The 144179-nt window shown below is 43.5% G+C and overlaps 2 protein-coding genes across 3 annotated transcripts; both read left to right on the forward strand.

The window, feature by feature from the left end:
- The first annotated feature begins 1653 nt into the window (after window positions 1-1653).
- On the forward strand, window positions 1654-76232 carry DHRS11 (dehydrogenase/reductase 11). Its single transcript, XM_054008545.1, has 7 exons — window positions 1654-1894; window positions 53375-53584; window positions 63608-63702; window positions 65243-65372; window positions 66625-66717; window positions 69299-69364; window positions 72846-76232. The coding sequence occupies exons 1-7, from the start codon at window positions 1763-1765 to the stop codon at window positions 72885-72887; spliced, it is 768 nt and encodes a 255-aa protein (XP_053864520.1). The 5' UTR covers window positions 1654-1762; the 3' UTR covers window positions 72888-76232.
- A 13327-nt stretch (window positions 76233-89559) lies between these two features.
- On the forward strand, window positions 89560-105973 carry MRM1 (mitochondrial rRNA methyltransferase 1). Of its 2 annotated transcripts, none has more exons than XM_054008570.1 (6): window positions 89560-89596; window positions 91512-92375; window positions 95952-96045; window positions 101098-101218; window positions 105591-105710; window positions 105816-105973. In XM_054008570.1, exons 2-6 carry the CDS (start codon window positions 91549-91551, stop codon window positions 105854-105856), a joined length of 1203 nt encoding a protein of 400 aa, XP_053864545.1. In that variant the 5' UTR covers window positions 89560-89596; window positions 91512-91548; the 3' UTR covers window positions 105857-105973. The 2 variants fall into 2 exon arrangements, with proteins under 2 accessions (XP_053864545.1, XP_053864546.1); XM_054008571.1 differs by lacking the exon at window positions 89560-89596 and adding an exon at window positions 89738-89843.
- The last annotated feature ends 38206 nt before the right edge of the window (window positions 105974-144179 follow it).

Genomic DNA, 144179 nt, shown 5'->3' on the forward strand with positions numbered 1-144179 from the left:
AGGGTAGCCCTGGAAGCCCCCTCCAAGATTGGGGACTTATGTACGTACAGCAACAATTACAATTTCAGAGAGTCCCTGCTCTGAAGAGGTTACAGTCTAAATAGACAAGACAGACAAGGTGAGAGAAAAGAAGTGTTTTATTATCCCAGGTTTACAGATGGGGAGCCGAGGCACAAAGAAATGAAGGCTGGGATATCCTATGAGCCAGCTGTCTAACTCCTTGAAGTGACGTGCCCAGGCTCATACAGCCAGTCTTTAGCGAAGCTAGGACCAGAACCATGAATTCTGGATTCTCAGTGGGATGCCTAAACCACCCCTCTCTCTCTTCTGTTTAACGTAGCTACAGTAGAACCTCCGAGTTATGAACACCTTGGGAATGGAGTTTGTTCGTCGCTCTGAACAAAATGTTATGGTTCTTTCAAAAGTTTACAACTGAACATTGACTTAATACAGCTTTGAAACTTTACTATGTAGAAGAAAAATGCTGCTTTCCCTTTATTTTTGTTAGTAGTTTGTTTAACACAATATTGTACTGTATTTGTGCTTTTTTTTTTTGGGTCTGCTTCTGCCTGATTGTGTCCGTCCAGCTCTAAATGAGGCGTGTGGTTGACTGCTCAGTTCATAACTCTGAGGTTCTACTGTATCGTATGAGGGTGACCAGATGTCCTGATTTTATAGGGACAGTCCTGAAGTTTGGGTCTTTTTCTTTATATAGGCTCCTATTACCCCTTACCCCCTGCCCTGATTTTTCACATTTGCTGTCTGGTCACCCTATTTCTTACTGATTATACTCTATTATCTGCATTGTGGTAGCACCAAGGCGGGCCACTCATGCACCAGGACCCCACTGTGTTGTTAGGCATTGTACAAATGCAACAAAAAAAAGCCAGTCCCAGCCCCCAAAGAATTTAATGGATTTGTCTCATCTGCTTTGCCTTCCCTCATTGTTTATCTGAGTGCTGACGGGGGCTCTGATGCAGGAGTGCCTTACACATTCATAGATAAACACAATCAGAAAGAAAAGCAAAGGAGACATTTAGTTTATCCTCCCTTTGCGGTAGAGACCCTCAATTTCTTCTGCGTGTGTCCAACATCGGGTGACCAGATATCAAGTGTGAAAAATCGGGACTGAGGTGTGGGGGAATAGGAGACACTGTTTAAAAAAGCCCCAACTCTCTGCTCTGTCCCTATAAAATCAGGACATCTGGTCACCCTACCACCTGGGCTCTCGGTTTATGACTGAGGCTCTTCAGAGCTCCTGCTATATAAATAATATATTCCACGGGGATTTCATTTGAACTCTCCCTCCCTGCATGGTGTGCACTGAGTCCGGAGGGGCTCAGCCGGCTCTGTGTGGCCTCCTCTCTCCCCTCCTCGGGTAGCAGCGGCGCTAGGGTGACCAGATGTCTCGATTTTATAGGGACAGTCCTGATTTTTGGGTCTTTTTCTTATATAGGCTCCTATAACCCCCTCACCCCCTGTCCCAATTTTTCACACTTGCTGTCTGGTCACCCTAGCTGAGGGCGAAGAAACTCAGTGCATGGCAGGCGGGTGGTGGGGGGATGCTGCTGACTATGGAAGAGGCGGGGGAGAGGCTGGGCTTGGAGAAGGGGAGGGAGGAGAGACGGGCGAGGGAGGGGCGGGGAAGGATTCATCCTCCTCGGGCAGGAGGTTGGCTGGGCTCCTGTGCCCGTGCCGGCGGGGGGAAGGCGGCTCGGCCGGGCGCAGGGCGGCGGTGCCGCGGGGGAGCGAGCCCGGGGCCATGGAGCGCTGGAAGGGCCGAGTGGCGCTGGTGACCGGCGCCTCGGTGGGCATCGGGGCGGCCGTGGCCCGGGCGCTGGTGCAGCACGGCATGAAGGTGGTGGGCTGCGCCCGGAGCGTGGACAAGATAGAGGTAGGGCGGGTGGGAGGGGGGAGGAGAAATGGGAAGGGGTCTCTGTCCCCCCCCACGGGTTTAGGGGGGGGACCCACATCCACGTCTCCACTGGGGCGCAGCCTCTCCGCCCGCCCCTTTATTGTTAGCGCTCCCGGTGCGGGCTGCGCACAATGCCGGGTCCCCCCCCTTCACGTGGGGGAGCCGAGGTGCCTGGTTCCCCTTCCAAAGGGCGGCCCGGAGACCCCCCCCCCGCCGAGGGGGGGAAAGGGGATGAAAGATCTGGGGACTCCGTGCAAACATCCCCTGTCCCCATTATTCTTCCAGTGCATTGGGGGGCGGGGGCACGGAAGGGGTTGGGAAGTGGGGGGAGGCCCTCAGTTAAACTCTTATTCCCCCATCTGAAATTTGTTAGAGCTCTTCCCTTCCCACCTCTCAGGTCACTGGTTAAAGTTGCAGATCCCCTGTGTTGGTTGATAGTTTTCCCAAGCCTCACGCTCTCTATGGAGCTGTCAGATTAAAATTCAAAGCCAAGATTTTTTCCAACGTGACTGGTAAGTCTGGTTGGCTCCATTTTGGGGGGCTCATTTGAGGTGCCTTTAAAGGGATCTGATTTTCAGAAGGTGGGTTCTTAGCACTTTTTGAGCTTCAGGTCCTTTGAAGGGATCTCTCAGGCTGGGCACCCAAAACCACTAGCCATTTTTGAAAATCATGGCCCATATTTTTTTGGAAAGTATCTCCTGTGTGTATTAGAAATAATGTTTTTAGCTTAAATTTTAAAACTGGACTGAGTTCTCATAATTTTTGCTGTTTGTTTACTTTCCACACTTTTGACTTTGGAAAATAGTCCTGTCAATTTCACTTCTGTTTATGAGCTCAGTTTGTAGTCCCTTTTACTCTCCTGTTCTAGCACAATGCTGCAGTGTATGGGTTGCAGACATTTCAGGGAAATGGGTATTAAAACAATTACAAAAACTGTTGCCATTGGAATTAAATTGTAAAAATTCCTGGAAATATTTCTGTTGCTGCTAGGGTTTCTAAAGATGGGTTTTTACAAAACCTAAATTTAGGACCAAGTTTGACCAGAGTGTCCCTCTAGTTAAATAATACTAATAAAACACTTTGACCTTAGTAGATGAAAATATGTATAGAAGTGCCAAGTATTACATTATGCAGCTGACTGTATATTAAAATGGAGCAGCAGGAGGGTTGGATAGTAAAGGGTGTGTTGGTTGAGGAGGACCATGGGGAAAAAAGGTCAGATAGTGTTTTGAGGGAGATTGTGGAGGGTAGTTGGGTAAGGGGGCATTTTGCTTTACAAGGACTTACCTCCATTGCAGAATTGTATAGTGTTTGAAAATGATTGTGAACAAATGAGTTAGCTGACATGATTCTGACCACATCTAAGTGGACAAATTGTATTCAGAATCATCATCTGGTCAGCTAAGTGTGATTCATGATCAGTCAGCTGATATGAAGCTAAAAACCATTTGTCCTGGTCTAGACAGACCACTCGGATGTGGTCAGAAGCATCATGTCAACTAATTCAACTGTTAAAAATTATGTTCCAACACATTACAATTTTGCAATATAGAAAATCCATAAGGGATAATAGAGGGATGGTGGTGAGATTAGAGAGGGAGTTTGGTGAATAACAGTGAACGTATCTTATAACAAGATGTCCTTAACAACTAAGTGACCTCATGACTATATTTCTGTAAAAACCTCATGTGCTTATCCTCCTCTTTCCCTCATCAATGATGGCTTTCACTTGTTGCATCATGGCTACCAATATAATCTAAACTCTTTGAGGCAGGAATTGCACCTTGCTCTGTTAGAAAGGTTTCTGGTACATTTTGGGCGTTACCCACGTTAAAATAATAAATACCATAGTATAAATACTTATGAGTGTGTAAAATTCATAAAATGTAGCTGAAGAATGGTTTTAATATTCTGCATAACTGTTCACACCAATTTGAAACCTAGTGTTTATGAATGTGTATTATTTCCGGAAAGGGCCGTGAATGAAGTTCACTAAAGATATGCAAGTCACCTGTGATTGTAAGGGTGAAATACATTCACGTATATGCAATTTTTTTTATAAGACTACATGTTGTCTCATATCTTGTGGCTGCTGTTATAATGTTATAATATAATTGACTCACCTAGCAATAAATGTAAAATATAGTCTCTCCTTTGCCGGCTTGATTACACTTTGTACAATAATTCAGTTTTATTATAGATCTTTTAGGCCCCAACTCATCAAAACCGTTAAACACATGTTTAACTTTAAGTTCATTTTTGAATTCTCTGTGTCTTACGTATATACTTAAATGCTTGCATGAACTGGGGCTTCAGTGCGTAAGTTGGGAAGACAGTTGTGGAGTAGAGTTATACCACTAGCCAACTATAATTATATAGTATTATTCTCAGAAATCACTGGCTAGAAGGTACTTATCATTATATTTTTATTAGGTTACATCTTAAAAACACACACGTGTTTGTGTGTGTGTGTATTCATTTTATTTTGATAGTTAAATTTGTTGCCTAGTGGTTTAGGTTTTAATCCTTTGAGGGGAAGTAGCTTGTTAATTTAGTTGGGAGGTAAAATTTAGGTTTTGCTAGAGAGTAAAGCATGTTTTTTTTTCTTTTTATTATGAAAAGATTCCCAAAAGCTTGATTTATCCTTTGTCCAGACAGATCTTTCTGTGCAACATTGGCTCTACAGAGCTAGTAAAAGCTAAGCAGTAGCATGGTTTATGTAAATATTGACAGCTTCTAATGATCTCCAGCAATGTATTTGGAAATTTGAGGTACTAAAAATGCTGGCTTTATTGTTATGCCACTACAGAGAGAGGGGAAAAATACTTCCCAACAAGCCTGAATTGGGAGACTAGAGCCTGGGGGATAGGGTGGCAAGACTCTGAAGACAGAAATACACAGATATAAAATATGGTGAAGCTTTGAGAGAGTGGCTGTGGTAATAGAGAAGAATATCCAAGACATCTAGGGAACGTTTCTTGGCTTTATTACCAATAGGGCTGCTGCAGATACATGTTTAATAGTCTCTGTTTGCCATGCATAGTCTAGCCATGGAAATGAATTTCAACTTTTTCTTTCATCAGCTCTTCCCCTGAGATTCCTGCCCTGTTTCTAATCAGATTTTTCACAAAGCTCTTTGTTCAAAGAGAAGAATTGGAGGCTGTACCGTTAAGTTTTAACCATAACTCAACCAAAACCCGCCTTTATTTACCACGTACTGCCTGTATTTAAGATATAATTTTGTTGTTTTTTAGCTTCTGTGTTGTAGGAAAGTATTATTTTTAAGTTGTCTGAAAAACAGAATTGGTTTATGTTCTGAGATGACTGGAGGTACACAGCATTTTAAGGCACTTATTGTTTATGTGTGGTTTAATAAATTTTATCTAGGCCTTGTAAATCCATCTGAACAATGGAGAAATGCTGGTCTTGCCATAATTGAGGTTAAAATAGCTTTTCATTTTAAACAGTTTTGTCCCTACAGCAAACTTTCCCAGAACTAAATCAAATTAACTGAAATGTTATAGATTTTTTTTTTTATGCCAGTGTAGGAAATTTTTTGGGCAAGCCTAAGGTATATGAAACAAGTTATTTGGGACCATGTTCATATATATTTTGGGGACACCAAAAGTCCAAAATGGTTTGGCCTAAAAACTCCAAAATTTGTTTTAATATGTTGGTGTTGGCAGGGACTGTTACCGTGGAGTAGTTTTGTGGATGGAATTGTACAGTTATTTGAAGCAGTTTTTGCATAGCTTAACAACTCTGTGGAGTTTATAAACTCCTGATGGAGGGGGGAGGGATAGCTCAGTGGTTTGAGCATTGGCGTGCTAAACCCAGGGTTGTGAGTTCAATCCTTGAGGGGGCCACTTGGGGATCTGGGGCAAAATCAGTACTTGGTCCTGCTAGTGAAGGCAGGGGGCTGGACTCAATGGCCTTTCAAGGTCCCTTCCAGTTCTAGGAGATGGGATATCTCCATTATTATTATTATTATTATATCATTGATGGCCATCATGTTGGGAGAGGCAGTGGGAAACCACATAGCGGAGAGAAGAGTGGGCTGGCATTCAGGGGAACAGAACAGAGACAGCCTCATGGTTTGAGATAGAAGAGTTGCACCTAACCAGTCAGGAAGCAAAAATAATGTCACGTGACCCATCTATCCAATCAAAATTAACTAATACACAGCATTTTGAGCTTAAAATATTACATAACCACAATAATCTTCTTCTAAGCAAGCTATGATAGTAGTATTTGCCAAATAATATGAGGTAAGAAGCTTATGCCCAAATAAATTTGTTAGTCTCTAAGGTGCCACAAGGACTCCTCGTTTTTTTTGCTGATACAGACTTACACGGCTACCACTGAAATCTGAATAATGAATGAATCTGAAAAATGTATAAGCTGGTTGTGGGTGAGTTGTAAATAGAGAATAGTCATCAGGGTGGATCCTCAGCTGTAAAGATCAACATCAGTCCAGTGAAAGCAATAGAGCGAAGCTGATTTACCAACTAGAATCAGGACTTCAATTCATTAAATAAATTGTTCCCTATGAGTTATTCATTTTGCCTTAGTTTAGTTTAAAACCAAAGCCAAGTACGCCAGTCTTGATTCCACAGGGAAACCCCGCAAAGGAGGTGAATTTGATTTGTCTGTAGTCACAGGTTACAAACTTCTTAAAATCGTCATCAGGTCCTACTTCATTTAAAAGCCCTCCATCTAATATCTCCATCTTATATGCAAAGGGTAAAACCCTGATTTCATTTAAGTGAATGGAAGTTTTGCCACTGACTTCCATGGGCCAAGATCTTGTCCAGAGTCTGAGCCAAAACCTATTGAAGTCAGTGGAAAAATTCTTATTGACTTCAGAAAGCATGGGACCAGTCCCTGTGAGCACAGGGCCGAAGGGGCAGAATTAAGGTAATTGGAGTGGCCTCAGATCAGTATTGCCAGCCCCAAGCATTCAAAACTCACAAATCTGGCTCTAAAATCCAAAACATTTTTTGGGGGCTGCTCTTTATTTGCCTTCTGGTTTTTCAGCCATTAGTGTGTATGTGGGTAACATTTTCAAACTTTTCTCCACAACCATGAGAACCAGTAGCTTACTTAAAAAACAAAAATGGTGAGTCTCATGTAATCACGTGACTCCAGGGGCTGAGGCTTTAAGAAGAACACCTTATATCCCAAGAGTCTCAATAAAAGTGTGAGAGTAGCAACACTGCGTTTCCATACATTCTAATATTTTGAGGGTCAGGAGCTGTTGTGTTTTATTTTTAAAGATATAAGCTTAAAGGTCACCTCTATAGGACAAAACAAACAACACATCTTTATGAGATGTAACAAAGGCCTGAAAGGTGTTTTTTGTTCTGTTTGTGTGTACGTTAGAAATTCAGGTTTTGTCTAACCAGGTACTTCATGAAAATGACTGGGATGATGAGATCACAGTAGACAGAGAGCTGAGCAATTTGTAATGGGGGAAACTGGTTTATTGTCAGATTAGTTAAAACTCTATTGTCTTTTGGCTATTTAACGTTTCCTTTTTCTATGAAATATCTTGTAAATGATGCCATTGTATGAGTTTTCCTTTAAAAAAGAAGCCATTTCCAGTATCGCCTTGGTCACAAACCCTCCTAAAATAGCTATATAATAGCTTTCATATGGGATGATTGGTTAGCATCAGATCCTCCTAAAATTTGCCGTTTGCTATAGAGGCATAGCAGAACTTGTCAATAAGATTGTGATCTATGGAGGGTCAGGTTAGTCGGTTATGATAATGAAGCGCTCCAATCTGAAGTTGGATAACATTATACATATTCAAGAGTAATGTTTTGTCATAATCTGTCGTCAGTTGTTTACCCCAAATAGTTTACCCCACATTTTTTATAAGGTCAGAACTCCTGGGTTCTGTTCCCATCTCTGTCTCATTTTCTGTGCCTCAATTTATTGATCTGTAAAAGGGAGATGCTCTTGCTTACTTAACTCACCAAGTGTGTTAAGAGGCTTAATTATTTAGGGATTGATCCAAAAGCCCATTGAAATCAGTGGGAGTTTTACCATTTATTTCAAAAGGTTTTGGATCAGGCCCTTAATGTTTTGTAATGCAGTTTGTGGTTCTTAGGTGAAAGGAGTTATACAGGGGGAAATTATTATTGGCATTCCATGGGAGGCTTTTGTAAAGTGGCCGTTTATCTTGCTATTTCCTTTTCATTTCATCTTCATTATCATATCTTTAGAATGGCATTCTATCTGCACGGTTCCTAATACGCCTTTGCACTTTTAGGTGTCCATAAGCACTGGCATATGGTAACACTTACATTTGAACCTTTTTGAAAAGTTGCAGATAACATCCTGCAAATGGGTTGTGCTAGAGTTTTATATAGTTAATTAATCTAGTTGGGCTGGTCTTTGTGCAACTGTTCTCCTCACTCCACCCAGCTACATTATCCATCCATTCACAAAGGGAAGTTCTGCCCTGCATGTGTGAAACACAACATTAATGAATAGTTTCAGAGTAACAGCCGTGTTAGTCTGTATCCGCAAAAAGAAGAACAGGAGTACTTGTGGCACCTTAGAGACTAACAAATTTATTAGAGCATAAGCTTTCGTGGACTACAGCCCACTTCTTCGGATGCATCCGAAGAAGTGGGCTGTAGTCCACGAAAGCTTATGCTCTAATAAATTTGTTAGTCTCTAAGGTGCCACAAGTACTCCTGTTCTTCTTTTAACATTAATGAATGTTCACTCTAAAACCTGAATCACAGATGATCACCTTTCACAATATTTACTATCCAGGGGAGCAACAACATAAACACCATTGCAACATGTATACAGACTTGCATTTAAATTGGTGGTTTGCTTTGAATTACTGAATATTGGACTTCTGCTGGGCGTCTCTGGTAGTACTGGTTAGTTTACTGAGTTGTGTAACTGATGTTGGTGATTGCACAAAACTTTTAAAGGAGAGACTTTCCAAAGCATCTAAAAGATTTAGGGCAGGAAAGTCAATGAGCCTTGTGCTCTCTAAATCTCATAAGTGCTTTTGAAAATCTCAGTTTAATAGTCTTTGTTACTCAAACTTTTCTGGCAAAAGTACATTATGTATAATGTGGACCTCAGAAACACTATTTTTTAAAATCTTTGTTTTTTATTAAAACCAGCACAAAATGCACATTTTTATATTGGTAATTTATTTGTACATAGATTGTGTTGCAGAGTATCCAAGTGTCCCAGATAAGACCAGCTTCCATATTCTAATTCTGTTTAAATTCTTATATCACTGTAGTATCTGAGCATCTTCCAGTTGTGCATGAAGTAATGCACTAACATCTGTCTTGTGTGGGCCATTCTTTCTCTCATCCTGTCCCCAGGGGAGAATTGGGTGTGCAGTGGAGTGATTTGTTTTGCTAGGGTTTTGATTGGTTGGTGGTCCTAGTTAAATGTCCACATTGCTCTGTGTTTGTGTTAGAGGAGACAAGGTTAAAGAAGTGCAGCTTGCACTTGGAACAGAAGGGTGTGAGGTTTCTGGTGGTCCTTAGCTCCCAGGGAAGGTCATTCCACAGTCTCAGACTGGCCCCCAAGAAAGCTCTTCTCCTGCACTAACAAACTTTCATAGAATATCAGGGTTGGAAGGGACCTCAGGAGGTATCTAGTCCAACCCCCTGCTCAAAGCAGGGCCAATCCCCAGACAGATTTTTACCCCAGTTCCCTAAATGGCTCCCTCAAGGATTGAGCTCACAACCCTAGGTTTAGCAGGCCAATGCTCAAACCACTGAGCTATCCCTCCCCCCATGTTGTAGAAAGTTCCATTTTGGAATGGAGTTGTCAACCATGGTTCTCATTTTGGAGATGTAGGTGATCTTTTAGATATCCTGGGTTCAGGCCCTTCGGCGCCTTGAACTTGACAGTGTAAAGAGTGGCGGTAAAGTTTGTGTGCTAGGCATTGTACAAACACATAGGAAGACAAGAACCATGCCCCAAAGAACTTAGAATCTAATTTGAAACTTGCAAAAAGGCACAACACAATTCCCATTGAAGTCAATGGAAAGTCTCCTGTCAACTTCAATGGGACCTGGATTGGGCCCCAAGTGAGTGAAACCAGGGGTAGTGGAACATTTTTTATAGTGGGAGTGCTGAGAACCATTGAACTAAACTGTAAACCCTGTATATGATGGAAACCACTTCAAGCCAGTGGGTGTAGTAGCACCCCCAGCACGCATAGTTCCAGCACCTATGAGTGTAACAAATATTAGCTGGGAAGTGGGGAGAAAGGACAAAGGCAAGATTAAAAAGAATAGGTGGTTACATAGGTTAACTTAGAACTTGATGATTTCAAATAAGTCAGTCTGCTATCCCTGAATGTTGCTCCTCTGAGGCTGGTTTCTTGTAGGTATCACAGGGACAGTGGGTCTTGAGTAGGGATATGAAAGATGAGTGGACCTATGGATTAGTTCAGGGAGAGCATTTCATGTGTCAAGGGCAGTGTGGAAGAATGCCTGGGGATGTTTGGGAGAGAAGCAGGCAAATAAGAGAAGCTGGGATGATTTAGTTGGGGTTGGTCCTGCTTTGAGCAGGGGATTGGACTAGATGACCTCCTGAGGTCTCTTTCTACCCTAATCGTCTATGATTCTAAATGGAGCACTCATGGCTGGCATCAGTGAGAGCGATGGGAGCGATGCAATGAGAGACAGGAGCAGATAAGCAAGGAAGGGAATTAAAGGGGAAGAGAAGAATCCTGCATTTGATGCAGTGGGAAATGGGAAGGCAGTGGAGGGGTCGAAATGAGCCAGGGGTGACATGGACTATTTGAATGGATTGGAGAGAGGCAGTGTGAGTGCTGAAGAAGCAAGAATGAGGGAGGAGGCAAGAACAGGCAAGACGTGTTGTTACAGTACATATCTCATTGATGTATTAAAATCTAATACATTAATGTATAAACCATTGTAACTCATGTGTATAGAAAATAAATCCAAGCCATCTTTAACCGGGGGAGCATAAATGGTGCTGTTTAAAAACAAAACAGAATAATCATATTCATAATCTCTAATTCTTCTCAGGTAAACTGGCTGGAACCACTGTGTATAGATGTTTTATAACCTACTGCAAATTGGTGACTAAGAAAATATGTAGTCTTGTGGGGAAATTTATCTAGGGCAATAAATACTATGTCAAGATTTCTTAATCTCTCGGAAAATCAGATAAGAGCTAAAGGCAAGATTACCAAGGAGTTGCAGAATTGTAGTTTGGAGTTTTAAGCGGTGGTGGGAGGGGTACGCTCTTCATTTGACTTTGAAGTAAAACATTAGAGCTGGTCAAAAATGTGAAAAATGAAAATTTTTGGGTCGGTTCTATGAATTATTATTTAGTAAGAGCATCATTTGGTTTCAGTGAGTCTAGTACTTACTGTGTGGTTTGATTTGGATCGATAGTTATTTTATCTGTGTGGCACAATAAAGAGCTGGCTTAGTCATTTGGATTTATCCTATATAATAATGTCTAGTAGTGATGGTCTAAAATAAAATACTGTACAGGCCCAATCCGGCAACTGTGACTCATATAAAAGTTCATTTCTCTGTTAAGTCAGTTTCTCACCAGTGAAAGTCTTTAAATCTTACTCAATGCACTATGCCTGCGAGTAAGAGTTACTTGTGTCAGTGGTACAATTGTGGTCTTCTTCTATAATTCAAGTTTGGAGGAATAAGATAACCCTGCAGGAATCAGATAACCCTGCTTTTTCTATGCAAGTCTGCTAACTAATTTGGCTAAAGACTTGTTTTTAAGTGGAATCCTTGAGGCATTTAGGCAGTAATACAGTTCCTGGTGTGTACGGTAACCCAATATTTCCAAGGTTTAAGTACAGGTGTACTCAATGTTCTTGAAGGGTACCGGCACTGCTAGTCAACCTTGATTCCGCAATAATAAAGTTTTTGGGCAGTGAATGTATTAAAGTCAAGCATGTACTTAAGTGTTTTGCTGAATTGGCCCAGAGCATTTAGCACTTTGCATTAAGCAAATCACTTGTGTGGTTTCTCTCATCCTCTCTGTGGGAGAAGAATTGTGTGCACAAGCAGTGTTTTGTTCTGGTTGTTGAACTCTGACCTGCAAGGCATTTCCCATTTTGAATTTCTGACTTCAGTTTCATAAAACCATTTTGTAGTCTGAAACCTGTATTTTTGTAGCATTTTTCTTTGAGTGTTGAGAGAGGCATCATGACAAATTTGAGAGTGGTGTAACCGAGAAGACTTAGTAACAAAGCTGAATATTAAAAACTCATATGTTTCTTAACTAGCAGGAAAATTCAAGCAATATTTGAGATCTGTTCATGTCATTGAGAATAAAATATCTCATCTCCTGGCTTTACTGGCTGATACAACATTCTCTGCTCCTCTTACTTAAAAATGTAATGCATCAGTTACATTTTGCAACACTCTACACCTGAGATAAAATGTATGAGTATTTATTGGTATGAGTATTTATCTATATGGCTTGGAGGCATAATAAAGATAGCTGAACATCCTGTCACTTGTAACACATGTGTTTTTTTTTTTGTTTGTTTTTTATTTTTTTATTAGAATGCAGGAACATATTAAATGTTTTTTCTCTGTAAGAAGAGGCCTAGAGTAGAGATCAAGAGAACAAAGCTGCTCCTGTGGGATATGAAAATGAATTCCATGTGTAAGAATGAAACCAGATAGCAAGTCACTCTGCTACGCTTTCTCTCTATCAGCCAGCAGAACATTCGTCTGTGTAATTTTAAGGGTACATATTAGTGCTGTACAATTATAAGAAGACTTTCAACGTTAAATCATGTATTATTAACACAGTGCGGTAGGTGGTAGAATGCTGCACAATAAGACAAATGGGCTAAGCATAGAGTCCTTCTGCCTGGAGAATTTACGGTCAAAATACAGCATCCTGTTCTCTTTCAGGTCTATTCCGACTGTACTGTATCCCCTTAGCTGGTGATTTTCTCTTTTCCCTACTGACCTTAGTCATCAATGTATGGGCAGTATATTTATGTGATAAAAGTGCTCAGTTGGGCTAGGAGAAATCCTTTTCCACAGCCTGGGGGTTGAGGAGACTATACCTAAAACCGCTATTTAACACTCTGGGGCTGGATTTAACCCCCCTCTGTGGTCCTTATGCACATCCCAACCAATCCAAATAGACAAGACAAACAAAGGGTAGGAGAGAATACAGGCACAGAGAGGCGAGGTTACTTGTCCATGAACAGGGTCAGGAATAGAATCCAGGCCTCTTGTGCTCTATCCACTGGACCACGCTGCCTCTTGCCCAGCTCAGTAGTTTTCTATTTAAGCAGATAGGTTTGGAGTAAAGAGGTAGATTTTTCATTTCTTTTTGTCTAAATGTAATCGACTTCAGAAGTGTATTCACCTCACCCATGTTAATTCTATCCATGTTTTATTTCTGTACATTCTTCCTTTTAACGGTGAGATGCTAGTCGCTAACGAGGTCATTGTGGTTCATGTCGCAGCTTTAAGCTTGGGACACAACATTACAAGAATGAGATAGGGTTAAAGCGTTTCCTTGGCTCCCTGCCACTCCACCACAAGAGGGGAACGTAAGAGAAGTGTGTTGTCTCGTAGTCTGTGTGCTGCGTGCACAACACAATCCAGACACAGCCGGGGGAGGCAGACGCAGAAGCACGTTACACTGACGCCCTGGGGACACAGCTGCAGCAAAAAAAAAAAAAAAATAGTAGAGGGAGCACAGCTCTGACTGTAGCAAAAAGATGAGTTCAGTGGGATCCTTGCTTAGACTTGATGCAGCTGCGCTAACCACTGCTCAGGGGGCTACCTAGTAGTCATGACATTTAGCGGCTGCTTGCGGGGATTGAAAACTGTTTCTAAACTAGCACAGGGCTAAACTGCGTTCACGTCTGCTTTGCCAGGGTCAGGATGAGTTGTGAAATGCTTTTTAAACACCTTTCTTTCTAGTTTATATAGGGATCATCCTCACATCCTAGCTGGATTCATTTGGGGCCAGATCCTCAGCTGGTGTGAACTGGCTTAGCCCATGGAACTGCGTCAGTTTAGACAGGCTGAGGGTCTGTTCCCATTTCAGAAAAGTTGATAGTTCATTAGGCTGCTGGTTGCCCTACAGGGGGAAAAATTTCAAGAGTGGTGAGATTTTTGGTGGTTTCATCCTTCTCATTGCTCCTTACTTCCTCTGCCATTCTATGGCGATTTCCTTTTCTCTAAGATTTGCAAATACTTGTTCTATATTTGCCAGCACTGATCATGGTTGCAATGTACCTTGGAGATAGGTGGCAAGGAGTAAATCTTAACTATGTTTTGATACCGGTAGGCACTATGGAATTGTACTCATGGCTGCCAAGGCATCTAACTGTAGATAAGATGACCGGTATCCAACGGTACTTTCGCTCTTTTCATCTGTAGATCTCAAAATGCTGTAGAAAAATGGGTATCATTATCCCCATTTTATAGATTCATAGATTCTAGGACTGGAAGGGACCTCAAGAGGTCATTGAGTCCAGTCCCCTGCCCGCATGGCAGGACCAAATACTGTCTAGACCATCCCTGATAGCCATTTATCTAACCTACTCTTAAATATCTCCAGAGATGGAGATTCCACAACCTCCCTAGGCAATTTATTCCAGTGTTTAACCACCCTGACAGTTAGGAACTTTCTCCTAATGTCCAACCTAGACCTCCCTTGCTGCAGTTTAAACCCATTGCTTCTTGTTCTATCCTTAGAGGAAGTTTTCTCCCTCCTCCTTATGAAGGGATGAGAAAACCAAGGCACAGATTGATCAAGTAACTGGCTTAAAGTCACACATCAGGTCAATGGTGGGATGGGGGTAGCACCAAGGTCTCCTATCTCCCAATCCATGACTCTTTCCACTGGACCATGCTGCTGCTTTCTATGATTTGTGTTTCTCTTGAGAAATCCTTTTTTCCATCTTAAATTCCCCTTTGAGTCCTGCATTGAGGCAACTTTCTAGCTGAGGAGGCCTAGATGTGGCTTCCTCTGGAAACAGGTAGTGTCACCCCTGTGGGAGAGTTTACTTCTTCCTGTTGGTTTTAACACATCCTTCAACAGTCAGAGATCTATATACCTCTTCCCTTTGACAATTTGCATTACAATACCTCGTGGTGGCTGTCACTTATTTCATTAACCTATAGGCTTTTTTAAAATGTTGTGAATTCATTGCTTGTGAAGGTTCCTGGGTTGACAGCCCGGAAACTGAGGTCTTCTATGTACAAAACATGCACAGCTTCTCAATACAGCCCCACCTGTGTTCCTTACCCTGACTCGGGTCGCTCAGCCTAAGGAGGTCAGCTGTCTCTTTCCATCTTAGCCTCTCTGCTAAAAAATAACAAAATGGGAATTTTTTTCCTTTTCTCTCTCCACGCATGTGACCATTAGGAATTGGACTACTTATACTGGAAGCGCTTTGAGGCAGGGACCCTCTTTTTGTTCTGTGGTTGTACAGCGTCTAGCACCATGGGGTCCCGGTCCACGACTGGGGCTCCTAGGTGCTACAACAATAAAAAATAGATGAGTGAGTTGGTATCTTCTTATTATTTATTATCACACAGGCCACCCAATGTCCACCAAATGCAATAACTTTCAACCACTACTGATCTAGGTTGGATTAGGATCAGGGACTGAAAGATAAAAGGTTCAGGATCCCATTACCTAGTTCCCTTAGCCAGCCAATCCCCCCGTGTTCTTAATAAATAAGACCAAACAGGAGGACCAGAGAGACCCCAAACTAGCAAAGGGGATTGTTGGGAGATCAGACACCGTCAGGATATCACTGGTTTCACAGACTGTGTTTTGATTTTTCCTTAAATTGCTTTTATAATGGCCATTGTGTCCTACAAAACATTTTTTTTTTGGTAGGCTGTACACAGCAGGATACAATGTGGCTCCAATTACAAGCGTTAACAGGTTAATTTTAATGCATTTGTGACAGTTATTGATCAAAGGTAACATTTATAACCAGGGCCTACTTTGTCAAGGTTAGATCTTGCTCAAGAAACAGCCTTTGATAAGATGAGCTATTGACTGTAAATTCTAGATGCCCAGCCTCTTAAGAGATTAGTGCTTTCCTTTTCAAGCAAGCTGTACGTAGGAGGAGGGGGGGAGAGAAATGCTGGGCTTCAGTCTCCCTGCTAGATGCACTTATATAAACATTCAATCTTTAACCCCCCCCCCCCCGATATATCCCACTTATATATTTATTATTTTAAATTATTGGTGCACAGTAAGGCCAAGAGAGAGCCCAACGCAGATCAGGGCCCCAGTGTGCCTGCAGGGAAGTCCCTCCTGAAGAGTTTACATTCTAAACAGACAGACAAAAGGAGAAACACAGGCCCAGAGAGGAAATGATTTGTCCAAGATTATTGGCAGAGCCAAGACTTCAGATTAGGTCTCTTGAGTCCCAGTCAAATGCCCTATTCCTATACGGCTCATAGAGTAAATGCAAGCAACCTGCATAAGAGCTGTAGCCATATCAGGTGCTACAGTATTCCTCTCGTGCAGGGAAAGCACCATTGGGTTGGGCTAGTACTTGGATAAGAAACCTCCAAGGAAAAGCGAGGCTGTTTGCGATTCAGTAGCTAGCACTCTTCCCTCCTAGTCAGTACTGAACCAAGGTACTAGGATGTGTTGCACTGTTTTTGACATGTGACGTTCAGTCGGGATCTTGTGGACATTAACAATCCAATGGCATTTTCCACAAGAACAGGAATGCTGGCCAAATTCCAGCTCATTACATTCTGTCTCCTTAATAAATTCCTCCTCCAGCTTCAGGTAAACATGGCATGTTCAGGTAAATATGTCCTAAACAGTTGTGTAGATTTTAGGGTTGCCAGGCATCTGGTTTTTGACCGGAACACCTGGTCGAAAAGGGACTCTGGCGCTGCTGACCGGGCTATTAAAAGTCCGGTCGGCAGTGCAGGGGGGCCCAGGGCTAAGGCAGGCTCCCTGCCTGCCCTAGTTACATGCTGATGCCAGATCCCTACGGCCCCTAAAGTGCTGGGGCGGCCAGGGACTGGGAAGCTCTGCGTGCTGCCCATGCCCCCAGCACCGCCTCTGCAGCTCCCATTGGCTAGGAATTGTGACCAATGGGAGCTACGGGGGGCGGTGCTTACAGGCGCGAAGGCAGCACACACTGCGCAGTGTCACCTGGCTGCCCATGCGCCCTAGAGGCTGCTGGGACCTGACGGCTGCTTCCTCAGTGCTGCAGTAAACACCGTTGGGACCCCATATCATCCACACACCCCAACTCCCTGCCCCAGCCTGTCCCCTTCCATACCCCAAACCCCTCATCCACCACCCTACCCCAGAGCCCACACCCCCAGCTGGAGCCCTGACCTCCCTCTTCACCCCAAACCCCTCATCCCCAGCCAGAGTCCTCACCATCCCCGACTGCAATTCCCTGCCCCTGCCCGGAGTGCCCTCCCACACCTCAAACCCCCATCCCCGAGCCCATACCCCCAGCCAGAGCCCTCACACCCCTGCACCCTAACTCCCTACCCCAGCCCAGAGCCTCCTCCTGCATGCCAAACCCCTCATCCCTGGCACCACCCCAGAGCTTGCAGCCCCAGCTGGAGCCCTGACCTTCCCCTTCACCCCAAACCCTTCATCTCCTGCCCCACCCCAGAGCCCACACCCCCAGCCAGAGCCCTGATCTCCCCCTTCAGCCCAAACCCCTCATCCCTGGCCCCAGCCCAGAGCCTGTACCCCCAGCCCAGAGCCCATACCCCCTCCCATACCCCCACGCCTGGCCCCAGCTTGGTGAAAGTGAGAGAGGGTGGGGAAGAGTGAGCGAGGGGATGGAGTGAATGGGGGTGGAGCCTTGGAGAAGGGGCGGGGCAGCGGTGTTCGTTTTTGTGCGATTAGAAAGTTGGCAGCCCTTGTAGATTTGCGTGGTGCTTTTAAACAGATGAAAGTATTTCAATCCCAAAATTACTGCATGGCAGTGGTGGATAAAGTGATTCCTGCATCTAGCGGGGCATGGGTTAGCAGTGTGAGCATAGGACAGGGAGCTTGGAGTTTTAATCTAGGTTCCCCCCCATGACTTGGTGTAAGAACTTGGAGAAAGTTACTTGCTTCAGTTCCTCCATCTGTAAAAACGGGGCTAATAATCTAATTTACAGAGGTTAAGTTTTTCAGTGATATTTCTCATTGTGGTATCTAAGCACTGCGTGCTGGGAAGATTAGTTTGTCTGCAAAATGGTTTGAAGATGAAAAGTGCTATGGGAGTGCTGTTCTTGCATGATCATTTTCAAAGAGCTGTGGGGGCCTTCTGGATGAGACGCACCCTCTGAATGTTAGACCAGACGTGTGGTGTGTCAGTGCCCAGGGTCACAATTCCAGAATGAGGAAGAGAATGTCTTGCATGTGATTAGACCAGACCTATAAATAACTGCTTTTCCCTTTGATCCTCCCTTTTTCACCCGTGAATGCGTCTCAGAGAAAGATTTAGAGGGGATGCGTTTTCTGCCGTGTAAATGCAAACAACGTGATCACAGCCTGACTTAAATTGTGAGTCCAGGCTAAGAGATGCTCAAATGTCTCAGGTGCGAGGAGGGTGACTTGGTTACTTTTTAAAGGCTTGCACTTACATGTGTATTGCACAGCGTGGAAACCGGGACATCCTGATCTTTCCATGGTATTACCTGTATCACTTCCATAAGGGGCAACAACAAAGAAGTGAGTTGAAAAGTCAGCTTCCAGCACTTGTAAAAAGCAACAGAGGGTCCTGTGGCACCTTTGAGACTAACAGAAGTATTGGGAGCATAAGCTTTCGTGGGTAAGAACCTCACTTCTTCAGATGCAAGCGATTCTTCAGATGCTTCAGCAATTGTGGGTCTTTAAGCTTAATTGGTTCATATTTATCAAAATATCCTTTCAGTGCTTTTGGGTCCAACCCGAACTGCAAATCTGCTTCTCAGCATTTGGTACCTCTGGTTCAATTTGGGATGTGGGTTGTGTTCAAAATCTTTCCCAATCCTGAGCTTGAAGTTCCCAGAACTTTAGACCATTAAGACTTGAGTAGCCTTAATTTTCTGAATACTGTAGTGTACCACTAAATGCCAGTCACTTTAATTGGTGCCAGAATTCTAAAATATAAAGCAAGAGGAAAGCGTTAGGCCCTATATGTACTGTGTACAGTACAGTATTTTGGTCATTTAATTAAACACTAAATTCTCTCTCAGTGTATGAACACGGGAGTAAATTAAGTTCCATGTAAATTGCAAAGATGACTCTTAGAGCTACCTTTCTACTCCAAACTTATTTCTTTCTGTCCAATCTAAAATCCTGGCCTGTCTCTCTGATATCTTCTCTTGGATATCTAGCTATCAGTTGAAGTTCAGCATGGCTAAAACAGAGCTCTTAGTCATTCTCCCCAATCCCTCCTCGCTACTTCCTGTAATCTGGGCGTCATCTTCGACTCTGAACTCTTTCTAGGTCCTCACCTCCAGGCTGTGTCTAAGGGCTTGTCTATGCAAATGTTTAGATCATGGTAAGCTGGGATGTGATTCTACTCCACACTAGGCTGCTGTGGTCTAAGTGTCCTTGTCCACTCTACTGCCGCACATTCACAGTTTGTGAGAATGCTTTGATCTAGTCCTTCAAACGGGACAAGATCAAAGTGCTCTAAAGAACTGTTAACTTACGTCAGCAGCGTGCACCCAGGTAGTGAGGCAGGTTAGATTTACACCCCAGCTTACTGAAGTCTACTTCATATAGATAAGCCCTAAATCTTGCTGATTATTTCTGCATAACATCTCTAACATATGACCTTTCCTTTCCAGCCACACAGCTAAAACACAGCTAAAACTCTTGTCTAGGCTTTCATCACCTCGCCTCTCAATAACGGCAGCATCCTTTTCTCTGGCCAGGTGAAGTGCAATCTTGTCTTGCTCATATCCATTCAGAATGCTGCTGCAAAGGTCATTTTCCAAACCCATCGCTTTTATCATGCTACCTTGCTCTCTGACTCACTTCACCGATTGTCCCTTCTCTATTTCAACAAACATAAGCTGCTTCTATCAGAGGGGTAGCCGTGTTAGTCTGTAGCCACAAAGACAACGAGGAGTCTGGTGGCACCTTAAAGACTAACAGATTTATTTGGGCATAAGCTTTCGTGGGTAAAAATCCCCACTTCTTCTGATGCATGGAGACTTGTTTTCACCTTCAAGGTTTTACACGGCTTATTCCCACCATATCTGCCATCTACAGTTCACTATTGAAATATCAACTCCTGCCTCCAACTGGCCCATGATGTTAGCCCCAATGACCTGCTTGTTAAATTTTCAAACAAGCTCCATCGTACTTTCTCCCACGCTGCCTCTCGCAGTTGGGAGGAGCTCCCCTTATACATCTGCAAAGCTATCTCATTCTCTTCTTCAGTCCCTCCTTAAAACTCTCCTTTACTACGATTCCTAACAAAAAATTGTCAGCGACTAGGCTGACGTACCAAGATCACGGTTTGTCATGCTGACCAATATTGTCTTATTGTTTCTTTGTACATCCCCGTCAGTCTGTCTGTCTGTAGATCTCTTCTCTTATACTTGGATTGTAAACCAGTGGTTCTCAAACTTCTGTACTGCTGACCCCTTTCACAAAGCAAGCCTCTGAGTGTGACTCTCCCCTTATAAATTAATAACACTTTTTATATATTTAACAACATTATAAATGCTGGAGGCAAAGCGGGGTTTGGGGTGGAGACTGACAGCTCACGACTCCCCATATAATAACCTCACGACACCTTGAGGGGTCCCGACCCCCGGTTTGAGAACCCCTGTTGTGAACTCTTTGAGGCAGGGAGACACTGTCTTTTTGTTCTGTATTTGTACAGCACCTAGAAACATGGGGTCCTTGTCTATGAATGGGACTCCTAGGTGCAGTGGTAAAAAATAAAATTTCTTTCTTGTTGAGGGTAAATGGTACGTTTTTGCTACTGATATTTTAGCCTGCCCCTAGGTTAATTAGCCTTGGGACAGATCTGTACAGAACAGCACGCAGCTTGAGAACAGTTAATGAGAAATGTTCTGGATTCCAAAATGATTAGCCCACTGCATCAACCTCAGAAATCGCCTTGGAATTTTTTAGGTTAAATAATAATTAGGCATTTTGTTAAGGATATCCAAATAGCTTCTTTGTAATATTTCAGTTTACTATATATCTCTAAAATAACTCAGTTTTACAGGTGACAAGATGGATGAAGTAATATTTTTTATTGGATCAACTGCTGTTGTCTCTGCGTGTCTCAAAAGCTTCTCTCTCTCACCAATTGAAGTTTGGTCCAATAAAAGATATTATCTCACCCATCTTGTCTCTCTAATATTCTGGGACTGCCACAGCTACATCTACACTGCAAACATCAGTTTTAAAGGAGACAGTCCCGGAAAATAATATGAGAACTTTATCCACTGTGATTTTTAATCCTGTATCTTTAAGAAATAAAGCTAAACCAGGACTGTTTCTCTTGTAGGTAGAACACACAACACAAGTAGGTAGTTGCTTGCTCCTTCATCAACAGCCCTTTTGGTTTATTTGACCTCAACCAGACTACTCATGTGTGCTAAGTTACTCATGTGTTTGCAGGATCAGGCTTATGCGTAGTAACTTGAAAGGATAAGGCCAGGTCAGCATGCAGGGCTATCTCCATTGTTATCCTCTGCATAGTAATGGGGGTGTGGTAGGGAGCTGTTGTGGTTTGAGGATAAAGTCACTGCCGCTAGGCAGTTTAACGGGGTGTTGATTCAGGAAGTGGCAGAATGTCGATAGGGAGCACAGGTAGGTGTGTGCGCGCTCCCAGTTGGCTGAGGAGACTATAAATGCTGAGTGGTCTAATAAAGACAAGGTGAACCTTGCTGGCCAGTGTGGCAGTCTTTGTTATTACCTGTCACATGCTCAGAAAACTGTAACAACCCCTCAAACAGCTGTCTCCTGAGTGAACATGGGGGAGGCCTCCCTGATTGTCAGAGGTGCTGAGCCTCCGCTGCTTCTATTGACTTCAGTGGGAGGAATCCGGCTCTGAGTACTTCCTTGTTGTGTTGCCATTCTGGTTTTGGAAAATGCTGCTTCCTGCCTTCCCAGGGGGTTTGGAACCTGCCCACTGTTTCCCCCAAATGCTGGCCACTGTTATCGAGGAGTAAAAATTGGTCTCAGAAGAGGCAGGGATTTTTGTTTGGGCTGGATTTTCCCTTTATTTACAGGAAAAGATTGCAGGGGCTGTTAGATGAAGCACTCAGCTCGGAAAGCTTCTGTGCCACAGGGGAGCCCCATTAATTTTGACACTAAATTGGGCCCCAGACACAGCTTGCCAGAGGCTTTTTTACTACCTTTAAAAATTTTAATGACCTTCAAAATTTCCTGGCCCCCTTCAAAGGCTTGTTTTTTATTTAGTGGAAGCAAGGGCTCAGAGACACTGACTACTAACGGCCTCTAAGAAACCACCCTTTATTGCCCCTTGACCCTGACCAGATTCCTTTCCTAATAAATATGAAAGAGATCATGTAACTGTGTTTTGTGAGCAGCTGGAACAAATACTTCACGGCACTAAACAGTTTCTCAACCCTTGAATCGAGTGAATTGAATAGATTTAAAAAAAACAAATTAAAAAAAAAAACCCTTGGGTATATATATTTTTTCAAACATGCTTTGAAAATCTCCCATCCCTTCCCCAGTTCTTTTTTATTATTATTCTTTCTTAATGGGGTTAAAAAAGGACAGCCTCCGATTCAGTACAATCAAGATATTTTGCCATCCAAGCACGTTATTGTGCCTCAATGGCTGAAATAAAATAGGCATTTATGGAGGAAGAATTAGATAAATCAGACCATCTGCCTAGTCACACATCTTCCTAATTCATCTTCTGACCACAGTGATCTGGATCAGTAGCACTGGAGAGGTGGACACTTTTGAGGGTTGGCTATGACTTCTATATAGTGCTTTCTGCTTTCTCACCAAAAATAATCTCGCTTTTTGTAGCAGTTTGAGGTGCATAGAAATGTAGCCAGCAGTAAGAAGGATGATCAGATTGAGTGGAAGGGTGGGACAGTGGTTAGAGGATGTACCCAGAGGCGAATTAAGAAATATTGGGGCCCCGGGCACAAAACATTTGGGATCCCTACATCACCCCCTGCCATGGGGCCCCACCCCCTGCTCCACCCCTTCCCCCAAGGCCCTGGCCTGGCCCAAAGCTGGGTTATGGTAAGACCTGCCCAGGGAGCCTGGGCCACTGTGAGGAGCTTTGGACCCTTCACCTACCCTGGGGGACAGGGACACGGGTTGGGGGCTGCTCTTGGGCCCCCTGGCCCCCACCCAAGGCAGGTGCAGGGTCCTGGGCTCCCCACAGCTGCCTGGGCTCACTGGACAACTCTTACCACAGCCTGGTCGGTGGTCCCCAAACTGTGGGAGAGGAATGTTTGGGGGGTGCGGTGGGGCCCTGCCCCCAGCCCCAGCTGTGGCTCTGCTCCTGGCTACACCCCCACTCACAGCCCCCAACCGTGGGGCCCCAGCCCGGCTCCTGGCCCTGGCTCCCGGGAGAGGCGCAGACTGGATAAGATGGGGGTGCGTGACTGAAAAAGTGTGGGTACTCCTGGCTTAGGGCGACCATACTTCCCATTTTGGCCCCAGATGTCCTGACTTTTTTTGAGAGGGGGGGCAAAACTTAGCATTTGTCCCATTTGCTCTTGCCAACTGATCATCATGGTGATTACCTGGCAAGAGCAAATGGGACAAATGCCCACTTTTGCCAAAAAGGAGCTGGGGGCGGGTGTGAGCGGGGGAGGAGGGGAACTTCGGCACACTCGGGCCAACCCTGCACAGGGGAGGGGAGAGGGCCAGCTTGGGAGCGAGCGAGAGGGGGGAGAGAGAGAGGGACTTGGGCGAGCTCCACGACGCTTGGGGGAAGGGGGAATATTACTCACCTGGCGCTTCCACAGGCTTCCGGCTTGGCTGGGGGCCGGCCTCAGGGGGAAGAGGAGGAGCAGGGGGCGTGGCCAGAGTTCCTGCTGCTCCTATGCGGGCCCCCAAATTGGCAGGGGCCCCTAGGCACGGGCCCCATTGGCCCATGCGCTAATCCGATACTAGATGTACCTAGGACTCGGGAGATCAAGTTTGAGGGTGATCACAGACTTCCACATGTGACCTAGGGTAAGTAATTTAACCTTTCTGTGCCTCAATCCCTGTTTACAAAATGGGGAGAGGTATAGTGGTAACGCAGGGCCATATAAGTACAAAGACATCTAGTAAAACTTTCTTTTAAAAAAACAAAAAACAAAGGTGGGGTGGACTTTTGTTGGCATTACTTTACCATTTCAAGAGCATTACATCAGTAACAAAGTACTGAATCAAGATCAAAGACTCAGATAATAAAATCATTTATTTATTTATTTATTTATTTATTCGTTTGTTTGTTTGTTTGCTATTATTTATTTCATTTATATCTATAAAGCAGCTCCAGTTTAGAGAAGAAAACAGCAGGTGCACATGCCTTACACTTTGTGTATTTGTGTTTCCACAATGCCTAGGAGTCCAACTTGTGGTCCAGGACTGTTATGAAGACCTTGTCAGAGCAACAAAGAAAAAGAGTTCAAATGACTTTAGGGATGAATAGAAAAGGAAAGTGAACTGATGATTTTTTTTTTTTAATTTTAAAAAGCTGAACTTGTTGAAAATTGAAATGTAACCAATACATCTGTTAGGAACATAAACGACACAGACATTGATGTTAATTAGATCCGAACATGGCCCATTGTGGCTGGTCACTTGAAGTAGTGTTGGTATTTGTGCAGTTATTTAATTACAATGTGTCAAATCTGCAGCTGTATGTTTCTGCTCAGAAGTTGGAATGTCTGTCTCTGTTGTATGTGTCTTTCACTCCGAGTATTACTATACCACTCTATGCTGAATCCTTTACTTCACCTGGCCGGGGGTCATAAATCCAAAACATATTAAAATTCAGTAACCATCATCTATATTTTGCTAGTGGGAATACCAGGGCCCTGTGAGAGACGCCTGCTCCTTTCCAAACATGCGTTAATCTTCCTTTTCAGAAGAGAATGTCTTTAGGATTATAGTGGCATGTGGTAGTAGCCAGTGAAATGGAGATAAATGCATGAGGAATATAATTTCCTCTCCCATACACCCCTGGCATAAATATTTGTCTGAATGACATTGGGGGCTGTGTGGACAAATATCCAGCGCTGTATTTGGATGTTTAAAAAAACCAAAACACCGGGGAGTGTTGAAAAGGAAAAAAGGCTGATCTTATAGCAGGGACCTGCTGTTCTTGTACTGTTCTTTTCATGATAGTGTTTGAGTGATTTCCAACCAGTCAGCAGGCTGCTCTACTGACAGGCACGTTCCTTATAGTGTGGCACAGATTGCAGCTGAGTTGTTGGAAGTTTATCTGTCTCCTTCCAACTTTGTTGCAATGGAGTGATTCACGCCTGGAATTTACCAGACTTAGACCTTTGCTGCTACTAACACTTTGCCCTTCTACCCAAGGATCTCAAAGCCCATGAATGGCTCATCTTGTAACGCCCTGTTTTACAGGTGGGGAAACTGAAGCAGAGTATGATTAAAGTGAGTTGCCCATGGTCAATCAGTGAATCTGTGGCAGAACTGGGAATATAGCTTGACTCTCCTTGTTCCCACTCCTGAACCTTAACCCCAAGACTGTTTTTCCTAGACCCCCTGTGTCAAGTTATTTATTATTTGTATATTGGTAGCACCCAGGTGGTCTGTTCATGGACTAGGACCCCTTGGCGCTAGTTGCTGTACAAAAAACAAAAAGAAAGTGCCCGTCCCTCAGAGTTTACAATTGACATAAGTGTGTGAGGTCACCCTTGCCATCTTGAAAAACTCTTGTGCCCGTGTTGGGTGGCACTCCAACCCATGAACCCTATTTTACAAAGAAATGTTGTCCCCCATGTGCCTGCAAGTGGCGTTGGCCCAAGGCTGCAGAAGGTATCAGTATGAAGAGAAGGGGGCAGAGGTGAAGCAAGACATTCAGGGCCTCTGGCAGATATGAGCAAACTATCTAGCAAATCTGAGACTGGGTGGTTTGGAAGCTGGGAGGCTCAATGATCCTTATTAGGGGATGTGGGAGAGAGCTAGAAGTGGGGCTGGGAGGAGAGCAGGTGGGAAGTAAAATGCTGGGCCAGGAAGTATTCATCAGCTAGATGGGGATAGGGATAGTTTGGGTAAGTTGGAGGGGGTTCAGCCCTACAGTTCATCTTTCCTGAATGGATATTGAAGGGAAGAGGAGCTTAAAAATTAGGGCTGTGTCCAGAACCAGGGGGTGCCTTGTGGCTTCATGCTCGGAACAGAGGCCAAGTCCTGCTTGGCAGATGCCATAGCATAAAGTATTTTCCCTGCTCCGTTGTCAGCCCCTCTGTGTGGGCATGGGACGTCAGCGGACTCAAAGGGCCTGCTCCTTGAGCTGTATTTATTTTTTCTTTTCATATGCAGGCGTAAGCACTGTGGAGCCCATTGGTGCAGCTGGGCTGATTAGATGTAGACACTGCTGTTTAGGGTAACTGTGGGGGAGGAGGCGAGGAAGGTAAGTGTGTGTGTGCGTATGCCCATCTATAAAGCAACTCCAGTATAGAGCAGGAAACCGCAGGTGCACATGCCTTACCCTTTGTTTATTTGCATTTCCACAATCTTGGCTTTGATTTATAGCTGTTGTCCATACAAAGACTCACACAGCGAGGTTTCAGGGGGGGGAAATGAGAGCAGAGGCCAGTGTTCTGAGTATTCTGGTGGGAGGCTGGCTGAACCGCTGTGCTGTTACAGAGGACTGTGGTGTGTGATGCTGACATTGCAGGGGAGGGAAGCACTGACCACAGATCCTGCCTTAATAATGTTACTCTGAAAAATCCTTCAATTGTGACATCTTTCCCTGCTCTCTGCCAGCCCCCAAGTGTATTTTACTTGAGGGGAGCCCTAGAAAATCAAGATGGAGGCGGCTTGTTAGATCATCTACACCATCTCCTGGGAACCGCTGCAAGATTATTTCCCGTGAAATATTTTTCTAATGCTTAGTCCTGGTTAGTTTGAAAGATTCACCGCTTCCCTTGGGAGACTGATCCACAGCCCAAGAGATGTAATTGTCAAAAAAAGATTTCTATAGCATTCAACCTATTTTTTCCCTTTAATTAATTAAATCCCATTGCCCCTAGATGCATCATCATGACTTGTTCATTAATAAGATCATTTTATGCAAGGGTATGTGTATTTGGGTGTCTTTCTATTTACTTCAATGAGCTTTGAATCAAGCCCTAAATTTATACAGTGTATATCATAGGTGTGTTCCACCTTTCTGGAGCAGACTTTCATGGATGCTCCCACAACTGTTGCAAGAACAGGCCAAGTGTAATTGAATTAAAACAAATTCGCAACATCTAACAGTATAAAAATATAGTCAGTTGTGGTAGAATAAAATAGAAGTGTGTGTGTGTGTGTGTGTGTGTAAAAGTATCTGCCTATCTGATATTGAAATTCAGATCCTCCCCTCAGATACTGCACACACACACACTGCTTTGTATCTGCAGGTTGCCTTGGAAATTTACTTCCAGATAGGCAGTGATCCATACTGTAATGCATAACAAGTCAGGCCTGCTGGGTGGAAGCACTTACATGTATTTTGGACAACACAGGCTTTCACTAAACTCTCCCCACTGTGAGTAACTAAGACTGCAGAGTGTCTGGCAAATGGACACGTATGACTGCGGTACATTTACTCCCTTCTTAATGGTAACAGCAATGTTCTGATAGAAAACAAGGGCGGGGGAGGAGGCAGTTTGAATCTGTGTTATGGCACTGCCTTGTGGAATTAAGGAAAAGGCAGAAATCTAAGATGTTCAGTTCAGGATATTCACACTTCAAGGTAAACATTGTTTTAATGAGCTGTCACAATAGAAATGGCATATTCCCCTCCGTCCACACTCCCAGCCCGTAAGAACACTATTAGCAATCACTGCCAAGCAATATCTTTTAATCTTGATGTGGAGAACAATTGTTTATGTGCTTTAAGGTAGCAGGAACACTTATTAAAATATAAATGGAATAATGACTTGTACATATCAGACTGGACATTTCATGAGTAGTTGAGCTGAAAAATTTGTCTGGCAGGTTTAACTGTTGAGAAGTACTGGGAGTGGGGTATGACGTGCAAGCAACATGCTCTACCTCCTCACTAGGCAATTCACACCGTCAAAAACATAGCAACTGCCACAGGAACATAGAAACTAATTTGATACATAGTGGGTCAAACTAGTGTTCCGTTCCACCTAGTCAGTATCCTACCACTAACAGTGGCCTGTACTCAATGCTTCAGAGGAAGGTGCAAGAAATCCTGATGTTATGGGATAACCTGTTCACAGGGAAAGTTTCTTCCTGACTCCCATTAATTAGAGGTTGGCAGAAGCCCTGAATCAGGAGGATTTATACCCTTTGCGAAAATCTTGTTTGTTTTCAATATTTTGGATTGTATCTCGGGGGTGATATCCTGGCTCCGTTGTAGTCAATGGGAGTTTTGCCACTGATTTCCATGGAGCCAGGATTTCACTTTGGATATTCTTGTTGTTGATATAAATATCTAATCCCTTTCTAAAAGCTGCTAAGATCTAGGCCTCAACGATCTTTTGTGACAATGAGTTCCACAGTCAAATGGTGCCTAGTGTGGAAAGAGTATTCCCTTTTAGCCAGTTTTGAATTTGGCACCTTTCAGTGTAATTGAATGTCTCCTGGTTTAGTGGCAGAGCTGGTCTGTTGCTTTGCACTCCTGGGAGACGGGTGTATGTGTGTCTCTCCAGTTTGATTCAGATCCTGATCTCACTTTCTATTGGCTGGGAGCTTTGGGACTCTTGTCACTCAGTAGTGACTTTCCTATTGGTGTAAGGTGCAATATTGTCCGAGCCCTGGTGAATTCTCTTTTGCCACGTAGAGCAAGAAAGGAAGGATAGTCCAGTGGTTAGGGAGCTAGTCTAGGACTTGGGAGACCTGGGGCCAATTCCCTGCTTTACCAGAGACTTCCTGTGTGACTATGGGCAAGTCACAGGGGGAGGGATAGCTCAGGGGTTTGAGCACTGGCCTGCTAAACCCAGGGTTGTGAGTTCCCTCCTTGAGGGGGCCATTTAGGGATCTGGGGCAAAAATCTGTCAGGGATGGTACTTGGTCCTGCTGTGAAGGCAGGGGACTGGACTCAATGACCTTTCAAGGACCCTTCCAGTTCTATGAGATAGGTATATCTCCATATAATATGGACGCAGCCTGTGGCAGTGAGTCTCCGAGCCTGGGCCAACAGACTTGAGCTCACGCTACCCTGCTGAAAGTAGCTGTGCAGACATTGTTGCTCAAACTGTGAAGCTTAGTCCACCCTCCTCTCTAGGCTTCGGAGCCCAAGCATCCATAGAGCTGTTTTTAGCGTGAGCCCAAGTCTATCAATCTAGGCTTGGTGGCTTGCTGCCTCAGGCTACCGTTGGCTGTGTAGATGTACCCTTAGTGCCTCAGTTCCCCACATCTGTAAAATGGGGCTAAATCCATTAAAGAGTGTGGGATGCTCATATACTATGGTAATGGGGGAATATAATGACTATATCTAGACAGAAAGATGTTAGCTGTGACATGAGTACTGGGATATATAATTAACTTAGAATGGTCCTAGCATCTATTATTTCCATCTTTGAATGATATTGGATCAGCTATAACCATAGCACAGTGCATCATCTATAACCAGACTTTTTCAGGCAGGTCTAGAGGGCCTGCCCTGGTAAATTGGGATAGGTGGCATATGGAAGATGGTGCAGTGTACTTCCATTGTATGGAGTCTGGGTAAACTCAGAGTTGGACCCACTTATACCACAGCGGAATTTGGCTCAAAGCGTTTAGTAAATTGGAGAGGCTCTACCCGGAGATTGATTGCAATCATACAGGTCAGTCTCATCTTACGCTGGGGTTACGTTCCGTAATCAGCGCCTAAAGAGAAAATCGCATATAGTCAAAATTACATTGAGTGTAATGGCGAGCGGAATCGCCCGCACTACAGAAACAGTATTTAAATTGTTATTTTTCTCTTTTTTGTTTTGTTTTTGCCGACCGCTTAAAGCTGAAATCGCGCATGTTAAATGCTCCTAAGATGCGACAGACCTGTATCCATTTTAACATTTGAAACCTGCTCTTCTGAATGGGCTGGGAAATATATGTGGGCTTAGCACATTTCTCAGAAGGTTTTGGCTTAGCTTTGCTGTGGTTAGAAATAGTTTTTCTTGAATCATAAACAAATGCCTGAGCAAAACTGCCTACTGGAAACTAAGGATTGAACACCTGAGACAGAAGCACAAAGAAACAAGTCAGAATAAGGTTAGGCAGTGATGGTTTTGCCCCAGATAATCTGGAGAAAGTGATGCATAGCTGAAAATAAGATCATCTCAGCTTCTCTAGGCAGTTTTTAATATTTCACTGAAAAAAGGTATTTCTGAGTTTCTGGTGAATATTTGTTAGCCTTAATTTTACACAGCTGAAATATTTCTTTTAGCTTGTCTCTTTGAACTGACAGCATTTACAAATATATCTTTAGATTCCATTTGGATCTCTAGTATTCTTGTTGCTTTTTTATTCACTGTTTACAAATATTTGTGCCAATAGCTTTGTTGGCCTGAATGTTTACAACTGACCCTTGTATGAATCCCTGTATTCAGATGTGAAACAAACAAACAAAACCATTGCAAACAAAACCATTGCTGGTTCATTGTCCATTATTCTTTGTTCCTTCTTCAGTATTCTCCTGTTAAAAAATTTCAGTCCAATCAAGGCACAGATATAAAACCACATGACATAGGTGACCAATCAGGTGCATGAATAAAGAAGAACAAGCAATTCACAAACAATCCATAGGCTGAACATATAAAATATTTGTCAGAGGTTTATAAATAACCAATATACATGCAGAAACTGGGATTGCATCATGACTAGAAAAATGGAAGACCTCCCCCCCCCCCAAGTTTGTTGGATAACGTTATTCACCACCAGTTCAAGCATGCAGTCAGATAACCTGGAGGCTTGGTTTAAAGTCCTTAATGGATAAAACTAGTTAGACTGTCTCTTCTAAAAGGAACGCTTGGTCAGTTTTTGGCCAGCAGAGGCCCATGGACATAGCATGAAGTCTTGGGGCTATTTGAAGTCAGTATCAAAATTCCTACTCATTTCTGTGGGGCAGGATTTCACCCAACTGTTAATGGCAGACCTCCCAAGTCAAAAAGCAATGGTATGCTTCAGCTGCAGCATACCGTTGAGATCTAATACGGACACAGTTTGAGCCAGAGGTAGTCTAGACATCTGTGGCCAGGGAGTGTCTCATACTAGTAAATAACTGTGCGTTACCTCCAGCATGGATCGGAGTAGCTGACGTAGCTTGTTAGTCAAAGTGAAGAGTTGCTGAATGCTGGGTCTATACAACTGGGTTCCTCAGCTTCCAGTGTGCTTTGTTACTGAACTACCTGGGTGACCAGACAGCAAATGTGAAAAGTCGGGACAGGGGGTGGGGGGTAATAGGAGCCTATATAAGAGAAAGACCCCAAAATCAGGATTGTCCCTATAAAATCAGGACATCTGGTCACCCTAAGAACTACAGAGCGCCAAGAGGGTATGTCTAAACTACAGTAGAATGGAAAAGCACTTTCTGAACTTGGTTAGCTAACTCTGATTAAAATAGCAGTGTAGACATGGCAACTCCGCTTCTAACTTGAATTAACAGCTCAAGTTAAAGCCCATAGGGGAGCCTGGGACTGAACTTAAGGTACTGATCCAAGTTAAAAGCCAAGTTGCCCCGTCTTCACTACACTGACTTCCTTGCTGCAGAATTCCTCTAGAATTTTTTTCCTTCTTTTTTTTTTAAATTGACTTAATTGGGCTTGGGATCAGGCCCTTTAAAACCCAGTTTGGGCTTTTATCCTGGTACAGCCTCCAAGGCATAGGTCAACATGAAACTGCAACTTCATGAGCCAAGGCTACCCAGATAAAACCCTTCCCCATTCCCTCACATTGTGTCCTTCAAAGTTTGATTAATTTTCTTTTCTTTTCTATTGATTATTTTTTACTATAATCTATTATAACATAGAACAGGGTTCAAAAAAGAACTAGATACATTCATGGAGGATAGGTCCATCAATGGCTATTAGCCAGGATGGGCAGGGATGGTGTCCTTAGCCTCTATTTGCCAAAAGCTGTGAATGGGCAACAGGGGATGGATCACTGGATGATTACCTGTTCTGTTCAATCCCTCTGAGGCACCTGGCATTGGCCACTGTCTGAAGACAGGATACTGGGCTAGATGGACCTTTGGTCTGACCCAGTATGGCTGTTATGTTCTTATGTTCATTTTCTCACTGAAGTCTTGTAGAGCCAAGTATGAGCACTCGAGAATGGCACTAATTATTGTTGTCTTTTTCTCTGTTGTTTGAATATATGTAAGTTTTTGAGTCACCCTTTTGGTCTCATCTGTGTGTTTGTTTACATATATAAACAAATGTGGGGCACACAGAGGCCATGGAAGTGAATAAGAAGATAAGGGTATGTCTAAACCTGAAGTTTTAATCATGTTGACTCATTTGACTGCAAATTCTAGTATAGACTCGACATGAACGTTTGCTCTTAGAAGTGTAGGACCCTAGCACAAGACAGTGATCTAGGGTTAAACATGACCAACAAAAAATGTTGTGCCCTAGAACAAAAGTTTGTGTCACTAGGATTTATAATCACATTAGTTCAAATGGTAATTATTACTGTTCAAAAGTGGCTAAAATTTCAAGCACAGCCTCGCCCCAAGTAATAAAAATGCGTTACAATTTCTCCTCTGTACAGATTATAATAAACAAGTCACACAAGGTGGGTCATAATTTGTTTATAAAAATACCCCGTGCATCTTTCATCTGAGGTTCTCACGGAGCCTGTGGGCCTGGTCCCAAGCCCATTGTCCTCAGTGAAAAGCTTTCTAATACTGTAACTTCAGTGGACTTTGGATCAGGCCATGATTTCTTAGTAAGCCAGCAGGTTTGATGTGAGTGATGGAAAGCAATTTAAGGATGAATCTAAGTACAAAATTCCCTGAATGAGGAAACCCACTTAATAGTGGTGGTGGGCCATCTGCTCAGGCACACTGATTAAAGGTGAAATCCACTATAGTGCAAAAGACCTGAACAATGCCTGGTGAAACCCTCTGCAAAGGGGGGAATTTTGCTGAATGATGAAGCAGAATCATGCATGTGTCGTACGTGTAATTAATGATCACTTCAAAACGGTGCTCCTGAATCCAATTGTTACAGGGAATCATTAACAATGAGCAGATGCTCCAGCTGAGTGTCCCACCTTCTTCCGATAGCCTCTGCAGCCTCATAAATCATCTTGCCAGGGTGTGCCAGGCAGCAGGAGGCATTCTTATTTAACTCAGGGATAGCTCAGTGGTTTGAGCATTGGCCTGCTAAACCCGGGGTTGTGAGTTCAATCCTTGCGGGGGCTACTTAGGGATCTGGGACAAAATCAGTACTTGGTCCTGCTAGTGAAGGCAGGGGGCTGGACTTGATGACCTTTCTGGGTCCCTTCTAGTTCTATGAGATAGGTATATCTCCATATATTATTATTATTATTATTGCACTAATCTCCCTTCTTCACTTGCAGAGTAGCTGCGACAATGCGTAGTAGGCAACTTCCCATAGGTGCTGCCTGTCACTGTGCACCGTTAATAGACAGTGAGTAAGGCCAAGAAAATCCTTGTGTAGTTTTCCCTCCTCCACAGACATCCGCTCTAATAACTGATCTGCATTACATATTATTTAAAATAGTTTATTTTGCATGCCAGTAGCAGGTCTCGGCTAAGAATATCCTGTTGTAATATTACAATGATGGAGAGTGAAAATTGTGCACTGGGAGCTGAATTCCCTATAGATTCCACCAGCTTTTGATCACCGCTTCCTTTGTCGAAGCCTAGAGGTGAGCCTGACAGTTTTTGGGGCAATGTTATAAATTCGTTCCCGCTAATGAGACAGCACTTTAGATGCATTTGGTGTAAACTATTTAGAAACTGCAAGACTCCTCCATTCTCTGTTAGCTCTTGGTGTTGGCGTTCCATGTTGAATGCTGATGTGATGTCTCGTTAATCTGTATGTGTTTGCCTTTCTACCTGCAATGTTCTATTTCAAAAGCCCAGATCCTCAAAGGTATTTAGGTGCCTAGCGCCCACTGAAATTAATGGGAGTTAGGTACCTAAATACTTTTGGAGATCTGGGCAAAAGTCATCTTTCTCTTCTGCCATGCATTTTGGAACAGAAGATCTGAGTTGAGGAACAGTATACTAACTATATTTAAAATACATTGGTTTAATCCATTTAAAAGCAAAAAGTTAGGGGGATTTAATACCCAAATATCATGCCAATGTAGGGGGATTTAATACCCAAATATTGCACCAATTTAGTTAAACTTATTTTGTAAATTGATTTATTTAAACGGGTGTGTATCCTGTATGGATATACTTTAATCTGTTTACAAGAATTTAGTTAAATTGATATAACTCAGACACTGTTTGAATGTCTCCCAAGAGGGCTTTCCACCTGCTTAATGAAATCATTTAAAAAGCCAGTTTTAGTTAAATAAGGACTAAACTTTTGTTTATAGGTAACCCCAACTGCTTTTGGTGATTTAAAGATTAAAAAAATATATCTAGTTCCTATTTAGTGCTTTTCATCTGTAGATCACAAAGCGCTTTACAAAAGAGATAAGTATCATTATCCTCATTTTACAGATTGGGAAACTGAGGCAGAGAGAGGTGAAATGATTTGACCAAGGTCAATCAGCAGGGCAGTGGCAGAGAAGTGGCAAGCAAGCCCAGGTCTCCTGTGTCCCAGTCCAGTGCACTATCCATAGGTGCTGGAACTAAGGTCTTCTGCACCCCTGGCTTGAAGTAGTTTCCATCATATACAGGGTTTACAGTTTGGTGCAATGGCTCTCAGCACCCCCACTATAAAAATTGTTCCAGCACCCTTGGTGCTGTCCGCTGGACTGCACTGCCTTTCTTGTGTTACCATTCTGGCTTTACATCTTATTTAAAACAAGCATGAAACTTGTCAATTAGTAAAAATGGAAATAATTTACAAAACCCAATTTCCTTTCACCATTGATGCAATTTGTTAATTTTTTTTGTACTTCACTCACCTCGGAAAATGAAAATAGAGGAGACAGTTTCACTTTCCTTTCTAGTCAGTTTCTTGTTATGGAACATTTGGGTTACAACATTGCAAAGTGAAATATTTAAGACTTTGATATAGCAAAGCACCTAAGCATTTACACCAGTCTGTCCCTTTCAGGAAAGTGCTTAACTTTAAGCCAAAGGGACTTAAACACCTGTGATATACAGGAGGATGGAATAAATGATCTTATGGATAGTTCTGGCCTTAAAGTCTATGAATTAAGCATAGAGTTAATGGGTTGGTTTGCCAAATCAGGGCCTAAACATTTTTAAGAGTCATTTAAATATTTATATTAAGTTTTGTAAAATCTTTAAGAATTATTTACTGGATCCTAAATTTTGGGTCTAAAGTATATAACAGTGTCCTTTAAAATTGTCTAGTGCACAAAAACCTTGTGAGGATTGCTACAGCCTATTTTTAATATGCATGGAACATGTCATAAATATGTTACAGCAAGGTACAATTAAAAAAAAGGTAACCACATGTATCATAAACAGCTGGACTGGATTCCTCCTTTGGCTCTTTATTGGAGGCCTAGTTCTTCTTTCATTTATGCTCGTTTAAAGTCAAGATTAACACAAACACAATCAATGGTAAGACTGCTGTAAGTTAGAGGACAGTCCTGCCCTGTATATTAAGTATCTGATGCAGTAGAACTTCACTGAAGGGATGCTCCTTGCAAAACATTGTGTTTGGTGAACAATTAGTGAACAGGATGTTGGGAATGATATTCTCAAATCCTGCTTTTGTATTAGCTACTATATAGGCTTAGCAGCTAGGAAATGCTGTATCCATGGCAATGGGCGGTTCCATTTTTAACTTTCGAACATGTGAAGTAATTATTTTTTCTTTGTTATATTTTCCCAATATATAATGGTACTAATGGCCACCTGGCTGGCACTTAATGACAAGCTGGGTTAAAGGGTTAGGGCTTCATCTGAAATCTTCAACTCTACCAGCTGGTGGTTAACTGCCAGGAAATAATCTTCCCCCATAGGGCATCCTGGCTTAAATGAGATCATGACAATGAGATTGATTGTATAGGAACAAAAGGAGTTGGGATTGGGCAGGGGTAATGATTAGATCTCCGGTTAGACGCTAGGAAAACATTCCCAGCCTGAGTCCATATCATGTTTAACTGCTTACACATTTCAGACTCATTTTCCACTGGTGTAAATAACCACACAAATCACAGAGCAATGAAGAATCAGACCCTTAGGCCTGGTCTACACACAGATTTTGCACTAGTATAACTACTTTGGCTAAGGGTGAGAATTTTTGCCGATATTGTTATACTAGTATAACCCCTAGTGTGGAAGCAGTAATATCAGTATAAAAGTCCCTTATCCTGATGAGGCTTCTTCCACCTCCTGTGGGAATAAGCTGTACAGGTATAAGCGCTTTTATACCTGTATAATAGTGTCCATGCTGTGGGGGTTTTGGTGCTGTAACAATAGTCATGTAGTTAAAGCAATACAACTTCTGTGTGTAGAAAAAGCCTTAGTTAAAACTGTAACAAGGGTATTCAGCTGATAAATCTGTCCTTTGAAGTTCATCTTAATGTACCCAATGCTTACCGTATGCTTTTAAAATTTCCTGGCTTTCCCATTTCTGAATCAAAGTCGTCACTTCATAGACACCAAGGTGATTAGCTTAGTATAAATGTCTAGAGAGGCTCACTATACTGCCTTTTGTGTTATTCACCCCCTGTAGGTGTGATCAGAAGCTGACTAGTCTCTGTGTAAATGAAAATCTGGCCTATGATTGACCGGAAATGGTCCAGCCCTATTTGAGTTCTTGATCATCTTAACAGCAGGCAATTTACTGTTCTGATCAATGTCTATTTCCAATGAAAAATGTTAGTAGGGGTCAGCCTAACGAGCTAGACAAATTCAGACTGGAACTCAGGTGTAAATTTTTAATAGCCAGGATAATTAACCACTGGAGCAATTTAGCAAGGGTTGTGATGGATTCTCCATCACTGGCAATTCTGAAATCAAGACTGAACATTTTTCTAAAAGTTCTGCTCTAGGAATTGTTTTCGGGAAGTTCTATGGCCTGTGTTATACAGGAGGTTGGACTAGATGATCACTGTGGTCCTTCTGGCCTTGGAATCTAGGAACGTTTCCAAGAGTCGAGTGTAGTGGCAATTAAACGACACGGTAAGGACTCGGATCTGGGTTTTGGTCCTTGTTCTGCTAGTTACCTGCTGTGTTACTCGAGGCCTAAATATTTTCAAAGCCTCTGTCAATTTTCAGTGCCTCACTTTTTGGGAACCCGATTTGAGACATCTCTGATCTCAAGTTGAGACACTCCAAATTAGTGGATGCTTTTGAAAATTTAGTCATTTACCTCTGTGTGCCTCAGCTGAAAGTTGGGGAAATAATCCTTAATAAGCCTTAATTAATACTGCAGCATGCTTGACATGAAGGCTATATAAAGGCAAAAGGATACAGTACCAGACTGGAAGTCAGGCGACCTCAGTTCTCTCTGCCACTCTTTTGTAGTGTGACCTTGGCCAAGTCACTTCACCTCTCTGTGCCTCATTTCCACCATCTGTAAAATGGGGATAATGATGCTCACCTACCTTTTGTAAAGTGCTTTGAGATTTATGATCAAAACATGCAATATTGGTGCTAAGTTTTATTATTATCATAATTACTATTAAGAGCTGTGAGCAAAGAGAGTAAAATGCATTATTCACATAAGAACATAAGAATGGCCATACTGGGTCAGACCAGTGGTCCATCTAGCTCAGTCTCCTGTCTTCCAACAGTGACCGGTGTCAGATGCTTCAGAGGGAATGAACAGAACAGGGCCATTTATCGAGTGATCCATCCTGTGTTGTGCAGTTCTAGCTTCTGGCAGTCAGAGGTTCAGCGGCTACTAGCCATTGATGGACCTATCCTCCATGAACTTATCTAATTCTTTTTTTAACCCCATTATAGTTTTGGCCCTCACAACATCCCCTGGCAACGAATGCCACAGGTTGACTGAGTGTTGTGTGAAGAAATACTTCCTTATGTTAGCTTTAAATCTGCTGCCTATTCATTTATCGGGTGACCTCTGGTTCTTGTGTTTTGTGAAAGGGTGAATAACACTTCTTTATTCAGTTTCTCCATACCATTCATGATTTTATGGACCTCGATCATATCCCTGCTTAGTTATTTCTTTTCTAAAATGAACAGGCCCAGTCTTGTTAATCTCTCTTCATATGGAAGCTGTTCCATATCCCTAATTATTTTTGTTGCCCTTCTCTATACTTTTTCCAATGCTAATATATCATTTTTGAGATGGGGTGACCAGAACTGCATGCAGTATTCACGCTGTGGGTGTACCATGGATATATGTTGTGGCATTATGATTTTTTCTGTCATATTATCTATTAACGGTTTGAAACATTCAGTTAGCTTTTTGACTGCCACTGCACACTGAGCAGATGTTTTCAGAGAATTATCCACAATGATTCCAAGATCTTTCTTGAGTGGTAACAGCTAATTTTGACCCCATCATTTTGTAGGTATAGTTGGGATTATGTTTTCCAATGTGCTTTACTTCGCATTTATCAACATTGACTTTCATCTGCCATTTTGTTGCCCAGTCACTTAGTTTTGTGAGATCCCTTTGCAACTTCCCCTTGAACTTAACTATCTTGAGTAATTTTGTTTCATCTGCAGACTTTGCCACCTCACTGTTAACCCCTTTTTTTCAGATCATTTATGAATATGTTGAACAGCACTGATCCCAATACAGATCTTTGGGGAATCCTGCTATTTACCTCTCTTCACTGTGAAAACTGGCTGTTTATTCCTACCCTTTGTTTCCTATTTGAGCTCTCTTTTGGCTCAGCAGCTGCTATCCTTCTGAAACCCAGAGGAAATGTCCCCAATGGTTTGGTTAAGGTTGGGTAATAGTTAAATGATGCCCTGGAAGAATATCACAATCTCCTTCAGTTTGTAGCACCCATTCCTTTGCAAACTTCCATGAGGCTGATCTTTCTTTGAAGAGAGCCTGTGACTCTCCTTTATTCACAAGATCCCATTAAGCGATTTTGGCTCAGACTGAATGCCAGCGATGTACACCAGGCGCTTTGTTCTCAAAGAGAATTTGCTCGAGCAGACGTAACTTGGGAGATGAAAAGAGCCATCTTGATTCCTGTTTCTGCAGGTGACAAACTGCACAGAACAACAACACTAAAAAAAAAAACTCAGGAGATTTTCTGGGATGATTGCTGTGGTCAGTCTTGACAGAGGAGCCCTTCATTAAGTGAGAAAGAACTACGTGCTGTTGTATGTGGTTTCTAACCCCAAAATGATGAGATTAACTAGAGGCAAGGTGTGTCCTTTGCAATCCTCAGGAAAACAGCATTAGCAGCTCTGGATCATCATCCGCTGGTCTACCCTTCTGTTTTGTTTGAATCTCTGTCAAGGTCCATATGCCTGGGTTTATGGCATCTAGGCCTGATCTCTTTTCATGCCAGTGTTGTACTGAGTTTAAAAGCACTAGCCAGATGAATGTGGAAACAGAGGTTGGAAATGTTGGTTTCTGACTGGCCCACAAAAGTGCACTGGAAACTTGGGCTGAAAGTCAAACCAAAGAAAAGGCAACGGATCGCCCGAGAAACCTGAAATTGCAAAACTAGTTTCTTTTGGTGCAGAATTTAAAATTTTCCCCAGGGAGGAGAATAAGGGGGGCAGAATCCTGGAGTGGCCTTTAAATGGCGTGACGGGTATCTCTCTCTGCATACATCTGAGTTTCTGTTCTCATTCCCTAAGGGAATATGCAAAACTCTTCCCCCAGGCTTCCCAGTCAATCCCGTGAGTGACGCCAGCTTCAGCAAACCCAGGGAGCAAAGGACTGAAGTCGAACCTTTAAACATAAATCCCTGTCTGCTAGTGTTTCTGTTCTTTTCACATCACCATTTGGATGTTGCAAGCACTGGCAGATCCATTCTCTCCCCTCAGTCTTCCCCTATGCGCTGGCCTACTGCAAGTGGGCCTGATTCTGGTCTCTCTTTCCGCAATGTAACTAGATTGACTTCAGTCATATTATTTCTAATTTACCACTGATGTAAGTGAAATCAGAACCAGGCCAAGTTGTAATCTTTTGCTGGCCAGCGCTAGCTCTGTGAGGGCCAGATCCTAAGATCATTGAAGTTAATGGAAAGCATAGATCAGAGCATCAGGGCAGCAATCGCTCCAGCAGGGGTTGATTTATTGTGTCTAATACAGACTAGCGTCGACTCTGGTACTCCACCTCAATGAAAAGCGCAAGGGAAATCGATGGGAGATCATCTCCTGTCAACACACCGCAATGAAAACACCACAGTTAGTAGATTTAAGTACATCAACTTCAGCTACTTTATTCACATAGCTGAAGTTGCATAACTTAGATCGATCACCCCCCGTAGCGTAGACCAGTCCTTAGTCACCTTCTGCTACCATCCCACCTTTGCCTATCTGGCTCTGTTACTGTTTCCCTAATCTAACAAAGATGAAGGAGGTGAAGCATGTCCTAAAGTTTTAGATGTTCCCTATTCTTCCAGACTGTCCCATGGCACTTAGATCAGCCCTCAAAACTGGAGAAGCAACAACTGTTTAAACCTCCCTTGAGTAGGCATGTGCCTCAGAGTAACAGCAGTGATTTGTCCTATGTGCAGAAGTGTGCTGGGAAACTTGCATATACAACTGGAGACAATATAGAGCTGGTTGGGGGTGGGGGGGAATTTGATGAGGATTTTCTTGATTTCCTCCCTCCCCCCATTTATTTTAAAAACGTTGAAATTACATTGAATTTCAGCTCGGTCTACAGGTCTTTGAGGTCATGAGGGGAGAAGTGTGTGTGTGTGTGTGTGTGTGATTTCACAAACACTTTTTAAAATTCCCTCTCCCCCACCATTATTTTGAATCTTGGAATTCAAAATTAACTCAAATTTGAAACATTTTGGATCGCTCCAATAAACTCGCATCAATGAGAGTGAAATGAGAGGCTCTCTGAAACCTGTGTGTGTGTGTGTTTCTCTACATTTTTACAGCATGTAAATGTGATTTTTTTTTTTACTCTTTCTCTTTGTTATCCAAGATGCACAATGATTCTTGATAACCTTGAGCTATAGTGGATGTCCTGCTTTTATTTTCTGTACCTTGGTACATTAACATCCAATGACAGCATCCTGCTTTACCATGATGGAAAGTGACAGTGACAGTTAAAATTCCAGGTACTGTTGGAACAGTAATTGAACAAAATTCTCACATCATCCTTGAGTGTACTGCAGTTTTTTAAAAAGAACAGCAATTTAGGAAAATTAAAAATGGCCAAGACTTGCGAAATGAAGACCAGCTCAGTCTTGAGCCTATCTGATGTTTTATTTCATTCTTGTTACATCTTTGCCAAATTGCCTTGCTGTTCCCAAGAATAAGAGACAGGTGAAGTCCGTTTGGAATTAGTTGCTATTAATCTTCTCCACTCCCTCCCCAGCCACCCTCACTTAGAACTTTTTAATGTTCTGCAGGTATTCCCCCACTTGCCTCAATTAAACATTTAATTACAAGATAGAGAGAGCCTTATTCCCATTTACATAAAGGCCTTTTTACACTGCTCTGGATGTAAATGTAATTCATGCCCATTTTAAGGCCCCTCTCCTCTGTAAATGAGAATCTGATCTAAACAATTTTGACACTGTTTCACAGGATGAGGTCTCCAGTGGGTTTACTCATTTGCCATGTGTTCTGTTTTCTTCTGTATCTTGGGGGAGCAGGGACCTGATGTGGTGTGTGTGGGTGTGGGTGTGTGTAAAATATATCTATCTATCTCAAGTGAAGTTTCTTAGGGAGACTCAGCAGGGGAGAGAATTATCTTATCAGGAAGAGGACAGAAGGAAATATTCTTCTTCCAACTGACCGAGCTCTTTGTGCTGAGTGTTACTTGCAGCATTTGGATTAGTGGATCTTAATTTCCTGACAAGTTTATTTTACACTGCAGTGGACATGATGGTTTAACATGTGTCGGCTGCTGCTCAGAAATCCTAAAATCAAGAGTGACCTTTGGTGTCTGAGTGCCTGGCGTAGCTTGTTTACTAGGACTTCCTGTTCCCTGGGGTGGCGGGATGTACCGAGATATAGTGATTGCATTTGGGAGCAAATTAAGATCTTATCCCAAATACAGAAAGTACACAGCCACGGACAGGCTTATGGGGGCAAAGAATGTCACCACCAATGCCGCTGAGACTCTTCGCTGTGATACTTTGTAACGGGCAAATACGGTGTGATAAGCTCTCTTTTTTTGAGGTATTGGCATTCAGGCTGCAAGATTGTTTTCTGGCTGGGAAGATCTCTGAACTTGGGGCATTGTGTCTCTCTGAACCATTGAAATAATCATGAAAGCTGATGACTTGATGTAAAGCTATGATCAAAATGGATGAATGGCCCCTTCTATCTTATCACCTGTGTCTGCCTAGATTCTTATAGGGCTCCAGTCGTTGCTATATTTGCTTTCTAAAACCAACTCTGTATAACTTTTCATGAGTGATGTACCCGAATATTTGGATGCTAATAATTAAACGGTATTGTTAAATTTTAATCTAAATTTGGGTTAGTGCAGATTGTTCTATATGTAATTTATGACTTTTAAAACAAACTTTGTAATTTTGGATGATCTAAGCACTATATCCGGATGTACAGACACTCCTTCCTTAACCTGGAGGCTTCTTTTAATTTGCTCAACTGCTGCTCTTGCAAATGGTCTCTTAAAAATATTTCTTCAAGTGTATGCTACGGTCTTTTCCTCTTTTTAAACACACATCTTCCTTCAAACCTTATCAGCACACAGTCGGCCTAGCAGCAAGAGCACATCGATGGCCAAATGAAACCATGCACGATGGGGGGGGGGGGGGGGGCTATAATTCAATCATAGGGGCAGTTTTATGCTGTGTCTTACAGAAATATTGTCTAGCTCAGCACAAGCAGAGCCCGATAGACGGGATGATGCTATTCAAATGTATCGATTTCCCTGTCATTTAGGCTGAACTCAGCAAGCCCCCCCCCCCACTTTGTTCTGTAGTACTAGTAATAATAGTAATCGCAGTTTACTGTAGGGCCTTCATTTAAGTAATTTGAAGTGTTCTAGGACCTGATCTAGTGCCCACTGAAGACAATGGGCTTTGGATCAGACCCTTAGACATTAAGGCTGAGATTTGCAAAGTCGCCTAAGGGATTTGGATGTCCAACTCCAATTAAAATGCATGAGAATTGGCCCCTCAAACCCAATCTCAGCCTGTGCATCTCCTCAGCCCAGTGGGTGACTGAGGAGACTCATCGGAGGTTGTGACTTGCCTAAGGCCACACAGCAAGTGATCGGGAGAGCTGGACTCAGAACCCTGATCCCCGGCTGTGCCTCCCGGGTCACGCTTTTAGGGTCCAGAATTCATTAAGTTCTGCTAGGGAGACATTTTCTTGTTAGGATTTTCCGACCTCTTCTTTGACCATGTTGCTGTCTCTCTTCATTTCCACGAAAGCCAGAGGAGTGAATGAGTTGCACAGTTCTGAGTTATGTTGCTGTCCTGATTTCTGCTGGCAGATGAACAGAATGTTGATTCTTGCAAAGCTGTAGGGGGCCTTGTATTTCAAAGTTTTCCCTCTCTTGTTCGCATGTTCACTGAGGAATCGGCTGCATCGGAGGCAAGTTGGATAGGAGCCAATGCCCACGCTTTGGTTTTGTGGTTAACAGGTCCTGTATTATTTGTAAATACACTGCAATCATACATCAGTTCGAACCGCACCCTCCCTCCCCCACTTCTCTCTGCAAATGCCTGTGACATGTAGGGAAGATTTCACACCGTATTTCCCCCCCGAATTTCCCTGTGTGCCATAACATTTGTTTTTCCTCTGTCTCTAATGTTTATTTAGAAGATGATCATTTCTCGTGTGCCCCTTGATGACTGCCAGATGCTCTCTACCTCCCTAACTACCTGAGTAATTGTACGAGTGGAACAAAGCAGAATTCCCTCTTCCCTCACAACAGTAGACTCAGGATGTATTGTAGCTGCTTCCTTGGAACCTGCATAGTTTAGCTTCCCTATGTGCAACAGGGTTAAGAGAATCTGTTTCCTTCATCCTTAGTCACGGACTGATGAAGAGGAAAACCCTTTGAGAAGTGCCCGAGCTCCTCTGGAACAGCTCTCAAATACTCCGAAAGTTCAGGGAGTGAAATTGCCAGTGAAGTCAATGACAAAGCTTCCATTGACTTCATCAGGGCCAGGATTTCAACCAGGGTGTTTAGATCTGTGGGCTTTTGCTTTGGCTCATTATATTAAATCGTACCAGCTGCAAAATTCAGATCGGGGTCTTGGTTTGGATTCTGACCAACCCTGAATTTCACAGCATTTGGACCTGGGGTGGGGAGTGTTGTTTGAAGTTCACCTCTGTGATAGCTGACAAAAGACTAAGTCTGTTAATAAGCAGCGAAAGTTGGCTGCCAGACTTGTTCGTGTCCCCCAGACGGGATAGATCTTTAATGCATTGGTTTATCACTCTTGTTATAATTATACTGAATCTCTGTCCTAAGTGGCAACTGGGATGCAGAGGAGCTGGGGGGCAAAGCTGCTGTCCGTTTAGTGGAACGCTTTTGGGGAAAACACAGAGGGTTTCCTTGCAGGGTTTTCAGCTTCCAAGCCTCCTCCCACTGGTATTTCTGTAGGACAATGCAATCTGGGCCACTGTATCCAGCAGAAATGTAGTTGGAATTTAGATAGGCAGCCTTGTTGTCCACCCAGGTTCCAGCTTGGATTACCACCTTACCCTGATGGAGCCTAATTCAACAGCCATTGAAGTCAATGGAAAGACGCCCACTGATTTCAGTAGGTCTGGAGATGGCCCATGAGGAAAACGCTGCAAGCAGTTAACACCGTAGTTTTACTTCTCATCCAGAAATCAGCACCTGCAGCTCTACTACCGCAGTTATTCACCCTGGACATGGAGGGAAGAGTGCCAGCTCTGAAATCCTGGAGCACACCCTCTCAAGCTGCTCTTAGGAGGCCTCGTGTTCAAGTACTGACCCTGCACAAGGCTGCTTAGATCATGAGATCTGGTCAGATCACAGCACATGTTGGTGGTGTTTATTTATTTACATTTATTTATTAAATTTATTGATTTATTTTTCCAGCAGCAACATGTTATCTGTTTACATTGTCAGGATGCAACACAAATCAGTCTCCTGTGGAGGAAAGGGCTTATGATACGCGGTATGTCACACAGCCATGCACTGCACTGCATCAGGAGGGGTTGTGCCCCTACTGTCCTGCAAGTGGCCAGTCACTTTGGATACAGAGAGACGGGCTATAAAGGAAAAGAAAGCTCCCTTTAATGGGATGTACATTTTATTTCACCCGCTGAAATGTCACATTGGTGAAACGGCTGCGGGCTACAGAACTTGCGAGTGATTTGGTGGATGTTTGTAGCCGGAGTCCATCTCTCCCCAGCAGCCAGACATCATGTGACTATCGCCTCATGCTGGAAGCTGTCACTGTCTCTAATGTGACACATCAGAGATGAGATGCTGTTTCTCATTAGCATCGGGGCCCTTCGGAAAGGGTGAGAGGGCATCCTCTGGAGAATTTTGGGCTGTGGCTGTTGAATGATTAACACACATGGAGAGCCGCAGAGCCTCTCATTTCATTAGCTTTGTATCATTTAGTTTGATAAAAGAGCTGGATGCTTATAATAATCACTGATAATGACTAATTAGCAAGGGTAATGCATGCGAATTGCTGTGTCCTTTATCCACACTTGTGTGTGTTAAGCCTACAGCTTGTCACCCTCCAGGCTTGACGTTATTTATTATTTTTATTAGTGGCCCCGATCTTACGATGAGACCTCTGTTGTGCTGGGTGCTGTACAAGCATAGAACATGTATATGCAGTTAAATAATGTTAAAAAGACTTTCACATGCGGATTCAGAATCTTGTCTGTGTAACTATTTTTTTAATATTATCATATACATTTTTTACTCTCAAATGACCTGATTTTTGCCTTTAAAAATTCTCATTGAGACACGTAAGGGTTTGCGCATACTGGGTCACAACCTCCCAGGCGAAGGGATACAAATTCATAGGACAGATCAGCCACATGGAGCTAGATCATTGTATTGTTCTTGATGCAAAACCTGATACGGGGAGGCAAAAGTATGTTGCTTTTATACCCCTTTCTGATCCCAGGGGCTGTCTGGAAGTGGCTTTTGCCCCGTGTGCATGTTTGAGGAGCCTCAATGTTGCTCTAAGCTAGGGCAATCATAAAGCAGCTGAAGCAGGGACCAGGCTGTGGCTTCCAGGGGGTGAACGCATAGAACAAGTGCATTACAGTGTGTAGGTGATACGCTGGAAAGCTATTCTAGCTCCTGCAATAAAAGATGAAAACTAAGCAAGGAAACAAAATACAGGACCAATGTTAATATCCCTTGTGAATGTGTGTGAAGATTCTATTCCTCTCTGCATGCAGGCAGGATTAAAAAAATAACCTAATAAACTCAGGGCCTGATTCCCCTCTGACTTACACCAGTGTAATACCATTGACTTCAAATGAGTGGCTCCTAATTGACACTGCTGTGAGAGGAGAATCAGGCCCTTAAAGCTGCACAAATGAATAATAATAAATTGAGCCATATTTATGTTGGAAGCATTCACATTAAAAAAGCACGTACACACAAATTCCCTTTGGTTCCTATAATGTAATGCTGCTTTATGAGTTTTGCCTCTTAAATGCAGGGGGAAAAGAGCACAAACAAACCCAAGCACAACAGAACTGTGGAAAAAAATGTATCCAATAATCTTCATCTTTCTGTTCATATACAACGAGCCCTAAGCTTCCCCTGCACAAAGACCTTTTCTTGGGCTTCTTGACCCGAAGGAGCAGAATTTCACCCTGTTCTCACTTGCCAGGTTTTTGATACCGGATCATTATGCATTTTGCAATGTAGAGGTTCGTTGTTTACTATATGTAATGAATCCTAGCACTCTCTGAGCATGGTATGCATGTCTCTTTTTTGTTTTTTAAGGGCAAATACTCAACAAAATTCAATGTAAAATTACATTGTGCAAACTGACAGTTCCTTGTAACAAGGTCCTTTTGCTGGGATTTAGTTGCTAATTAAAGGTCTGACTGTGTGATTGCAGTTACACTGATGTAAACAAGGAGTAGCTCCAGACAAGTCTGGGGGCGGGTAATGCTAAGGCCAGTATTAGGGAAGTTGGTTTGTAGTCTAGGGAACAGTTGTCCTGCACCTTTAGTTATTTACATTAATGGAAAATGGGGATAAAAGGCTACCAGATGATAATGGTAGCACTTTAAATCTGTTTTGCATGGGGTGATTGTATACAATGCAGGAAATCGTGAACTGGCCCACAGTTCCTGATTATTATTAATAAACAAATCATTATTTTTATGACTGTAGTGCCTAGAAGCCCTAGTCATGGAACAGGATGCTGATATGTACTAGGTGCTGTCATCTCTTGCTTATGCTGTTTTTAATCTGGTAATTCCATTGAGTTAGTGGAATTATTCCTGGTTCGCATTGGTGTAGGTGAGATCATAATCAGGCCTGGTCTTCATTGCTGAAAAGATGTGTGTTTTTTACCTCAGGGTATCTAATATGGTAAAAACACAGTGAAAGCCTGGCATTTTTGCTTCACCTCAAGGTAAATTAGGCGAGGTCAGCACTATAACCCCACATGAAGTTGACTTTACCTAGTTTCCCTCATATAAAATTGAAATCCCTGGTCTTCCCTGTATTTTTAACTCAGGATGGTTCATGCATGTTAGTTACCCTGAGATTAAAAATGCCTCTTTTTTAGCAGTGAAGTCAAGCCCTACGCCCAAAGCCTGAAACCCGTACTCCATTCAGTTCAGCGCAGATATCCTATGGGATTCAATAGAAGAGGTGTGACTGGGGAGAAACAAAACACAAGACATCTTTCTTTTGCTAATGTCACTTGGCGATGTAGGGACTTGGCTACACAGCAGCACATATTCCGCACTGCCGCTGTGTCGCTGTAGCACTTCAGTGTAGACACACACAGCAATGCTGGGAGGGGTTCTCCTGTAGGTGTAGTTAATCCAATTTCCAGAGAGGCGGTAGCTAGGTTGATGGAAGAATTCTTCTATCAGCCTGGTGCTGTCTACACCGAGGGATAGAGACAGCGACATCTCTCAGGGCTGTGGATTTTTCACACCTCCGAGAAATGTAGCTACGCTGGTGGACATTTCCAGTGTAGACCAGCCCTAACACTGCTTTGCACCACTCTAGCCGTAAAAGGGGTGTGAAAGTGGGTGTCAATTACCTCTTGTTTGGAAGCTCTAAGAACTACTTTACCCCGAATTACATTTGCATCCACTTTTAGTCCTGTGACCCTTTTATGTTGCCAGCGTGGCATAAAAGGACTTTAGCATAACTGAGAATCAGGCCCAAGGTGACCAGCTACATTTCAAGGAAATAAAGGACAAGGATATGGAAAAAACATCAGAGAAAGGTTAATTTGAAAGGACATCATCTTACAGACTCTTACTCGTGGTACAGAATTGTGCATTTGTATCACTGTGTACTGTTCTTTGCGTGTTTAAAGCTTGATTATTTCCCCCCCCCCCTTTTATCTGGGGCAGGGTCTGGGTCTCGGTTGTCTTACACCTTGTCTAGTCATTTGCACCAGTGCTTAGTGAATGATTCCCCACCGATCTCGTTCCTTGCTTTGGCACAAACAGTGCTGACCTGCTTGTGACTTAACTCCCCCCCCCCAACCTATCTGAGGTCTCACCACCTCCCCGTAGGTCGGCAGGTGACCTTTTGCTTCACTGCAGTAGCCTGCAGGATGTGAGATTGTCTTTCCTTCTCAAGTGCTTTGTCTTTGCCACAAGTACTCCTGTTCTTTTTGTCTTTTAAATTACTCTTGTTTCATGTGTCAAATCGCCCCACCCTTCCATCTGGCTTTTATAGTCTTACTTTTTAGAGGTTTTAACCGTTGTTGTTTCTTATGTATATTATTTATAGCGACACAAGCACCTATTTGGAGGTGCCGGGTGTATATTAAAAGCTTTATGAATATTATTTTACATGTCTTCAGCTCAGATACCATCATAATGAGTGCATTGTCCAAACCTGGAATACAGTAGCTCTTTCCTACCCAAGATCTCAAAGTACTTCACAAGCATTAATGAATTAAGCCTCACAATATGCCTGTGAGGCAAGTCAGAATTACAGATGGGGAAAATGAGATATATTGAGGTCAAAATGTTCAAAAGTAGCCACTGATTTTAGTTACCCACCTCTGAGATTCTTTGAGCTGGATTCTCAGCTGATGTAGATCAGGATAGCTCTGTTGACTTTGATGAAGTCCCAAATTGCCTGAATTTTAAGAGTTCTGAGAGTACAAACCTCCAGCTGAGGTCAGTGGGGAAGAATATGATCAGCCTTTAAAGGTGGAAGTACATGAAACAATAGCTTTTGAAAATATGGCTGTGACACACAAACAAATGCAGTAACTGGGAACAAAACCGAGGTTTATTGAGTCCCCCCAAAAACAAACAGACAAACAAACAAAAACTTCAAAACACCCCGGAAGCAGTTGCTAATATTTTAAAATTCTGACTGGAGCTGATCAGAAAATGAGCAGGGGAGAGAGAATCACATTTTTTTGTGATTCCCTCCTTCCCGGTTGAAAATAGATATTTCAATTGAAAATTTAATAAAAAATGTGAATTTTGAAAAATGTGAACCAGGTGTAACCCTAATATTTTATGGGAAAGGGAGGGGAACACTTAAGAGAATCCAGTTTCATTTACTGATTTGGTTTTTAATTTTTCTCCCCAAAGAAAGGAACTCTATATGCTGCATGTTATAATTTAACATTCCAACTGAGTATTTATATTCCAAGAAGGCAATGCTTTACTCTAGCACGCTTTCACTGTTTTATATATTAATTTTAAAAACAATGTCAAGGTAACTAGTTCCCAAAATTTACATACTGTGGAAATCCTGGTTTCATTGAAATCAATGGGAGCTTTGCCATTGCCTTCGGTGGGGCAGAATCTATTCACCCTGTGTCTGTCTTTTAAAAACGAGCTAGTTCTTTTAATGTTGACGTTCCACTGATGTTTCTTTGACAAACTGATTGTTGCGGAGAGCTCAATTTAAATCACTCATCCCCTCCTGCTGCTTGCATTAACAAAGCCCTGCATGTGTATTTTGAGAGTGAATTTCACTCAGACCCTGCCTTATTCAGGACTCACCAGAAGCCAGGCATGGTTTTTGCTTGCCTTTTGGTTGTTGTTTAATTACTTGTTAATGCAAAGACCTGTTTATAAAACAAACACCTCAGTTCAAGTGGGAAGAGGGAGGTTGGGCGCACATTAGTTTAGTCACCTGAGGGCTGTAATACAGTACTTTGGTCTAACACTGGTTGTTGGGCTGAGTATGGGTTGTTTAGTGGTGTTTAGTGGCCTCTGATATACAAGAGGTCAGAATGACCTAAAAGCATTAATGATACATTTTAGTCGATTTTGTAGACCTAACCCCTTTGAATATATCACTTGGTAAGGGAAGGGTAATATTATTATTATTTAATCTATAACAATGTAATTATTATTTGTTATTAATATATATTTCTACATACTGTACCTTTTGCGTCTGTCACACTAAGACACCTTGGATGATCAGGGCTGGATCACTAGATTCTTGTACAACAATGCTAATGCCTGATCCAGTGCCTGCTCACATCAATGGGAGTCTTTCCATTGACCTCAGTGGCTGCTGGATCCGACCCTTAGACCTTGACCTTGATCACTTCCCTGTGGGCAGCAGACAGGTCAGTCCTCCCAAACCTAGGTGCCCTTTAGGAAGATTCCTTCAAAGGCTGGTGCCTTGTAATTTATTTTGGCTAGTTAAACCACATGAATGAAACTTAAATCGTCAGCAAATCCCCTCCGGGCGTGGGCTCTGTTACGGTCACAGTTTCAGAGTAACAGCCGTGTTAGTCTGTATCCGCAAAAAGAAGAACAGGAGTACTTGTGGCACCTTAGAGACTAACAAATTTATTAGAGCATAAGCTTTCTTGCATCCGAAGAAGTGGGCTGTAGTCCACGAAAGCTTATGCTCTAATAAATTTGTTAGTCTCTAAGGTGCCACAAGTACTCCTGTTCTTCTTTTTTTGGTCACAGTTTGGGGTGTGCCAAGACATCAGACACTTGGTGGATCTACATCAGTGTTTCACGGTGCATACGCTCTGGTGCGGATGGCGCTGAAAAGTACTTGTATGGAAACCAGACAGCTTAAACCAAGTCCCTGATGCAGCTAAGACCTAAACATGTGCTTAACTTTAAGTACATACTTAAGTCCTATTGAAATCAATGGACAGCTCAAGCTAATAGTGCTAGATTGGTGTGGTTGGAGGACCTTTGACTTGAATTCATTCCTCCCCAGGCCTCTTCCAATTCCCATTGAAGTAAATGGAAAGGCTCCCATAATTTACAGTACTCGATCAGTCCCTAAATTTGCTGACTATCTTCAGGAGGTGAGGCAAAGCTATCTGTTTTATAGGGGGGAGGGATAGCTCAGTGGTTTGAGCATTGACCTACTAAACCCACGGTTGTGAGTTCAGCCCTTAAGGGGGACACTTAGGGATCTGGGGCAAAATCAGTACTTGGTCCTGCTAGTGAAGGCTGGACTCTATGACTTTTCAAGGTCCCTTCCAGTTCTAGGAAATAGGATATCTCCATTAATTAATTTATTTTATTTATTTAAGGCTTTCTCTCCTATGGGTGTTTTGGGGGGGATTATTTGATAAGAGCATATGTTTTGTTTGAGTTACTGCTCAGTGGACCAATTTTGCTTTTTGTCGCTCTTTGTTATAAATGTAGAGGTTGACAATTATTTGCACCATGCAAGGCGGCTAAATTAAGTAATCTGAATAATAAACGTTTTTAAGTATTAAAAAAAAATGACTTCAGTGAAGGATAGTCGTCTTGTGCAGTGAAGTCATAGGGCCAAGGCTGAACTTTGTATAAATCCTTTAATGGTTCTGAGAATACAGTCCATGCTGTGCCCTTGTTCCATTTATTCAAGCTACCTGGAAATGTCTGATATTTAAAACACCTCTGCACCCAGCAGATTATCTTCTTCCTGTAAAATACTACAATCCAGCACAGACATTAACCAGCACGGGCCAGATTGTTAGCTAGTGTAAATCAATGTCACCCCATTCCCTTCAGTGGAATGATGCTGATTTACGCCAGCTGAGGATCTGGCCTTACAAATGAAAACCAAGGGGAATTCAGTTTTGAGTAGTTATGGTCTGTGACATTTATAGCATCCAACCCAAGAGGATAAGCTCTGTGGAGCTGGATGAGCAAATATAATGTGCAAGTGACAGGCAATTAGCAAGGCAGCCTACGCTACACGTAAAATCAGGCCTCCTCTTGCTAAGTCTGAGGCCTGGTTTACCCCTAAAACTTAGGCTGACATAGCTACATTGCTCAGGAGTGTGAAAAAAAATCACATCCTGGAGCGATGTAGTTAACCTGAGCTAAGCCCCGATTTAGACATGGCTAGGTTGATGGGAGAATTCGTCCATCATCCTAACTACCGCCTCTCGAGGGGGTGGATTTACTACAGTAACTGAAATCCCCCTTCCATTGCTATAGCAAGTGTCTACACTACTGTGCTACAGTGGCATAGCTACAGTGCTGCTGCTGTAGTGCTTGTAGTGTAGTCATAGTCTTAGTCCTTTTCTGCGAAGATGTTTTAAAATCAAGGGTCAAGGACCATAATTTTAGTCATCAGACCAGGAGATTCTGGTAGCCATATCTGCAGAGGCAGCGTGGTCCGGTGGATAGTGTACCACGCTGGAATTTGGGTTCTGTTCCTGGCTCTGTTGCTGATTGGCTGTGTGACCTTGAGTGTGTCACTTCCCCTGTCTGTGCCTCTGTTCCCCTTGTCTGTCTTTCCTATTTAGACTGCAAGCTCTTTGGAGCAGCAACTGTCTCATACTATGTGTTTATACATTATACAATGGGGCTTTGATCTTGGTTGGGGCTGTTAGGTGCTGCTGTAATACAAACTAATAACGAAAGTACTTGCTGGCAGAAATGAAGTGCACAGCTGATCAATTGGGCCTTTCCCAGGGGAAGGGATTCTGATTGCTTTTCTCTTCCTTCCTTTTTTCTTTCTCTAGAAATTGGCAGCAGAATGCCAGAGTGCGGGATACCCTGGCGTCCTTATCCCCTATAAGTGCGATCTGTCCAATGAAGAAGAGATCCTATCTATGTTCTCTGCAATCAAGACTCTACATCAAGGGGTTGATGTGTGCATCAACAATGCTGGCTTGGCTCGCCCCGAGCCCCTGCTCTCTGGGAAAACGGAGGGTTGGAGGATGATGATAGATGTGAGTAGTACGCCTGCGAAACAATGGGAACTATGATGGGCTGGGCAGAGAGATGCGAGTCTTTGCCCTGACCAAGCGTTTGGATGCAGAGATAAGTGTCGCCTGCTGGCTGGGTGCTAGGGATGGGAAAATGTGTTTTGCCTGATTCTTGAACCATCTGGAATGTAGGAGTGATTACAGTAGGGGAGATCGTGGAAAAAGGGAGCAGAAAGGGAGGGAAATCTCCATTGGAAAAAATAGGGTGAAAAATGGAGCAGAGACCAGGTGGAGTGAAAACCAAATACAAAGAGACTGTGGGGAAATAAGAAGGGATGGGGAGAGGACACCCATTTTTCTGGCCCTCATCAGTCTAGTATCTGGGCACTTCACAGTCATTAATGGATTTTATCTTCAGGCCACTCCTGTGAGGTAGGAAAGTACTGTTATCCCCACATGGGGAACAGAGACATAAGGTAGATAGTGTCTTAGCCAAGGTCACAGAGGCAGGCTGTGGCTGAGCCAGAGATCGAACCCAGCTCTGAGTCACAACCCAATGTCCTAGCCAATAGACCATCCTCTCTATCTTGATATGCTGTAGACATCCACTTGTCCTGGCCTAGTTTGGGGTGGGGAGTGATTATTTTGCCCCAGTATAGTACTCGTCACAGGCTTCTCTTTACCCAGAAAAATGAGTTTTGGTTTTAAATAAGATCATTTTCTGGCATGGGGTGAAACATGGGTATAAATTTAATGGGGAAAAAATTAGCAAATGTGAAGGCACAGCCTAACAAATAGTCTTAGAAATGTTGCAAAATCTCCACCCCCCACAGAGGTTCACCATCTCAATTGAGCACTGTTGCTGTGTGCTGTTAAACAACTGCTGTGTTCCACCCTAGAAGGGTTGCCCGATCTTTAGATTATGTATTAATTACACCTCTACCTCGATATAACGCTGTCCTCGGGAGCCAAAAAGTCTTACCGCGTTATAGGTGAAACCGCATTATATCGAACTTGCTTTGATCCACGGGAGTGCGCAGCCCCGCCCCCCCAGAGCTCTGCTTTACCGCGTTATAGCTGAATTCGTGTTGTATCGGGTCGCGTTATATCGGGGTAGAGGTGTATATTGATTACTTCCAGGGGCTTACCCTGAACAAGTCGCAAACCAAGTTTGGGAACCCCTGATCTAGGTGAAATGTCCCAAATATATGTATGCTAACTTTGCCTTAGCTCAACATACAGGATGTGGTTTGCAGGTCCCTTATGTTACAGCCAAAATATACCTTAATATAATAAAACAAATAGAATCATAGAATATCAGGATTGGAAAGGACCTCAGGAGATCTAGTCCAACTCTCCTGCTCAGAGCAGGATCAATCCCCAGACAGCTTTTTCTCCCAGATCCCTAAATGGCCCCCTCAAGGATTGAACTCACAACCCTGGGTTTAGCAGGCCAGTGCTCAAACCACTGAGTTATCCCTCCCCAATCAAACCTATAAGAAAATAAGAAACTTATAAGCAAAGATATATAGGCAGGCAAGCAGGCCAGCCTTAAATGTATCTCATGTACCTGTTACGTACGTCAGTTTGTTGCCAGGACACCTCTGTGGTTAAATTATTTATCTGTGATCAGAACTTCCCCTTAAAGTCTATTTTCAGCTCCCCAATACTTGGGGTTTTCTGTTGGGCCATTTATCTGTTCAGAGTTCATAGGTCTCAAGCCTTATTCTAACTTGCTGAAGCTAATGTCTTACAGGATACAGGCCTGTAGATTTCTTGCATTACTGCTAAATATAGTGCAAATCAGAATATAATGCAAAGCAGTAAATATAATGAAGGCACGCTAGCCCCCTGGGCTACAGTAGTGGCAGCATTTCAGTAGAGAGTCTGCCACATACCTGCAGGATGACTTCATTACATGGATAGCTCTGCTATCGCTGTCCTCTTTAGTGAAGGCAAAGACCACAATTTGCTTTCTTGTTGCTTTGCCACTTGTGAACTATCCCGCTTTTTCTTTCCAAAACTATGCTTAGTCATTTTGTGTTACATGGATTCTAAACTATGGGTTGTGATATTACTGGGGTCTGCAATACTGCGTCACTGTTTAATTCTGAATTTTAACTGGATTATATTTTACCTTGGGACTGATTTTCAGACGTGCTAAGCTCCCCACTTTTTTACTTGGGAATTGCCTTGTTTTCATTTTAATCAGAAAAAGGACCTATTTTCAATCACCCCACTCTTCAAATCCTCCCTCGCCCCCAAAGAAAAATATGACAAATCCAGTACATGAGCCCTTTTTTTTTTTGACTTGGTACCAAAATACAAAAACTTCCAATTTCATGTAGATTTGCATTTTGTCATGATCACATTCTACTTCTTCAGCACAGAAGTCCCCTTTATAGTAGACAAATGTTCCAAAGGTCTCTCTGGAAGTGGGTGATATGTGTGAACCCACGGCTGATTACTAGATTTGACGTGACAGAAAGCTCTCTCCTGGTCTGTGTGCAATATTGGTGCCCTGAAATCTGTGGCATGCTGATTCCAGGAGCCCTAGAGGACTGCCATATCCCTGCACACTCAGGGAGTCATTACCGCGTAGTTGTGTCAAACGTCCACTCACAGACTAAGGGTATGTCTAGATTGCAGCCACTGGGTGTGATTGCAGCCTGAGCCAACATACCCCCAAGTTAGCTTAAATCTTGCTAGCTCAGGTCCGTAGTCAGCCGCCCCTCATCTTGGGCTTGGCTATTGTATCTTTGAATCTCTTGCCCCTGAACCTCCTACAGGAGCCCCCCGGCCTGGGCAATCTTACTGTTCCTGGCAGAAGTTCAGCTCACTCCCAGAGTCTTTTCAGAGCCCAGTTCACACTCTCCTTGTCTCTAACCACTGGTGGTGCTTCCCAGGACCCACCGTAGGCCACTGGCTTGAAGCAGCCCTCAAGGGCCTTCACTTATACTGAGCTTGTTGTGTCAATCTGCCCCAAACAGGGCAGGGCGGGCGGCGGGCAGGTGTGAAGGAAAACCTAAGCAATTGCCTCAGGCTGAGCTCCCCTGGCTACCAGAGCTCACTAGCAGTCCCTGGGAAAACTCCTCCCTGCTTCTGTGGTCAGTCTCCCCCTTCTAAGTTCCACTTCTCCGAGTGGTGCAGGTTCTGCAGATGCACCTAACTGGTGCTGCCTGAGTACAGGAGCGCTTGTTAGCCTTTCCACCAGTGGGTTGAAGGGCTTGTCCCATCACTGGGTCTTGGAACAATGAAGCTGTGGCAGCACATGCTTCAGCTTGGGCTAGCACCACGAGTAATCACTGAGCGTTCTGGGTGAGTTTGTACAGCCAATGCCTGCAGCCTAGACATAGCCTCAGAGCTCCATCCTTTGAGGACTTGTGACATGTCCTTTAGTGACATGTAGGATGTATACTGACTCTGCACTGGGGTAAATGTCATCCTGATGTGATGTGCCATGTTACCGACTGGCAAATATCCCTGCCGTCCATCTTCTGTTCATCTCTACACTGAGATGTTGTGGTTTGATGTACCTGGAGAACCACAGCATGAAGTGCACATACACAGGAGCTGGCCTTTCTGCTCACTGTGCTGAAACATGCCAGAGGCCACCACCAAACTACCCGATACGTCCAGGAGTCCTGAACCTACTTCCCACCTTGTCCAGATTGGTTGATCCTCCGGATGATGTCTCAAGGCCTATTAATTTTCCCAGACTTTCCTTGAGGAGGTGGGCTATTAACCACATGCCCTAAATCCTGTGGCACTGAAATATTTAATACTCTTCAGTATTATTTTCCTTCAATCTATTGATTTTTTTTTTTTTGAAAGTGAAGATCCTAATTTTTAAACTAAAATTGGAAACTAAATGCCAGGTGCCAGCTTTCGTAGCGAATCCCGTTAGTTTCACAGTTTGTTGCAGCGGTAGGTAGTAAAATGGGTTGATTCATATCAGCCTAATAAACTACATTGAAGTACATTACAAACGTTGAATCTAGCTCCCCATGTAAGTACTCTCACACTTCTTATCAAACTGTCTGTACTGGGCTATCTTGATTATCACTTCAAAAGTTTTTTTCCTCTTACTTAATTGGTCTCTCAGAGTTGGTAAGACAACTCCCACCTTTTCATGCTCTCTGTATGTGTATATATATCTCCTCAATATATGTTCCATTCTATACATCCGAAGAAGTGGGCTGTAGTCCACGAAAGCTTATGCTCTAATAAATTTGTTAGTCTCTAAGGTGCCACAAGTACTCCTGTTCTTTTTGCGGATACAGACTAACATGGCTGCTACTCTGAAACCTAATAAACTATAGCATTCCTTTTTTCCCTGGTCTTTATTACTTTATTTTCTGTTCAAAATCTGGTTAGAGCTGGATACCACAGAGCCGATTTCACGTGCCGTACTAGGAAATTGTGAAATTCGATCACATTATTTACAAAAACAGTCTCCTACGAGATGTACATGCAGTACCTAGTATAATGGGACCACAATCTTAGTTGGAGATGCTACTGTAATATTAATGATAAGTGCATGGATTTATGGTTCTGTTTTCTGTACTGCACTGTGCCTTTAAACGTCGGAAGTCTGTCTGCAATGGAGGCTGGGTTGTGAGGTGATTTGGGATCTTACAGCATGAGAGAGACTTTCTATTCTCTCTCCCTCTTCTGGAAACTTTATTTTTATTTTTTCTAATTTTAAGTTATGGGAAATGACACAGAGAGTTCTCCATACTGGAAGTGCGTGTTCTGCTCATTGTGTACGGACAACATACCTGTGTGTGTCTGCTCTGATGTAGCTGCGGCATTAATTGTCAGGGTGATGTTACGTCGCCTGTGTTAAACCGGGATGTCCAAATATTATCCAAATGAGGCTTTATTGACAGCTTGCCAGAAGCTGAGAGCTGAACCTAACGTGTGTCTAATGAACCCAACTTCAGTGGCACTTTTCATCTGGAGGGGAAGTCCATGGAAATCACAGGCCCCTGTGTACCATGAGCCATCCTGATCTGAGCAGCTTTACTGAATCTGGCTCGTGATTTTTAACCTGTTAGTAAACATTGAAAGTGCTGTTAAAAATAGCTCTGGGTTTTGCTTCCTCTCTGAATAGTCCCCTTTTCACAGCTATGCTCTCACCGCCTGGAAATCTCACTCTCTGAACACACTGTAGCTGCATATAGCTTTCGGTTTGGCCGTGGGGCTTTTGCTGTCTCTCTCTAACTACATATGCATCGGAGGGATACACTTACTGAGTGCCACATGTGTGCCTCTAATCAACATACGTTGGTCTGTTTCTGATGCACTTTCTGAAACTTTTCAAGAGTTTCTTGAAACAAAGGCTGCCCGCTCCTTTCATGGGCCATTGGGTCTTCGCAGTGCTCAGAATAGTACGGAGAGAATTTCTTCAAATGTTCTGCAGGAAGAAAAGCGTTAGCGAATGCTTTTATTTTGAAGGGTGTTACAGAAGCATTTCAAAGTCCAGCTGTGCTGAAGGAGAGGGGAAAAAAAAATCTCCAAATAACCCTAGATCCCTTCATTAGGAGACATTTAGGGCCTTACATTTAATGGAAGGGTTTTTAAACTGTTTCTTCTTTCCTTACATCATTTATGAGCTTTTGAGACTGACTTTGACTTTTACCGATCCCTCTTCCCATGTTTCTTCCTTGAAACCTCTTCCTGAAGCTCCACCAGCCAGAGAAGTGCTATCGTTTATTTATTACAATCCCTACTGCTCTGCTGTGGGATTCCAGATCCTTGTCACCTGAACTGTTGTCTGTTGTGTATTCCTCCCTCCCTCCCTCCTCCCCAGTGCAGGCTTCTCAGGGCATGGACCACATCCTCTTTGTGTCCTCTACACAGGGCCGGCTCCAGCATTTCTACTGCCCCAAGCAAAAAAAAAAAAAAAAAGCTGTGATCGGCGGTGGCAGTTCAGCGGCAGGTCCTTCGCTCCTAGAGGGAGTGAGGGACCTGCCGCCCCCGAATTGCCGCAGGTGCCGCCCCTTTCCCTTGGCCGCTCCAAGCACCTGCTTGTTAAGCTGGTGCCTGGAGCCGGCCCTGCCTCTACAGCACTGAGCAAGCAGTTGGCACTTAACAAATACACGGTGTATGAGTGTGAATTTTATGCCACTCTGGCAGCATAAAGGGGCCTTAAAATGGGTGGAAATATCCCCTAGCCCCAAAATATCCGCGAAATGCCCCTTGTACAGAGGACCTCCTTTGAATAGTGTGGAGAGAGCACCAGGGCCCCTGGCTCCAACCCCTGGCGTAGGGGGACGTCAGAGGCATCACTGATGCATACTGCATTACACCTATTCTCTGCGTCCTGGGGCTCATAGAAAGCTACATTCGAGCCGTCTCAAGGCAAGGGCTAGCCAGGCTCCTGTAGGGCCCCAGGATATGGGGAGTGCAAAGGTGGTTTAAAGCCACTCTTGTGCCCTTGCCCCAAGTGCAAGAATGGAGCAACTGGGAAACCAGCCCTGAGATTTTTATCCATCCTCGGTCGGGTGCACTCCCATCGACGTTGGCAGGAGCGTGTCTTGAGAAGGACCTCAGATTTGGCTTGAATTACACCATGGTTTTGTCTTAATTTCCCTCTGATTCTGTTTCCTATTATGGTACTTTGTCTCCAGTTGGATGGGCAGAAAAATGGCCTCTTGCCAATCCATTGCTGAGATCTGCTTATGAGGAGAGGTGTATTGGTAGCATATTGCTCAGCTGATTCTATTTCGGGACTTGCAGCAAATTACCCCTTTTTCCAATATCTCTTTATTGAGTTTAGTTTCTTTGAATCTCTCCAGGTAGATCCACACAAAGTAGCAGACAAATTGAAAAGGTCAGAAATGAGAAATGTCAGATCCACTGGGCAAGGTGGATCAAAGGCAACAATCCCTCTGATCAAAAATAGGAAAGGTTTTACAAGTGTGGGAGCAGGTCCTCAGCTGGTGTTAATCAGCGTTGCTCTATTCCCTTTGATGGAGCGATGCTGACTTTACAGCAGCTAAAGATCTAGCTCATAAAATCATAGGCTGAATGAAAACAATGTTTGCTTACTCTTCATGGCTCATCTCTACATGTACAATGCAGCTCCTGGCTGGGGTGTGAACTGGGGGGGGGCGGGGGGTTCAAAAGCACTTATATGATTTAGGAATATAAAACCCAGTGGGGTTTTGAAAATCTCACCCCAAGTCTCAATGCCCAATGAGTCATGGGACGGCTCTCCATTATCACAAGGTAGTGGCTTATGGAATAGGAGCGCGCCCCTCCCTCCCCCATACCTCGAAATCAATCCCTGCATCTCCTGGCACAGAGAGGCTTCCAGCAGCCAGGTTTATGCCCAGAAGACAGATAACCAAAGGTTAACGTTTAACACCAAATCAGAGATCCAGGCTTTCAAACTCAGCAAGAGCCACCGCCTTGTGCAATGTCTAGTAGGCCTTGAAACTTTAATGGAGTGATTTATGGCTGGCCCCTGCAAGGGTGCCCAAGTGGGGGAGGATGCAAAGAGCCTGCATCCTCAGTGCAGCGGCTGGTCATAGTTACAGCCTTGGCGGTACAGAGGACGCTCAGGGCTAAGCTCCTCTAAAGGGAAAGGGTTCGGAGGCAGGACTGTAGTCCCATCTGTCATGCCTGTCCACACCAGCCCGAAGACTCAGGCCCAATTTCTCAAAGGTATTTAGGTGCCTAACTCTCATTGACATAGGAACCTAGATACCTTTGAGTGTCTGGGCCCCATATGGTGCTTTAATCACAGGACCATCCTTCCCCCTCTTTTCGTAGAATTGTAGGACTGGAAGGGACCTTGAGAGGTCGTCTAGTCCAGTCCCCTGCACTCAAGGCAGGACTAAGTGTTATCTAGACCATCCCTGATAAGTGTGTGTCTGACCTGCTCTTAAAAATCTCCCATCTCCTTTCCTCCGGTTTATGAGGTTTCCATTCTCCCAGCTTGTTTATAATATTGTGCTCTAAATGAGACCCAGACTGAAGTCTGCTCAGCCTTCTACATTCTGCTGAGGAGAATCTGGAGCCCCGTGCTGCATACACATCTTATTTCACACAGTAATCTTTGAACAACTCCTTCATGCTTTACTCACTGACCTTTACAGCCATGAATTCAAGCAGAACCTTCCGTCCACTCCACGTGGGCTACATTCCAGCCCAGAGGCAAAAGATTCCAGTGCACATACCATCACATTCAGTAACTCTTGCGTGGTGTGGGGGTGGGTGAAAAGTCCTGGCTCTCTGGGTCTTTTGACAGTTCTTCATTGACCCGGGGATGCTTTTTGCAGTTTGTTTAACTATACCTCTGCTGTGTGTGTACGCAAAGCGACAATACGGTACTGTGTGAGGCACGTTTTCACAGAGGCCAGTGAAACCAGTCGCTCTGTGACACTGGCAGATATTGCCAGTAGATCTAACGTATTCTCCTGGAGAGGCTTCAACTACTTGAGATGATTGTGAGCCTCAGGACGAGCAAAACGAATCCTGGCAGCTGCTGCTTCACCTTTGTCCAGCTGAGTCGTGGAGGCTCTTTGATGCTACGTATCCATTTCCCTACTCTTGTCACTAAAGTAGCTCAGTTAATAAGATTCATAGTGTGGTGGGTGGCTTTTTTTTTTTTTTTTCCTGATGGTAAAACATTTACTTTTTGGCATCCTCCCCAAATGTAACTGCATGTTGTAAAGCGCTCTGTGTTGCAAGATCATGATGATTTTAGCTTTCGACATTAAACATTGCAGAAATGCCCCTCCATCCTTGCTCCTTCAAATAGCCTAATAGAGAGGCAAGCTCCCAGATCCCCAGCTAGTGTAAGCTGGCACAGCTCCACTGACTTCAGTGGAATAATGCTGATTTACATCAGCTGAGAATCTGAGGCCATTATACTCACGACTTTACGGCTTCACAGAGAGCAGCACTGGTGTTCATGGAGGCTTTTAAAAGCCAAGATCTGTATCTCAAAGGTTGGTTTTGGTTGTTTGTTTGTTTAAGATTTTGACTGAAACAATCCATTCACACTTTCCTTGACCTTGCTAACTGTGAAATCAAAATAGATTTGAAATACCCTGCCTATTCTGGGCTTTACTCCAGCCCTGGAATACAGGGCAACTTTGGTGAGACCTCTAAAGACCTCCCACGTAACCAAGGTAAATTTTTAACCTGGTATATGGGGATTTTAGCCTCAAGTTCCCAGGGTGATGGCATTGTGCTGGCTAAATGCCCAGGTAATGTTTATATGCTCAGCAATGTGTAGTAAATTTTAAAAAAAATATTATTATTATTATTTAATTTATTTGTTTTTATTGAGGTAGCTCTGAGGAGCACCAGTCATGAACCAGGACCCCACTGTTCTAGGTGTTGTACAAACACAGAATAAAAAGTCAGTCCCTGCCTCAAAGAACTTACAATGAGAAAACATAGTTTTCACTTTCCCGTAACACAAAACCAACCAAACACGACTTTCCTCTCACTTTGTTTCAAACCAATTAAATAAAATTCATACTGGCTGAGACAAAGCCTAGAGAATTTCACCCCCTTAAAATGAATGTTGTTGTTGTTATGGTATCAAACTTTACAAGTCCTATAGATACTGTAACGAACAGGCTAGGGTGTATATGTCACTACTGCACTCTACAGGATGGAATCAGAACTGCCTGAGCATTTATCTTAGGACCTATACTGGTGACAGCTAATGGAGGGTCTTTTTTTTATCTCAAGTTGTAAGAACCTGTGCTTTGAAGCTGGAGGATCAGACTTCTATCCTGTTAAGTTCTGAATAGTAGTGGTTGCATTGTAGTGACAACTGTGAAGCCCCAGGTGGCTGTGGATTCTTTGTTAGTCACCAATGCTGGTTCCAGCCACATTTTCCTCCATGACCTGTTCTAAAGTGCATGCTAGTATATTTAAGCAAAACCCATTCCTTTGGCTGCAGTGTGGTTACATGGGTTGTAAGTCAAGGCAGAGTTTATCCCAAGCATGCAAGGATGAGCATGAAATCCATGGTCACTGCAATGGGCTTTAATCTTCATTTTTTCCCTGCTGTTTCAGGTCAATGTTATGGCCGTAAGTATCTGCACTCGGGAGGTCTATCGGTCTATGAAGGAGAGAAACATTGATGATGGCCATATTATTAACATTAACAGGTGAGAGACCGGATTGTGGTAGTCACTGAAAATAGGCCTAATTTGCTATGGGTTGGCTTTTCTTTGTTTTCTTTTGTTGCTTTACAGTGCGAAGCAACTGTCTCCCTGTCTCCACTGCTGCTTGTCGCTGGAAGTCTGTCTGTATCCAACTGGGAGTTTTTCTGTGCGTGTATGTTTTTTGGCCTGTTTTTGATGCCAAAGATTCATGCAGCAGGTTGCCAGTATATGTTACTGACTAGTCCCATATTGTTTCATGCCCTATGTAATGGGCCTGTACTGTAGCACTTCATAGCTTCTCCTTTTCCAGAGAAGGTTGCTTCTTGTGCCGCTGTACACATAGTATCGGGACACAGGCTATCAATGAGCCCTCTTCTCTCCGAGGCACCCACCCTGGTAGTGCTTCATAGACAACATTCATTCATGTAAAGCCTGAATAATGGAGCTGTGTGTGGGTGAAGTGTTGGGTTGGGAAGGTGAAATTCACCCCTCCAGCCTGGGACCAAGGTACAGGCAGAGAGAACAGCTGAGCCACTTAGGAATCTGCATAAACACACGGATCCACTGGTCTCTTCCCTGGCCCAGACTCTTCGCTGGCAAATGTACGGGTAGTATGGAGAAGCCACCTGGGAAGGGGGTCTCCATTCACAGCCGCAATGTACGGTTTACGTGTTGCAAAAGGCCTTTTATTGGCTCTCTGCACTGGGATGATACAATCCCATGTCTGGTACTAATATTGACTTCAACTGATGTTGGGCCCTGTATGTTGTCCTATTCTGTTTGTACCTACAATGACACACATTCCTCTCACCTTTTAATAAACTCAGGCTTTTCCTACTGGAGATTTTTCCTGGTTACAACCGTTGGTGTCTATCCATCCATATAGCACCAGTACAAATCACAGCATTTAGCTTTTTTTTTCTTGTTGACTCTCTGGTGTGGCTACACCACTGACTGGCTACCTCTGGTTAACTCTCCAAGTATAGACAGAGCCTTATTGAAGCCCTAGGAGCTTAGTCTTTGGGATGGGTCTGAACTTTTTCTTTTTGATTTGTTTTGGGGAACGTCAGTAGAGCCAGTTAAAAACTTTGAACATTTTCATTGAAAATTTCAATTTTTAAAACATTTTGACCCCTCTATAAACTGTCAAAAGCAGGAAAGATTGTCATAAAAACGTTGCCCCCACCCCCTCAAAAAAATAAAAATAAATCCAAACATTTCAACTAGCTCTAGAAATCAATTGTGTAAAAAGAAAAAAAAAATCTCACGGTGCATGATTCTCCCCATTTCATTCTATAGTTTAATATGCTCCTCCACTATTCAAAGCCCATTAGCTCATTTCCTAGCTTACAGCGGGAAAGGGGGAAATTCCATATTTACTCATCCATGTAGGATAGCTATGTTGTTTTTCCCCTCTCTCTTTGGGTTCACTACGGCAGCAATACTTCAATTTTTTTAGTATGGTACTGGTTCCTGTTTGGGACATCTCATGCTGCTCCCTGCTCTCCCCCCATCACCCCTTTTCTTTCTGTTTTCTTCTCAGCATGAATGGCCACAGTGTCGTGCCACAGTCAGTTGTTCATTTTTACAGTGCCACCAAGTATGCTGTTACAGCACTGACGGAGGGGCTAAGACAAGAACTTAGAGAAGCCAAGACTCATATACGAGCTACAGTGAGTGGTTTTTCTCCCTGCCGTTATAATGAACAGTAGAATGCTCGCTCAGGATGTGCGTAGGAAGTTTTACCTTTGAGGCGTGTTTTGGAGGGCGAGGGTAGCACTTCTAAACCAGAGGGCCTGTTCCTGGCTCTGCCTCTGACTTGCTGTGTGCTTCTGGGCACCCAAACTTGAAATATCTCAGGCCTTATTTTCAAGGGGTGTGGAGCACCTACTACTCAAACACGTTTCACGGCGCACACGCAGAGAAGTTAGATAAAAACATAAAAACTGTTACCACCAGGTTGCCAGGTAACACTGCTTTATTTCTTAGAATTCAGAATGATAACACATCAGAGCCGCAAATAAACAGAGAGTGAGAAAGCAGGCTGCTCCCTAAAACAGAGCTCACAACTCACCCAACCTTACTCTAAGCTGTCTGCTGATTGACTGCTGTTAGACTCGTATCACATGCTCCCCTGCCAACCTCCCTAACCTGCAAGAAGGACCAGGGAAAATCCCTGGAATTTAAAGTGACAGCATACAGTTTTAACACAGTTTTCAGTATACCACTGGAAATCAGCACCTAATTTGTCCAAGTTAAACACCCAAAAGTTAAGGCAACGAGAATTAAGGATGGTTGTAGAAATTTAAGCTCTCTATGCCACAGGTCCCTCATCTGTAAAATAACTCTTATCTACCTCACCAGGGTTTGAGGAGGCTTAATTCATGTTAGTAAAGTGCTTTGAGATCCTCATAGAGACGTGAGTATAGAAATGTGAATGGATAAGAACTCGCAACTGGGTTCTACTGCTGACTTTGTCCCTGACTCACTGAATGGCCTCAGGCGAATCACTTAGCCCTCCCGTGCCTCAGTTTCCCTTCTGGGAAAGGGTTGGGGAACCAGACCGAGAGACAGGAGATAGGGATTCTGTTGGGAGAATAACCTTTTTTGAGCTGCAGTAACTTACTGAGGAAGGAGGAAAAATATATTAAAAATGGATAATACCAGTCAGATAATAGCTTTGCTCGAACTGTTTAGTAAGTTTGGCTCTCATAGGTATTTTATTCAGCAGTTATACTGTATTGCAAGTTATTTTGTTATTTGCTGTGCTGAACCTTCTCTTTGTAGGGTAGGGGGATCTCTATCAGAGGGGATCCTACAGAGATCATTAAATCAATATCTATTCTCTTAACATATTTGTCTTTTGTTTTTTTTAATGAAAGGGGAGTTACAGATCCCATTAGGATGTTCTCTGTTCTTTTCCAGTGTATATCTCCAGGACTGGTGGAAACCGGATTTGCTTTTAAACTTCATGATAATGATCCAGAAAGAGCCGCTGCAACCTACGAGAGCATTAGGGTAGGGAACTGAGAAACGAATGCAGAGGAAATTTACACTGATTGCATGGCTAATGATCTCTCTCTAAGGCTTGGTCTACACTAACCCCCCAAATCGAACTAAGGTACGCAACTTCAGCTACGTGAATAACGTAGCTGAAGTTCGAAGTACCTTAGTTCGATCTTACCTCGGTCCACACGTGGCAGGCAGGCTCCCCCGTCGACTCCGCGGTACTCCTCTCGTCTAGCTGGAGTACCGCAGTCGACGGCGAGCACTTCCGGGTTCGACTTATCGCGTCCAGACAAGACGTGATAAGTCGAACCCAGAAGTTCGATTGCAGGCCGCCGAACTAGCGGCTGGGTATAGACGTACCCTAACTAATAATCTTTTAGGGCCCCAAGTCTGCATGTCACTGAGTGCGTCTTGAAAGATGCTCAGCATCCTCAACTCTCATCGAAATCAATGGGCGAGGAAGGGACTCAGGACCCATTAGGAGGTTCTCAGCACCTCAGTAGGATTGGACTCTTCGGACTGAATCTCAGATTTTGCACTGACCTCCACATATACATTGTAGATGTTAATATGTTTCAATCTTTTTTTTAATTTTCTTATTTACAAGAAGAACATCCAAGTATAAAGATCAACCAATTTTTGACATTTTGTGGGTTTAAGTGACTTGTGTCTTATTGGAGAGACTATGTATCCGGCAAGTATACCCCATTAGCGACTACACTGTCTGAAAGCTGGACCTTGCAATTTTGGAAATTCAGAAACTAACCAGCTTCTTGTAGAGATGTTGGTTTAAAATATTTTTTAAAAACTAAGCATCTCCCCTTCATAGCTCATCTGAAGTCTGATTTATTTAATGAAGTGCTCTAGGAGGAATATAAACTCTCATGCTTCAAGACACAAGCCAGCCTCAAACTAATGGGGGTCAGGAAAGAACCTTACAAAGGAGCAGATTATCTCTTAATTGACTAATGCAGGGTTTCTTGTACCTTCCTCTGAAATGGCTGGTACTCATCAGTGTTGGAGATGGGATACTGGACTGGATGGGTCACTGGACTGATCCAGTCTGGAAATTTCAATGTTCCTAATTATTACCCAGTTTGTCCATGAAGTCCAGAGTGTCATCCCATTCCTCATAAAACCCCTAGCTTTCTGCTGAGAAGTTGTTTTCCATATCGTCCATCCCCCACCCCAAAAGCAGAACGTAGTTCTCCAGCCTGGGTAAGGGGCAAAAAGTTTAGCTCTGTGAGGAAGTACATCAGGGCTGAGGGATGGAATCTTCAACCCAACTGATTGGTCTGACCCCAAGTAGAGCCAGGAGCGCTAATCCAGGCCATGGATAAGAGTATCAGATATGGTCTGATCCTTCTCCTCCCCATCCTCTGCAGGATTTTAGCCCAGTGGACCTGTGTAATGCACATTGTCACAGGCCATATCCCTTGCTCACCCCAAAACCTCCTTTTCAAGGGGGGAGGTGAGGAGTCTTGCTGGGGTGATTTTCCCATGTGTGGTCTCTGCTACTGCTGCTGCCCTTTGCTTATTGGGCCAGATGTTTTTGGACACACTCTGGGACTTGATCCTTCATCTTTAACACAATGACAATAATGGGAGTTTTATTCTGATCAGCCTTTAAGGTTGTAAATATATTAAGCAAGTGTCTAAATAAAACAAATCCCATTAAAACAAGCTTAAAACCCAATCTGAGCCTGCCAGAGGGAATCCACGGAGTGTGATCACAATTTGCCTAACCTAGGGAGCAGGTCTTCCTTGCAGCTTGAAAACTCTCTCTGCACATCACAAACTCACTAGTCACACTGGTTAGCTCATGGTACCTTTTTTGTTTATACACAGTATGGAACATAAAAGTATCCAGCACAAGTGAGTGAAGTGCATAGGGTATGTTTAACTTTGATACGGAATAGTCTGCTGCTGACTAAGGCAGGGAGAGAAGAGTGTATATTTTTCCTTTGCAAACAGCCCACTTCTGAAAATCTATTGCTCCGGTAAAATCATCTTTGCAGGCATTAAATTATGACTGAGCCACTGGCTGAAAATCTGCTAGAAGTATTTGCAATGTGTGTCTCATACGGATAGTGTCCGAGGTCCATAAAGTTGAAATACACTTTCTAGGAGCGGCAGAGTGATCTAGTGGACAGTACACGGTACTAGAAGCCAGGAGATCGAGGTTCTAGTTTCTGCTCTTCTGCTGCCCTACTGTGTGACCTTGGGCAAGTCATTTTCTCTCTCTCTGCTTCTGTTTCCCTTCTGAGTATTGCCTGCCTCATCTATTTAGACTGTAAGCTCTTCAGGACAGGGCCTATCGCACTATGTTTTTGTACAGCACCTAGCACACTGGGGGCCTAATCTCAGCTGATGCATCAAAGCACCGTTGTAATAGTAATATTAATAATAGCCAATGCAAAAATAAAAACAATCGACTTCCCTTGTTAAATTTTTAATGAAGTTTTCCCCATGTCTGTTTTTCTTTTGGAAATGCACTAAGTGTTGTTGATTGTTAAAAGCTGAGCAGTTTTACTGTTCAATTTTCCTAAGTAATCCTTTGTCTCAGTTAATATTGGTTCTGTCTTTCCAGTGTCTAAAAGCTGAAGATATGGCCAATGCTGTCATATATGTACTAAGTGCTCCACCTCATGTACAGGTAAGTTGCAGCTCATGTGAAATAACATCTCTGTTGTAACAATAATGAGGAGTCCTTGTGGCCCCTTAGAAACTAACAAATTTATTTGGGCATAAGCTTTTATGGGCTACAGCCCACTTCATCAGATGCATGAAGTGAAAAATACAGGAGCAGGTATCAATACATGAAAGGATGGGGGTTTCTTTACCAAGTGTTAGGTCAGTCTAACGAGAGAAATCAATTAATAGAAGGATACCAACAGAAGGATACCAAGGGAGGAAAAATAACTTTTGAAGTGGTAAGAGAGAGACCCATTACAGACAGTTGACACACCTCAACTGCTAGCAGAGCACCTCACCCTCCCTGATTGAACTAACCTCGTTATCTCCACACTGATATATACCTGCCTCTGGAGATTTCCATTACTTGCATCTGAAGAAGTGAGGTTCTTACCCACGAAAGCTTATGCTCCCAGTACTTCTGTTAGTCTCAAAGGTGCCACAGGACCCTCTGTTGCTTTTTACAGATTCAGACTAACACGGCTACCCCTCTGATACAAGAAGGTGTGAGTAACAGTAGGGAGAAATTAGTATTGGGGAAATTAAGTTTAGGTTTTGTAATGACCCAACCACTCCCAGTCTTTATTCAGGCCTAATCTGATGGTATCTAGTTTGCAAATTAATTCCAGTTCTGCAGCTTCACGTTGGAGTCTGTTTTTGAAGATTTTTGTTGAAGAATTGCCACTTTTAGATCTGTTATTGAGTGACCAGAGAGATTGAAGTGTTTTCCTACTGGTTTTTTAATGTTATGATTCCTGATGTCAGATTTGTGTCCATTTATTCTTTTGCATAGAGACTCCGGTTTGGCCAATGTACATGGCAGGGGGGCATTGCTGGCACATGATGGCATATATCACATTGGTAGATGTGCAGGTGAACGAGCCCCAGATGGTGTGGCTGATGTGGTTAGGTCCTATGATGGTGTCCCTTGAATAGATACGTGGACAGAGTTCGCACTGGGGTTTGTAGCAGGGTTTGGTTCCTGGGTTGGTGTTTTTGTTGTGTGGTGTGTAGTTGCTGGTGAGTATTTGTTTCAGATTCGGGGGCTGTCTGCAGGTGAGGACTGGCCTGTCTCCCAAGGTCTATGAGATTGAGGGCTCTTCCTTCAGGATAGGTTGTAGATCCTTGATGATGCACTGGAGAGGTTTTAGTTGGGGTCTGTAGGTGACGGCTAGGGGCGTTCTGTTACTGTCTTTGTTGGGCCTGTCTCGTAGTAGGTGACTTCTCAGTATCCTTCTGGCTCTGTCAATCTGTTTCTTCACTTCACGTGGGTATTGCAGTTTTAAGAATGCTTGATAGAGATTCTGTAGGTGTTTGTCTCTTGTCTGAGGGATCAGAGCAAATGTGGTTGTATCGTAGAGCTTGGATTGTGTGATGTGGTCTGGATGAAAGCTGGAGGCATGTGGGTAAGTATAGCGGTCAGTAGGTTTCCGGTATAGGGTGGTGTTTGTGACCATCACTTATTAGCACTGTAGTGTCTAGGAAGTGGACCTCTTGTGTGAACTGGTCAAGGCTGAGGTTGATGGTAGGGTGGAAATCCTCAAGGGCCTCCTTCCCATGGGTCCAGATGATGAAGATGTCATCAATGTAGTGCAAGTAGAGTAGGGGCGTAAGGGAACGAGAGCTGAGGAAGCGTTGTTCTAAGTCAGCCATAAAAATGTTGGCATACTGAGGGGCCACGCGGGTACCCATAGCAGTGCCGCTGATTTGGAGGTATAAATTGTTCCCAAATCTGAAATAGTTGTGGGTGAGGACAAAGTCACAAAGTTCAGCCACCAGGTTTGCCGTGATGGTATGTTGTGTGTAACTGAAAGAGTAAAGGGGACTTTTGCAGACCTGACATCTGTTCATCAGCTTTGCAGTCTCCATATCAGCTGTGCGCTCAGGAGCGCATGGCCTAAGGATTAACATTGATCATTTTAGTTACACGTACCTTATGGCAATATTGAAACTGCAGGTGTCCTACAGGGCTAGCACTCTACCCACTTGAACCATCCTTCCTCTCCCTCAGCTCTTTCCAAGGGGTACTGAGTACCTCACACAATGACGCCATATGGGATGTTAACAGGTCTGATACATATGCTAAGTGCACCCGCTCCCCTCCAGTGGCTGGTCCACACAGAAGATAAGAGGCTACTACTGCTGCTCCTTTAGTCCCAGAAGCCTGTGCTTTTAGTGCTAAAGAGCACAGGTTCTATTACCAGTGAGGACACCTGCAAGCTGCCAAATTCAGAGTGAAGTTTCAAATTTCCAGTACCTCAGCACAACTAAATCCAATAGTTCCTAGACACTTAAGAACTGATCCTCCGCTCCTTGCTGCCTTGCTTTTATGCCTCTATTAAATTTGCATTTGAGGTAGTTTTTACTTGGTAAATTCCCTTGGGTACTTTCAGTTGCTTTTAAAATCACAATGAATTTGTGGCTCAGACATGAAATAACTTTAGTGTCTCCCTCTGTGTTATGCACAGACTCCACTCATTCCTCAGCTATATGGCCAGATTTTGGGTGCTGATCACTTTAGGAAATCTGCCTGATATCTATTTTGCACTCGCAAAGGGATTAACATTGATCATTTCAGTTACACGTACCTTATGGCAACGTTGCACTTGTTCCTCTTGATCGAGGGTCCCAAAGGGGTTTTCAAATCTTTTGTGCTTTCAGACTTATTTTTCACCCACTCCATAATAAATAAACAAACAGTCTGCCTCTCTGCTGCGTTTCAGCTCTATGCTGGTGTGAAGTGACAAACCCCTGGCAATCCAGGTTTGTAGAGACTCTGAAAAAAATATTTGTGAGAAGGCTGAGTGGAGACCCATGTAAATATCAGGTCCATATCATGAAAGCAAGAAAACATGTCAGATGACTTTGGACATGAAAAAATGACTAGCACGATCTTTACATGGGCTCCTGCAAAGGCAGGGCATGAGACACGTGGATATAAGAGCTGTCTTCCTGAATCATTACATTGGCCCATTTAGTCCAGTGTCCTGTCTCTGACACTGGTCACTACTTGCTTCAGAGAAAGTTTGCAAGAATCTGTGCAATAAGCAGTTATAACCGGGCCATGAGCAATGTTCCTTTGTGACTCTCATTAGGTAGAAGTTGGTTTATGCCCTGAAGCATGAGGCTATATAACCAATATCAGCTTACACTGTCTTCCTTCTCTTCTGTGTACTAAGATTAAAATCATTGTAATTCTGTTAGAAGAAAAAAATCATAGTTAAAAGAAAAAAAAACTGTTGTTAAAAACAAACCAACAAAACCTAATGACTGGTGGTTGAATAACTCTGAAGGGATCTATAGCTTGTCATATGCATTGTGTTCATTTGCAGTTTGTCATTATTATGTTTCACACATGTTTAGCGTGTTTATGTTTAGCACACTGTGAACCTCTTAAAATGGGCTTCAGTGCTACTGTAAAATCATGTATTGGTCTTTTCCAGATTGGAGATATTCAGATGAGGCCTACAGAGCAGATTTCATAGCAAATGAAGAGGAATGCAAGCAGCACCATGCATCAATCCCTTCTTCACACCCTCCAGCAGTTTAGGGTTTCATCTGCTGGTTGACAAAATTTTAATTGGATTCCAAGGATCACATTTGAAGAATTAATTTTCATTCTCTCTCTCTCTCTCTCTTTCTCAGCTGGTGCTGAGCCAGTTAAAAAAAATTCCTATTGGTCTTGGGTTTCTCTCCCCCTCACTGTTACCGTAAATGTAATTTGAAAACACTGCAGGGAAGCAAATCAGTGGAATACTGTATATTATTGGTTTGGGTTTCTAGTTTTGTTTGGCTCTCGTTTGCTGATGCTCTAGACAGACACAGGAGAAGCGTCATGAGATATTTGCCAACTTCAAAGCATCACTTGGTTGCTGATTCCTTTCTGCCGATGCACATTCTTTGAATTGTTGCAATGAATTAAATGGCACATGACCTGTCACTTTCTTCTCTATTTTTTAAGTATTATTGTCAGAGGTGTCCCAACGACTTCATTTGGCAGATGTGATTTCCACCTCCTCCCTGTTCAGCTGTGACATACTAATGCGCTGGAAGGAGATTTCCTTTGTACTTAGAACAAAGGATTTGTCTTAATCCTAGTCCTCTCTTCTAAAGTCAAAACAAGAGACAAGACATCCACTGTCCACCTTTTTCAACATACTTAATGCTTCAGATTTTTGGTGTATATCGTGTATCAGTCAGATCTAATTTCTGTTTCTCTTGCATCTATTCAAAGCTAATTTTGCTTGTCAATAATGGTGCATGTGACTCCCCCTTCTCCATTGTATCCCACAATGCCAGAAGAAGTGTAAAGAATACTCCTTTCCTGTTTACATGAATTGTGCCTGACAGATCTGAAGAAGTATCTCTTGTGATTGCCATTTCTCTCTCTTTCTAGGTAGGTAGATAGATAGAGGGATACGCACCTGAATTTCCACAGGTTAGGGAATGACTATCTAACGTATAAGTGGCATAGTTAAAGTATGAGTGAGTTGTTTGGTCTTTTTAATAAAAGTAAAATAAAATTGTGTACGGTCTTCTTGTGATCATATATATCCTTTGTACCATCTCATAGCATTCTTGATGTTTTTGTATGTTTGATATTTGCATGTATTGACACTTTTTGGAAATATTGACACAGTCTTAGAAATGCTGTATGGTGCTGTTTAAATGCTGATTGCTGAAAGCTAGTGAGTTGAAACTGTGAAATGGTATATGATCAGATTCTTGGGGTGGGGGTGGGGGGAGAGAGAGAGAGAGGGGGGTGAACCATACTGAAGCTGTCCAGATACATGACTTCTAAACTGCAGGTATAAAACCTCATTCTGCTCTCATAAACAGTTTTATGCTGGTGTAATTCCTCTGAGTTACACCTGATTTACACTGGTTTAGAACTGAGGAGAGTCAGGCCCATAGCTGATTACAGTTAACAGTTGCAAAACTACTTTAGCGACCATGTTTAGACTCCGTTAGAATGGTATAAAAGAGACATAGTTGTGCACTCCAACCTGATATGCAATTGTGGAGCTGTTAATATGTGTTGCCTTAAGATTCTGATTTCACTTCTGCTGGGCTCCGAATTTCCTGTAGCATTTCCAGTGGTGAACCTGTTGTATTAGGTGGAGCAGGTGTGGTCAAGTGACCTGAGCACAGGACTGGGAGCCAGGGAACTTGATTCTGATCTCTTCACGTACATCAGTTTTATACCATCTATGGGTGTTACTCCTTGTTTATATTAGTGTCAGAGGGACCAGGATCAGGTCAAATACCTCCTGTATTCCAACTCCCTCTTTAACCTTGGGCAAGTCACTTAACCTCTCTGCCTCAGTTTCCCCATCTGTAAAATGGGGATAATAATACTTACCTACCTCACAGGGGTGTTGTGAGGACTCATTATCTGTTTTGTAAAGCACTTTGAATATGAAAAGCGCTATGTAAGTGCTAAGTATTGTTATTAAGTATTATTAATTACATCTTGCGATACACAGAATTACTTGTGCCAAAGGTTGGCAACAGTAGACAGATATGGCCAGAATAGCTGGTAACGCATACGTTAGTAATGCTGGCATAAATGAAAAAAATATATAACTTTTTTTCCTCTTTAAAAGTGTGTTCATTATTTTTTTTTCTTTCCATTCCTGGTTTCTCATCCCCTCCCTGCTGGGTAAGGCAAGTGCTGACTCAGCTGTTTCTGGATTTGGCTTTTTAATTCATTGTAGGTTATATTCATCACTGTGCAGAGAACTCGAACCAAGCAAATGCACCACTTAAGTCCCACTTAACTGATGTATTGGTCTTTGTGTAGGCCCTCTGCACAGATGTGAATTTTACCCTGGGTGCTGAATATTTAGAAATTGGAAACCTGTTGGTGGGGGAAATCCTTAAGCCCCCGTCCAGCAAAGCACTTAACCACATGCTTAACATTGAAGTCAATGGGAATACTCACATGCTTAAAGTTAAGCACATGCTTAAGTGCTTTGCTGAATCAGGGCCTAAATTGATAATTCTGCTTTGACTTCAGAGAGCATTACCTAAGGTATCTTCCTATGATTTAGCTGGTGTTGGTCCTGCTTTGAGCAGGGGATTGGACTAGATGACTTCCTGAGGTCTCTTCCAACCCTAATCTTCTATGATTCTATGAAAAGGGCCATTCCAGTTTGCTAGTGTTCCTTAAAATATGAACTGGCGGCCTCATGGTTTTAAAAGTCCCATTCAAATGTTTTTCTACATTTGTAACCTTCTCAGACTGATAAAATAATGTGTTGTCTTTCAAATTATTTTGCTCCCAACTGTCCAGTATATTTTCCGTTCCAAATTTTGTAGGGAATTTTTTCCTGCTGCCAGTTAACTTTCTACTTTGGCTGATTTCCTAAAACACGTGCAAATCTTAAAGGGGCTTGAAAACTGATGGCTACTTCTGCCGCTCTGCCTCTCATTTATACTTACCTAGATGGATTGCACTTTGAACCATCTTTCCGGAATGATGTGGCATTGGCAACACTACTATGAAGAGGAAGGGTTGTTTTGAAACCCCCAAACAGGAGGGTGAACTGTTTAATTTATCGATAGGTTTCTAATTGTGAACTGTAAAATAAAAAAGAGAAAAATACTATGGCTTTGTCCTACTTTTTAAATATCTTAATATACAGTTAAATCCTTGTGTAAAAAACCATTTGTCTTATGAAAGCAGAGTGATTTCAGGGTGGGGAACATAGCTTCCTTTGTTTTTGTACAGGGCCTAGCACATTGTTGGCACTCTGGAAACCAATAATAATTCTTGATGTTAAATTGTAGCAGTGATGTGTTTTTATTAAAGATACAGATGTTCTTTCTGACCGTATCTGCCAATGCCTGTGTCCGAATATGGTGGAGGGAATATTCTCGGGTTAAATGCCTAAGAATGGGTGACTCAGAAACTGGTATAAGAGCTGGTGGTGGTTTTGCGAGCCGTTAAGTGATGCAGCAGGCAGGCGGAGTTGCAGGAGAAAGACTTTTATTGAACATGCATAGAGACCAGTGTTTACACGCTGAGAGGCCACTGTTTGTCAGGTAGCACTGGGCCACCAACATACAATCCAGAGCCCCTGGTGTCACACCTAACTAGGTCCCTCCTGAAAGCTGTCCTCCTTACTTCAGTCCCACTCTTCACTGTACAGGGGCAAAACGAACTATTTGTCTCAGTATTTTAAGTAAACATTTTCCAACAGAGTGGTTTTAAAACGATTGGGTCTCGGTCTGATCCCTTCCTTGGGTGAGTAATCCTTAATCAGGTAGGCCCCACGCCTGCAGTCAGGCCCCAGGGGTTGGCCTTGCACTTGTAGAGAGCCTTATTGAATTCAACAGGGGTCCACCAGAGCACAAGTTGCTACCCAAATGAATCCCACTGCAGGGTCTGTCGTCTGTGCTGTGGGTACTCTCACTAAAGCCAAGGTCTCAGATGAGTAAAGGCTGAAGGGTGGGCCCTTACTTTCATGGCAACCGTTTGTGTAATTGCTTTAAAACATACAGGGGATGATCCAAAACCCACTGAAATCAATGTAAGGAGTCCCAATGACTCCAGTGGTCTCTCGATTGGCCTCATGGATGCTCATCTTTCAGAGGGAGATGTTTGCAAAAAGAGCATTCTGTTATATCGTGAATAACCAGTTTAGGTTGGATTCTGCTACTCGTCCTCACATTGAGTAGTATCTTAATCTGCAAGTACTTCCACTGATTTCAGTGGGACTGTCTATGAGGTAAAGTACTAAACATCAGGGTGGCAGAATCTGACTCTGAATTGCATTTTTGAACTACTCAAGGAATGAGGTACCACCACCCTGGAAAACATAGACTTGCATCTGAAACTAGCACTGTATCCTTGTAGGGAGTCTTTCGTTCGTTACTGGGGGGCAAACAATACAGAAGACTTTTTTTCCATCACGGCTATTTATTTATGAATCACCTTCCAATTTACCCAAGTGCAAAGGCACATTTAACAGCCAGTGTTTGCTGCCATCACAATAGAATTGTTTGCAACGACATACAAGTGGCTGGAAAAAAATTGTTAACTGAGTATTAACAAATGGTTGGGTGTCTTGTGAGCAGCCAGAAAGACCTTGTGAAATAGAAGGGCAGCATGCCAACTCTTGTGATTTTTATCACACATCTCCCATTATTTGCTATTTATCATGAAGCCCTAGCTTCAGGAGTCATGTGATTATGTGGGAATCTCAGCGTTTATTAAAAAATAGTAAGTTGCTAGCCATCTGCAGAGAAAACCTTGGAAAGGTAATGTAAGTGCATCCTAAAGGTTCAAAAACCAGAAGGCAAATAAACAAGAGTCCAGTGTTCCTTGACATTTTATGATTTTAACGCCAATCTCATGATTTTGGAGGCCTGAATCATGTTTTTTGAAAGTTTCAGGTGGACAATACTAGAAAGGACTAAAAGAAACTTGACTGGTTCTATTGAATCCTTTGTTATTTAAAAGATTGTCCCAACGTTGGAATACACGCTCGCAGGCCTTGAACTTCCAGGTTTGCAGGAAGGGCTCAGCACTTTGCAGGAGCGGGGCCTAAGACGATTACTTGTGTGAGCAAGTTGGGCAGGAAAAAACCCAAAAGGTCCAAAAGCTCGAGCTAACATTTATTATGGACATGATCCTGCACCCACTGAAGTCAATGGGCCCAGTTCACCTTTGCCCCACACCCAGTTTAGTCATGTACACAAGTGCAAAGTGAACCTAAAAATACTTCCAAATGAGAATGGTAGCATTTTGCACTGGTGTCAAAGTGCAGGGTAATAGTGAATTGGAGCCAATGGGAGCAGATTTGGCTGATTCACTGCATCGTTTATGAGCTATTCCTATTTGTAATCCTAAGATTGCAAATACGATGCAGCTCAGTTGTAAACACTGAGGGTCATATCCCAGCCTCAGTAAAGTCAATCGTAGTTTTGCTGTTGATTTCAGTGGGTCAGGATTTCACCTTTACAATTTATATTTCCAGCTGGTTAGACATTGTTCGGACAGGCGCCACTGTCCACTGCATTTTACAGCCTGCCTGACTGCACAATGCCTAGCAGAAGGGAGTCACAGATCGCTCTGGAGTAACTGAAGTTCTAACACTTGCTTTTTAATATTTAAGGCGCTGCTTGGGCCTCGGAATGTACGTGTGCTTTGTGCCAGGCTGAGAGGCTCCTGAGTTCTCAGCATTCGGTTTTTTGCTGTTGGGTTTCTTGGGGTGGTGTTGCTGGAAATGAGGAGTTCAAGAACAGCACTGGAAACCAGCAACCACATCAGAGGAGCCTTCTAAGGCCCCAGTCCCCCAGAGGGACCCTTCTGCCCACGCAGAGTCCCACTAACTTCACTGGGGTTCGGGGTGGACTGAAGAGACTGCCCGTGGGGGTCCCACAGTGGATCAGACCCCAGATAGATGGTGTGGGTCCAGGGGTGTGCGCGCAGACAGATATCTAAGGCCAAATTATGCCAGCCTTAAACCAGTCTGTGGGCCAGGCAGTGGCGAGCCTCGGTGCAGCCATGAACACAGCCTCCATCTCAAGCCCTCTCTACAGGGCCCAGCCACAATCACAGCCCTTATGCTCTCACAGTCAGGAGCTGCTCAGAGCCGGCACCCACAGGGGCTCAACTATAGGCAATGGAGTTACTCCAGAATTATACCAGCGTACAAAAGAGGAGAATCCAGCCTAGTTTGCCTGCATGCAGTGCAATGCGTCCTCCGCCCGGAGCTTCCCTGGGGGCTGATCTGGCTCCACAGAGCCCCCGGGTTGTGTGTCTGTGGCTTAGTGGCACAATCTGACCTCAAAACCGGAATAAATCCGTTAGTTTAAAGGGATACAACTGAGAGCTAAATTGAGCCACCAGTCCCCTCCTTCGTGCGCCTGTTTTCCTGGCTGTGCTGCCTTAGGCTGCTAGGTACACCTGACCCCTCCCTGTAAAGTTGTGGAGGGAGGAAGCGCTGCTGGATAAGGCAGCATTGTGCAGTCCCTTCAGGTCGCCTATCCTGGAGACTCATCGGAGCTTTCTGGCAAATACAGCAGCCTGCCCCTTTCTTTTATGTTGTTTGTAACCTTGCCCGTGAAATACAGCATTGACCTTTACCAAGCCATATACATTCCCCGTTGATAAAGGTCAATTGTCCAGCTAGCTTTGTTCTGCCCAGCTTCTTAAGTATTTTCCCGTTTTTTTTTCCGGCGGTACTGATGCTAATTTTCCTGTCCCCGTTGTCAGCCCGTCGATGACATGGCTTTCCGTTTGATTCCACTCAGCATTTGGATGCTGTTGTTGTCTACCATCCTGGGGGGGGGATCCTCCGTGAAGCAGTGTCTGTGCGGGCTGGTTTCACGTTCTGCTGCACGTTGCCGGTGTCTACTTCACTTTGCAGAGGACAATGGGATCTGGGGGACAGAGCTCGTGGGCTTACAAGCCCTGAGGGAGCATCAGTTCTCTGCTCTCCAGCCAGGTAGAGACTAGGAAAAGAATCCAGGTTTAAAATGTTAGCTAATCTGTGTTTACATGCTAGTGTAGACAGGGGTCTAACATCTTTAAAAAAAAAAAAAAAAAGTTGATCTTGTTCAAGCCTTGGAATTTAACTTGTTTTCCAACCTGACCTATATTCCTAGTCTGGCTTCTGACTGCCGCCCCTCAGCACTACTGCGGAACGCACCGCTCCTACTCTTGCCCTCCCTCCTGAGCAGGGTGGGCTCTGCTCTGTCTCACCGGCCTGAGCCCCAAGGCTCACGGCAGGGTCACGGGCGGACTGGTGATCAGAGCACAGCAGCTGGGAAGCAGGAGAACGGGGATGGGCCCAGCACAAACCTGCTCTGACCCCAGCCTGTGACATGTGATAATTAAGTGGTTAAAAAAATACCGGTGAGTTTTCCGTTTCATGTCTTGACAATGAAAACCTGATAATTGGATAGCGGGCGCTTGAGCTCCGCATTAATGAGCTCAGAGGCACCGTGATGCACCATGGCCTTCATTGTTGTTAAGAATCATCTCTTTAACCTAGCAACCCCTAGAGGTATTGGAAACAAACCACTGTTACAGAAATGCTGCTGGTATATGACCCTTTCCTTGCTAGCTCTCTGGGTGTCCTGCTACTATACCTTTAAGGCTCCTGTGAAATCAAGGAAGGGTCAGCCCTTACATATTGCTGCCTGCTATTACATCCCGTTTCTTTTCCACTCAGACCTATGGTGCTCAGCGCTAGCTGGGGGATCAGCATTGGGCACAAAAGCCCCGGTGCCTAGGTAGTGCTGTGGACCTAAGGGACATGGAAACACTGAGGCAGATGGGCAATGGTTGGAGCAGGAGATTGGGAATCAGCACCTCTGCGTTCTACTCCGACCATTGCTACTGATGCACGGTGTGAGCTCAGCCGAAGCCCTTCTGTGCATAAGTATCCCCACTTGGGAATAATATTAATATCCACTCCATGGTGCCCTGATTGTCTATAGGTTGGAACTGGGACCTTTGGTGTTGCTATGTCCTAATTTTTCTTTTTTTTTCTGGTGTGAGTTAAACCATGCAAACGGTTGTTGCTTTGCAGAGCAGTGCCCCTCGCAAAGCATGCCTCTCTGCCAGATGAGTATCTAGCTCCATCAGCGGGGCAGACTGATGGATACCTCACGATGACAAGGCCCAAATGTGGGATGCAGTGGGGAGAGAGAGCCCCAAAACTAGCAGCTGCCCCGCCTTAAAAAAAGAAGAAGGCTCTAAAGAAATGGTTTGTATTGTCTGTAATGGCAGCCACATGACCCGCTGTCAGGAATGTCAATTCTGGATTATGATGAAAGCGAGAGGCTACAATATTGAATGGGACTGAGACAAATTTGAGTTTAAACTGAGGGTCATCCCGCCTAATGAGGGGCAGTTAAGAGGCAACCGGAAGGTACCAAGTTCAGACTGTCAAACCCAATCAGGGAGAAGACAGAACGTTCCTTTAACTGTGGTCAGCAAAGCAGAAGTCCCGGTTTTGAAAAATGCTTTGAGTTTGGCAGGCAGACAAAAGGCACTAGTGGAATCCAGTATATGGAGCACATCCTGCTCGGGCTAAAAGGGAAGGTAAAAACAAAGCCGCCTCTGAAAGATCATGGTAAATTAGGAGCCCAAAGAGTGTTCTTAGGTGGATTAGGTGGTGATGATATTTATCAGGGTTAGTTACAAGCAATAAATGCAAAGGTAATAAGGATTGCTCAATACCTCTTCCTTTGGGTTAGGGCTTGTTGGCACTCCAGTTGTGTCCAGCTGAGCATTGACAGGTTGTTCAGATCCACAACCTCTACCCAAATGCTACCGTGATAAGTATATCATAAAGCAATGTACAGGAGCTAGACAGGTATAGCGCATGTGTCTGCTCATTAAAATCAGCGGCAACACTATCATCCATTTCAGTGGGCTCAGGATCAGGCCAGTAGACAGATGCACATAGACAGGGCACTGTCAGATTAAAAATCAGGTTTCAATGGACATTTTCTAGCTGTGTTACTAATGGCAGAGGGAGCGCTCTGTACCTGCTTTGATGTTGAGGAATGACTTTGGTGACTTGTTCTCTTCTGGGAAGCAAATTAGATGATTTTTTTCCCCTCTTAAGTAAATGTCATTTCTATTGGGAGGGGAGGAGACTGACTCTTCTGGAGCAAGGCTTTGATCTGTTTATAAACTCACGCAATGGCAGATGGATACTATCCTGATGGGCGCCTTATAAATGCGGCGGGTAATGTCTCATGAGCCCTGTTGTTGCCGTTGCAACGTGCAGACTTGCTTCATTATTACATTGGAGTGAATCAGGAGTAATCCACTGAAGCCAAGTAGGTTATACCAATATGAAACTTGGGACCTTGGGCCTGATTCTCAGTCACGCAAAGGTCCCTTTACACCTGTAGAAAACAGACTCTAGCTGGTGGAAAACTGCTGGCCCTGCCCAGTGGAGGAAGCTCATCAGGACATGGCCAAAATGCATTGTACTACAACACAGTAATTTCCTCTCTCACTTTCCAGGGTCTATTTATAAGGCTAGAAGGCTCAGGAGAGCAGAGGGCCAAATACTGCTGGAAAATGGAAGAGCTCCCAAAGGATCCCAGTCTTGCTGACCTGCTCTGTCCCCGACCAATGCCTTTTGGGATCTGATCTCCAGGTACTCAGGCATAAGAGTAAAATCTGCCTCTGCACTTCTAAGTTTGATTTTATTTTTGTGGGCGCAAAGAATGTGTGAGTGTGTGTGTGTGTGTGTGTGTGTGTGAGAGAGAGAGAGAGAGAGAGAGAGAGAGATTTGCACAATAAATAAATAAAGCTGGAGAGGAACATATGGGCCTGCTTGCAAATGCCATCTGCCAGCAGCAGCCTGCAACTGCTCTAAATACCAGAGGGTAGGAAAGGCAAGTTCCTGTTGCATCTTTCTATTTCCTAAATGAACACAGTTTTAATGATTTACACCCACATACATAGAACTGCTTCCCACTGCCTCTGGTCTCCAATGCACGGCTGTAATTCAGCGATGGGTCTGAAATTAACTCTCTGCCTTAGCATCACAACAAGGAGCTAGAGCCAGGTGAATGCACGCTCTATAGAAATGAAAGATGAAGTAATCTAGACGTTCCTGTATCTGTATATATCTTTTGTTTTTAAAGTGAGTTGCTAATGATGTAATGTCTTTTAATTGATACGGGATAATAATAGTTTGTACTGTTACCCTGTGTTTATCACATGGTGCAGGGCAGAAAGGACAACCGGATTCACCTCTCCTATGTAGCATGCTAGACTTTTATGGAGCTGGCTAAAAGAGGCAGATGTAACAAATACAGCCCACAAGGATGAGGCAGAAACCCCCTAGAAATGGTTTGATTTGAAATACACACACAGTAGGGACAATGTCGGTGTTTTTATGCTCAATGTTTGAGTAAGCTGAAAGTAGCGAATGTGTTCCCCAGATACGCACACTTCTGATCAGGAACAGCCAACCCTACAAAGGTTTGTGTTTGAAAAGGGTTAGCTTTTGGGGTCTAAATTAGCTGCTACCACTTTAGAAAGAGATCTTGGAGCCATTGTGGATAGTTCTCTGAAAACATCCACTCCATGTGCAGTGGCAGTCAAAAAAGCGAACAGAATGTTGGGAATCATTAAGAAAGGGATAGAGAATAAGACAGAAAATACCATATTGCCTCTATATAAATCCATGGTACACCCACATCTTGAATACTGTGGTCGCCCCATCTCAAAAAAGATATATTGGAATTGAAAAAGGTTCAGAAAAGGGCAATACAAATGATGAGGGGTATGGAATGGCTTCCATATGAGGAAAGATTAATAAGACTGGGGCTTTTCAGCTTGGAAAAGAGACGACTAAAGGGGGATATGATAGAGGTCTATAAAATCATGAGTGGTGTGGAGAAAGTAAATAAGGAAGTGTTATTTTACTCCTCCTCATAACACAAGAACTAGGGGCCTCCAAATGAAATGAATAGGCAGCAGATTTAAAACAAACAAAAGGAAGTATTTTTTCACACAATGCACAGTCAACCTGTGGAATTCCTTGCCAGAGGATGTTGTGAAGGCCAAGATTATAACAGGGTTCAAAAAGAACTAGATAAGTCCATTGAGCATAGGTCCATCAATGGCTATTAGGCAGGATTGGCAGGGATGGTGGCCCTAGCCTCTGTTTGCCAGAAGCTGGGAATGGGTGACAGAGGATGGATAACTTGATGATTCCCTGTTTTGTTCATTCCCTCTGGGGCACCTACTTAATGCCAGGAACGGCACTAGCTGTGGCTATTATTTGTTGCTTAGACAGCACTGCAGATGAGCACAGGGCTTTACTGTACTTTTCGCCGATGGAGCGGCTGACTTGGTGTTTAATCTTACAAACCCTTCCAGCTGTGTGCTGGGCTTCCTACATGGAGCAGTCCCATTGAAGTCACCAGGGATCTTGCAGTGGGGGTGGAATTAATAGACTCTAAGGCCAGACGGGCCCCTTATGATCATCTCATCTGGTCTGACCTGCATAACACAGGCTGCAGACTCTCACCCAGGAATTCCTGCATCTAGGCCTGGTTCAAACTAAAGACCTGTTAGTGCTTTCCTTGAAACCAGTGGGTGTTTTGCCCACCATTAAACTCCTACTCTACAGAGCTTGAAGATCCTTCAGGATAGAAAGTCCTAGATAAATGTAAGTTAGCACAATGGGCTTCCTGGTCCATCACTGGGAGTCCTTGGTGCTGTGGTAATACAAATAAGAAGAAATAACGGTACTGAACTGAAGTGAGTGGAGCTGCATTGCTGTGGGCCCAGTGGCTTTGAAGGCAGTCGCTTAAGAAAGGAGATTGTCTAAATAAACGTGGCTTGTACAGGGTTCACTGTACACATGCGGAGAGAGAACGCTGGCTCTGTTTAGGGGAGTCATGCGCAAGCTGCCTGTGTAAATCAGCAAAGCTCCATTGAAATCAATGGAGATAATGCCGATCTACACCAGCTAGGGGCTGGCCGAGGAAGCACAGCTGTGCAGGACTGAATGCCTCTGACCATACGCATCTCGGAGCCCAGAGCCAAGCAGTCTGAAGATAGCTCATGACACCGCCTGACACTTGATGGCGAAAGCCAAAAAACTCATTATGACGTAGAAAAAAGTTTCATTATCGCTGCAGCCGCTTCGCTATTTAATTGAGCCGAGGGGAAAAAATCTGATTTATTTCAAGGCGTGTTAAAGGTCTGTGCTCCCAAACAGGCACTTCCCATCCCAGCTGAAATTGCCCATAAGGGCTTTCTAAGGAGACAGAGCACTTATCCGTTCCTAATAATATTTTTATGTGGAGTAAAGAGAAGAGCTAAGTGGCAGGGTTCCAATTCCACCAGCCCGACAGTCAGCCTAACATGCTATTACATTACAGATTCCGACGCTGAGGCCAAGGAATTGTTTTCTTCTGTTCTGTTAACTTGCCATTGGTTCAATCACAACCCTACTCCACCGGGGTGGTGCACGTGTTGTCTCTGGGTCACAGGCAAAGTGTAACAGAAGTAGCACCTTCTACGACCACGTTGTGCAGTCATTCACACCTGCAGTTTCATCCATCTGCAGAGTTCTAGGGGTATGTCTTCACAGCATAGTCAATCCTGCAGCTAGCCTATGCCAGCCAACTTGGGGTCACAGGGCTCAGGCTGTGGGGCTGTGTAAACTTCTGGACTCAGGCGGGAGCCTGGGCTCTGGGACAGTGCAGGGTGGGAAAGGGGAGTTAGGTGCCTAAATGCCTTTGATGATCTGGATCTAAGTACTTGGTGCAGAAGTGCAGCTTGCGAGCTGACGTGTGTACGTACGCCATCCAAACTGCTGCTGTTCCTGAACACACATAATCAATGAAAGTACATTTGCCTTTCTGCACACTGCGGATAGTGTATTATTACAAAAACTAACACTCAGCTCTTTCCATGGTCAAAGTACTGTACAAACATGAGTTAATGCTCCAACATCCCAGAGAGGCAAGCAGTATCGTTCCCATAATACAGATGGAACAAATGAGACTCAGAGGGGTTAAAAGAGATGGCCAAGTCAGTCAGTGGCCGGGCCTGGATTAGAAATGGGTTTGTTCTTCTAGATGATGTTGCCTCTCTTCACATCATCAAAGTCCTTTACAAGGCATTAATTAAGCTTCACAACACCTAGGTAAATGGTATTATACTCATTTTACAGAGGGGTAAATTGAGTCCCATATCGTTAGCTAACTACTGGATATCAGTGTCTATGGTATGTCTACACTAGCACTTTTATTGGTATAACTTATGTCACCCCGGGGTGTAAAAAAACCACCCCCCTGAGTGACATAAGTTACACCGACAGGTGGGCTCTCACCAGCACTCCAAAGAAATAGCAAATGTAATAAAAATAACACAGGAAAACATGTCAGATGCCCCTGACTAGGAGCCGTGAAGAAATGTGGCGTAATGGCCTCCTGTGGTGCCTTGGAATGTGGCATAAGCAATTGTGAAGAGTGCGTAGGCAGAACCATCAAGAAAACAGACCCCAGGGGACAGAATGGCTCCTTTCCAGGCCCTCAGCCCAGCTAGGTTATTTGTAATCCTTATATGCTGCAGCCTCAGCCTTAACTGCACTGAACATCATAAGTAATCTGGGGGGAGAAGGCAGCAGCAAAGATTGATCTGGTCTGTTCCTTTGTAGCAGAAATCCAGAGGGCGATGTCCCCAGGACACTGCAGTCAGCGTGCAAAGATTCCTTCTATTTCTAGAACCTCCTGTCCTGGAGGAGAAAACAAAGCGAGTCTGCAGCTCTGAACCTAGGATGTCTCTTTCTGTAGATCCTCCCAGTCTGCGTCTGGGCACCATAACGGCTCAGCAGTGCTGCGAGGACAGCTGCTCCACTGGCTGCGCAACAGAGGGGGTGTGGATGACTAGCAAAAATACAGACTTTGCTTCTGTTTTCAACAATGCAGCCCAGGGGGACTGTGACTGAGTGTTTGTAGGACAGCTCCTTCCATGAGCTCTCTGCCTGTGTTGAGTCTAGTGCTCCATACCGAGCTCTGCTGCAAGGCCTTATTCAAATATCTTTGATTATTAGAGATAGGAGGAGAGTCACTTCCCCGCCCTCTCGTAATATTTAAACAACATGCCTTAGAGGGAAAGGCAGACAGAGTACTCATTAGAAGGTGATTGTTACTGGGGGCGCAAGTGCGTCAGGCAGACCCTGGGCTCCTGTGGGAATGTTCTAATGAGACCATCATTAATTATAACGAGTTATTAACAACAGCAATCTAGAGCAAAACCCTTAACCTGTCTCCAGGCTCCTGCAGCTCATTGAAAGAAACACTTAACTCCCCTCCCCCCCCCTACATGTACACCCATCCCACTCCTCAATGCTCCACCTGATCTTTGGATGGAAGGTCCACGTAGAGTATTATTGTTGTAGAAGTATCCTGAGCACAAGGACTTGCTGGGTTGTGACTGTACATAACCAGCTGTCACTCTGCTTTCTCAGCGTCGGAAAGCAGGATGTGCATTGCTTTCGAGTGCCAGAGAATGCAAACTGGCAGGAGAGCAGGATGGCACATTGTGGGCACACACCTGCCATGTATCACAGAATTTGTGGGACAGCCTAGATTTTGTCCAATCAATCCCACATCCTGAAAGCTCAGCTTGTAGCACAATATCTAGTCCCTCTGATACTGTAACAGTTTTGTGACTCAAATGATACTAGGGGTAGATCTGCACTTGAAAGTTGTACTAATATAACTATGTCTATTAGGGGTGTGATTTATCCTGGTATAACTGTAGTTTAGGTAGAGTTATACCATTATAAAGTTGCATTAGACTGGTATAGTTATTCCCCTTCCTGTATGAAAATAGCTATACCAGTATAAAGGTCCTTTCTACTGAATCCACGGGAGGAAGGTTCCACTGCTTTGCCTACACAGGTTTATTAACGGGTACAACTTTCTATTGTAGATGAGGTCTCTGTCACCAAATTGTATCAGTATGTGATGCCACCGCCTTCTGACGTCATGACACAGCCTCACCTGATCATGTAACATACTAGCTTGTATCAGGACATGGCAAATCCGGAGATCTGAAAAGTGGCAACCTTAGTCCATCATCACTGTGCTTTTAGCAGCAGGCCACGCCCAGGCCACAAGCTGGCATTTTAAAACTGTTGCAGCTTTTTCTTTGAGGAGATGAGACATTTGGTCTTTAGCAGAAGAAGTTGCATTTTTAAATGTGCATTTTCAAGCACAAGACTGAGCCAGATTTCACTGAAGCCAATGGAATTACACCTGGGATGAATTTGGCTCTGTAAGATTTGTTTATACTGTCAGCCTTGTCAAGCATCTCTTTACCCTAACTGGATTTTAACATTGTTTATCAGGAGGTTTTCTGTGTATTGGTAGAAGCCAAGCTCCCTCTGCTGGCAACCAAGGAATCAAACATCTTTAGCAACTTGGCCCATTCTCTCCCATGCCTGAGGTTCACTTGACAGTGGAGGAAATATTAAGTTGTCAAACTAGGACAGATAAAGAGCTGGTCCCTGTTTTGGGGAATTTCTGAAGACATGCATCACTTTACAGAGAAGGGCAGTAATAATTGCGAAGAAGTTACTTTTTCCAAGAAAATATCAGCAAAGCTGGAGACCTGGATACCCCTCCCAGCTCTGCTGAGTGACCTTGGCAAGTCACTTCACCTCTCTGTGCCTCTGTCTCCCCTTTAGCTGTCTTGTCTATTTAGAATGGAAACTCTTTGGGGCAGAGACTGTCTCAGAGCACCTAGCGCAAGGGGGCTCTGATTGCCGTTGGGGTCTCAAAGTGCTACTGTAATACCAACTAATCCATACAATAAAGGATAGAAAATCATCATCATAAATGATGTCTTTACAAAATAAGCTTCTCTCTCAGGCCGTGGAATCATTTCGTGTGCAACTAAAGCCACAGGAGGTGGGTCGGAGTCAAAAGCTTGTGCTCATCCTGAGATTGTGTGGTGGTGGTGGTGGTAAATTTTCTTGAGTGGGGCAAGCAGGCAAATTTGCAGGTGCCAGGCAAGGTCTCTCCTCTCAGTGCACGCTGCCAAGGCGGTGTTTTCACTTTGATATTCCGGCCATGGGTCGTGAGCATCTGCCAGAGTCAGCATGATTATTCCCAGCCTCCGGGCACAGCTGCCGGGCAGGGGTGGGCCCTAGGGTGACCAGATGTCCCCATTTTATAGGGACAGTCCTGATATTTGGGGCTTTGTCTTATATAGGTGCCAATTACCCTCCCTCCCCTGTCCCGATTTTTCACCCTTGCTATCTGGTCACCCTAGCGGGCCCACAGACGCCCTGCCGGGGATAGGGCACTCCTTTGGGATATGGCTATCTGCAGGGAATGGTGCTCTCTTGGGCACAGAGCACACACCGGCCGGCCCACCCCAGGGCACAGGCAGGGTCACCCCACCATGGGAGATCCTTGGGGGCATGCACTGGCGCTCTCGGGCTGCGCCAGCCCATTGCAGGGCATGCAGGACGGATTGGTCCCCTGGGCAACCTCTGCAGCACGGGTGCCCCCTGCCCAGCTGCCCCTAAAGACCAGCTAGAGCCTGAGTGACCCCAGCCGCCCCCGCGGGCACGCTCCGCACCGGCCAACGCCTACCAGCAGGTGGCGCTGCAGCGCAGGGCGCCCCGCTGTCCTCTCCTCTCGATGGTGGCGCACGGACCCGGAAGTGGAGTGTGAGGTAGGGGAGTGTGTGGGGGCGCCCAGGGGAGGCGGCGGAGGCTGGTGCGGGGGGGGGAGGTTGCTGAGTTCTCAGTCCCCCGCACCGGGCTGCTGCCGAGGGGGTCACCACTGGGGGACGGGGGGGGGGGTCGGGGTCACCCCTCCCCCCGCCTGGAGCCGCTTCCCTGCGGGTCGCCCCCGCCCCCCCTCTGTGCTGCCCCCGGCGCCCAGCCCCGGCTCCCGTCTCCCGGCCAGAGCCCGCGGAGGTGGGTCCCGTTCTCGTTTTCTCCATCACAAGCCCCGTTTCCACAGTACTCACAGGCCCCCTGTCATCAGCGCTGCCTGGGCATCTCCTGCCCCAGCGCCCCGGTGACACTGCGAAGCGACCTCCTCTTGGTACACACGGGCAACTGAGGCAGAGAGACTAGGACTTGCCCCGAGTCGCGTAAGAAGTCCATGGCAGAGCTGGGAATTGAACGGAGCGCCCTGGAGCCCCGGCCCTGTCAGCCCTAAAACCCACTGATCTTCCCCCCTGGAGGCTTGTTTGTTTCCATCTTCTTGTAAGGCTACTGGATAGCAGACTAATGCATTGGTGCTCTGGTTTGCAACAGCAGCGAGCACTGAAGAGGACTGAAGTGTTGCAGTGAGGATCTCTGCAGACTTGGTGCAGCTGGGTGCTCAGCCCTGCTTATTGTTTTTGTCTCTGTCGCAATATATTAACGAATAAAGCTGTGTCCAAGAGGGGAATGGGGATGGTCCAGTGGTTAGGAGACAAGCCTAGAACGTGGGAAACCTTGCATCATGTTCCTGTTCTATTACAAACTTCCCGTTTGACATTGAGTCAGTCACTTAGCCTCTCTGTGCCTCAGTTCCCCATCTGGAAAATTGGGATAATAATAATAGCTAGTTCTTATCTAGCGCTTTTCACAATAGATCTCAAAGCACTTTACAAAGGAAGTAATTATCATTAGCCCCCATTTTACAGATGGGGAAACTGAGGCATGGAAGGGGGACGTGACTAGGCCAAGGTCATCCAGTAGGCCAGTGGGAGAGCCCAGAATAGAAAGGACTTTCCTACCTCATGAGGGTATTGTGATAATAAATACGTTACAGTTTGCAAGGTGTTCAGTATAACAATGGGAGCCATATAAGAACCTAAAGTAGACTATATTCAGTGTGAACAAGTTCTGCTAGTTGAGTTTATCACTGTAAATAATATATATATTCTTCTGTATATTTCTTTCATGGAGATCATCAATAATATATGATGTAGACAGGTAATACTCAGTATGGCAACTTTATTGCAAATCTATGAAATACTCTCTCATATGACATGGCACAACCTATGGCTTCTTAAGTCTGTTGATACAGTCAAATGCTTGCATTATATAGATGTGTATTTAAAAGAAAATCATGCAGGGAACATTCTTGACCATGACTACAAGTTAATGTTATTGGCCAGAGGTTGAGGTGGGCTGGAGTGGTGAAATAGAGGACCAGATCATAAACTGATCTAAATTGGCATAGTATCTTCTATTTGAATGGTGCTAAACCCGTTTCCACCAGCTCAGAATCTGGCCCAGAGTATTTAACTATATTTTGAGAGTCAAACGGGCCACTTTCTGTGGCTTACATGTGGCCAGCAGTGAAAGATTCTGCAGTTTGAATTTAGCTAATTCTGTTTGTGATGCATGAGCCAGAATGGAATCTAGCTCATTCTCCCGTGAGCATATTAGGCTAATATTAAAAACTTATTTTAGTCAACAAAGAGCAGCTATGACTTGGAACACAGGCAGGGAGTAGAGTGGAAGTTAAGTGTAAGGTTTCTATTTGTAAATAGTCCTTTTTCTGATCATAAGCATGTTTTAAAATTGTAAATATTAGTGGGATATTAACCCATATTGCATAACTAGCCCATTATCTCCTTTTTCAAGGGATAGCCGTTCCGAGGGAGGAGACTTGAGCGCTAGAATGGCCTTTGTGGTGGTGAAGATCTTTAAGTTCAACATCTGGAAAGCTGCAAGACTTTCATTTGCTTTTAGTTGCAACAGTCATTTTCGGGCAGTCAAACATTATTTGGCTCAGGAGAAGGAGCCATCGCAATCTTCATCACCTGCGGGGTTCGGGAATGAAGAAAATTCACAGCACCGTGGCAGCCACCCGCTTCCAGTATCGGGACTTGGGGATGCTGCTGCACAAGTGATCCCCAAATCACACCCTCCTCCCAAAAGCTATAAAGGCCTCGCCCCTCAGAAGAATTTGCAGTGGAAGTCTAGAAAGAGAAGCACAGAGCAGGCTGCATCTTCCAGTGAGGAATTTAGGAACCTGAGAGAGGATGACTTTTCAAAACAGCAGAAAAGACCAGTGCCAAAGCCTATGTCCATTGAAAGGACCAAAGGTTCGGAGATCTTGTTTGGCATTGCGCCCTGCTCCCTGGCTTTCTCGCAGTCAAAGAGGGACTTTTTCCAGTTGTTCCTCAAGTCGGACAGCAGCTGCGCACGGCCTGTGATGGAAGAATTTGCCCAACGAGCTAAGGCCTGTGGGGTCCCCGTGCACTATGTCAGAAGGCAGGTGCTGGATGCTCTTTGCAAAGGTCGAGTCCACCAGGGAGTTTGCTTAGAGGCCACTCCTCTCCATCTTAGCAGCTTGGAAGAAGCTGAAGCTTCCCAGGTTGGTCTGGGCACACAGCTGATTTGGCTGGTGCTGGAGCAGATACAGGATCCTATGAATCTGGGTGCAATGCTGCGTTCTGCGTACTACTTAGGAGTTGACAGAGTGGTGACCAGCCAAAAGGACAGGTAAATTTTATGCTTTGCTTTTGTGGTGGGGTTTCCTGTTCACGTTACCACTGTCTTCCAAAGAATGTTACTATCTTGCATATTTGTATAGCTCCTTTTACCCCAAATGACCCCCAAAGTGTGCACCAAGCAGATATGGAAACTACACTGGCTGCTGAAGCTCTGCATATGGGAGGCAGCATGGCCTAGTGGATAGAGCACTGGTCTGGGGAGGCCTGGCTTCTATTCTCAGCTCTACTCTGGGCCAGTTGAGTGACCTTAGGCAAGCCAGTTCACACATCTGTGCCTTTACAGTTTCCCCATCTGTAAAATGGGATAATAATGCTGACCTTTGTAAAGCACTTTGAGAGCTACTGATGAAAAGCAGGTAGAGCGTGGTATTATTAATGTTATTTCACCCCATCTACAATCTCTGATTTTCACGTATGAGTCCTTCAATAATTGGAAAAGCTCCCACCTCTTGTCTACCAAGCGTGCCCTCCCTTTCTTTCAAATCCCTTCTTAAATTCCCCTCCTTTCCAGAGGGCCTTCCCACGATGTTCCTCTCACCAGTGCAGTCCCATGTTTTGTTTTAGTTTTGGTTAGATTGTAAAGTCTTTGGGGCAGGAACCTAGATCTCTTATTTGCTTTGTCTAGAGCCTTGTGAATTGACAGTGCTGTGTAAATAATGGCAGCGTTAGGATATCGACTTCCCCTGCTGCTTTGGTGATTTCGTTTCAGCAACCTGTGCTCCTTCAGGGATGGAAGGTGGGGAAGGTTTCGTTTGCTAATTCCTCTTGGGTCTCTCTGTTTTCAAATGCGTTCCCCCCTTTTATTGCTGAAGTTCTCCTTCTGTACCTGAGGCTGCTGAATGCAACTGCCTCAGGAGCCAATTAACGCAGTTTCCATTTGTCAGCTGGAAGGGGTGGGGGGTGTGTGTGTGTGTGTGTGTGTGTGTGCACGCAACTTGCACCTTTTCCCATTGGACCCCTGTCACTGCCTCTGCAGCAGGACCATGAGCCAAAATCAGAAAATCCCCTGCTCCCCATTGGACAGTGTGTTGTGTAGCCACCAGCACATTGGGCAATCCCCGATTGTTGTTTTTTTCCCTTATTGCTATAAGAGTTTCTGAGTTGCAAAGGGATTAAAAACATATCTTAACCTCTGGCGTTCTAACTGCCCCCTCTGCACTCATTCATTTCAGTGACCGAAAAGCCATTCCCTTTCAGCCGTGGAGAGATTAAGGGATTTTTTTTCTGTAGTCCAAGTTTTCAAACCCTATGGATCTGATCCTGCACGTGGAAAGACTCCAGGATATAATGAGGATTTCCTCACACGTACTTAACTGTCCTGTCCCCCAGTGCTGTATTACTAACTCCTCATAAAGGGAACTGGAGCCTTTCTCTGAGCTTATTCTATACAAGCTGCCAAGAGTAATTTCCTTCTTCCAGTAAGTTTTGCTTTGTTGTCTCTGCCTAAACAGTTCACCAGTCTTTCAAATAAGATGTAAAACCGAGGTCCTTTTGTAGGCATTAAAGATCCCATCATCCTTTTTGTAAGGATGAGTGTGTCAGTCCCACCACTCTGGACGTATTCTAGCCCAGGTTGTTGCATCCTGCCTACCTTGTAGTTTCAGCTGGATGGTGCCTTTTTCACTCCAGTCCTAAATTGTTGAACTGCCATGTTCCACCCCAGAAGTGGATGGCCATATCCTTGTATAGGGTGTGTGTATATGTTTGAACTACTGAGGGTTTCAAAGCAATTAATAGATCATGCCCCAGCTGCATCAATTTTGATTTGTTCACCACCACGACAGCTGCGCTCCTCTGGGTCAATGCGGATCACAAAGCCCAGGAAAAGGTGTGTGAGAGGTGGGGACAAAGCATTCTCGGTCGAGGGGATCTGGCTATGGGACAAACTCCCAGAGGACGTCAGGTGAATCCAGAGTTTGACCATCTTTAGGAGATTTTGCAAAGCCTTCATCTTTGAGAAGGCCTTTCCGTCATAAAAATGACTCTCGCAGCACTGACATGCTACGAAAAAATTGAAAACTCATACCCCCAAGTAGAGTTTTGCCCTGAAACAGAGCTGGAGCCCCCTGGAAGTCTGCTAGGGAGAAGACTATTGCTACTGATTTTACAGGGAAGGCGTTCAGATACTGTGGTGATGGGCAGCAGTATAAAACCTCAAGATAGCTAGAGAGATGGGATCTCTTGGGGTGCAAAGAGATTTGTAAGCGTGCTCAGTTCTGTGCTGTGCACAAACTCACACCCACGCAGATTGCCAGGTGTCCACAGCTCCTAAGTGGAGTGTATAATTTGATATAAAAGGCGCAGGTGCTGCTAGTCAGAACAGACCTGAATTCTTTTCTACCCTAGGTTTTTTTCTTTCTTTCCATGGTACACCTCTTCCCCGATATAACGCGACTTGATATAACACGAATTCGGATATAACACGGTAAAGCAGTGCTCCGGGGGGGCAGAGCTGCGCACTCCGGTGGATCAAAGCAAGTTCGATATAATGCGGTTTCACCTATAACGCGGTGAGATTTTTTTGGCTCCCGTGGACAGCGTTATATCGGGGTAGAGGTGTATGTTTATTCTAGTCACTCTGCCTCTAGATTCAAAAGTGCAAGACTGCTGCTTGCAGGATTGCAAGATTTGGCCATGTTCCTGCTGTTCTCATTCCAGGGATGAATGCATTCTTGCACCTCTGAGCTGTGCTTTTCTGATCAATATCATTTGCTGAGACATTCCACCACTGTTTTTTTTTTTTTTTTTTGAGATATATTTTAATGCAGAAGGCACATGATTATTTTGTAGTAGAACAATTAAGGTCGCACCTAGAGGCCCCAGTCCGGGAGCAAGGTGCCACCGTGCTAGGCACTGGGCATGCAAATAACATAAAGATAATCCCTGCCCTAAAGAAAGTACAAGCTAAGTATAAGATGAGAAACAACAGGTGGAGATGGACAGACATGGGGAGCACAAGGGAATAGCAAGAGGATTATGAGCAGGGTGATGAGCAATGGTCACAGCAGACCAGCAGCTTAACTATTGCATTGTAGGCATCACAGCAGAGGTGATTTTAAGGAGGACAGTGGAGAAGCCTTGTGAGGCCAGTGATGGTGGGAGGGATGCTCTCTTCTCACTGCCTTCTCTCTTCTGAACAGCTTCTGCTGAGGGAGGCAAATAGGGGATTAGCCCTGCTGATACAGGTGTGTGGCACGAGGGTCTCATGTATGCAAGGCTAGGATTCACATAGATTTTTAACAACAGGAAGGAATCACCAGTGCAGTAGGTACATATAAAGATAGCCAGAGGTATTTAAACTGAGTTTGATGAGAAGTTTTGTTTTGTTACCATTTTTAGTAAGTCTTGATGTTAATTGTGCTCAAAAGTGCTCCTCCAGCCCTGTGTTCCTGTCAAAACCTCCCATTCCCTATAAGAAAGTGCATCTATAAAGTGAGTAGAATCATTGGTAAACTGATTTAAAGTGAGTCGTGAAGGCAATCGATGAGCTAGCAAAAACAGTTTGTCAGGGTTTTTGTTTTGCTTTGTTTTAACTTGGAACTTTTCTTGGCTTCTCTACTCACAGCTGCCCCCTTACTCCTACGGTGAGCAAAGCAAGCTCTGGAGCCATGGAGGTTTTGGAAGTCTACAGCACAGATAATCTCCAGAGATTTCTGAAGGTAGAAAAGCCCAGCTTTCTTTTTTTTTTCTTTGTCCTTTTACCACTAAAGGTCCCAAAAACTTTCAGGCCCTGTCACCGGCAAGATCGTGTGGCCTGTCAGTAGGGGGGATCACCTTTTTACAACATTTGGTGCAGTTATAGACTGTTACACACACATCCTATCTATATTTATAAGCTAAATCTTTATCTATCAAGTAAATAAAGGCACTTGCCTGGGTTGATGCTTTTGAACTAAGCACCTTGTAACCTTTTAGCATGAATATCCCTTAAAACAGCTAAGGGAATTTAAAATAAATATATATCAACTGCTTATTTTAGGTTACCATACCATGTATTAGCTGAACAATAACAGCACTGCCACTTATTCTGATTCTCCTCAGCCATGAGAATCTGGTTCAGACACTTAATTATTTATTTGTATTGTGTTGGTGCCTATGACCCCAATCAGGGATTAAGGCCCCGTTGTGCTAGGCGCTGTACAAATATATAACATGAAGATGGTTCCTGCTCCAGTGAGTTTACAATCTAACTAGATAAAAATCCCAAACTGTTTTTAGACAAGTAACAGCCTTGGTCCAAGGCGTCTGTGGGAGAACTACCCACTGGTTGCAGACAGTGGTTCAAGCCAAAGGAGACTGTGCAGTGTCTGCTTTCTAAGGGAGCTAAAATCAGTAAATAAGTGCAATAAATGCATTGCAGGGCCAAGTGAGTAGCTCTCTCCATGTATCAATGGATATAGATTTTAATGCTTCATATAGGAACATTTTTATAAACTGAAACAAATAAAGGCACCTGCTTCCATGGTGTCAGGGTTGATGCTTTTGAACTAAGCACCCTGTACTCCTTTTGAAGGAATATCCCTTAAAGAGCAAAGAGAATTTTCAAAAGCACCTAAGTCACTTAGGAGCACAACTCCTATTGAAAGTCAACGGCACGTGTTTGTCCTAAATCACTTGTGTGTGTCTGAAAATCCCCCTAAATGTGCATAGAGAACAGATCTAATATTGATGTAACTTATGGGTATAGTTTTCAAAATCGACTGAATCCCATTTTCAGAGACTTAAGTTGCTTTGAAAAATGGGATGTAGGCTCAGAGTCACTTAGATGCTTTTGAAATTTGTACCCTACGCTGTCATGGTGTGACTGACCCTTTAAGGGGAGATGGGTCCGGGTCCCAGCCCCACCCGTGACACTTAACAGGTGGAGAGAATGATGATGTCACATGACAGGCAGGTCATGCGGCTAAATCAGGCTTTCTGAGGGGCAAGTTGAAAAGGGAGCAGGAGGATTGTGTGAGCAGGTCTACACAGCTCTTCTTAGCTCCCAGGTACAGGGCCTGGGAAGTGCAAGAGGTAGTACCCGCTAGAGAGGCTAGAGTGTAGAGACCAAGCTTGCTGAAGGAGAAGCTTCAGCAGGGGGTTTGTTCCCTCTAGAACTTGGCATTAATGAATCAGATCCCAAGAAGGGGTGTTAGCTGATACACAGAAGCCTTTGTGAAGTTATTAAGGAGCCTGAGAGAAAGAAACTGAAGCAGCCGCATCACTGAGCCCAGAGCAAGTAGGCAGCTCTGTGATCGCCTTTAGGAGCGTGTCTGCACTGCAGCTGGGAGGAAGGCTGCCAGCCCAGGTGGACAGATGCACTGGGGAGGGCTCAAGAGAGAACTGTAAAAATAGCTGTGTGGACATTGCAGCATGGGCAGTGGTACGGGCTCGCCACCTGAGCGTGGATTAGGGTGACCAGACAGCAGGTTTGAAAAATCGGGGACAGGGGTTGGGGGGGTTAATAGGAGCCTACATAAGAAAAAGACCCAAAAATCGGGACTGTCCGTATAAAATCGGGACATCTGGTCATCCTAGTGTGGATCCATTGGGTCAGACGAGCTGATAATTGTGCGGCTGGTGCGTGCTACGGCCCATGTTGCAACCTCCACACTGCTATTTTTAGTGAGCTAGCTTGAGTGGAGCTAGCGCCTGTCTGTCTTTCCTGGGCTGGGAGGCTCGCTCTCAGCTGCAGTGTAGACATACTTCTGTTGAGTTTGCGCATTGTTTCTGTCTTATGCACCACCAACTACAGGCTGCTGCTCAAAGGCTGGTCACACGAGGGCAGCATTGTGCAGCAGTTAAAATGTAGAGGAAAAGAGAAACCGTGGGTGGGTGGTTGAAATGCTGTGAACCTTGTTGGAGGGGCAGCTACAAAATGAATCTGGAGATTTGAGCTCCATAATGAAGCCTCTGACGAATGACTCCACGGAAGGGGAAGAAGGCTTTGAAAAGACTCTTAAAACAAAAAATATCCTTGCATTAGGGTTGCCAGGTGTCCAGTTTTCGACTGGAACGCCTGGTTGAAAAGGGACCCTGGTGGCTCCAGTCAGCACTACTGACCGGGCTGCTAAAAGTCCGGTTGGTGGCGCAGCAGGGCCAAATCAGGCTCCCTGCCTGCCCTTGCTCTGAGTGACTCCTGGAAGCGGCCGGTATCGGCGGACATGTCCGGCTCCTAGGTGCAGGGGTGGCTACGGGGGCTCCACACGCTCCCCTTGCCCTGAGCGCCGGCTCTGCAGCTCCCATTGGCCTGGACCTCGAATACCTTCCTGCACCCCAACACTCTGCCTCAGCCCTGAGACCCTTCCTGCACCCAAACTCCCTCCTGGAGTCCGCACCCGCTCCCGCACCCCAACTCCCTGCCCCAAGTCGGAACTCCCACCTGCACTCTAACTTCCTCCCAGAGCCCACACCCCAACCCTCTGACCCAGCCCTGAGCTCCCTCCCACACTCTGAACCCCTCGGCCCCAGCCTGGAACTCCCTCCTGCACCCCAAACCCCAGCCCCACCCCACAGCCCGCACCCCCAGCCAGAGCCTCACCCCTTCCTGCACCCCAACACCTTGCCCCACCCGGAGCCACCTCCTGCATCCTGAACCCTCATTTCTGGCCCCTCGAAGACCACACCTCCAGCCGGAGCCCTCACTCCCTTCCGCACCCCAACCCCCTGCCTCAGCCTGAAAGTGAGTGAGGTGGGAGAGAGTGAGCGATGGAGGGGCCTCGGGGAAGAGGCGGGGCAAGGGTGTTCGGTTTTGTGTGATTAGAAAGTTGGCATCCTTACTCTCTCTAATGCGAAGTATCTGATCAGTTTTGGAGGAGTGTTTGGAGGCCAGTGAATTGCATGGAGTTGGTGTTACAGAAATGCCTGTGGAGTTCACACTTGTTTGCTGTGTAGTTGTAGCTGTGTTGGTTCCAAGGTATTAGAGAGACAAGGTGGGTGAGGTAATATCTTTTTTTGGACCAACTTCTGTTGGTGGAGATCCCAAGCAGTCAGTATTTTTCTCCCTGCATATCCTGTTTTGACCACCAGGGAGGTACCGAGATCTTTAGCCCCCTTCCTTCCAGTGCAAAGCTGGAAACCTTCTCCAGCCCCACCATAGATCTATGGCAGACAGAGCTCTGGATGATGGTGAGATAAAAAGCACATAAAAGATATTGATATTTAATTGAAACACCTGGAAGAATCACCGTGTTACTATAAAGCTCAATTTATTAACATTTTGGGCCATTGCTGCAGTCCATTTAATTGGACCCAGATTGGTCAGTCTAACCTGTGGCATCACAGGAGTGTAAATTTAATGTAGTGTAATGTAAAAAGTGCAGATTTCACAGGAAATGAGGTTGGCAAGAAGCAGCAACTTGACTCTTGTTAAAGTGGATTTTCTAGTTAAAGGGACCCTGGCCAAATTAAGGCACCTGTACTGAGATTTTGTAAAAAAAAACAGGATTGCTAGTCTTCTAAGCTGCCACTCAACAAGAGTAAGGGAAGCAGAATCGACCCACTAGTTAGATAAGGGCATTGGGAGCTGAAAGTGCTCAGTGTGTTTGAAAATCAGGTTGCATAAGGGCATAATTTTAGGCATCCAAGTTTGAAAATTTTGGTTTGGGCTTTTTAAGACAGGTCTACACTTAATGTTTTGCAGGCATAGCTGTATTGGTTACAGGGGTGATATTTTTTTTAAGGACTTAGCAATGCTGGCAGAAATCCTAGTGGAGATGCAGCTACAGCGGCAAAAAATTCCTTTTGCCAGCATAGTTTATTTTGCTCACCTGACTGGAATAAGTTATGCCAGCAAAAGCACTTTTTTGCTGGTATAAGCTATGTGACAGATATTTGCAACCCCATGCAGTATCTTTGGGGGCATTGTGTTAAATTTATATACGACTCTGTGGGAGGATTACCACAGCTCTCCAGGAACCAGAAACAGTGGAGTTCGATTAAAGTGAATCACTTAGATTGCAACCACCTCCAGAGAGGTACCACCTTCTTGGGAGGTTTGCATGTACTGGTTCAAACTGGTTTTCCCAGAAACCAACAGACAAAGAAAGGGATTTTGGTATTAAAAGGCTGGGTTTGAACCGACTCAGGGCCTTCTTTCTGATCCAGTGAACGGACAAGAGGGATCCCGACCCTTGCGGAAGGGTTGGAAAGATTTTGGCCTACTAGGGCCTCATAAGACTGATGGGTAATTCCTGGTATGTTTCGTGTGTGTTTAAATCTGTTTACTGTTTTCTGTGTTTTCTCTGTAATTCTTTCTACCTTTAGAAAATGTGTGTGTGCTTGGAAAGAGCTGTGTGGTAACTTGTGACAGCAGGGAATACACTGTTCATAGCCCTCGTAAAGAGCAGCAGGCTGGTCTGCTGGGGATATCACAGCAGGGAGCTGTCCAGCCTTAAAAATCCCCGGTCAGAAGGGAGTGGGAGAAGGGTCCCTCCCAGAGACCTGACTGGGAACTTCTGGAGTGGCCCGTGGGGGTGGAGTTACAGTGCAGATACACTGAAACTGTGGCAAGCTCTCTCTACATTTGCAGGGTTTTGCCGGTATAGCTATATTGGTATAAGTTTTAAACAAGACCTAGATGTATTAAAAAAACGAACAAACAAAAAGAAGCAAAGTAGGTTAGCTGCATGTTTGTGCTGAAAATCTAAAAGCTTGTATGTGTATGTATTGTTCTTATAAATTTAAAGAACCTGGAATCATATTTTTCTTTTTTGTCCCCTTTTCTTTCTAAGGCTAAAACTGAAGAAGGCTGGGAAGTCATAGGAACAGTCAGCAAATCTGAGGTCGAGGATAAGGTCCCCGTCATCAGCTGCTTAGAGTTTCACTGGAATAAACCCACTGTTTTAGTATTAGGTATGGTACAGGGCAAAACTTTAACTGGGGTGAAGGTGCGTGATATGGAGATGTCACCTCTTAAGCTAGTGCTGATGTAGTGGCCAGGGAGTTCAGTGTTCATGTGTACATGGCTCTAAATTTGTAAGTGCTCAGACAGGTGCAGGATGGCATTTCTAAGGGGATGGGTGCAGGTAAGTCGCCATGCTATACAGGCTTGGCCTCAACTGAGATTGCCAACAAGAGTGTCCATTACATGGGTAGCTTTGATAATGTGGACAGCTGCCCCCACGGATATAGGATCTAGCTGCTCATTTCACACAGGTGGCTACCAAACAGCCATCAGGGGTTCTCAAGCAGGGGTATGTGTACCTCTGGGGGTACTCAGAGGTCTTCCAGGGGGTACATCAACTCATCTAGATATTTGCCTAGTTTTACAGCAGGCTACACTAGCAAAGTTAGTACAAACTAAAATTTCACACAGATAATGACTTGATTATACTGCTCTGTACACTATATGCTGAAATGTAAGTAAAATATTTATATTCAAATTGATTTATTTTATAATCATATGGTAAAAATTGGAACGTAAGCAATTTTTCAGTGATAGCGTGCTGTGACACTTTGTGTTTTTAATATCTGATTTTTGTAAGCAAGTAGTTTTTAAGTGAGGTGAAACTTGGGAGTATGCAAGACAAATCAGACTCCTGAAAGGGGTACAGTAGTCAGGAAAGGTTGAGAGCCACGGAGATACAATATTAACTTTTGGTCACTTCCAACCTCTTTCTCATTTGGAGCGACTATAGTTTGTTACTTGACCCCTGAGCAATGCACATCCCTCCTCCCCCCAAACTTATCTTAAGCAGATAAAGGAGATGATTGCAATGAATTTACCAAGATGGTGTCTTTTATGGAGAAATGTTTGAGTTTATATGGTCTGAATGGTAGAGAAGCAAGTGGACGTTACAGCTGAAGTAAGAAACATTGCAGAATCATCCAGGAATGCATATTTGGAAGCCCTTTTTGCTTCTCCATGTCAGCAGGCAACGAAGGTGGTTTGAACCATTGCATTGAAGGGTAATGTCATGCTGACGATCAGCCATTGAGGGGCTGTAATCCTGCCTGATGCTACCATTTACTTGGCTCTGAAGACATTTCTTTAATTAAAATGTTTATTGAACTCCAGGAAATACTGACAAGACAACACAGCAAATCTGGCATCTCTACAAGATGTGTGGCACTATATTACAAAGGGAATAGAAAGGCTGGCAATGCAGATGATGGACCACAAAGAAATACATACCAGAAACGATGACAACAGCAAGAAAAAGGAAGAGAGAGAAAGTGACAGCAGTGTCATTACCTTGAATTATGAGAGATTTTTCCAGGAAAAAGTCCAAATATTCTTTTGTCAGGGGAGACTGGAGGCTGATTGGTAGATGCATGAGAAGAGTTCCCAAACCTTACAACAGTAATGACTTCAACTCTCTACTGAGCACTAACTCTTCGGTGAAAAGAAAATTGAACATTATGGAGTTGTGTGATACTGGGGTTGTTTGAAGAAATGTCCTGGATCTAAATATGTAGTGTACCTGTGGCAGCAAACAGAGAAGCGCAGCAATAAATTAGTGTGGAAGCAAGCTTCCTCACACACTGTCTTATAAGAAAAGTGTTACAGACTTGAATTTGCCTTCCCAGCATCCTAGTCAGCTACAGTCTCGCTCGCTTGCCAAAGAGAATGATCTGAACAATATCTCTTAATGTTGTCTGTGTGCAAAGTCAATGCCTAAGGCAACAGATTGACTTCCCTAGAGACTGAAGGTCTCTGCATGGGCCGGGATAGGATTAACTCCCTTTCCTGTCCTACCAGCTCTGCATATCCTTTCAGTTCTTGGCATAGGTGCTGAGTCTGGGAATAAGGGTGCCTACCGTGGTTTTGTTTATTTGGACACCTGTCCACTTAGATCAATCAAATTCATTTTTAACAGGCCACTGAACAACCATCATCTTTTGGTCGCTGCTTATTTTGGCTGGATTTGAGCTGTCAACATCCAACGTTACAATAGTTAATGATAACATAAATTCTGGCCGTGATATTCAACATCATGCTTCATGGCGTAAGCCAAGTTCTAACTATGTGGTGTAGGAGGTTTTTTGCACTGTCCTCTGAAGCATCAGGGGCTGGTCACTATGGAGATGGGATACTGGACTAAATGCGGAGGTGAAAGTAAGCCAGTCCGGTCCGGCGTACTGGCAAGAGCCGGTACACAGCCGACTGTACTGGCAGGGCGATTTAAAGGGCCCGGGGCTCCTGGCAATACCGGTAAGTCCTTTAAGTTACTTTCACCCCTGACTAAATGGACCATGGTCTGATCCCGTCTGGCAAATCCTAACTTAGAGATGAAAGGCTCTGCATCCCATTATCAACCCCCAGAATCATCAGGCCACACCCTGAACAATATTACAGTCAGAAATGGGGATAAAAAATAATAATTAAATGATTGCATTTCAGCTGCACTCTGAGACAAAACTATGAGATTAAAGTCAAAGAGCCAAAGTGGTAAACGTTTTGTGCAGCAATATAAACTAGCATCTTGTATTATTTTATCTGATTCCATCAGCACTCCCTCCCACGTCATTCTCTATCTGCAAGTCTTTTTGGCCTGAATTTATGAGTTCTAATTATCTTAAGCGACTAAGGCCATAAAAAGCTTTGTAAAAGCTGGAAGCAAAATTGCTGCTTTTATTGGGAATCATAAGACCTTTATCAGTGAGAGGAAGGGAGTGTTCCAGGAAACATGACATATCTGACAATAGCTGTCCCAAGCTGAAGGAACACACCAGAATATGAGCGCGAAAGGCTGATGAGACGAATGTTGCTTGAAGTTAAAAAACTTTTCTCTTCTGTATCAAATCAAGAAAAAGTAGAAGGGAAGGTGAAATCCTTGCTTTTCCCACCAACATTTTGTGACTGAGAGGAATGGTGGCCCAGTGGTTGGGATGCTAGCCTGGGAGACCCAGGTTTGAGTCCCTGCTCTGCCTCAGCCTGCCTGTGTGACCTTGGGCAAGTCACCTTCGCTGCTCTGTGTCTCAGTTTCCAATCCATAGTATGGGAATAATAGCACTGCCCTATCTCACTGGGGTGTTGAGTGGATAAATATATTAAAGACTGAGGTGTTCAGATAGTACAGCAATGGTGGCAATATAAATACCTTAGAAAGACTGGAGAGATGATTTGGTGACAGCATCAGAAGATGGAGGCTTGCAGGCATTTTACAGAGACAATTCCAGCATGTAGGACAGCTGCTAGGTTCTAGAGTAATACGTCTAAAATCTAGTAGAGATGGCCAGTGTGTCTATTAACAATCCCTTTTTGGCAAGGTTAAGAAAGGGGAATGGGTGGCTTCCTGTTCCATGGATCTATTCTGTTGGCTGCAGACCAGGGACCTTATTCTGTCTTTGTCTAAACTGTACCAGGTGCACCCGTGGAGCTCGATAAATAATGAACACGAAAACACCTTTTGATAATAGAGCTGATCTGGAGTCCGAGGTAGGGGGATGGTACTGAAGTTAGCCTGGGCCTTCTGTATTCATTTGTCTACAAGTAGAATTGTTTTAAGCAGCTCCCTTTCCATTTTCCTTTGTGACAATACAAGCCAAACGACTACTAATGACCTGGCATAGATTTCTACTCTGCTTCACTAGTGTATCAGGTCAAACATATTAGGGTTGTTGGATGGTTTAGCAACTAATCAATTGAAGCCTCTTATTAAACTCTCTGTGTTCACGAGTTGCACCCAGCTGGTAGTACCATCTACTGGAAAAGTTGAACAAGTCAATATCAGTAGAGACGTACGAGTTGCTGTACCAGATCAGACCATTGGTCCATCAACCCCTATATCCAGCTTCCAGCATTGGACACTATGACGCTTCCTCCTGTAATGTACCTGATCAACTACGCATTGCTCTACATTGGGAATAGGGAAGGATTTCCCCTGGCCCTTGAGAGGGTGCTGTGAGGCTTTGTGACGAAAGTGCTGCAGAAGCGCAAGGTATTAGCACTGGCTCAGAAACTCCCATGAGCTCTATAAACAAATCCAGATAGGTTGAAGTGGGCCAGTAAGGAAAACTAGATACATTGCTGTCATTTGTTACCTCCGATTTCAATTTAACAGCTGGATCCTGCAAAACTGCCCTTGATCATGTATATTGTCCTATCAAAGTCAATGGGACAACTCCTGTGAGTCAGCATTGCTCGGGGGGTGTTCTGGTTTTATTTTAAAAAGGCATTTGTTGATGGGTTTATTCATAAATCAGTGGCAGAGTTGTGAAAATGTGCGAAGTTGGCGACACAAATGCATGAACATAGCCATACAATATCTTTTTTCTGCAGGGAATGAAGGGTATGGGCTATCTTCGGAGACACGAAGTTTGTGCCACAGGATGCTAATCATCCCTCCTGGAAGAACGTTGCAGCCTGGGATTGAATCATTAAATGTTTCTGTTGCTACTGGTAAAAATAATTTAATCGCTCAAACTGATTGCAATTCCTGTTTCTTTAAAGATAAACATTTTCAGGATGAGTTTCTATTAGTGATGCCTTTTTGTTTTTTTGCAGGGATTCTCTTGCATTCTATATGCAGCCAAAAAATAAAGTAACGGAATGTGATTTTACCGTGAATTGCGTAGATCTTTAAAAATCCAACCCTTTTGAGCAGGGAAAACAGTTCAGTGTTGTGTGGCTTCACTGACAATCAGTAGAGGCAGACACCCTGTTGCACTAAGAAGAAAGTAAACACTGAACCTTCTGCTGTAGAATGTTCAACTTAAACTTTAGAAGATTCCAGATACCATTCCAGGTTATGTCCAATGTCCTGCACTCCAGGTTGTCTCTGCACAATGTTCCACCTGAGTTTTGGATGCACTGGCTTCATCATGCTGTGTTTACAGACTACTAAAAGCTCCAGGAACCTGTTGAATACATAAACTCCAAGAGACAAGATTAAAAGAAAATGTGACAGAGAGCTAGATTTTAAAAACAGGGAGCCAAATCTCTGTGTGTTTATTGATGCAAAACAGCCATTAAAATAAATGAACCTTGGTTTTTTTTTTGTTTTTTTTTTTACACTAACACTCCTTTACAGAACTCATTCCCAGTGAGATCTTTGCTGGAATAAGGACTGCATAATCGGGCCTATTCTGTATTTTTTTCATAGTGTGATGGTGTTTCCCATTCCACATCACTGTTTGAACATCTGAAAACATGTTGCATTGAATTTGACTGTAAAATAGGTCGGTGAACTCAATTGTGTGACAGATGTGACCTATAATGAAACTCAGTTGAGGGGGGAAAAAAGTAACCCATTGAAATAAAACTCTAAAGATTTGTCATAGATTTGTATTAAATTGTTCCTTTTGTTCTCTCTTATATATAAACCCACCACATGATTAGTGAACCAGGACACAGCATATTTGTGTGAGCTCTGGGTGAGGAACAAGGATATGGATTCACTAGCATGTTCTTTCATTCATATTGTGAATGTTCCTCTTTCGTTATGGTTCTGGTCCTGTAGGATGCTGAACACCCCAGCACCTTCAACTCCCAGTGAAGTCAATGGGAATTCATGACATTCAGCATCTTGCCTTGCATTTGTGGGAATTCATGACATTCAGCATCTTGCCTTGCATTTGGGTGAGGGGGTGTATGTGATGGAGGTTTCATTTGCAAATATTTCTGGCTTGAAAACCACACTTGTTAAATTATTGAAAACAAAATGAATGTTATCGCTTAGCACCTTGACTTTTATTTAGTTACTGTGGCCCTTTGCATAGGATCAGTCATTAACACTTGATTTACAGTGCCCTTTAGGGATAATTTCAAACAATTTAGCTTACTCCATCCCCCCCTTCCAAATGAGCAGCTAAATCACTCAGAGAGACTAATTAGACTTGCCTGTGAGCTAAATGAAGTCTGTAAACTCTGGTGTGTGAATCTGAAAGTTTTTCAGATGCTTCAGGCCGGTGGCTGGTTTCATAGTCTTTGGAAAAGCTGTGATGTCTGCCAGCCCAGTCTCCATTCTGTTGCCTGGATTTGTCTTGGCTTATTTAGTAGGAAGGAAGGTGATGTCCTAGCACATTTTCATGTACGTAAATTCCTTTTTGGGATGCTGTAGGTTCTATTAGATACAGTGGGTCTGAATCTCTGTTACATTTGTATTTTGGTAGCTCTGAAAGGCCACAATCAGGTTGGGCCTCATTGTGCTAGATGCTGCATGAGCACATAATAAATGAAACCCTGCCACAAAGAACTTTCAGTCTAAACAATGCTCTCTTCCCTATTTGTTGCTGTTAGGGGATTTGTTTTTTTTAGAGTAATACTTTCTTTGGTTGCTTTGTTTTTGCAGTCTCTCTTCATCGCAGCCCCTCTTTGGAGCAGTTATGGGGTTGACTCCTGCATTCCTGTGCAGACCCCAAAATTGCTACTGAAATAGATGAGAATTTCAGGTGTGCAAGGAATACAGGCTTGCCCCAAGGGCGAGATGCTCAACTGGTATAAATCAGTGTAGCTCCAGTGAAGCTACCTGATTTACATCAACTGAGGTTCTGGCCCATAATCTTTTTCAGTATGCTACGGGAAATTCCATTCTTTACTTCGCTCTCAGCCATTTCTCCCTCTTGTTCTTGACATGGGCCTAGGTTTCTGCAGAGATGTGTTGCCGTGACATATTTCCTTTAGGGTGGATGCTTGGGAGCTGAAATGTACAGAGTCATAATAATCTTGCTGCTCATTAAGGTGCCGTTCCTTCAGGATTTCTTTTTGCATTATCTGAGGTGTGTGCCTCTGGCTTGCTATTTTTACTAATATTTCTATTCAGTTATACTTGGCACTGTAGAGTCTCCTTAAAACCTTCTTGATGAAGCGAATGGTTTCTCAGAAAGGGACTGGACCTTGAAGCCTTGCACAGGCAAAGTTCATTGACGTTTGCCTTGTTTCTAACCTGCCCAATGTTTTCAAGAACTGAATTGTCTTGTGGCTGCTTTGCACACATTATTTTTCCTTTGATGCTGGCACCTAAATAGCCTACCTTGTGTAGCTCATCGCAAGATCCCAGTGACTGGCCTTTGTTATAAATTGTTGCTTTTGGCAGTTCTTAAAGCATGGTTTCAAATTGTTTTTCCAAAGACAGAATCTGTGTATCTTTTTACATTAATAAAATAGAGGACTTGTTTATATGGGAAAGACGTACTGGTATAACCTGAGGTGTGAATTTAAACCAGTAGACTTAAACTGAGTCAAACTTCTGTGTAGACACACTGATTCTGATATGGGAGTGGCTTTTTTCAGTTTAGCTTAAATTGATCAAGAAAAGATTTGTTTAAACCAATGTAAGCCCCCCTTAAACTAAAATAAGAGCATCTACATGAATTTACACTGGTTTAACTATATTGGCTTAAAAACGGATTACATGAAACCTTTGCAACTTTCCCACATAGACAAGGTCAGAGAAAAAAGTTCGCATAGAGGTTAAGGCATTGGTCTGGGACTTGAGAGATAACTCTAACATTTGCTCTGCCACAGATTTTCAGTGTGACCTTGGGCAAGTCACTTAATCTTTCTGTGCTGCAGTTCCCCTTCTGTAAAAGGGGGAGAGTAACATTGTAAGCTCTTCAGGACCGAACTGTCTCCATCTGTTTGTATAGTGCTTACCAAGCATTTCATATTAAGGCCTTTTGGTGTAACTGTAATATAAATGAATAATAGATTGTGATCATCTGTGTTTTGTGTTGAATTCTTGACATTTTACTTTTATTTGGCCTGATTTTCAAAGGTGCTGAGCACTCACATTTCCTATTGCAAACCAGGGAAGATGTGGGTGCACAGCATCCCTGCCAGAGACTGGTTATGCTTAATTATATTTTCCCCTCCAACTCTTAATTGAGAAAATAAAACACTGGCCAAGCAAACAATTATTATTTTGTGAAACACAGCTCTTTGGAACTCAGATTCTTTGTAGTTATCAGATTTAAAGATGAGAGCTGTCTATTAGGTGACATTGAAACAACTGGTTGCTGGAGAGTAGTAATGCTTTTCTGGTAGATATATAGCAGTTTAGTTTCCTGTGCAGAATGAGTCAGTTTTAATATAGTAATAAAAAAGGCTAGGGATAAAGAAAGGTTCATATGAATCTTTTCCCTGTATTTCAGGTTGTTATTAAGGAAAACCCTCGTTCTGTCCATTAGGTGGTGCCCACTATGCATTTTTGCATTTGTGGAGGAAAGAAAGATTCTAGAGACTTAGTAGCAAACAAAATCCATCCTTCTTAACATCAGGAGTGGCGAATAAAGCCATTTCTTTATTCTTGTCATATAGGTAGGTATATATATTTTTCTATGTACTAACTGATTTTTGGATGTAATTAGTTGGCAAGGGGAGGCACATCTTTAGGTTTGATTTGATCCTGTATGTATGCTGATAAATGACTTGTAATTTCAAGTCTAAGAATAGTAAAGCAAAGCTACACATTAACAAAGAGGCTGTTGTAAATAACGTGAATATGTTTGATAATTATTTTTCCCATTTCCTGAAAGTTCCAAAACTACTTTGCAGACACTACACCTACAGCAATTCTGTTACGAGTGGAGACTGATGGGAACTTTTGGAACATTATGTTATTGTATTATCCTCCTGTTGTTATTGTTTATTGCCACCCAGCTCCTGTCTGTTGTGAAATCCCAATCCTGACTTCCTGATATCACAACATGCTGCTGTGTAAACAGTGGCTTTCCACTCTCATAGAAGGAAGAAATGCATTTGGAAGTGAGAGGATATGGAGGTCAGAATGTGAGAATTTAGAGCCAAATCTTGCCGGTCTTACCCTTAGAAGTCAGCCATGCCTACTCACATGCGGAAGCCTAGCAGAAGTTGGCTTTAAGTTTGTGAAGAGCTTAGAGGTGGAGAAAGACCTATTAGGTCTCCCTGGCCAGTGCATAATTGTTCTCTGTTGTATGTACAGTTGCAAGTGCTTTGTTCAATCTTGTTTTTAAATGTGCCAAGCAGAGAGGTTTCCACCACTTCTCTTGGTAGATTATTCCATAGGTTTTATAGATCTCACTATTAGTTTGCACGTGCATATCAAAAATAAGAAACTGTAGTTGTTTATCTTGTAGTTTAATTGCATTTACCAAAAGGGATGACAGACTCCTTGCCTTCTTCTCTATTTTTTCTCATTCTTGTGCTCTCACTCTTTTAGTTAATCTGATTTGGCAATAGAGGATCAAAGGACAAGGGCTGGCCGTGGCGTATAGTGTACATTTCATGGTAGTAATGTTTTTTAATATTTTTAATGAGTCTGTGTTTTAACGCACTGCTGGATCTCTATGGAAATACATCTGGTGTGCTAGTGACCACATTAGGTCTAATGCAGACATAGGGTAGGGGTATGAATTGACATGCATGTGTACACGGACATGATTCAAATTGCCAGCTCCACAGCTGCACTGAATACTTAGAATTGCATATCTGTTCCTGTATTTATATATGCTGAATTAAAGGTATTGTAAGCGTATTAACACCCAGTCGGGACTGCGTTCTGTTCTCTAGGGTTCTTCCTATCCAAATCCCCATGGAGGGAGGGTCACTTGATGCTCTCATCCTTGTTTCACTGCGGCAGTGGACCAGGTGGCTGGGATAGTCACGATCATTTGCCATCAGAATTTCTCTCCCTATTTTGACCCCTATCTTGCAAGATGCTGATAGCTTCCTAAGAAGCACTGAGCACCCTTGAATCCCATTGAAATCAACAGGAGCCAAGGGTCTTTGGCCCCCTGGCAGGATCATGTCCTTTGCGACAGAGCTCTGTGCTATCTAATTTGCCCCCTGATTTAATAAATGTGATTCATTAATTGGATCATTGCCTTCTTCTCCAGTTAATTTCCTGGGTATTTTTAAATGTTAAAATGTAGTTTTTATAGTCTTTCATTATTTTTAGCCTTGAGCTTGAATATAATTGTCCCTGTAATGTAACTGTAAAAAACTCCCAGCTTCATATCATAAAGGAAGTTATTAATTGTCATTTTTGTGTACATCTGCAAGATCAAAACATGTTGGCTGATTACTTCTGTTTGTACATACCATCTCTTTGATACTTCGATATGAATAACGTGAGTGTGTAATTTGAAAGTCAATTTTTCCCTCCCTGCTGCTTGTCATGGATTATTTTCAGGAACATATTTACCAAATTGATTTTAAAATTTAGTAATTGCCCTTCTACAATGATTTTTCAATAGTCAAAGTGTCTACGCACACTAGCAAAATATTTTCTTTATTAGTTCAGTAGATATTTTGTGCACATTGTGTCTTTGCCCAGACAAAGCTGAGTACATCTGGTTCATGCCCAATCTTCACTGTTCAAGTGAGGCATTATTTAAAGGGACTCCCTTAATTTAGTTTAAGCCCCAAATTTAGGTTTTGTGCTTTAAAACAGAAACCAAAAAACCCTACAACCCAAAACTAAAATCAAATATTTGTCTCAATGAGATTTGCACGTATACTTGGATTGGAAGCTCCTTGGGAGCAGAAACTGCCTTTTTGTTCTGTGTTTGTACAGCGCCTAACACCAAAGGGTCCTGATGCATGACTGGGGCTTTCACAAGACAAATAATAATAATTAATAAATTCTAATAGTACTGTGTGCAGCAGATCTTAGTGCAAATTTAGGTGTTTACACGTACAAAATTGCACATACACAAATAGAGGCTACTTCTAAAAATACAAATATATTTTATTTTCAATTGAAAGATTTTAAATTTTTAAAATTCATTTAATCATTTCCCCGTCCCTGCCCTCCCCTGGCCAATATTGTTGTAGTGCAGGAGAACTGCCTTGACTGTAAAGTGAAAGGGAAAGAGTTCCATTTTCATTGCTCAAAGTGAATGAAGTGCAAACAGACCGTGCAAATGGTGAAAAGTAAAGGAGGTTTGAAGGCTGAGAATGTCAAAGCTGCCTAAGGGATCTGGACACCCAAATTCCATTAATTGTAATGGGCCCAATTCAGGAAAGCATTTAAGAATGAGCGTATACCTTAAAACTTGACAGTGATTAGGCAGCTGGTGGGCTAAGACCACTGCCCATCATGCTGACCAGTATTGTCTCCTTGTTTCCTGGTGCTCTCTCATCTGTCTATATCCACCTGTTGTTTCTTGCCATATACTGTGACAAAGTTCCTCCTCTATCTTGGTGGGTCCTGCGCTTATTGGCGGATTTTCTTGCCTCAGAGATTCACCATGTGGGTTGGGGAACAGCCCAGAGACCTTCCCCTCTGGAAGAACCCACAGTCCAGGTCAATTGGGAGGTTTGGGGGGAACCCGGGCCCGTCCTCTACTCCAGGTTCCAGCCCAGGGCCCTGTGGATTGCAGCTCTCGATAGGGCCTCCTGTAACAGCTGCATGACAGCTACAACTCCCTGGGCTACTTCCCCATGGCCTCCTCCAAACACCTTCCTTAGTCTCACCACAGGACCTTCCTCCTGGTGTCTGATAACACTTGTACTCCTCAGTCCTCCAGCAGCACACCCTCTCAGCTCCTTGCGCCTCTTGCTCCCAGCTCCTCACACTCTCACCACAAACTGAAGTGAGCTCCTTTTAAAACCCAGGTGCTCTGATTAGCCTGCCTTAATTGATTCTAGCAGCTTCTTCTTAATTGGCTCCAGGTGTCCTACTTAGCCTGCCTGCCTTAACTGGTTCTAGCAGGTTCCTGATTACTCTAGTGCAGCCCCTGCTCTGGTCACTAAGGGAACAGAAAACTTCTCATCCAGTGACCAGTATATTTGCCCTCTACCAGACTCCTGTACCCCACTGGTCTGGGTCTGTCACAATACTTAGAGTGTAAATACGTTGGGGGCTGGAACCATCTTTTTGTTTTGTTTGTACAGCGCCTTGAGGTCCTGAGCCATGATAGTGGCTCCAGAGCACTACTGTAAGACAAGTAATAATACTTAAGTCCCTTCCTATTCAGGAACGTACTTAAGCATGTGCTTCAGGTGCATGGACTTCAATGGAACTTAGGTACATGCATAAAGCTAAACACATAGTTAAATGCTTTGCCTAACTGGGGCCAATGTGTCCAAGTCTCTTTGGATATGTCTGCATGGCCGTAAAACCACCTTAGGCTTGCGGGGCTTGGGCTGTGGGGCTGTAAAATTGCAATGAAGACATACGGGCTCGGGACCTCCAGCCTGAGCCTGAACATGTACTCTGCAATTGTATAGCCCTGCAGTCAGAGCCCCTTGAGCCCGAGTCAGCTGCCATGGCCAGCTGTGGGAGTTCTACTGTAGTGCAGCCGTACCCTCAGGCTTCTTTGAACATCTCTGCCTGCCCTACACGTTCTTTCAGGTTTAATCGGGGAAAGTTTTGGATCCCTTTTTTTTGTATCTTGGCAGTGCCCCCTCTTAACAAATATACAGTGCATATCAAATTCTTGTTTCTTGTTATGATATCATCTTACAAGGGATATAGATGTCATATTTGTTTTAGATATGCCATCCTGTTTCGTGAACAAAGTTCTCTGAGTTTTCCATTTACCCAGTGCCTGCGCTCTACCTATCTATACAGTGCACAAAGTGGATGTATTTTTTTTTGCCACAATTATAACCACATAATCTTGATCGCCTCTAAGCTTACCAACCAAGCTGCAACACTGAGCCTGTTGTGCTAGGCCTGTTTTTATTGGCTCTTACACAATTAAAATGTCGAAGACAGATGGAAAATCCCCCACCAAACTCCAGCACTCTGCCTCATGCAGGGTTAAATTCAGCCTGGGTCTGACACAGCTCTCTTAGATTTAAACGAGTTAATACTCACTTCTATTTGGTTTGACTTTGGCTCCTAATTCAGAGAAGTTTACACTTACATACCCCATCTCTCATGCATACGATTAACTCTGCATGTTAATTTCTTTGAGGCTCACACATGTTCCTTTTCAGAGGTGATGCCAATTAACCCTCTGCCCCTAAACCCTAAAGCATACAAACATTAAATGTGAAAACAACATACACACAATGCTGCCAATCCCAAGTTGTGAACAAATCCCAGCTTGTTCTTTTTAGGAATTTAAAAATGATTTTGCAGGAACCTGTCTAGTTGTTCGTCGTTCTGATTTGAAGTGTAAATCTGGAAATCAGTGTAACGTGATTCTGTTTTGTTTTTGAGAGGATGACTGGTTAATGTTACCAAAATACTTAGGTCCCAATCCTGCATTGAGAGCTGCTAGTGCAGATCCCTATGCTCATATAGATTCCCACTGAGAGTCCCCCTGGATGCATGCTGTTGGATCTGATGCTGGATTGGCACTTAGGCCCTGATTCAGCAGTCTGTCACTATTCACATTGACTTCACTGGCACTAAGCTCAATGGGCCAGATTTTTAAAGGTATTTAAGTGTCTAAAGATGCAGATAGGTGCCTAGTGAGATTTTCAAAAGTGCCTAAATGTCTGTCTCCCATTGAAAATCCCATTAGGTGTCTATCTGCATCTTTAGTAGTCTAAATATCTTTAAAAACCTGGCCCCGTGTCTCCTCCATTCCCATTCCCATTCCTATCAATGAGAGTTGAGAAGATTTAGCACGTCCCAGAATTGGGCCCTTTAAAGAGCTTTTTAAAAAGTTCCTCTTCCTACTTTTTCCTGAAGCTGTTTTCAAGAAAGTTACACAGTCATTATTTTGTTAGCCGTTTCATGTTTGGCCTGGTCTACATTGGGGGTGGGTGGGAGGGTCCATCTAAGTTACGCAACTTCAGCTACGTGAATAACGTAGCTGAAGTCGACGTACTTAGACTTACTCACCGTGGTGTCTTCACTGCGGTGAGTCGACTGCTGCCGCTCCCCCATCAACTCTGCCTGCGCCTTTCGCGGCAGTAGAGTACAGGAGTCGATGGGAGAGCACTTGGGGGTCAATTTATCGCGTCTAGACTAGACGCGATAAATTGACCCCTGCTGGATCGATCACTGCCCGCCGATCCGGCGGGTAGTATAGACATACCCTTTGTTAAACCCAACGCCCCACCCATTCAATATCCCAGGTCCCCACCACTGTTAATTGTCCCAAGTTTGTTTGTGTCAGCCTTATAAAGAGGTCGTGATGAAAATATTGCTTGTTGATTCATTTTGCAGACTGTTCTTCCTGAATAAATGATACCTCTGGGTACTGTGTTGAATCCTCCAGCCGCACCGTAGTGATAATCGGAGTTTGTAAATGTAATCAACCTTGAGGTCTTGTTACTTCCACAGGTGCAATTAACATTACCATCTGCTAATCCATGATTAACGATGTTTACAAATATGCTACAACATGTTAAAATGTGCCTGTACTCTTCCCTCCCCCCCACTTTGTGTGTGTGTGTTACCATTAGAAGTGGGAGCACGGAAGGAATTTCCCGGTGGAGGGTTCTCAATACTCCGCCATTAATTCACAGGACATTTTGTTTTCATTATTTAAAAGTGCTGTTAAACTCCAAACCAGCTGTAGGAATGACAAGTTCAAATCAAAAGGTCGCTGCAGCTAAATGGGATTTAATTGCACGGGGGTTGGGGCACTAACTGATGAATCTGAATAATAAAACTTTGTTGGAAGCGACATATGGCGTGGTTTAAAGTAAATTTTTATTGATCATCCCACAACTGATGTGTTAATGAAATGGCAGTGTTCGCTTTGAGTTTGATATTGATGTTGAGTTTTAATAATGTCACACAGGAATATAGTGGCACATGGCTTTTAATGGGAGTTTTTATAAAAAAGTTGTTTTTTATTAGTTGCCTTTTTCTTTTTCGCAAACAAAGGAATGTATTACAGCTCAAATACATGTCCTCCAGATCTATGTTACATGTCATTTTTTTGTAATTGGTAGAAGCATAACAAAGCCATCATATTTGCCAGTGAAACTTAAGTTACCATGATATTGAAGTGTGATATTACTCTCTGTAAGACTTGTGCATCTGAAGAAGTGAGGTTCTTACCCACGAAAGCTTATGCTCCCAATACTTCTGTCAGTCTCAAAGGTGCCACAGGACCCTCTGTTGCTTTTTACAGATTCAGACTAACACGGCTACCCCTCTGATATGTAAGACTTGTGTTCCTCAAATATTGTATACAATCAGTTTTTGCTTGCTACAGACATAGTTTTGTTATACACCATATATATACATGAAATATTGCACCAATATCAACATTAAGGAACATTCATTTTTGGCACACCAGGTCAAAACATTATTTGGTTACATGGGAAGATTATTGAACCTCACTATCCTTCAGTTTCACTATTGGTAAAATAAGGATATTATAAGGCTAAAATTCAAGAAGTTTGGATTTTTCAAGAGATTTAGGGGAATCAGGTACCTAGCTCTAATTGAATTTTCAGTGCAATTTGGGCATCTAATTCTCTTAAGTTATTTGAAAAATCCCAGCCTAATATTTGTAAATTGCTTTGAGATCCTCAGATGGAAGTTACTATGAAAATACATATAGTTATTATGCCCTCAATTACTAGGCTTACCAGGGTCTATTAAGAAAACCAGTAATATAGAATCATAGAAATTTAGGGCTGGAAGAGACCTTGAGAGGTCATTAAGTCTAGCCCCCAGCACTGAGGAAGGACCAAATAAACCTAGACCTTCCCTGGCAGGTGTCTATCCAACCTGTTCTTAAAAACCTCCACTGATGTGGATTCTACAACCTCCCTTGGAAGGTCTGTTGTGCTTAAGTTTTTGGGAACATGTTATGTAGCACGTGTACTGTAGCTGAACATTGTTTGCATTGATTTGCATCACCTAGGGTGTTATTTTGTTTTAAAGTTGTTCCTGGTTAATGGGTTTGGTAATTACGTGTGACCCACCATACTAAACAGTTGTTTGGTGACTCAAACTGGGGACATTCATTCTTCACGTGTCTGAAATCAGATCTGGTACCATTCTTCTGCATAGAACAGATTACATCCTCAGACCAGTTTGATCTCTATGGATGTCAGTGCAAGAACATCATTGGCTATTGTCCTATTCAGATTGGGTCTGATCCTGTGTCCACCTAAGTGAATGGGACTTAAATGGGCAAAAAATTATCGTTGACTTAAATGGATGCACAATCAGACCCATAGTCTTTTTTTGGGTTTAGTAAAAATATAAGTGGAAGGTGTTTACAGTTCTCCCACTCAAATCAAACTGGCCCCAAGGGTTGGCATAGTGTCTAGATTGTCCCCATATTGATGAGGATGAAGTGGAAGCACAGTGAGATTAAATGACGTCCAAATCCAATCTGATCTCAATCTGGAAGTTCATGAGAAAAATGCTACCATGCCTGTTCAGATCATGCTGATCCCAGGAATCAATCCACGTTCCTCAAAGAAATTCACGGTTAATCATAAATTACTATGAGATGAATTTTCCTTTGAGACTGGCTTGGTTCCAGAAAGTCAGTACAGTTCACACCCATGTAAAACTAGGTATAAATGAGAGGCAAATCATGTCCCAAGAGCCTGTGAAATGGTGTATTTTGAACTTGTCTAGTTTTTGTTCCTGGGGCTGTTTTAGTAGCGAATAAATCCCAGAACCAGAGTAAAAATGGGAGAGGGGAAGGATGATACAGTGGGGTGGGTGCTAGCCGGGCCTTAGGAGATCTGGGTTCAATCTACTACTCTGTCATAGACTTCTGGTGTGACTGAGGGCAAGTCATTCATTCTTTCTGTGCCTCAATTCTCCATCTGTGAAATGGAAATAATAGCACTGCCCTACCTCTCCGGGGTCTGGCAAGGATAAAGAGTCTAAGATGCTCAGGAACTACGGTAATGGGAGCCCTATAAGTACCTCATCGTGACAAATGTCCCAAAGAAAGTACATGTCTGTTTGTCCCTCTAGCTATACCCTGGTGCCCTTCGTGAAAAGTAATACCTGCCAAAGTATGGAGAGATGCAACAATTGTGCCCTTTGAGCTCAATCAAAATAGCTGTTGATAGATTTTGAATTGTGGAAACCTTTCAATGCTGCTTTTCTTTAGCGCTGGAATTATTCTGTTAACAAACTGTATATGTTTAGAGTAAGTGCAGCGTACGGCACTTATTGAAACCAGCAGTCCTGGGCATAATACGCTGGGGTTCCAATATAATTGCCCTTCTTTTGTCTTTATTTCTGACTTGGGTTTTTTCCCCCCAGGTGTAAAATGGAGTGTGCATTACTGGTCTATGTCTATTAAGCAATCACTCCTTATTTGCCTAGCATGTGACTTAAAATATGGGGAAAGGTAATTGAGTTGCATGTAATGCTTGCTTATAATCAATAGTTTATATATTGTAAAGTGTAACAATGCAGTATGAATTTGATGCAAAGTTAATGCTGCCAATTTTTTTCTGGTGGCCTGTTTTAGAAACTGCAAAATCAGCAGTTTTTCATGTGCTCAATAAGTGATGGATCAGCTGTTTTCTTTGAACATCTAAAAATTTGATCCCTTACGTCATGTAGATACTAAGATCCTGGAGCTGCTGTTCCTTTGAGCGCCAATTTCACAGAGCAAAAGATCTACTAGCCCCAGTTCAGCACAGATGTATACGTCTTAAACATTTTTTAAAAAATGTCTCGGGCTAAAGATTTTTGTTCTTAATCCAAATGTCTTGAACTATTGGAAAAATAACTTTCAGGCCAAGGATTATTTATACTGTGGCTGCTTTGGCCGCTGATTGCACAAATTTATCAACTCACTACAAAAGTTGCATTGCTGTGATGAGGGCGTGTGTGTGCAGATGAATAATACTACTTGGCACTAATATTTATTTATTTAGATTTATGCAGACTTAAAAAGGGGCTAATACTGCAGGGGCACTGAGGGTCTTGTATGGACTACAGAAACAAGTAAAACCTGTAAAACACCAAACTCCTTTCCTCACAAAATCTGATTTCCTTATAAAAAAACCCCTTTCTGCAGCACCAAGCGCAAGTAGATGCATCTTGTAGTGTGTGCCCTGAAGGTCAGGAGACCGGGATATTTAGGACTGAGGGTAGCTTGTTGCAAAGAAAGGGCCACTCATAGAGAGTGCTCTACAATTAGTCCATGCTCCTTTAAATTGAGATACATTAATAGCTACCTAGTGTGTATGTATAATATATGTAAATGTGTGTGCGTGCATATGTATACTGTGTATCATTGCTTTTTATCCCTCGATCTCACAGTTCTTCACAAAGGAGGCTGAGTATGATCATTACCATTTCACAGATGGAGCAAGTGAGGCACATAGGGGTAACACAATCTCCCTGAGGGCATGAGTGAGTCAGTGTCAGAGCTGTGAATAAAATCCAGGTCTCCTGACTCACCTTCCCGTGCCCTTTTCACTGCACCATACCACCCCTTCAAAACTGCCCAGTAGGACAGTGCATCCCGGCAAAAATGTTGTATCCTGAGAGTTGATATCAGAACACGTATTGCTGTCAGCAGGATTCAGGTGCCATTGAGTAAGGTCTCCCTGCTGCCCCAGGAAGGCAACCACATGCCTCCACATCCAGCTGTTAAGCTTTACCTTTACACAGTCAAGAACTGATGTTCAAATCCATCTGACTCCTCCACCCGTCACTTTTTTGAATCATTCCCAGAGAGATTTTCAACTCTTAAACAGATGTCTTGCAATTTATTGTCCTCCATATCGCAGAGCAGGCATGATGAATGATCCTTACCCCAATGTTGTTCCTGCAGCCTCATTGTTTAAGACCTTGACTGGTCTGCTGCCTAAGGTGGCGTTGTCCAATGGTTATAAGGGTCTGGGAATGCTGGGTTCTATTCCTAGTTTTGCCACTGCCTTCCTGTGACCTAGGCCATGGTGACCCTTCTCTGTCCTTATTTTATCATCTAGATGATAACATTTACTTACCTCACTGGCAGGAGTGGTGTGTGTGTGTGTGTGTGTGTGTGTGTGAGGCTTAATTAATGTTTGTAAAGGGCTTTGAGATCCTCAGATGGAAGATGCTATAGATGTGCAAAGTATTAGAACGAGTGAAATATTTGATCAGTTATTGGAGCAATCTTTAGTTGCCCCTCTTTGCAGGAGCAAATAGATGGTAAAATTGTGCTTTGGCTTTATTGAAAACGAGTTTTTCCCCGCAGAAACCAAACCTGGTGTTCAAACCTTTAGGATGTCCAGATTCTAAGATTGCCTGCAAATGTCCATTTTACATACCCAAGTGTTGATTTGGGCATCCCCCACAGTGGCTTTGGGTCACATTTGCAAACTAGGCCCACAGTTTCTCATTCAGAGGGGGCACTTGTTCTCTCCAGACCAGTTACCACCACTATTTCAGCTCCTGGTGAATACCTGTATTCTCATGCTGCTAGTTTGGTACATTTCATGTTTTACTTCTTTGTACATTTCATGATGAGTCATTTGAGGTTGGCTCAGTGTTGGAAAGAGTCAAAAGAGGTAGGAGCGGAAAAGTGGAGTGTGGATGCTGCATGGAATATAGGACGTAGAGTAGAGGACTTCCCCATTTTAGGTGTGGAAGAAGGATACAAAGCAAAAATGGAAGGAAGTGGAATTGGCAGAGCACAGGGCCAGAGGGGGCAATGAGAGCTGAGATGTAGGCAGGGGAAGAGATGTCTAGAGCAATGAAGATGAGGTCTAGGAGCTGGAAGTTATGAATAGTTTGATCAGCATATACAAGATGGCAAAGTGTTCCAAATGGTGTCATCGTGCACATTGGGAAGAATGCCTTGCATTTCTGCAGTGCTTTCAAGCAAACCTACACAGTGTCATTTAGTAATGGCAAGGAAAATTGCTCATGCCCCTTTCCTTGGCTTTCCATGTGGGATTATTATTGAGACACAAACACCACCAAATTGTGCATCGATTCCGAAGAATTGAGTAGTTTTGCAATCTCACACAAAGATTCTCTAAAAGCCCAATGAATAACATTGGCGTACATAGACTAAGAAGCCCCTTCCCCCTCCCCCAAAAAAAATCACCTACATTTTTCCAAATGGATCATAGGTGAATTGGCAGGATTATGATATTTAAAAGTGACTGGGGATGCAAGTATGATGTGCTACGTTTTGTATTACCCAGCAGAATAAATTAGGCAGCAGTGTCTGTCAACACGTTCACAGCTTTACCTAGCCTCATTAGCACCTCTCAGCAAAGTGGCGCTTGTTCAAACTATATCACAAATATTTTACTTTAGATTTCATCTGTGCCTAATATACATTTTGATATAAACAAAGGTACTAAATGGCCTTTCAGATCCTTTCCTAATGCCTTTTTTAATAGACGGTCCTGAATTAAAAACATATATCTGTAACTTTAAGAATTTTCTAAGTGACACTGAAAACCTATTGTAAAGTAGGATTTCTTCTTGCAAAATTATTTTAATGAGGTTCTGGTTTATTTTCTGGGTATATTTTACGTATTTAATCCTCCAGAGGGGTTTTCAGAGGCAGCATCTCATTTTCAATGCCAGGGAAAACTACCTTTCTGAAATACATGGAGGGAAAAAAAACAAACAACCCACCACCAGAGGAAAATGTATGAGATAAGAATAGACTTGAAAAGCTTTGAGGTGGTTTATGGCTTCTCTTGAAAGAATAACAGTTCGTGTGTTTTTGTTATGGTGCAGTTTAATGATGCTTGCAGAAAAAAGATAAGGTAGAAATGGAAATATAAAATTAAACCAGGAACTGTAATGTGCTTATTTTAGTTACTAGTATTACCTGGGGAAAATGTACTCAGAGTTCTTTATCTAGTCTAAATATTTGTTTTTGTAAAAGGAAGGGCCGTTAGTACCTTGCAAGATCAGGCCCTGTGTATTCTGACACCTTGCAGGGGAGCATAACTGGAAGTTAATTTTTTTCTCCCCCACTTCTCTCTGCTTTATACCAAATACTGCAGTAATTCTGATGGGATCCCATTCCAAATTCCCAGTTTGATTCCTTCTTGTGTCTCCTTGCACCCCTTTAACAGATTCATCAATGGCTTAATCACCAGTAATTACAAGTTGTACTTTTACTTTCTCTTAAAGTTCATGCAGTGTTTTGATCTTTGATTGTTATGTGTAGAGGGGGGAGCCGGCTCATGCTCAGCCTACATACTATTTGGTTTAGATTAGATGCTGTTTTTGCATCTCGCCTTTCGTTTTTAGGGACCTGAGATACTCTAAGTGGCTTTGTCTCTGAATTCTTTTGGAGACAGCTCCTTTGGCTCTCCTTGGGTCTTACTGCCAGTTCTAATAATAGATGTTTAAATTGTCTAATCCAAGGCTTCGATTGCAATTGCCCAGGGTCCAATAGCAGGGTTTCTAGGACGTGCTGTTGTCTGGGTTGTCATGCACACCAACCTCACACACCCCTCCAATGACCCACATGTCTGCGGAGAGCAAAGGTCTGGAAAGCAGGAGATTTTCTGACACAGAGACAGAAAGGGGGCTTGTTGCCCATTTAAAAAAAACTTTTCCACCTGTACTTCGTGGCTTTTTTCTTGCTTTTTCCCTTTGTTTCTTTTGGGAGCATCTCTCCTCTCGACTCCCCACTCTCCATTTGTTCCTGCTTTATTTTGTGCCTTTCCCTCTGCCTCCTGTATTATTATCGTGAATTTTGGAGGGGGCAGGATTCCTTGTAATCTCTCTCCTTGCTTTTGTAAACTCTTTGCAGGAAGAGCAGCTCAGTGGAAGGGCTGGAAAGGGCTAGTCCTCATATCCTGAGATCACAAGCTGTATGGGGCTTGTCTTGTCTTTTAACTATGTGTACATACAGTACCTAGCATAAGGAGGGGCTTGATTCCTGATTAGGGTTTCTAGACGCTACCACAATCCAAATAGTAAACAATAATAATCCACATCACCAGCTGACTAGCCATCAAAGGGGAAATTCCCAAAGGCACCAGTGTGAATGAGACTCCCAGCTCCCATTGAAAATCTCCCTCCTAGTCAATTTTCCCTCTTACATACTTATGTGCCTGGAGTGCTCCTGCTACTACTGCCCAGGATGTGCATATTTCTGTGGATATGCAGAGACCATCAGTCTTCAAGACTGTCAGTCTGGCCCCGTTCACCCCCACAAAACTCCTCTACGAGACGTATTTCAAAATGTATGTGTCTGCTCTATATTCGCCTCTGCTGAGGTTCTTATTCCCCAGCCGTTCACGGTGGTGTCTGAACATCTTTAAGATTTGCTTGACTTTAACATTTGATTCCAACTATGATGCTTTAGGCTATCATTATAATTAAGGATTTGTCAGCATTGCTCTCAGGGATTTATAACTCAGCAATTTCACATTACTAGGCCGACAGCCTGGCATCCCAGCATTGTCACGTACCATCCCCCCCACAAATGCCTGTTTCTGTGTAGATAATGTTCTCCCACCTGTGAGCCTGTAGAATGCTGCTACCCTCCTTAACTATGGTATGTTGCTGCCATAAAGATCATGTCTGATTCGGATAGATCAGCAGGCATATTCCACCCCCTGTGGCTGGAATCTGCTATTGCTAGTGATGGTGGTCAGCTAATGGGAAGATGGAGAAAAACCAAACTGAACCGCGCAAACAAATGTCAAATTCAGAAACTTCCCTCTCGCTTCCACTTAGCATCTAATAAGGGTAGGGTTTTTGAACGAGTCCGCCGTTTGGGAGCACATTACCGTGGTTCAGTAATATAGAAAGCAACTGGTGTTATTTTCTTGAATGAGAGAAATGTGGCTGATGTGCCATGGTTCTGAGCCACATGCAGCCCCAGCTGATTTCAGTGGGACCTTGGGGCTGATCTGTGCCTCTAAAACTTAGTCCGTATATCTTTCAGTCCCCACTCAGTTTGTGCAAATGAAGAGACCAAGTTAACTGATGTGTACCTATAAATATTATCCTGACTTATAGCAATTCCTTCAGCCTCAGCATTTTTAAAAGTTGATCTGATAAAACAAGCAAAATAATGTCATTACTTGGGATAACATTAAAGGACCATAAAAGCCACACCCTTGTTTCCTGGCATTTGTATTATTATTTGTTATTTGTTTTACTGTAGTGCCTAGGAGCCCTAATTATGGACGAGGACCCTGTGGTGCTAGGTGCTGTACAAACATAGGACAAAAAATGGCCTCTGCCCCAGAGAGGTTACGATCTAATTATAAGACAAGAGCCAACTGATGGGGACAGGCAGACAGACCAGTTGGGGGAGTACAAAAAGGAGACAGTGTGTGTCGCTGAGTGCAGTCCTGGTTGATCCACTGCAGCTGGGGGTTAGATGATACTCTTGAGTTTTCATATTGTAACCTAAAACATTAGGCAATGACTTGATCAGAGCTAGATTCAGGCTAGAAGACATTGTCCATGGTAAGAGCATTGTGCAGGCACATCCCTTGGCGGTAGCGCCAACAGGCTTGTGCTTGAAGAAGGCACGACGGCTGTAAGAGTGCAGGTTGCCATCTGCTACACCCTTTCATAGGCTGCAGTATATGATCCTTCCTTTCTGTGCTGGCCCAGCGCTGCTTGTCGCTATGTGAGCCTCAACCCCTGCACCTCCTCTGCAGTCTCTAGCACCTGGTCCTTACATACTAAGAGCAAGATTGTTCCTGGCCCCCTGCTCAGAAGTGCCATCTCCATCACCATCCCTCTGGTGCACCTGTCACCTAGTTACAATCCACATGCCACTGTGGGGGCGCAGCAGCTCTTCAGAATCATTTGCCGGCCAGGGGTGGTATGTATGGAAATGAAATTGGTTACTGAATGCTGTTGTGAGGGAAGACGGAACATGGGCTACTCAAGGAATTTCTTTGCTGTCTAATGACTGTTTAGTGCAGAGCATATTTAGAAGATAAACGCTCCTGAGTGAGACCCTTTGACGTCCGTTTGGAAATCTTTACAGCTGTAGAGAAATGACCCTTTAAAGAACCAGAGGACTGGCTAGACTAGACTGTCAGATGTCCCTTGTTTATAGGTTTCAGCCTAGACTGTATTGCATACATCCCTTTCATCAGATGTCTTTTACAGCATCGTTGTGATATTTCTATGGAAGGAAGTGTGCTCTGGAGGAATGGGCACAAGGAAGGGTCTGACTGCTGAGCCTGGCTCTGCCACTGATTCACAGTGTGACCTTGGGTAAGTCACTTACACTTTCTGTCTCTTTCCCTGTCTGTAAAATGGGCATAATGATGCTTCCCCTCCTACCTCATGGTGATGTTGTCAGGATTATTAATTACTCAGTGCTTTAATATGCAAAGTTGATGTAAATACTAAATATTAGTATAAGGTTAGAACTGACATTTAATGGATTTCATTCTGTTTCTGTCCTTTCTGGAAAAAGCCCTCCAAAAGTTGCTTGCATGTTTTAAAAATCAGTAAATGCTTATGTTCCTACAGTGGTTCCCAGTGACAATAAGTAGTATCCATGCAGTATGGTTGTTGCTATTTATTATTCATTTCTTGTATTGTGGTAGTGTCCAGAGGCCCCAGTCAGGGATCAACCCTCATTATGCTGGGCATGTGTGAGTCCCTGCCCCAAATAGCTTGCAGTCTAAGGGTGATGCCTAGTGTCTTAGGTCACATGTACAGTGCCCTGCAGTTCAGACGATGGGGGTGTGAATAGCAGTGTGCACCAAAGTGCTGCACTGCAACTCCCCCTTGTGGACACGGACTAAGAGGTTCCTAGTTCACATTACTCTAATCTGGTTTGAAGAGGATTAGGTTAACACGAACTAACTGCCCACAGCACCCACATGGGGGAGTTACAGTGGAGCGCTTTGGTGCACACCGCTATTCACACCCCTGTAGTTGGAACTGTGGGTCAATATAGACGTAGCCTTAGAGTTCAAATCTGGATTCCCTTTTACATTTCTCCTTGCCTATTACCCATTCTGGGCTTTTTCTTTTCTTACAACCCGAGGCCATTCGGGGCTTTTTTCCAAACTGAACGTAAGTGCTTGGCGCTACCTTTCATATAGTTGTCCCTGTTAACAAAAAGAAATAAGAATATTCTTGACACACAGGCCTGTTTTTCATTGTATTTGTAGGTTGAAAAGCCATCTGCCTCCAAGCAAATCCATGCTGCACTGTTCCCACTCCCTGACTGCGTTTTACAAATCCTATTGCTGTAGAGTTCTGTTGTGTAAGTTTAAGGCCCTGAAGAGTGTTCATATCTTCCGTATTTTGTAATAATTAGGTTACTTTGCAATAATGCAGAGCCTTTCAGCCAGTGATCTCTGTGCACTTTCCACATTCTAATGAAGACAACACACCTCTGAGGTGTTATCAGCATCCACATCACACATGACTGAAGTGGGGCCCGTGGGTTCCTAAAGGCCACAAAGGGCAAAGATGCCATCATGCTGTCCACACCTGGGCAAAAGTCAGTAACAGAGCGGGGAGCTGAACTTGTGAGACTTGATGCTCTATTCCTGGCTATTCTAATGACTAAACAACATTCTTTCTCCTATTCTCCATCACTCTGTTAAGGTTTTATTTTTCCTTCTTCATGGGCTATTTCTTAATTAACAGTTTGACTCTCCAAGAAAATTCGTGGCCAACATCCAACTCCAAAATAGGTCCCGATTCAATGACCCTTACTCCTGTGAGTAATTCCTCCAACTCTGTTTGAAAATCATTGGGAATAGTCATACAAGTAAGGCCTGTAGGAGCATACTCTTGTAGATACAGTGGTGCTTTGCTAGGTTTAGTTAAGTTCTCAACCTAAAATACAACAGGCAAAATTACATTTGAGTTCTGACATACATAGAATCATAGGACTGGAAGGGACCTCGAGAGGTCATCTAGTCCAGTCCTCTGCACCCAGAGCTCCTTGCTGTCTCATTCCGGCCCCTCTCTAGTTGGTGAGCCTAGTCTAAAGGTCACAAGAGTTAATTTGTAGATGTATTAAGTATGACATGGCCTTGAGCTTTACTGGGTAGTTAATTTTTCAGTTTCTTTCATGGATCCGAAATAGAGAGCAGTTTGTTTATAATGAAAGTACTTGAGGATTTATATTTTAATTCAAATAGCTGAAAAGAAGCAGTTTCTGTGTAGGTTTCTTCACTATCAGAATCTAAAAAAGATTATTATGTAAATTTTTTCTATCCTAAATTCATTATAATATTCAATTTCAGGAAATGCTCTTGACCATCTGCTGCTGCTCTAAGAAATGAGTCTTGGAGATTGTTTACTACCAGAAATATTGTAGGTATTTAGGCTATATCACAGTGGAATGTAGGGGCAATGTATTTATTTCCGAATCCTGATGATATAAATCAGTAATACTAAAGCCACAAGCCTAATAAGTTATAAAAGCATGTACCCTCTACTGGCAAAGGTACATGTATCACGATACAGCTCACTATTGTTCAAACATCCCAGTTGATACTACAGATTTAAAAAAATACAAATTCCATAGTATGTTGCCAGCGGTGAATTAGAGTGGAGTAAGCACTTGAATACTATGGTGATGGATGCATAGCTAGGTAGATAAGATGCATTTATTTTTCTCAGAGGCACTTACAACGCTCTTTAGCTACTATGGGCCATACTCTGAAATCTTTACTCACAATGGATAGCTGTGAGTTTGTCTGTTTACTCTTGTGACCCACTGGTCAATGTGTGTTGTGCGTCCTGCTTTGTGTCTGGTCCACAGAGGATGTCAGTCTGGTACAGTCCACAAGTTACAGAGCCTGTCTCTTTTTGCACAAGCTGTAGAGACTCATGCTTTTAATTCTGGTCCCTGGTTGAGTTCTTGGTGTGCCAGTAAAGAGATGGTCACTGCACTCTCACAGTGAAAGACAGGGGGCATAAGCCACCTTGGCTTCTAGCATAGGCCACCTGCATTTCCAGGCTCTGTGTGGGTGGGAAAGCAGCTGTTTCTGAATCATGGCTTTGGTCCCCCCAAAAGAGCAATCTCTTATTTAATTATAGAAAGTACGCTCTCCAATAATTGCTTTAAAGTAAATGCAGATTCCTTCTGCTTTGCCCCTAAATTCATCACCTCTGTCCTTGGTTAGGCTCTATTTAAAAGGTCTCTGATGTCCTGAAAAGAATAGCTTTAGTTTACAGTAACATTAAAATAAACAGAGCCTTTCATAAAATGCGTATTGAGCTACAGATTTAGCTTATTAGTCTTCTAATAAAAAAAAAGTCCTAGCTCCATTAGTCAATCATTTATGAAAACTGCCGTTTATGGAAAGACCCTAGTTTAAAAAAATAGTATTTTATTAGAAATTCATATTCATTATATGAAATCTAATTTGAGAAGGACATTTTCATTATGGTCCTAATACAGGACCATGATTCGTCTAGGTCCTCTCCTGCTAAGCCATTTAAAACAAAGTCAGGCCCCTTTAGCGGGAGAGATGTACAGTTGACCACTCAGCTGATATTTTCAAGGCGTGCTCAGGGAGAGATTCTCAGAGGGCCAGCACAACGGCTATTTTGAAGACTTGAATGGTACATAGGACTTGTGCAGGTCCTCTGGGCAAGGGCGAATTTCACTCTTGTGTCAGTCTTTCACTAGCCTGTAAACCACAGCATCCATCTTAGGGCTAGATCCAAAGCCATTGAAGTCACAGAAGTCAGGAGATCGGGGTGCTGTTCCCAGCTCTGCTGCGTGGCCTGAGGGAAGTCAGTTAACGTCTGTCCCTCCGTTTCCCCATCTGTAAAAACGGGGTAGTAATACTTACTGATCTCATAGAGGTGTGGTGAGGCGTAATGCATAATCTTAGCAAAAATGCTTTGAGATCCTCAGCTGAGGAGCGCTATCAAATGTATCATTTACCAATTATTATAATCTCTAAACTTGCCAAGACAAGTCAAATCCTGATTTGCAGAGCGCTTTCCATCCAGATGATTTCTTAGAGTAAAGCTACCCCAAACCTCCAGACAAAGAGGAAATGCAAGGTGAAGACCTCTTTATCAGGAACCGTGCAGGAGCCCATAGTTACCACTGCGCCACTATGAAGTTTAATCTATTTTTTTCAGTGTATTTTATTACCAGTAGCTTGTTAGTCGTTAGCTGTGTCAGATGCAGTGGCTGAAACACAATGGATGGTGATACAGATGTGTTAAGGAAGCCCTTGCTTCTCAAGGCAAACCTCAAATCCCTTGTTTGGCATTTCTTTTTGCCAACAACATCATTAGCATTGGAAAGTTTATTACAAGACTTTATGCTGCTCCTGCCCTCTGATTTTTAAAAAACGGGTCCCTATTAAATATGATTTTTCTTTTCTTAGCTTCAGCCAATGAGTGTGGCGCTGTACACACTGGCCCAGCTCCCAGCACAAACCGAAATGAAATTCCCAACAGGGTCATCAATAGTGGCTGCTGCCTATTGATTAGGATGGGAGCCTGAGCAGTGATGCTTGGAGCAAGAATGTGCTCTCTCTTCATGGTGATTGGGTCGAGTATTGACAGGTTGAATTGGCTATCAGGGTCCTATTATGGGAACAAACGTCTGCTGGCTGTACATGGGAGGGGGGTTGAAGGCAGAGTGGTGTCTCTAAGGATTAGACTCTGTAAAATGACCCGACCCAACCCCAAACATATTAACTTCTTTTCACTGCAGCAGAGGGAACAAAATATTTCAGTTTATAACTTGAGGTCACTTTGGACTTCAAGTGTAATGGTCTATAATATGTGACTCGCTGCACCTGAAAGTGGCAATATTTAGGAGGGCTAGTAATATTAACGTGTGTGCAGGATGGGGGACTGTTCCTAAGAGCTAGTACTCTTAATAGCAGCACACAGCATGGGGCTAGTAGCATAGACAGGGGAAAAATTTAGTAACCTTTAGTATTAAGAAGTATGCAATATGTGAAGTATTAATAGATTAGTAGCATTAATGTGGGAGATTATGTAGCATGGAGAATATTCAGTGCAGTTAATTTGCATTAATATGAGAGTATGTAGAGTATTTAATAAGATTAACTATTAATACCGGAGTGTGGGGAGTATTCAGAAGGGCTAATAGTATTGGCATGAAAGTGTGCATGACAGTGTACCTATTTATAAGAGCTGGTAATATTAAAAAGTCTGCAGTATAGGTCTCCAGTATCGATGTCAGAGTACACAGTATTCAGAGGAGGCAGTAGTTTTGGTCAGTGGACAATACTGAAAGCATTAGGTAGGGTTACTTAGGGCATGATGCAGTATGAGGCGTGGTCGGTAACATTAGCTTTATTAAAATGAGTGAATGGGGCATGGGGAATATTCAGAAAGGCTAGCGGTATTTAACAGAAGAGGCTGTAATGTGGGGAATGAATCATAGAATATCAGGGTTGGAAGGGACCTCAGGAGGTCATCTAGTCCAACTCCCTGCCCAAAGCAGGACCAATTCCCAACTAAATCATCCCAGCCAGAACTTTGTCAAGTCTGACCTTAAAAACCTCTAAGGAAGGAGATTCCACCACCTCCCTAGGTAACCCATTCCAGTGCTTCACCACCCTCCTAGTAGTTCAGTAGGCCTAGTATAAATGTCTGAGCATAAAGTATAACAAATAATTATTTTGTTCCTGTTGTTTTGCATTCATGTACAAACCAGTGAAAATACCATTTTCTTATCAGGAACCCTTTCTAGGATTTGGTATTCAAATACTCATGAACGCTAATCGTCTTACTTTCCCTCCATTAGGGAAATTTTAACTCTTGTCCTCAGTTGCTGAGTAGATATTTAAGCTGGTAATAATGTGAGACAGAGGGGAATTAGCTGGCTCTGTCTGCCCATTCTGTTTACGAAGACCTCCAAAGATCATAGCTGTAGAATTAAAGGGGTATAAATTTGCATTCAAATTATGTTTCTGCTGTGGAGGGGTTCATTTTTAACATGATGTGAGGAATATTATGTACATTTCCCCCCCCCCCTTGTCATCTCTTTTATCTTTAGCTGCTTCCCTTCAAGCTTTTGGCACAGGTATAATTAGGTGTGTATCACGTACTATTCTCCCACAGTGCAGTCTCAAGGTTAGTTATTCTGTAGTGACCAGTGTGTTGTGTTGTGGTGCAAGATTACCTGTAAATTCTCCTTCCATAATTTATTTCCTCAGTCAAGGAACCTGTTTAAAAACTAGCATCTATACGTAGCCTGCCAGTTTCTAGGAAACTTCTGCCATGAGGCCAGATTCTAGAATACTGGAATAGCTGCACTAAAGTCAGTCATAAATAAGATCAAAATCTGGCCCTTGGTTTCTAACTTAGAGGGAATGGTAAGGATCTTACCGCTGCTTGATATGAACAAAAGTCACTGACTGTCCCCCGGGACCCATTTCTCTTGAAGCTGTTGGGCTGGGTATAACGAGAGAGGAGGGGAACTACCACCACTCCTCAGGATGGGGATTGCAGCTCTGTATTGCTGGGATTGCATGGAAATGAGTCCCCCCGTTTCCCTTAGCAGCTCTTACCTGCTGGGGCAGGAGGTGGAAGATGAGAGACAAGGGGTAGGACTTGAACCTTGCAGGGAGGGTTGCCATGCCTGTGCAGGGTAGGGTGGAGGTTACTTTCAGCCTAGCTGGATTCCAGGCTACCTAGAGATATCAAGACTCCTTAGCCAGGGAGATGACTTCAAGCCACATAGTCCTTTAAAGTCTCTCCCTCCTGCTGATTGTCAATCAGCTGTAAAAGATTCCATTCTCTGCTGATTGAAGGAAGTTCCTGTGTCTCTCCCAACCTACCTCCTCCTTAATATACAGTGGTGGGGCTTGGTGGAGAGAAATTCTGCTCCTGGGCAGTGAGAAAAGTTAACAAATTTGGGTGCTTCTCTCACTATGTATATAGTAGCTTCTATAATCATGACTCACAGAAACTCCTTAGCTCCACAGTCATGGAAATTATTTTGGCCAGACGTACGTCCCCTTAAGTGCCCAGAACATATGCATGGAAATAGGATCTTTTTTGCTTACAGTAGTTTATTTGCTTCAGCTACTCTTTACCTGCCTCATAAATCATAATCCTCATTGGTCCTCCCACCTCCTCACTGCTGTTGAGGTGACAAACAGGATTAGGAATGTGGATGAGGGAATAAAAAGCCAGGAGTAACTGCCCTCCCAAGCAAAAGACACCTCATGAATGAATAAACAGAGAGAAGGGAAATGTGCTCAATATGATGGCAGTGGTGGGATTGTGTCTACGATGTTCTTCACCCTTTCCCAGAAACCATTAGTAGTTTCACCCATTTATGAATATTTCTGTTTGGACTTCAGTTTGCTTCAAGGAAGTTTTTGCATTAACTTTTCCTGGTGATTCTGGAGCCCCTGAGAAGATCATGAGAGAGGGGAAACTTAAAGTGCCCTGTTGATCTGGCTTTGGGGGCCCATATGTGAGTTTGTGGAATGACTCAGCAGGAAAAGAAACAAAGAGTCGCAGTCAGCATGGTCTTCTCCTCAAAAGTTAGTGTTTAAAACAAAAGGGTAAAGTGAGTCAATGTAATCAGGAAATAAAGAGGAGAACTCCCCAGTTCGGGGATCAGCCCAGTGGCACTTCATCTATGCTGAGAATTTTAGGCACGGGCGCAGCTGTACTGGTGTCAAGATTGGTGCGGATGCTCGTGTAGACTGGTAGTTGGTCTTTTTATCATGGTGTGGACCATGCTGAGAAGGGTGACATGGACTTCTGGAAAATGGGCTGAGAACTACATCATTTAGCACAGGACACTAAACATTAACCACACGTGTGGATTTTGTTTTCTACTCATAGACTTTAAGGTCAGAAGGCTCCTTTCTAATAGTTCCACTGTTGGTTTCTCTCCTGCTTCTACATTAATCTGTTCTGTTTCTGAAGCAGCAACTGTAGTCACACAGATATAGATGTCAAGAGTAGTTGGGGGTGTGTCCTTGGTTCTGTCAGCTTCACTCTAGGCAGTTGCCTTGCTCTATATTCCACTTTTCTATTTATAATAATAATAATAATTATTAATAATGTATTTGTATTGTGGTAGCATGTTGGCGTCTAAGTCATGCACCGTGCCCCACTGTGTTAGGTGCTGTACAAACCTTGAACAAAAAGATGGCCCCTGCCCCAAAGAGTTTACAATCTAAACAAAAAAAATGTCGAGGTCCAACAGAGACTTGAATTCGGGTTGCTGGCTTCAGAGTCCAGAAGCTGGCTGTTACCCCATGGAAGTAGCTAGGCTCTTGGGCTCTCTAGTGAGGATGGGAATCTCTGCATTTCAGGGGAACATCTGGAGTCAGGAATTCTAAGTAGCAGGATGAACGTTACGCTCAGTGCCTTAAGAGATGGACGGAGGCGGTGGGTTTGTGTGATCTTACCTAGTAACCTGAGGTGGAGTACACTGCAAGAAGTGAATGTGAACTAGAAGGAAATTCATCATTACAGATGCTTTGTCTCTCAGTCTTGCCCCATTATACATGCACACAGAGAGAGCGGGGCCTCCTGCTGACATTTAGGAGGAGGAATGCATCGTCGCTTGCTTTTTGTGTGTTTTGATTTTAGTCACATCTAAACGTTTCCCACATATCTGCAATCTGACGCTTGTGTCTTTCATGCATTGCACTCCGGGGTGTAGCATCAGATGAAGGGCAAATTCTCTTCCCACTTGACTGTAAGTAAATGTGGAGATGGTCCATTGGCTTCAGGAGTGACTCTGGATTTACAGTTGTGTATTTGGGAGGACAGTTTAGCATAAGGACTGCAGAAAATGGAAGTAATGAACAGGCTTAAAGTGGTGCTCAAGCAAGAAGCAAACAAACCCTAAAGCACCCCAAATCTCCCCCTATAGCCCTGAAATAAAAGGTGACACCCCACTGATTATGTAAGGTTCTGTCTTCACTGCAGAAAAAGGGGTGTGTTTGCAGACAAGGCAGGTAGTTTTTACTTTGATGTGGCTAGTTGAGGTCAGTCCTATACCCCACAGCTGAGATTCACCTTGACTAGCTACAGCAGGGGTAGGCAACCTATGGCACACGTGCCGAAGGTGGCACGCGAGCTGATTTTCAGTGGCACTCACACTGCCAGGGTCCTAGCCACCAGTCCGGGGGGGCTCTGCATTTTAATTTAATTTTAAATGAAGCTTCTTAAAGATTTTAAAAACCTTATTCACTTTACATACAACAATAGTCTAGTTATATATTCTAGACTTCTAGAAAGAAACCTTCTAAAAACGTTAAAATGCATGACTGGCACGCGAAACCTTAAATCAGAGTGAATACATGAAGACCTGGCACACCACTTCTGAAAGGTTGCCCACCCCTGAGCTACAGCAAGGTAGAAACGACAGTGCTTTATCTCCACTAGAATTTTATATGGAATTAGTATCTGAATGTAAACATACACCTTTTTTGAAGCGATAATTATTGGGTGTCCCATTTTATTTCAGGATTGTAGAGGGGCATTGCGTGTGGTTTGAGGTTTGTTCGCTATCAAGCTATCTTGATGGAAGAAACCTTGTGAAGACAAAGCCTAAGCTTTATTTTCATAGTTTACTTTCTACAGATCAAATAAATATCAGTATGTGCATGTTGACTAGACTTTTTCTTCCCTATGGACCAGATTGTTATCTCCATTACACTAGTATAAACCCAGAATAACTCTATTGACTTCAGTGGCGTTATTCCAGATTTATGCTGGGGTAACTGAGAGCAGAATTAAGACCAAAGTCTTTCGTGGATACAGTAAAATCTGGCAATTGCCTCATTCACAGATCAATTTAGGGAAAATAACATGGCCCAAGTTCTACAGTCTCTACTCAGGCAAAGCTGCCATTGATTTTCCTGGGGTTATTTGCTGAGTCCCTGATTTTCCAAAAGACCTCTCACCACCCTTGTATGCTCCAGCTCAAACTGTGGGTCGGGAACCCGAAGTGGGTTAGACTTAGACTTGCTGGGGTCCAGGGCCAGAGCAGAAACCTGAGACCCACAGCCCAGGGCTGAAGCCCTTAGGCTTCAGCCCTGGGCTGTGGGTCTCAGGTTACATGCTCACTGCAGGGGCTGAAGCCCTTGGGCTTCGGCTTTGGCCTTCCTGTCCGGGGCTTTTGCTCAGGCTTCGGTCCTCCCTCCTGGGAGTAGTAATTTTTGTTGTCAGAAGAGGGTCGCGGTGCAATGAAGTTTGAGAACCCCTGCGCTAGCTCAAGGGTTCTTAGATGTCAAAGGATCATGGTCATTCTGCCCTTTCCATATTGCTAAACAGGAGAGGGTCCTGGTTAGATTGAAGAGATGTTCTGGGATGATCCCACTGAGAATAAGGTTGAGAATAACTGATTTAATCAATATGGGGCCAGTACAGTGTAAGGAATATCGGATTTGGATCCATATTAATTAAGACACGTTCTAGCAGGACTAGGAACATAGAGCCCAGTTCTCCACAAATGTAAATCAGTGTATCGCCGTTGATTCCAATGAAACGATGCTGATTTACACATGCTGAAGACCTGGCCCATCTTGTAGAATGAAGGGTTACTTATTTACCAAGTGCCACGGGTGCACGTGGTGTGGTGGAGAGATGCTTTTCCCTACACAAATCTTGTTGATTGCCCCATCGCAGCTGCAGCTTTCAGTCATCTGTCATTGCATCGGAGACATAACTAAGGGGTGATTGGCTGCCTCAACAGTCAAGCTGAGCTTATTGCACTTTCTGGCATAACTCATGGCAGATTTTGTACTTCGCCGTCAGAAGTGGAGGGAACTTGGATGCAATAACATCCCTTGAGAACGCATCGTCCTTTCAGCAGCCCGGGAGGGAGTTATTTGTGCGGTACATTAGCTATTGTTTTCAGTTTTAATCCTGGGGCAAAACTTCCTGAGTTTCTTGGGGGGTAAATCCTCAGCTGGTGTAATTTGACATTGTCATTAGAGCTATTCTGATTGACGCCAGGCATGGCTCTGACCCGGAGTCTTTTGTGTGAAAGATTTATCCAACAAATGCCATTGTTTCATTGACTTTTATTCTGATTTCACATACATCAGCTACACCAGTGGAACTCCATTGTCTTTAGTGGAATTACTCTTGATTTACACAAACATAAACAAGAGGGGAAAGTTTCCAGTTAAACTGAACACGACTTTTCTTGTGGCTGTGAAGGAAAAGAAATACTGTTTGTATCTTTAGTCTGCAGCCTTGCCTAAGTGTTACGATAAGGTTACAGGGTTACTAAAAGTGGGGTATCTTTTGTGTGTGTATGAGAAACAGATGTGAATAAACCCAAGTTCGATTTCCAAGCACTGCCTGGGGAATATTGTTAACTAATTATAGAAAACAGAAGATGCGCTCCCCTCTTCTTGCATTTTTGATAAACATTGTCTCCTCTCAACAGCTGAGTATTTAATTAGGGTTGATTGTTGTTAACATGTTCAATAACTACTCATTAGAAGGGGGAGGTGTCCTCTGATCCAACGTGGCCTGAAGCACAGAAGAACGGAGGGTGTTCATAATTAAGGATGCAATTTATTTTAGTAAGTCATGTGTACAGCAGCCAACATTTTAGGTTAATTTTCAAGGTTAAAGGGTAGAATTTAAAAAACCTCCCCTGCAACTTCTGAGGACAGAGTCTTGTTTGATAGCTACCCATCTATACCCATGGTGTGAGGGACTTCACCTGTTTGACCTCAGGTCAAATAGGTCTCAGAGAGTCCAAAGATGCCAGGTATCAGTGGATACACAATATATGCTAGGGTTGCTCATGCCTCTATAAATCCATGCCATGGGGGACTTTGATACAGCAAGATGTGTATATATTTGCTACTAAACCTGTCCAAAATGGCAAAGCAAAGCAGTGGAAAGGTTTTACCCTGTTCATCAGAATTGAACAATCAGGTAAGATGGAGTTAGCACTGAGCCTTAACTCAAGCCCCCAGATCGGGGCACCCCTTAATTATGGTGAAGTTTGGGTCTTGATGTGAACTTGGCAGCTCAGGTTTGTCTTTATTTCTTAAGAGAAATTAGTGAAGAAGGAAGATCTCTAACTGAATATTGATACAAAAAAAGGTGTCCTGGGCGGTGAATCCTCCATTTCGAAAAGTTCTCAGCAAGGTAGCATGGCCTTGTAACCCCATTAAGAGTCATGAGGAATAGAGTTGGCAGAACCAGCGCTATAAACAGCCCATAGAGTTTGGTTTATTCAGGTCTACTATTGTTTCTCAACCAGATGTTTAATTCTGAGTTACGACATTGTCTCTAAACTCAAGAAGATGAACGCTAGATCTAAACCAGTTGAATATCCAGAGAAGATGGATATGATAGTGTAGTGTGATATAAAGGTATTGACAGCTTGTGTTTGGGACAGCAGTGTCACTCATGCTGCAAATTTCAAGTGAGTTCAACAGGCTATCCTGAAGGAGTATTGGCGTGCACATCTCCCATCACGTTTTCTATAGTTGCCATTTATTTTAGAAAAGTGTAGGTGAATTTAAAAACAAGTATTGGGATGCTTGCTTTTGTATAGCTCTGACTGTAAAGCCTGACTCATTGGTGCCACAAGACCAATTCTACAAATCTCTGCAGGAAAGAAAAAAATCACTAATACACTAAAAACTACCCAATTTACCTACAATAGGTCTTCTAAACATAAAAAATATCCCAACTTTAAAGTCTTGGATTTCTACATCTTTGGACCTTCAAGGCCAAAACCAAATACTACGTGTTGTTATGGTAGGGCCCTACCAAATTCACGGTCCATTTTGGTCAATTTCACGGCCATAGGATTTAAAAAATCTTAAATTTTATGATTTCAACTACTTAAATCTGAAATTTCATGGTGTTGTAATTGTAGGGGTCCTGACCCAAAAAGGAATTGTGCGGGGTGGGGTTGCAAGGTTATTGGAGGAGGATTGTGGTACCGCTACCCTTACTTCTGTGCTCCTGCTGGCGGCGGCGCTGCCTTCAGAGCTGGGCAGCTGGAGAGCGGCGGCTGCTGGCTGGGAGCCCAGCTCTGAAGGCATAGCCCTCAGTCAGCAGCTGCCGCTCTCTAGCTGCCCAGCTCCAAAGGCAGCAGCACAGAAGAAAGGATGCCATGGTATGGTATTTCCACCCTTACATTTGTGCTGCTGCTAGCGGGGCATTGCCTTCAGAGCTGGGCACCCGGCCAACAGCCGCCGCTTTCCAGCCACCCAGCTCTGAAGGCAGTGCAGAAGTAACCTTGCAACCCCCCTTCAACTCTCTTTTGGGTCAGGACCCCCAATTTGAGAAACGCTGGTCTCCTCCGTGAAATCTATATAGTATAGGTAGAAGCACAAAAAAGACCAGTTTCACAGGGGGAGACCAGATTTCATGGCCTTTAATGCATTTTTCTAAATGGCCATGAATTTGGTAGGCTCCTAGTTATGGGTTGAGTTAAAGCTTGCTGAAAATGGTGGGTGTAGCATCCACCCTTCATTATAAATAAATGTAAGAAACAATTAAGCCCCTCTACGGAACCACGTAGCTAAAATAATAGCAGGGTCCACTCAGAACAGGAGGTCAGACTAGATGATCCAATGGTCTCTTCTGACCTTAAACTTTATGACCATGACAAACTACAGGTACATATCACCACTCAAAACAAAGGCACATGTGGGTTGCATGGGTTTTGCTGGGTGTTATTTGGTGGAGAGGTGTGTGTCTGTCTCTATTGGAGAAGCATGAGAAGAAACAGCTGAGAGAGAAGCAGCAGAATGCAAAGGACATAGCCAGAACAAGCACTGGGCATATGGCCCTGAGAAAAGCCTAGAAGGAGAGAGAGCTTTTGGGTTAGGTGCTGGCTGGAAAGTGGTTTGGAACTGTGTGCAAGGAAACTGTCACCTGCTGTTTGATTCCTGTTGTGTTTAGGGAACCAGGCTTTGACACCTTTTTTTAAGAATAGACAGGATTGCATCAAAGAGACTTGACTCCAGCATCAATTTCTCCTCCTAACCTTAACAACCCCTTGGATCCTGAATTTTGGCTAGCCTGTGACATAAAATAGGGGAAGCAATGCCATGTTGGAAAGCTGAAAAATTTCACATTTGGGAAAGAAAGAAGGAAACATTTTTGTGGCAGATGTATTTTAAAAAAAAGGTATCTCTTTGAGGCTGCTTGGTGGTTTGGAGTGTTAGGGTAAATCCTGGGTGGGATGGATTATTGAGCAGAGTGCACGGGAGGTGATCAAAGGTGCATGTTCAAATGCAGTTTTTCATATGGCTGTGCAATTTATCACACTCCTATTCTGTGACCTGAAGAAGAGCTCTGTGAAACTTGAAATTCGTTCCTTCCCCCAACAGAAGTTGGTCCAATAAACGATATTACTTCACCTCCCTGTCTCTGTCATATGGTATGTGTTAAAACCGCCATGTAAAGAATACACACAAGAAACCATTTATAGGACACAAGTTGTATTGGTCCTACAAAAATCAGGAACTATGACTTATGTTCTTGAACATCCTCTACTCGCATTTTATTAAACTGTGTGTATATGGACATCTCTCATTTATAGAGCACTCCTATACGAGTATCCCTCTCTCTTTGTGTGAATTATAATTTAAACATAGTGTTTTTTTTTTTTTTTTTTTTTTTTTTAGCATTTATGGTTAAGGGCATGATTTAAACTGAAAGTTGAAGGAAATTCTGAGGTTACATACCTTAAACCTCTCTATGCCTAGGGACTGCAGAAATCAGAATAGTGATACCACCTTACAAATCAGACTTTGTTACCCTATAACATCTTCAGATAACTCTGTAGTATTATTTAGTATTTTTATTTATTATGGACAAGGACCCCATTGTGCTAGGTGCTGTACAATCACAGAACAAAGAGTTGGTCCCTGTCCCAAAGAGTTTATAATCTAAGTAACTCTCAACTGTTATTTGCTGATGTTATGGATTTCAGCGCGGGAGCCTTTACACTGCCAGAGTGGTAAAAGGAGCTTAAGTTAAACGAGAATCAAGCATATGCATGTATAATCACAAGGCCTCTCTATCTTGATACATAACATATTTTAAAGAGGAAAATGCCCGTGATATCTTGCAGAACAGAATACAATTATTGAAAAAGAAATTGATGCACAAATACTTCTTGTACTGTGGAGAGAAGGAACTAGCTATCTCTCTGTTTTGACCTCAGGCAGTGTCTTTTTCTTCCTCCATCCCATATCCCTGCTATCTGAATGCAAAGTCTTGCATAAAGCAATGAAAATATGCTGATTTGGAATTACATACTACAAGAACTTTACAGCTGCATCAAATTATCTTGGCATACATATTTTTGGGGGTATATATGAAAATAATGTCTTTTATCATTTAATGCGATCATATGTTTTCTGAGGGAATTGAATTAGATAAATATTTACACAAAGAATTACTATATCAAGATACAGAGGTGTGTATAAATATATTTCACCAGAGAGCTTGCAGCAGAAGTCAGAAAGATGGAGATTTTCAGACCTAGCCACTCTTTTCCAATAGTCTGTGTCTGTTCCTTTAAGTTATGTGGGAAGAATGTTGTCTCCAATGTCAAAATGTCTATCTGAAGAAAGGTCTTTAGTAAGCAGGTGAAACATGCTAGGTTTTTTGTTTTTTTTTAAAAAGCTGAAGTGCCAGTGTGTAAGGACTGCTGAGATTTACAATCAATATGGGTTTTATCAAATACAATCGTGGGAGGGCGGAACATTTTTCAGCATTTCACATGTAACTGTATTTATATAGAAAATAACTGTGTGTGTGCCAAAAGATATCACCCTGAGGACTTAGAGAGCTTGCAGATTAGGTCAGAATCAAAGGCAGAAGTTCAGATTAATTGTCAAAACGTAACATAAAACTCCCTGATTCAGGTGGGTGTGAGGGAATTAGAAAAAGCCCGTATATTTTTAAGGCATATTGAAATTTACCAATGTTACTTTTCAAATCACAAGAACTTTTCCTTTTTTTCCTGTTAGATTGTAAAGGAAGTGGATTTCAACGGTACTTAACTGACCCATGTCTCACTCAGGTAACTCAGGAGGTGCTGATGCAGATGACTACTTCAATAGAAGATAGAAGGTAGGAGAATATTATAACAGCATCTCCTTCCAGTGAGAGTTTTGAACTCATACGTGTGTGTGTGTGTGTGTGTTACTGCCCTATAACAGATGAAATGTCAGATGTGCCTAAGAGTGTGTGTGAGAAAAAGAGAGAGACTAAACTGATAGGCTCTTGAAACATTCCTAATACGGATAATGTCACCCCCTATAGACTGCAGCCCACAAATAGTATGAACTCTAATCCTACTATGGATAATACAGACACACATTTTAACAGCATTGCTGGTGGTTAATATTTGGAACATCTTACCAAGGGATGTGGTGGATTCTCCATTACTTGAATTCTTTCTAGGTATGCTCCACTTCAATCACATGTTATTAGGCTTGGTGCAGGAATCACTGGGTGAAATTCTATGGCCTGTGAAAAAGGTCAGACCTAGATGATCACAATGGTCCTTTAAAATCTATAAATTCTCTTTTCAGCTCAAAAGATGGGGACCTGTGTTTTCGGAACCTGACAACTCTCGCGTCTTGTACAGCCTTGTAATCTGCTACCCTGTCTATCAAAACAATCTGCTTCCGCATGGAGCTCAAATATATGGTACGTTAATGTCATCCGGCACCACAAAGGTCAGAGTAGACACTGCATGGTAGATTCCCCCAGACACCCCACTGTTATGCAACACACTGGGACAAAAATGCTGTTTGGTCTAGGAGAGGATGCAAAAAGCTGGGCCCAGAGCCCATCAATTCCAAGCTTACTTTTTCAGGCCAGTCTCAATGACCATAATGATCCCTTCTAAGCTTAAAATCTGTGACTCTAGGATAATGTAGTGGTTGCAAGTGAAGGAGAAAGAGAGAGAGTTATCAACATCCAAACACCTGCCACCCTCTCAGAGCTACAATAACTGAGCAATCCTCCTCCTGTTTCTTGCAGTCCCAGATGACAGTGTGTAAGGATGTTCCTTTTAAACTCCATTGCTCTAGAGTGCCTGGGTGTTCTGGATCATTTTGGAGGGGTTCTGGAACGCCGTGGGAATGTGTGCATACATTCTGGATCGCCTTAGGAGGATGTGTTCGCGCGTGTGCACGCACGCAGGGGGATTCTGGATTGGTTTGGGGAGTGTGTTGTGTGTGGCTACAGGGTGGGGGTTCGGGATTACCTTGGGAGGAACTTGAAGTTCTGGATTACCTTGGAGGGCTTTCGATCTCCTTGGAGGATCCAGTATGCTCAGGGGTAGGGACATTACAGAGCACTTGCTTTAGAGTCCTGGTATATCTGAAGGTATTTCTCCCCCCATTCAGAGGGACTCGGGGCCCAATTCAGAGCAGGTGTAATTTTCACATCAATAAACTGCCATAAATTGGTGCAAGAGGGTGTAAGCAGTTACAGTTTATGCGACGAAGGGGCATACGGACAGGGCTGTAGCAGGAAAAGTGTCCAACAGGAGGGTAAAAGGAGGTGTAGGAAAAGGTGGGACCTGGGGATACTCTAGCTGTGTCTTTTTCCTGCTTTGTGTGATTTCCAGCTGAGCTACCAGGGAGGGTTGTAGAACTGTAACGATTATTTCTATAATACGCTCTATAAATATCCTAAGACGTGGCCTGATTTTTAGAGATGCTGAACGCTTGCAGCTTCCGTTCGCTTCAGTGGGAGTTTGGATGCAATGCACTTTGGAAAATCTGGCCGATAGTGTAGCATTTTGACCTTTGTGAGATCACTCGTGGCAGGGCTAGGACAAGTACCAACAAATAAAACAAAGGTCTATTTAGTCTTTGTCACCTGTGCGCATGCCGAGTAGCCCCATAATCTGCAAGTGGCCGGGCTGGAATCAGACGACCGGTGTGCAGAGGAAGGTGCTAGGCAATGTGAGTAAGGAGTAGGAGCCAACACCTTGTCCTTTAGTAAGTGACATAACATTCAGTTCATGAAATATGGGCCTGATCCTGCGGTCCTATCGCGGGCAACCTTCCCCCCCCCCCCACTCCCGTCAATAGGGATGGGTTTCAGGGGCACCCCTACGTTCTTGCATATTAAAAAAAAAAAAAAATTCTAGGCCACATTCTGCAAACACTTCCGACGGGATGAAATGTTGATTGCTCTGGGGTGTCCCACGGAAGGCACACAGCTCAAATCCTCATGGTATTTAGGCACCTAACTCCCATTGATTTCAATGCCTTTGAGGATCTAAGCCATACCACTTACTACCCACTGGTGCTAAATGTTTGCAGAATCAAGCTGATAAATCAGACCTCTCTTCATGCCTCTCCTTTGCTGCCTCAGTCTTTCCTGCTGCCATCCTGACCTCTCTAGCCTACTCTCCCATTTCCTTCCTCGGCTGCTGGTCCTGGATGGAATATTAACGAATCGAAGGCACCCTTAAAACTACTTTATATTTTTCCGAAGCTGGATTTTTTGGTCTCAAGTAACTCACTGGGAGTCACTAGGCCCGGTGTTCCTCCCACACTGCTGTTATCTGAGTGTAGTTCCGTTGACGTTAGTGGAGTTACTTCACGTGGCGATACAAATGAGTGTGCAGTATTGTGAGGGAGGCTGGGCACGCTGCCCCAGCTGGGGTACATGGGGCAGGCTGGGCCAAAGGGGACGGGCACACTGCTCCCAGGAAGGTGCATGGGGGAGAATTGGCTGAAGGCACACGGAGGAGGCCAGGCGTGCTGCTCCAATGACGGTACCTGGAAGAAGTCAGCTCTGCAATTCCAGTACATTCCTGTTTCCTGCTGACTAGATGCTTTTGCATGGACAAAGGTGGGGGTGGGAAGGAGACTCAGCAGTAAAAAAGAAAAAGAAAAAAACCCCTCTCCCTTCCCAGTGCTCCTTTCTCTTGTATTTATTTATTTATTTATTTATTTCTGTTGTGCCTTCTGACAGCGATGATGGAACTGTCATGCTTTAGTGCCCACAGTCTCATGATCAGGCACCTGTTCTCTACAGTTTAATCTCTTCACTCCTTTTATATAGAGATTCTATATATAACCCCCAGCTAAACAAAATGTGAAGAAAAATCAAATCTAATTACATGCCATTGATTTCTTTCCAAATTTGCTTCTAATACACTTTTTGACTCCTCGATGTTTTTT

This window comes from Malaclemys terrapin, chromosome 18 (assembly GCF_027887155.1).
Source record: "Malaclemys terrapin pileata isolate rMalTer1 chromosome 18, rMalTer1.hap1, whole genome shotgun sequence".
NCBI lineage: Eukaryota > Metazoa > Chordata > Testudines > Emydidae > Malaclemys > Malaclemys terrapin.

Excerpts from the sequence above, each read along its gene's own strand:
- DHRS11 (XM_054008545.1), top strand. The coding sequence starts at position 1,763 with ATGGAGCGCTGGAAGGGCCGAGTGGCGCTGGTGACCGGCGCCTCGGTG. Across the intron at positions 1,895-53,374 it reads GGAGCGTGGACAAGATAGAG|AAATTGGCAGCAGAATGCCA; the intron begins GTAGGGCGGGTG and ends TTCTTTCTCTAG. Across the intron at positions 53,585-63,607 it reads GTTGGAGGATGATGATAGAT|GTCAATGTTATGGCCGTAAG; the intron begins GTGAGTAGTACG and ends CTGCTGTTTCAG.
- MRM1 (XM_054008570.1), top strand. The coding sequence starts at position 91,549 with ATGGCCTTTGTGGTGGTGAAGATCTTTAAGTTCAACATCTGGAAAGCT. Across the intron at positions 92,376-95,951 it reads GTGACCAGCCAAAAGGACAG|CTGCCCCCTTACTCCTACGG; the intron begins GTAAATTTTATG and ends CTCTACTCACAG. Across the intron at positions 96,046-101,097 it reads ATCTCCAGAGATTTCTGAAG|GCTAAAACTGAAGAAGGCTG; the intron begins GTAGAAAAGCCC and ends TTTCTTTCTAAG.